Here is a 129,515-nt window from a genome sequence, read left to right as displayed (position 1 = left end):
GTCAACATTCCTATTCGTTTTTTGCTTTCACAAGAAGTGTTTATTTTAGAGTAATGTTCCATGTATTTTCTTCATTGGTATTCTATTAAAGGAATGGGTGTTCTATAATTATTGAAGATATAATGTTATTTGCAATGTTGCTGGAGCCACCTCATCCACAACAGCGTACCCCGGTCAGAGAGCGGACACAAGAGTCAAGGGAACAGTCCTTTTGTATTTTTATTTAGGATTCTGTTGTTGAGAGTGATCTCTCAAACTGGTGGTGTTTCAGAGAGGTTTTCTGTAACACATAAACAGAAACAAGAAATTATAATACATAATACATAATTAGCAATACATAATTAGCAGAGGTAAAGGTCATATGCATCATGCACTATCCACTGCCTGCATTAGGCCGCTAGGTGACCCATATGCACGACCACGGCTAGTTGCCACCCCGTGTCATGCCCGGCCCATGCGGCCAACCGAGCCAGCGCCAGTGCTGACATGCCAATGGAAATACCATATAGCATAGCCAGCTGGCTAACACTAGCTCAATTAGCAGCACGGACCAAACACAACACAAAGCAGCAAACCCCAAGCCATAATCATACACATGAATCACAGCGCCCCAACAACACACAATGCAGGCTACATATGACATTTACCTAGCATAAACCACAGGCATTACATTTTGGAAGCTGGTGATAACTTACTTCCTCAAGGACGCACTCTCAGTCTGCAAATGGAAACACAGGTGCCGGCAATTCACCACCTGTATTTAATTACCAGACTAAGGACCCTTGGGCTGTCTGGAGAGATGCCTGACTAGGAATAAGAATACCCCCTGGGCTGTCCAAAGTAATGCCTGAATGGAAATAATAATACACAGTATGGAAAATAGTGGGGAATTTACAACAGCCGCCCCCAGAATAGCATAGCTATTATGTAAACACGTTAAATTCCCTAAGTGGCTACGGAGGTCTCTGATTGTCGCCATCATTTGCCACAGTCGGGTCGGGAGTGTAGGACCCGTGTGGCAGGGAGGCGTCCCGCCGCCCCATCAGCAACCTGTTTGGTGTCACAGGGTCCAGATCCGCGATGTCTGACAACACATACTGGCGGCTTAAGGGGCCGCAAACAGGCAGGAGGTAAGTCTGCCATCATTGGAACCACCGGCTTCCACCTCCACTTCCTACATCCTGTGCAGGTCCTCTGATGAGGCTTGATGGCCCGTCTTCTCCACAGGACCCAGTACTGGTGCCTGATCTCTGCGAAGACCCTATCGGGCCCTGGGTGGAGTAGGCGGGCATCTACATCCTCGATGAGTTTAGTCACTGCATGGCCAGGATCGAGAACTATGGGGTGGATGTCAGTGGAACAGGAGGTGTCCTTGTGACAAGAGCATCCACCAGCTCGGAGGCACTTATGTTCCTCTGGGAAGCAATCCGCCTGGCTGGTCTTCAGCAGGAAGATGTCTGTGTTGTGCAGGTCAGGTTGCGGTAAATAGGAGTCGGCCGCCGCCCGTGATGGGTGAACCATGACTCAGACTTATTCACCTCTTCTTCACCCAGCTTGGTGACACCTCAGTCGATGAGATTTTGGATCTCTGCTCCATAGATGTTAGCCGTAGCTGGATCTTCTACCCGTCGTCGCTCTGTGCTACGGAGCATTGGCCTAACTGCTTCGGCAGCGGCTTTCAGTGGTGGCGTGTCCTTTATGCGGAGCAGAGGCGTGGTGTACCGGAATGTGTCACCAACCTTCACCCTCTCGATGCATGCTTCCAGGATGCCCACAGCCTCTTGGTCCAGACAGGACCTTACTGCTAGCTTTTCACTTCGGAATGGAAGCACATCAAGCTGCCGGAGATGTTCGACGTGTTCAGGCTTGATAGATGTAAAGTAGCATGAAGTAGCATGAGATATGAGATCATCTGGGCCTTGGAGTGCCCAGCCGAGCGCTGTGTGAACGGCTGCGGGTCCACCTTTGGGGCCGAATCTGATGGGTTCTCTGGGTGTGATCAGGTGGGTGCAATCTGCACCGATTAGCAGTAGTGGATGCACTCTACCAAAGTCCTGCAGCTGGAGCCCCCGTAAGTGGCGATAGCGCTTCTGAAGTGCAGTCACAGGGTAACTCTGCTCCGACAGGGCTAGTCGACCCGCTGTGAAGGCACCCTTCACCAGGTACTGTTCAGAAGGATGAGTCAGGGAGGCCACATGAAAGTCTACCGACTTGCCAGTGAGGCGAGCCACGTCTTGGCAAATTGTCCGCAGTGCAAGGGACTCCGCTTCGCCTTTAAGGTCCAGGTGTCGAGCGGCAGCTGGCAGTATTATCGTGCGTTCAGCTCCATCATCTAGGATCGCATAACGATTGGCACCACCTTAAGGTACACTTTTCCTCCTTGTTTGGAGTTGGAGAGCGAGGCACCATCCTTTGGTGTGATGAGGTAGGCACGGGGACCCGGCTTGGCCTCCGGCTCGAAGGACCAATATTGAAGATATAATGTTATTTGCAATGTTGCTGGAGCCACCTCATCCACAACAGCGTACCCCGGTCAGAGAGCGGACACAAGAGTCAAGGGAACAGTCCTTTTGTATTTTTATTTAGGATTCTGTTGTTGAGAGTGATCTCTCAAACTGGTGGTGTTTCAGAGAGGTTTTCTGTAACACATAAACAGAAACAAGAAATTATAATACATAATACATAATTAGCAATACATAATTAGCAGAGGTAAAGGTCATATGCATCATGCACTATCCACTGCCTGCATTAGGCCGCTAGGTGACCCATATGCACGACCACGGCTAGTTGCCACCCCGTGTCATGCCCGGCCCATGCGGCCAACCGAGCCAGCGCCAGTGCTGACATGCCAATGGAAATACCATATAGCATAGCCAGTTGGCTAGCACTAGCTCAATTAGCAGCACGGACCAAACACAACACAAAGCAGCAAACCCCAAGCCATAATCATACACATGAATCACAGCGCCCCAACAACACACAATGCAGGCTACATATGACATTTACCTAGCATAAACCACAGGCATTACATTTTGGAAGCTGGTGATAACTTACTTCCTCAAGGACGCACTCTCAGTCAGCAAATGGAAACACAGGTGCCGGCAATTCACCACCTGTATTTAATTACCAGACTAAGGACCCTTGGGCTGTCTGGAGAGATGCCTGACTAGGAATAAGAATACCCCCTGGGCTGTCCAAAGTAATGCCTGAATGGAAATAATAATACACAGTATGGAAAATAATAGAATTTCAAGCTCTCTTTCAATATCAAACAAAAGTTCCTTTAAATTACTTCCTGAGCAATATAAATTTGTATCATCTGCAAAAATAACAAATATTAACAGTTCAGCAACATTGCACATATCATTCATATAAAGTATAAAAAGTTTTGGACCTATCACAGATCCCTGGGGTACTCCACAGGTGACACCACAGGTGACATTCCTAAATCCTGACAGTGTCATTAATTTGCACACATTGCTGTCTGTTTTCCAAGTAGCTCTTCAGCCAAGAGTTAGCTATACCTCGTATCCCATACTTCTCCAGTTGTCTCACTAATATGCTGTGAGCGGTTGTTATTGGAATGATTGATTGATTGCTTGAAAATTTTATTAACAGTGACATGACAGTGTCCTTTTGAAGGAGAGGAGGTTCTACAACGAATGCATCTACAGCTCAATACACACAATTGTTAAGGGGATGCAGACCACAGAAAGACTTTCGTCTTATTTACATCAGGGTCCCCCATTTTCAATGCATCATAACATATGACATACAGATAGACAGTGTTTCAGTAACTGGAGGAGACGTTGGTCGGGTGTAATTGACTATTTATGTTGACAGCCAGCAACGCAGTGGTTAACATTCACGTAACATCCACGTAGTGCATACATTAACATCCTGTAACATCTCCCTTTCTTTAATAACAGTTAGGCTACTTTTGTATAGAAACTGAGACCTACTGACTAGGCTCCACTACAAGAAACAACATAACATGTTTCATCTTAATTAATAACAAACAACCCGGCGGCTAGGTGGTGTAGTGGGCAAGGCACTCGCCACCAGTGTGGAGACGCTAGGATTCGTGTGTTCGAATCCAGCTCTCCACATTGTTTTCAGTTTAGCTGGTCGTCCGCAGTAATACACATTGGCCGTATTACGGGGAGGGAAAACTGAAGGGTGGGGATTGAACGTTGTGAACAAGCGACTCCTACAAGTCGGTTGGTGCGCCTGCGCAGTAGAATCAGGAAGTGTCGGGGGCAGCGTGAGCTCCTCGACACTGAGAGATCGAGCTGCGCAGGTGAAAAGATGCGACTGCTGTTACCTCAAGTACCGGAGGGGACTTGTGCTATGTATGACTTAGTCCACATTGCAGCCGGCTTGTGGGAGGCAAGAAACAGCGTTCGTGACAGGGGAGGGTTGAATTGGATGATACGAAATTGGGATGGGAGAAAAAATATAGAAAAATGGGAGAAAAAGTGGATAAAAAAAAAAAAAAAAAAAAACAATAAACATACTGCAACATAGTGCTACATCTATACATAGGTTGCTTCAAAGCATGGCATCTAACAGTGAAGTGAGCTGTTGTTATTGGATTGATTGATTGAAAATGTTAACAGTGAAATGAGAGTGTCCTTTTGAAGGAGAGGAGGTTCTACAACGAATGGCATCTAACAACACACTTCCCGCAATTTATATTTTGTTTCACAATCAGTCATGACCAACCAATTACATAATCCAACATTGTGTAAGCAACTAACACATTCCACGTGACAGAATTGTTTTTGAATGAGTCGTTATGACGCTATCAATACATCCATTCATAAAGATTATTATCCGCCATCTTGGTTTCATTCCTAAAAACACGAACAGCGGAGTAATTCCCAAAAAAACGTAATTCGGTTGTGGGCGGGTTCTGGGATCACATGGAGTGTGTTATGAGAAATAACAATGTCTAACTTGACTTTCAGCCAATCAGAATCAAGAAATTTGCATGCCATTGTAAAAAGGCTGTTCCTCCCTGTCTGTTTCTTCCACAACCTGGCTTGACTAGACATAAGGAGAGAGAGAGATGATTACAATTAACTGGTACATTCAGGTCCAGAATTGTTAGAATTCCCTGACAAAGATGTGCAAAAAGCTGTAAAATTTAAACAATACCATACTGGTAATGAGCAAATAGTTTATTCAATTAATGCAGGGAGCTATTCCATCTTATTTCATTTAATACTAACTACTCGGTTCATACAGATTTCAAGTATCCAAATATCAATGATGAATATTGCATAAGGTTTAGACAGTTAATAGATCACCTTTTTGTTGTATATTCATGTTCAGAGAGGAGTAATAGTTAGATCTTTGTATGTATGATTTATATGGCAATTACATCAATGGTGTGATTGTTTGTTTGGGGAGTTAGACCTACAGTTAACAAGCGTGGAATCGGTGTTTCGACCACCCAGCGTATAAATGCGATCGATATTTGGAATGGCGATCAGGAATTGGAATAATCTTTTTGGAGAACATCTGATCTGAGGTAAGGAATCTATTTTTACCAGTCTTAGGATAATCAGAGCTTTTTTCACGGAGATCTCAACGTGTGCCCTATGTGTCTGTGTGCTGATCAGGAAATGGATACTCGATTTTTCAGCCCGCTTCTATAGCGTGCATAAGTACATATACTATCGATAATCTAGCGTTTATTTGAAAACGATTCATAAATAGGCCGAAAAATGACGACGTTGTTTGTGTATTCCAGAATATTCCAGTAAAGGGCGTTTATCACAGAATCTTTATATTTTCCTGAAACTTTCAAAAAATTTGAGTTTTTCAAAATGGTATAAAACGGAAATGAACCGATTAAAAAACGATCCGTTTCGACAATGTTGACTGCAAACAAGTCATTGATAAGCGACGGCCATATTATACACCATAATTTAAGATGTAGTTTATGCGTTCGCAAAGAGAGCTCTATCATTGAAGTGGGCGTTGGCACGCAACAGGGTTCTGGGGCACCCGACTTCCGGCACTCAAAGTGTTAATGTGCCTACTGCGTGAAGGTGCATGTTCAATGGACAGCACAAAAACAATTTGTGTAGGTGGAGACTAGAGCTACCACAGATGATAAATAATAACAGTAAGTAATCCATACCATATATTTAAGCATTACATCACGCGCAGGAGTGCGTTATGCTCTAATTCTCATAACGCACGACCGCGTGGTGTAATGGCTTTTATACAATTGGCGCATTCATCCAACCTTATTGCTATACAATAAACACACATTAATTGAAGATTTATTGACAAAACCATCCGCAGAAAAAGTTGTTCCAAAAAAAAAGAAGAGACATTGCCTCGCTGTTTCAAGGCATTCCATCTAAGAATGAAGTGAGCGTGTGTTATTGGAATGATTGATTGATTGATTGAAAATTTGATTACAGATAGACAGTGCTTACATCTTTATACAATTGCCGAATTCATCCAACCTTATTGCTATATATATTTTTTGAACCTACTTTCTATAGAAGCAGCTTGGAGGTGCACTGTTTTAAGTGAGTGTGTGTTATTGGATTGATTGATTGATTGAACATTTTATTAATGCCTGCCTTGTTTAAAGATTATTGTCTGCCATCTTGGTTTCATTTCTAAAAACTCAAACTGGCGGAGTGATTGTAATTCGGCTGTGGGCGGGTTCTGGGATCACGAACGTGTGTTATGAGAAATAACCACGTCTAACTTGACTGTTTCAGCCAATCAGAATCAAGAAATTTGCTTACCATTGTATAAATCCTAATAGTTACCTTACTATTTACTTACTAAAGTTTACTTGGCTGAAAATAAACTTTACTGCCTGTTGTGAATGTGTTTTTCCCTGTAGGCTAATACATGAGTAGGCATACATTTTTGCAGTTGAGTAGGCTATATGTGCTGTGTTTTTATGTCTTCCATCGAGGACCACCTTGGAAATACGTGTTTTAATTAATGCTTTTAGGTGATATCCTCAGGAATACAAATTGGTCATGATAATTTGTTTTTATGATGCGTTTGTAATTTACAAATCAAATAAAAAAAGCAGTTGAGCTACAGGTGTTGTATATTATACAGCCTTTTGTGCATCTTTATCAAGGGAACCCTTATCCTAATGATTTTTTAAATATTATGTTGATACGATATGGACCTTAGGTCAGGTCACTCACAGCAATATGGGCTTAGCTTAGCCAACGCGATGCTGACAAAATAATGTTAGCTAGTTAACTGTTAGCTACAAAAACAATGCCAATAGCTTATGCTGCACTATTTGACATTGACTGACTGAGAGACCACCAGAAGTAGTTGACGGTCTCACTTTATGATAGCGTTATTACGAGTCTGTTATCATTCATGTTATTATTGACAATAATTTAATTAATCATGGCACACACACTAACGTTACCTCAGGCTCCTGCTCACTGTCCCTCGGTGGGCCACCTGAGGCTGTTGCTGCACTACTGTGGATGATGACGTTGAAGTCGCAGCAAACATTGTTATTTTAGTACATTTGGCAGCATCCGCCTCTAGATCTTTAACTTCTTTAACTCCAACTCTTTCTGCGCCAAAAACGAGAATCCTCGTGTTTCAAATGCAACCGTTCAGCGCCAAAAACGATAAAACTAGTTTTTAGATCCTTTTCCCTTTTCTTCGATTTCCCCATTCTAAACACTCATGCGGACCTGCCTGTGTCTCCCTGGCACCACTGCCTATGTTAAAATTGCAATGACGATCGAATACCGCCAGGTGGCAGTATCGCCTGCCAGGTGGCAGTATCGCCTACCTTTTGAACTGGGTCTCTAGTCTCTGGGTCTCTGGCTGCAGGAACCCCTCCCCCTCAAAGTGAATCAGAACACAGCAATCTGTCAGAGATTTGATCGCCTGAAACCTATTGTTTCCCGTATGATAGCCATGCCCAATGCACACGAGTAATTGTGATCACGATGGAACGACTGGGATTATTCATTTTGGAGTACCTTCTGACTAAGTGTTACGCACCCAAGTAAGGGGACGCAACACAAGGCCACAGACGGGGTAGGTGAGGGTGCAGTGACACAAAACCACAGAAACAATTAGCAAAATAATAGTATTTATTTCACAAAACAAAAACTCAGCAACACAGAGAGCAAGGAGGACTTCCTAGTGGCACCAAATAAAATACAAAAGGAAATGAAAACCCACCCTCCCTTTTACAGGCGCTGAACGCCCAAAAGTACAGGTGGTGGTGCTCACTCTAAAGCTGGTGTCTTTAACATCAGGTCACCTACGTGATGCAAAATGTAGACCCAGGGTATCTTCCTGTCCTCAATGTCCCTGTGTGCGAAACAAAGGATTAATATATAGGAAAAAAGGAATCACCATAGGCTGGGTGACAAGGGAACAAATATACAAGGGATTAATACAGAAATGAACACCAAAAGATACAATGCTATAGACAATGGCGCAAAAAACCAGAGCTTTGACCAGCTCTCACACACAATGAGCTCACACAGAGCTTTGACTAGTTCTCACACCAAAATGAGCTCACACAGAGCTTTGACCAGCTCTGACACAAAATTTGCTCCAACAGAGCTTTTACCAGCTGTGACACAAATGTACCCTAAGAGCCTCAGCTCTATTATCAAAAGACACAAAGAGAGTTACACTAAAGATACAGACAGAGCTCTACCACCAAAGACACCAAGACAGAGCTCTACTTTACCACAACAATGAACCAGAGCGCTAACTAACATGGTCTAGGATATATGGAGGGGTGTAGAGCTTGATTGCAGATCAGCAACAGCTGCCGTTGCACAAAAAAGACTGGATTATTTTGAAAAGGGGCGATGTTTAGGGTGGAATAGTGCACAGACAAAAGTATGTAGAAATGAACTGGTTCGTCAGTGTTGGACTATAAACAAGGAACAGCAAAAAGACAGAGCTCATGGTTGTGGCCCCCAAGGCACTGCTCGGGAAGGTTGGAGATCTCCTCCTTCACGTTGGCGGCTGTTCCATCTCCCCGTCTCTCGAAGTCCGTAACCTGGGTGTCACCCTTGACTCCACACTTTCATTTCACTCCCACATCAAATCCGTCACCAAGTCTGCCTTCTACCTGTTATGGTTTGTAAACAACCCCAACAGCATGACACAGACGGGTAGTTCAGAGTTAGCCAAAAACTAAGGGCGTATTTATTTACAAACAGAAATGAGCAAAAAACAACGTAAAAGCATTCAGGGGGAATGTCCTTAGCAGAGTAGGCTCTGCGGCTCTGTGGCTCTGCGACTCTGCGGCTCTGCGGCTCTGCGGCTCTGCAGCTTATTCGATATCCACTCGGGGAGGAACAGAACAACGGAGAATGTCATTAATCGAACGTAGGGAATACGAGGCAGTCCAGTAATTAAGCTGAGTCCAGTACCAAAACAAAGCGACACTTCTTCAGTGTTTACGGAACACACAAAAAACAGAATGAAGGTCTTGAGTCCAGGAAGAAATTTGGAAATACGAGCATAAAAAAATAGACTTCCAAAAACTCACCAAGGGCAAAGTGAGATACGAGGCATGGGTCCACGGCGGCAGAGAGAGGTAACAGCGGCGACTTCCAAGGGCGTACTGGAGAAAACAACACAAGAGGAACAAGCAGTAGGCGGTGGTGACCAAAACGACCCGACACTGAATGCTCAGAAACCCGTGTATAAAAGGGCTCCCTTCGAGCTGATTGGAAACTCCATTCAGGTGCATGATGGTAATTGGTACCTGGAAGCGCGCAGTACTGGGCCAGCCCTCACACTACCACCTCAAAAACATCTCCCGTCTCCGACCCTCACTCTCAGACTCTGTGGCTGAGACCCTGATCCACTCATTCATCACCTCCCGGTTGGACTACTGTAACCGAGTCCTGTTCGGGGTACCCAGCAAAGCCCTGGACAGGCTCCAGTATGTTCAGAACTCAGCTGCCAGGGTTCTCACTCACACCAAGCCCTGGCAGCACATCACCCCCACCCACCTCCACTGGCTCCCAGTCAAGTTCACCTTCAAACTCCTGCTCCTCACCTACAAGTCCCTCCATGCCCTCGCCCCCCGATACCTGTCTGATCTCCTCCACCAGCACACTCCATCCCGGAACCTACGATCCTCTGATCTAGGTCTCCTCTCCATCCCTCGCACCAGGTTACGGACTTTCGGGGACAGAGCCTTCAGCGTGGCGTCCCCTACCCTCTGGAACTCTCTCCCCCCCGAAATCCGCAACGCCCCAACCCTGGACACCTTCAAAACTGCTCTAAAAACACACCTCTTCACCAAGGCTTTTCCCCATCAGTTAGTTTAGATTAGATTAGGTCCATTATCCATTATCCCTTACCTTCCCTCATCCCCCTCATCCTTTCCCCCTATTTCCCTAGCCCTATTTTTTTTCCTGATTGTGAAGCGACCTTGGGTTCTATGAAAGGCGCTATATTAATTCGATCTATTATTATTATTATTATTATTATTATTATTATTATTATTATTATTATTATTATTATTATTATTATTATTATTATTATTATTATTATTATTATTATTATTATTATTATTATTATTATTATTATTATTATTATTATTATTATTATTATTATTATTATTATTAATGTCTGTCAAATGAGCCATACTATTGTCTCCATAGCTATAATATAATATACGAGAAAATGGTCAATGGGCCATTGAGTAAAGATGGGAAAACAGCGTGGTGCTCAGTTGGCGGAGGGGGGGGGGGGGGGTGCTTGTGAGAGATGTGATTGGGCCAGCCCAGTGTCAGTCAGTACCAATTGGACGCTGTCCCGGCCTAGTAGTGGGCCGATCGTTGACCAAACTTTAATTTTTTCTTTTTTTATTAAATTATAACGGCCCAAAGATGCGTCGGCCCACTGGGAAAATGTCCGGTATGCCAGATTACCAGTGCAGCCCTGGGTGTGGCACACCACATTTTTTTTATTAATTAATGATTGATTAACCTCTTGCATGGGCCCGTGAATGAGTCCTCCTTGCCTGAGCATACAGATGTGGAGCAGCTTCAGTGTGACGCCAACTTGGGGTTGTTTTGGACTAGAGCTGTGTCTCCACCTAGTGGCTATGTGCTGTAATTACCTAAATGAACCCCCATATGTCGAGATCAATAAAAACCTAGTTATGTCATCCATACTGCAGTTATGTCTCATGTTTCACAGCTTTTTTCAAACACTGACAGATGTAGCTCTGTACAACATTACTTTATTTCTAACTGGTAGTGGTAACATGTCTCACCATTCATTATCAAGTATATTTAAATATTCTACCTTTTAAAGCTATCTACATTTAAATGTAGTCATTTGGCTGATGCTTTTATCCAAAGCGACTTACAAGTTATGTACAACAAGTCAGCAGGAAGAGTAAGTATAACATTGTTTGTCAACCCATGTTGAACTTTAGCGCTACAGTCTTGAGTGCATAGTGTTATAGACATTAGCATACAGTGTAAAAAAGAAAACTGTAAAAGAACGGTAAATGTCTGGCAGTAATGGTTGCCAAATACTTACTGTCAAATTACAGTAAAATCAAATACATTTACAGATTACAACCTTTATTTAATGGTTAATATTTTGATAAAAGGTAATTTACTGTATTTTTATGGCATTTACACTTAAAGTAGAAAAACGAAAGTAATCTGTAAAATAATACAGTGAATTTCTCGTGAAAAAAACAATTTTCTTTACAGTGTAGATACAAGAGTTTTATTTGTCACGGCATACAGGTATACAGTGAAATGCGGGGGGTCTCGCCCGCAACGATGTGCATAATACAGTAATGATAATAAGAATCCAACCAATAGAGCGACATAGTGCAATAAACAAGTAAACAAAGTAGGCATATCGGTATCTGTACATGAGCTATTTACAGAGCATGGTAGGACATGCTAGGTCCTGTGGCAGTGCAGTACACTGTTAGCTACGAATGAGGCCTTGGGTCTTTATGTACCCTGCTATACAATGCAATATTATACAATCTCAAGCTATACTATTCTTAAAGTGACCTTTCCTTCTGTAAAGTGTCCATAGTGTGAGCGTGTGCAGCATGAGTGTGTGTGTGCTCATGTTAAAGTGGCTGCTAGTGTGTGAGCGTGTACAGTGTGTGTGTTGTGTGTTGTGTGTGTGCTCATGTGTGCTTGTGTGTGGAGAGTTCAGTGTTCAAGGCTCTGATGGCCTGAGGGAAGAAGCTGAGCCTAAGTCTCTCTGTCCTCGTTACTGGTGCTCGCAGGCGTTTGCCTGACCGCAGCAGCATGAACAGGCTGTTGTTGGGGTGGTCGTGAGGGTCTTTCATTATCCTGCAGGATTTGCACCTCTTGTTGTATAGGACCTGCAGGGTTGGTAGTGCAATACCCGTGGTACGCTTGGCTGAGCGCACCACTCTCTGTAGGGCCTTCTTGTCCTGTGCCGTGCTGTTGCCATACCAGGCAGTGATGTTTCCAGTCAAGATGCTCTTTACAGCTCCGGAGTAGAAGGACTGGAGTATCTTCCCAGATACTCTGAACTTCCTTAACTGTCTCAGGTGGTAGAGGCACTGCTTCGCCTTTTTTAAGACTGAGTCTATGTGTGTTGTCCATGTCAGGTCCTCTGAGATGTGGACCCCCAGGTACTTGAAGCTGCTCACCCTGTCCACGGTAGCCCCGTTTATCCTCAGTGGTGTGTGTGTGTCTCCTGCTGTCTCCTCTTAAAATCCATGATCAGCTCCTTGGTTTTACCAATGTTCAGGAGCAGGCTGTTGTCCTGGCACCAGCGTTCCAGTACCTCAACCTCCTCTAGGTAGGCCTTCTCGTCGTTGTCCGAGATCAGCCCCACCACCACTGTTTCGTCCGCAAACTTCGTGTGTGTATAGTGAGTACAGCAGGGGGCTCAGAACACAGCCCTGGGGGGACCCGATGCTCAGGGTGATGGTGTTGGAGGTCTGACCCCCCACCCTGACCGCCTGGGGCCTTTCGCTCAGAAAGTCCAGTATCCAGGCGCTCAGAGCGGAGCTCAGACCCAGCTCGATCAGCTTGTCCACCCAGGGTGCGATCCACGAGGGGAGCCCGGACCGCTATAGCTCCCCTAGATCAGACATCAGCTCCCCTGCAAACTTGATTTGCGATTTTTTGGGGGGTCTCTAAATTACTATTATATATTATTCACTGACAGTGAAGCTGACAGAGCAGCAGGAGGCGGGAATCGGATCATCTACAGGCGCAATTACACCTGCGGCTGGTGCTGCTCCGGTGGCCGTGGGGACTATTATTAGTTAAATATAAATCATTGTTTTGAGATTCACGTCACTCACAGTGGTGACTGTGGTGGGCGTCAGCGTCACTGCAGGCAGCCAATGTATCGATTCGTCGCAGCCAATGTAAATGCAGCAAGCAAATAAATGTAGCCTATTAGGGTCTTCAAATATGATATGAAATATGGGCGCGTTTCCTAGTGGTCGAAGCAAGCTCAGTGACTCGTCAGTCGAGAAAATAATGCTTGGGACCAGGAGTATTTCATATTGTTAGTAAGTCAGGAGTCTGAGAGATAATCATCTCTATCTAACTAAATAGATACTTTTTTTTATCATGGAATGTGCTGTGGAAGCCCCGTCCAGACGGCCGGACGGTAAGTGAGTTGTCTACTCTAACTCTACTCTACCTACTACAGGCTACAGACTAGTAACGTCTGCGATTACACAGTCCGACTCCTGAGCACTCCTCGCTGACATGTATGCCCAATTGTGGGACTGCAAGTTTCTACACTGGTTAAGCTTAGACACTCTTTCAAAGTTGGTTAAGGTTAGAGTTTGTCTTAGAGCATGGCGATAGAACGCCTGCCCTGATTCCGACGGTTAAGCTTAGGCACTCTTTCGAAGTTGGTTAAGGTTAGAGTTTGTCTTAGAGCATGGCGATAGAACGCCAGGTAGTTTGCAGGCTGTTAGACCCGGAAATAGGCGCAGAACTTGCTGTCCCACGATTGGCGCACATGTCACATGACCTGGCCAATCAGAGCGCAAAACTCGCACGCGGAAACGCAGTTCTGTTGGAGAAGGCATACACGTGTCTGGGCCGCGTGTAACTGTTCCGCAACAGTAAGTGACTTCCGGGGTAGGCCTGATTGGCCCCGACAGGCACGTGACGCGCAACTTTCTCTGCCGCGCGGCACGCTCCGCGGAGCCGAGCGGCAGAGCTTACGGAATTACGTAACCGTCCAAATACACCATGACTCTCATTCGGCGCTATAGCTCACCTGGCAGAGCAGCGGTCCTGTGATCCTGCGGTCCGTTGTTGGTGAGTTCGAATCCCATCAAATCTTTTTTTTTTAACGTGATTTTTTTTTTAACGTGTATTCTTTCGCCGGTTAAGGTTAGGCATGGTTAAGGTTAAGGTTAAGGTTATGCATTGTTTCGGAGTTGGTTAAGGTTAGAACGGTTAAGTTTAGGCGCTGTTAAGGAGCTGGTTAAGGTTAGAGTTTGTCTTAGAGAATGGCAATATTCTTTCTATGGTTAAGGTTAGGCATGGTTAAGGTTAAGGTTAAGGTTAGGCATTGTTTCGGAGTTGGTTAAGGTTAGAACGGTTAAGTTTAGGCGCTGTTAAGGAGCTGGTTAAGGTTAGAGTTTGTGTTAGAGAATGGCAATAGACAGCCTATTTCCGCGCGACAGCTCTCAGCAGCCTCGTTGCGCGTCCTGAGTTTGCCGCGTCACGTGCCTGTCGGGGCCAATCAGGCCTACCCCGGAAGTCACTTACTGTTGCGGAACAGGTACACGCGGATGCCCCCCCCCCCTCCACAACAGCCGGCGCGCCAGTGACGTCACTAGCCGTTGAGCTCATAGATATATATAGAACACTAGATAGCTTGCCCGCGCTGCCGGCCAATGGAGAGCGACGTCACTGAACCGCCGCCATCTTGCTCCAGTTAGCCTTGAGTGAGAGTGAGTGAGCTGCACAGACAAAAATACTCATAACTCGCTGAAATATTGACGGATTTACAAACGGGTTGGTTTATTACAAGCATTATTAACGTGGCTATGATTCAAGCGGTTTGTAAAAAAAAAACATCTTTAATTTTTTTTTTATATAAGTATGCAGTATCATAACTACATATTTGATGTTTATAGCAAACCAACCCGTTTGTAAATCCGTCAATATTTCAGCGAGTTACAGACGCAGCGCTCAAAAATCAAACCAATTCTGCTGCTTGTCTGCTGCTTGTTGCTGCTTGTGTGCCACTTAAGTCTACTCAGGTGTTAATTTTCCGGGGGTGTTGGCTGGGGGAACAAAGGGAGGGTAGTTAACTTAAGTGCTTCCCCAGGGAGGGGGTCGGGGGCTACTGCCCTCAGACCCCCAAAATAATTTTTATATGGGCAGTCTGACTTGGGGTACTGACCATATATTAGTGTTGCAATGCATGATAAGTAAACAGTGAAAAAAGCTAAGAAATCTGATGGGGCTGGGACATTTGGGACGAATAAAAATGTAAGATGAAAATCTGCCCAGCCTGTGGGAGGAAGTGGAGGTGTGAAATCTGGCCCGGTCAAGAACAATAGAGGAGTGGTAGAGAGTGGTAGAGAGGCATGAGAGGTTTGAGTTTTGAGTGCTGTATCTGTATGAGTATTTTTGTCTGTGCAGCTCACTCACTCTCACTCAAGGCTAACTGGAGCAAGATGGCGGCGGTTCAGTGACGCTGGTGACTCCGCCTTAAGCTATCTAGTGTTCTATAGATATCTATGGTTGAGCTAGCGGCATCACTGTCTGCACCAAACCGAGCGTAGAAAGAGTTGAGTTTGTCCGCGAGAGAGGCGCCCCCCCCCCCCCCCCCCCAAAGGCACAAGGAGCTGGAGCTTCCTGACATGTCTGCTGGACCAGATCTCCCACCCACCACTCAACCTGTGTGGGTAAAGTCTAGCCTGTCCCCTGTATCCTGATGAAGACATGCATTGTAAATAAACCCAGTGCGTTTTTCAAACGCAAGTTTAAAGCCCAAATCCGAAATTCTTGACCATGTAAAATAAATATTGGGTGTATTCACGTACATTCTTTCTGAGATTGATCTGTAGATGGCAGAATAAGCATTATGAATCACCATAACCCATATGTCTGTTCTACTCCAGTGTTCACAAGCATGGTGGCCAATGCAAAAAAAACGTACAGCTCCAAAATACTGCAAACACTCAGTCAATTCATATTTACCTGTTCAATGTTAGTCCTTGTATCAAGAATAGTCAACAAAAAAATGATAAAACATGTCACCATTACTATTATTATAATTTTTTGGTATCTTTGTTGGCGAGGCTGCCGATTTGTTTCTTTTTGGATTACAGATTGGGGTTTTAAAGATTTAGTTTAAGTTTTCAGTTGCTTGTCAGAAAACGTAAGGTTATTCTATAACCCTAGTTATATGAGTATAGCGAGCGCTTTGCTCTATTGGAACTATCCCTTTAATCCATTCTAATAATGAAAAAACTGTGAGGTTTGGTCCGTTCCCCGCCACACGCTCCGTTCCTTTAAGGTACTATGTTGATTGATGCATTCCCCGCCACGCGCTCCGTTCCTTTAAGGTGCCGTGTTGATTGGTGCATTCCCCGCCACACGCTTTTGGAGCAAGTATCGATCTCATCACGCAGCTGTCACAGTTTGTAATTAGCGCCCCTGAAGGCTTTATATACACAGACCTTCTTGCTATCGTTGTCGGGTCGTTCTGGAATACAACTGATTGCCTGCTTTTTTCCCGTTGCTGTTTCCTGGTCTATATTCTCTCCAGGACCTTTCTGTGGAGAACTGTTTGGAGCTGCGCCTTGTTACCCGTTACGCGTTGCACTTGGGTGAGTGGAATCAAACCCCTCTGGATAATTTGGATTGTGTGTTATTGAAGAAACACAGACGATATCCTTTTGTTTGCTCTGGATAAGTTCTGATTGTGTGTTATTGAAGAAACACTGAAGAGATCATTTTGTTTGCTCTGGATAATTCTGATTGTGTGTTATTGAAGAAGCACTGAAGATATAATTTTGTTTGCACTGGACTCAGCCGGATTGTGTGTTATAGAAGAAGCACTGAAGACATCTTTTGTTTGCACTGACTCTGCTAATTGTGTGTTGGGGAAAACACTGATACCTATCTCTTTCTCCGTTTCCCACCTCGAGGAAGAGCTGGGAGTATCTGCAGAGCCGCTACAACATCATATGCCAAATTCCCACCACTGTCGCCAGGAGGATTCTGCAGAGCGGCTGATGACTCTGCCGGAGGCAGTCTCCCCGTTTGTTTGATTACTGTACCTATTCCATCTTTTGACTCTGTAAATAAATACGCCCTAGCATTTGGCTAACTCTGAACTTCCTGTCTGTGCCGTTGCGTTTGAGGTCGGTTACAAACCCTAACAAAAACGTTCACATGTACACACCCCTATTCACCTCCGCCTGGCCACACCCACATCCGCTCCTATATAAGCGGGGTCGTCACAATCAGCTCCTTCCCAAGTCTTTCACCACCAAAGGAGAAGACCGCAGGGTCCTCAGTGAGTCAGAGCAGAGTGCTCGCTATACTCATATAACTAGGGTTATAGAATAACCTTAAGTTATAGATCGTATAGCTTTACGCTCTGCTCTATTGGAACACAGGAGCTGAGCAGAGCGAAAAGCTCGACAGATGTTTATGTTTATTTAGGATCCCCCATTCCACGCATTCCACGCATTCCAAGATGGCCGCGCCTGTGTTGGCAGCTAGTCATCTGAGCTGGATGTTTGTTTGGTTTGTCCTGTTTGTATGTTCTGTGCTATGTGTAAACAGTGTACAATCAGTGGCTGTGTATGATCGACATACCTTGCTGAACATACGTGAGACGGTGTTGTGCTCCCTATCCCACCGATCTGAGCAGTGGAATTCCCACTGGGCCCTGCGCAAGGAAATCCCCAGAAACATCTGGACGTCCTCCTGCAGCTGTCCTAGGACTAGGCGGCCCAGAAGACGCGGCAAGCGAGCTGGATCTGCGGTGAAGCGTCGGAGGTTAATCCGAGAGCGCACATCTCTGCCCAGTCGCTGTGCCTTTTCCACGACCTGGGACTCTGGCGTGGGTCTGTCCTGCCTCCGGGCCATCCTCCCTGCGTCCCCGTCGCAGCTATCGGCCCCCACTCATGTGATCCACCGGCGGCGGCTTACGAGTATGGCCCCGGTGTCTGTGTGTCGGCGTCCTGGAACCCGGCCCGGTTGCCTGCGGCCGCTACCTCGAGCCTCTACGTTCGGCAGAACTGGATCAGACTCCATCAGCTTTGGATTACTAAACGCTAGATCCATAGCCAACAAATCGTTCTTTTTGAACGACCTCTTCGTCTCAAAGGACTTGGACTACATGCTAATTTCTGAAACCTGGCAAAAAACTGATGATTTTGTCCACCTCAATGAACTGTGCCCACAGAACTGCGCCTATTCCTGCGCCCCGAGGTCCTTGGGCCGAGGGGGTGGGGCTATCGTTGCTATGACGAAGATCTATAAGTCGAACAGTGTTTCCGGGTGTGAGGCAGACCAAAGAAACAAATCCCACAGGAGGGAAGAGACCAAGAGACTCTCTCCTCTCATCATCGAGAGGGGGGGGGGGGGGGGGGGGGGAGAATGACACATCATCATTAGCTTCGGCTAACGCGAGGAGGGTTTAGGCTAAAGACCAGGCCTGACCACTATTGGACCGAATAGCAGGAGGACGATAGACTAAACACACCGAAAGATCATTAGAATAGACTTTTCAAGGACAATACAATCTGTTAACATCTGAGCTGAGGCTTCTGTTTATCAAATAAACAACGCTTCTCCTTGTAAGGTATTGCGCTGTGTCAGAGTGTCGAATTCTTTCGAAGGTGGAGAATTATTATGGTTTGCGGAGCGCACTAACGGGGAGAGATAAGGATTGAATGAGCCAGTATATGAGACGTCAGGATCATTAAAATTACACAACGCAGAGGAATTGGATGGAGAGAGGATAACACAAGAAGACGTGATACTGGCCAGATTGATCTAACAGTTGGTTGCCGATGACAGCCGGATTTGCAAGAGATAAGAACAACGGGAAAAGACTTTTCAATGCGGTGACAAGTGAACAACAGCAATCATGGACTCGAGCCAAGCCGGCAAGCGAGGCCAGCCAACCATGGGAGAGAGTCGATTCGAGCGGTCAGGAGGCGAACAAGCGCTGTAGGAGAAACAGCGCTCCGGAGAAAGATGTGAGTGCACACACGGTTGTTTTGATCTTTTAAGCCAAATAAAAACGAACAGATAGTGCATCCGTAAATAAGTAGCGACAGAGAAGCCAGCTGTAATAATATGAGCAGAGCGGCACGGTTTTTGTTTTGAAAAACCGAGATGGGTTTTATCTACAGGGAATGAAAAACAAACGGGCCGGTGAAGGAAGGCAGTGTTCTAAGGGGTTAATTCCATTTTTGTTGGTCTGTAATATAAGGGTTGTTTTCCTCGCAAGGAGGCGGGAACGTGGGACTGTGAGTTGGGAGAATCTACCTACGTTTTTCAGACCTACCGTCATTTGGCATTCAGTCTATTTTTGACCTGTTCAGTACTTGCATGTTTAGTAGATCATCTATTGTCATGTGACCTGCAGACATCATTATGACCTGTTTGGCCGACGAGACTCTAAGAGACAGTTGTTTTGTTGTTAGGCCTTGAAAAAGGAGGGCAGCGGCCGTTTGTTTTAGAGAGTAGCCATTAGGCACAGAGACAAGATGGCCGTTAGCCACGAGGAGGCTAACGGATTCAGAACCAGGAAGTGACACGTCAGCTACAATCCTCTAGACTGAGTACACAGTGGTGTATGTGAGAACTTTGTAAAGGAACTCAAAGTGTAGGGTAGAGCAACGTACAGCTCCAGGGCGACGGAGACAGCCCTGTGTAGGGTAGAGCAACGTACAGCTCCAGGGCGACGGAGACAGCCCTGTGTAGGGTAGAGCAACGGACAGCTCTGTTGTATGTTAGATAATAGTACGAGTACGTGTATGTGAGTTAGGGGCAGGGAACCAACCTGCTCTGTTGTATGTTAGAGCGATGCTCTGTTGTATGTTATTATCATAATAATAATATCGATATACGGGTTAATTAAATAGTTTAATTATTGAATGGGTTAAATAAGAATTGCACAGAGAGATGAGATGCGGTTAATTAAATAAGTTTAATTATGAAAGAAGAGGGAGTTCGATCTCCAGTGGGGCCTTCTCACACCTAATAAATAGGCAGAGTCTTGAAGACACGTCACCAGAAGATCTTGTGCGCGCCAGGGGCCAACCTGGGATGAAGATAGTGCGTCGAAAAGTGGGAATCGGTTTAGTTGCGGGTGTCACGCCGGAAGACAACAAACAGGGAACAGCCCTGTAGGACAGATATGGGTGTTGAGAAGGTGGGAGACTAATAGAGAACAAATAGCGCCATGGGCTGTAGGACGCATTAATATTAAAGGCAACCAACGACTTTCGTTCAGCGTTTCTCTGATTGGCCACACGGCCACGTGACCGTGCTGCCGCTATACCGTAATGAATCATTAAAAAATATACTGTTAACTGGAATATGTTGTTTCTTTACACATACAGTATGTTGGGATTATGTAATTGGTTTGTCATGACAAAACAATAAAAATCGCTACTTTACATCAGGGTGAACGCTGTTAGTAACGCTGCCACCACCCACTTCAATGACAGAGCTCTCATATTTGCGAATGCATAAACTATATCTTAAATTATGGCTATGTGTCTAATATGGCTGTTGCGAAGTCATTGATAAGCGACAGCCATATTAGACACATAGCCATAATTTAAGATATAGTTTATGCATTCGCAAAATATGAGAGCTCTGTCATTGAAGGGCTTCTACAACGGAGCACGGCCGCTGCTGCTGCTGGAGCTGGACCGAGTCAAGCCGGCGGCGGCGCACAGAAGCCGGGGACAAACCACCGCATCGCCCCGCTGGCGCTTCAGCAGCCTCCACGGATGTACAGTGACGAGTGAATCTGGTAGTTGGTTTATGACGTTAAAAACGCGAAATAATAACGTTACAGCGTACAGTTACACACTGATGTACAGTGACACCCAGAGTTTCTAGGTACAGTAGTGACGCGTGAATCGAGATAGTCCTAACAGTGTTTATTATTAAGAGTCAGATAGTCCTAACAGTGTTTATAGTCCTAACAGTGTTTATTAGTAAGAGTCAGATAGTCCTAACAGTGTTTATTATTAAGAGTCCTAACAGTGTTTATTATTAATTAATAAACTAATTAATTAACTACCAGATTTATTTTGCACCAGGGAACTTGAAGGTTCCTGCCGCGTTCGCGGCAAAAGGGGGGCGGGCTAGCGGCGTGGGGTCGTGGCCAATCAGAGAAAAGCTGAACACAAGTTGGTTGCCTTTAATATTCACACCGCCAGGTTCTCCACCTCTCCCAGGTAGGCCCTCTCGTCGTTTGCAGAGATCAGGCCCACCACAGCTGTGTCATCAGCAAACTTGACGATTATGTTGCTGTTGTGCTTTGCCACACAGTCATGAGTGTAAAGCGGGTAGAGGAGGGGGCTCAGAACACAGCCCTGGGGGGCACCTGTGTTGGGTGATAGGGATCAGAGGTGCAGTTTACTTGCTCTCACCACTTGGGGTCTTCTATCAGAAGAAGAAGAAGAAGAAGAAGAAGTCTTTAATTGTCATGCAGATTAACACACACATGTGAGATGGGTGACCCACAGGAACACACACACACATGCACTGAGTCGCAGATGAAATATCTCTGCACTTTTCCATCCCGTAGTCCCCCCCCCCCCCCCCCCCCCCCCCCCCCCCCTGGGCAGCCGTGAGCAGACGTGGGCCACGCCCGGGGACCAATCCCAAGTGCTCCTGTCCATCTTTGTCAGGGACGCAACAGTGTTGGCGATCTGTTCTGAATTGTTTTTCCATTGGGTTTATCTTATTGGGAGGGGAAACCCTTGCGAGCATGGGGAGAACATGCAAATTCCACACAGAAAGGCCCGGAGATACCCCACTTGGGTACCTGGCAATGCGGCAACCTGTGTGTGTGTTTGTGTTGGTGGTATGCGTTGGTTGTAATACATGTGTGTGTTGGTGGTGTGCGTTGCATGTTTGTGTACCTGTGCAGTATATGTATTCCATGCAGCCCTGTTGCACTTGAGACCATGTGTGATATAATAAAAGTTTCAGAAGGAAAGAAATGTCATATTACAAGCAAATCAGCAAAAATCCAAATGAGCATCCCAGCATCAATGATGCTTGTAGACTGCATTATGGGGCATTGAGGCCTGTATTAAAATGTTGGTTTGTTTAGCAGTGTTATTGATACATTGGAACAACAAGGGGCTGTCACACAGATAAAACCCTCATGTATACAAATAAAAACAACACAAGGGGACACTAAAAATGACATAAAAACAACACAAGGGGACACTAAAAATGACATAAAACCTTATATATATGTCTAATACAAACTGATTCGATTGCTTTGCCATTAGACGAAAATTCTATGGATTTGAAATATTGCTCAGCAGCATCATTGGTAGGTAGGAAATGCATGACATAATGAATACAACGCGTGTGTGTCGCCAATAGCCACTAGAGGGTAGCAGAGTAGGGGTTCTGCACGGAAATTCTGAAAGTGTGACACATTGATCGATTCAAATTAAATATTTTTCCCCACAGAGACCTACAGTAGAATTTTTATTTTGTTTTTTATCGTCCCCTCTGTTGCGGCCTGCGATTGTTTATTTTTCTTGATATCTTGAAATAAATAGTTCTATCGGTCGTCGCAAAAATATTGTATAGGACCATTGTCGCGGCAGTTGTTTCAGGGGGAAGGTAAATTGAGAGTACAAACGGGAACTTGCTGTCACTTGTCAACAAACCTGAAGACTCTCGTCTTGATTCCCTTCGTGGATCAGCTGTCGACGTGTCAGCACAACTCTGGAGGAAGCCGTTGCCTTGTTGGAGATATATTTAGTTGCGATGATCATTTCATTTTCCTGGGCTGTTTATTTTATATTTGTCTCGAAACCTGTGTTGTTGGGGAAAAGTTAGCTTTGTTTGTAGCTAGCGAAGACCCAATGCCGACGGGAACAAGACTGCGTGCATTATTCCAACCAACAACAAAACACCTCACTGAAGACATAGAACTCGAGAGACTGACAGATGGATTTCTCCAAATTCCTGGACGTTGACTTCGACGTGAAAGACTGGGTGAACGGCGCCTTTAAAGTGGTGCAGAAGGACGCGCCGGGGAAGGCGGACACGCACGCAGCCACACTGGTCATGAAGCTACAACTGTTCATCCAAGAGGTCAACAATGCCATTGAGGGTCAGTTGTTGTTGTTTAAAACAAATCCGCTGTCAATAGTCGCAGGTTCATTTCGTTGCGGGAGGCTGCCATTCGAAACTGGCCACCGTAAATGTCCAAACCCCCCCACCCCCTCCTAATGTACAGTCTTCTCCCCATCATATGTCTGTCAGGATCTATGGGTAACAGTACTGTATATTTGCATATCATATATGTCACAAATGTAACAGTACTAAATACCTGTATGTCATGTACAGTATATGTCCCTATCTATGCCATAAATGTCATATGTTGTGTATGTCATACATGTCACTATGAATTGAAAATAGGGGACCCTGATGTAAACAAGACAAACGTCTTTCTCTGGTCTGCATCCCCTTAACAATTGTGTGTATTGAGCTGTACTGTATTGTACCCATTCTGCAATCTGTTAAATAAAGTTTTCATTCATTCATTCATTCATTCATTCATGCTTGCAGCCTAGTTACATAGTTGGACCAATCTACCGGAATCAGAAACAATTTCTTCGCCAAGTAGGCTACAATGAGTTGTATGTAAAAAAAAATTGACAGTACTGTATATCTCTGTATGTCATAAATGTCATGATATATATCTGTATGTTGTGTATGTCATAAATGTCATTATGAATTGAAAATGGGGGACCCTGATGTAAACAAGACGACAGTCTTTCTCTGGTCTGCATCCCCTTAACAATTGTGTATTGAGCCGTACTGTATTGTACCCATTCTGCAATCTGTTAAGAAAATGTTCAATCAATCAATGAGTAAAGCATTTGGGTACAGTTGTGCTAAGACAGCATTACGGACACACACTGTGACTGTAGTACAATGACAACAGGACCTTTTACGCACTGCGAAGCAATGTCACACAGTATGGTAGTGGGCGAATGATTGATTGATTGAAAAGTTTATTAACAGATTGCAGAATGGGTACAGTACAGTACAGCTCAATACATACAATTGTTAAGAGGATGCAGACCTGAGAGACTTTCGTCTTGTTTCCATCAGGGTCCCCTATTTTCAATTCATCATATGACACACACGACATACAGATAGACAGTACTGCTACATCTATACATTTATGACACACCAGATTTGCAAATACAGTACTGTTTGTGATACTAAAAAAATCCAGAAAAAGAGTGTATATACATTTGACATAGAAATTGTGCATTGGAGGTGGTTGGGTAGGTGGGGTGGGGCTGTACATTGGAGGTAGGGGGGGGACACTGTACATTGGAATACTGACATACATTTGACATAGAAACTGTACATTGGAGGAGGTTGGGTAGGTGGGGTGGGGTTGGGTGGGGCTGTACATTGGAGGTGGGGGGGGGGGGGGGGGGGTGGGTAGGGGGTGTCCAGTTGTGCATGATGACCCAGCTTTGGGTGTGCTAATTTATTCCTTCTGCAGGGAGTGGCAGTGTTATTATGAAAACCATTAACTTAGGCTACTCTTTGTAGCACGTTGTAGGCTACCTTTTCAAATGCGTCTGTGTGTGTTTGTGAAGAGAGCAGTATCCAGGCCCTCCAGAACATGCCCAGAGTGCTGAGGGACGTGGAGGCTTTGAAACAGGAAGCCTCGTTTCTCAAGGAACAAATGGTCCTGGTGAAGGAGGACATCAGGAAGTTTGAGCAGGACACAGTGCAGTCCATGCAGGCAAGAATCCATTATCATTATCCTCCATTATCATTGTCATTCAGGATCATTACCGTTGTCCATTATCATTCATTCAACCTTTTATTTAAACTTGAGGGACACTGAGGTTTCCCTCATTTACAGTGACGTTCAGTATACAACTAAAATTGATAGAATAACACAAAGATAAAAATAAGAAACAGGAAAAGCAGACTAAAAGCTATTTTAAAATGACATACAATGGTTATTAAGTAAGGGATAATGTATAGCTACGAGGTCATTGTCGCAAAATAATTGACCGACACAGAGTTTAAAATACCGAGGCGCCTCGCCGAGGTGTTTTAAACGTCAGTGAAGGTCAATTATTTTGCTACAATGGCCGAGTATAGGCTATACATTATCCCGCTTATTACATGGCTAACTTACTAACAATATACCTATTTTACGAGATCAAATGCAGACGTAGTTCTCCCGCTGTCATCGCCGGGCTTGATTACTCCAGCTGCGAAAAACAATAATCACCGGTGGTTATCGAAAAATAATTCACCGCTGTCGGGGGCTATTGACCAATCACAATCAAGCATTTCGGCGAATGTTAAAACGCCATGTAATAATCAAAGCTAAGAGATGCATACATCCCACCACAATGAAATCATCATTATTTCAACACATGATTTATAAGAGTGTTGTATTTCTACTTTACCTCATGTATCTCATGCATCACTATAGCCTGCATGCAGGGAACAAAATTAACTTTTTGACTTACCAGCCATTTGGCTGGTAGATTTGAAAAACTACCAGCCAGGCAGATTTTTTACCAGCCAAAAATTATAAATAGCTTTTTAGTATATCGCCATGTGTTATTATTACTATATAATACTCTCATATGCTATTTTCAATTAATATCATAAACAACATAAGGAATATTAGCATAATTTTGAGTGGACTGAAGGAATGAGTCAGCGTTAATAGTTTTAAATGCAAATAATTTATTGAAACATAGAAGTAGGATTCGGGACACACACACACTGTTTCAACTCACCACCCCCGCATCATATTGTAGTCTAAACTGAGGATTACTGAGGATGGACAGATAATGTTGATATTCAAATATAAAAAAGTTTTGAGGAGTGGAAGTTTGAAGACAGACTAGACTACAATATGATGCGGGGGTGGTGAGTTGAAACAGTGTGTGTGTCAGCGTTTCCGTTAGAACATATTCGTGCCGGTCTGGGTGTCCTGCAAGATTTCTATCACCGGACATATTCGAGATATTCCGGTCAGAGTTTTAAACAGCAGTCTATTATAATCACATTTTTATGAGCTAACGAATTCCGTTATAATTGGACATGTGTATTAATTACATCAAGCGAAGAATGAGAAATTGATTTGCAGAATCAAATTACTATCTCTCGCCTCTCAAGTTAGTGCGATACGCTACCAGCATCAAGCTCCCGCCCCGCAGGCTTGCGCTGCAGCAGCTCTGTCACACGCACCCCCAAATGAATCTCGAGTAGACATCGCTTCACCTCGTTGTATCAGACACGTCACACATATCATAATGTTCAACTTCACACACGGCAAACTGTAGTTGATCATCACATTGCCTCGTTTGCTAGCTCGTCGCCACATGCAGAGAGGACGAGCCACATGCGTGTAACGCATTTGTTAATTTCATTATAGGTTATAGCCTACATTTAGTTATAATCAATAATATGCATTACTATGTGACACGGCAGTCAACCAATAGTTGCATATGATTTAAAATGTCAACACTCACTCACCCCGTCTCTCGTTGTGCCTATCCGTTTTGTACCTGCGACGGCTGCGAGAACAGCGACTTTAGTTGCTGGTTCGACTTTCAATCAATCAATCAATAGATCCCCATTGGAACAGGCGAGGCTCGCAACGGTAGCAGCAGACTGGGGATGCTCTTTGTGGTTCAATCAATAAATTAATAGTAAAAGTACGCTCGACATTTTTGTTTCTTTTCCGCGGGAGCGTCAGCTGTCTCTGTGACTTCAAGTTCAGAAGACTCATCTTCGTTGTCATTATTAGACCTGCTTGTGCTTGGTTTCATGAAATATTTACTAAGCTTAGCTTGTTTCGCCATCTCTCTCTCTTCCTCGTATACCTGTTTGTCGTTATGGTGGCCAGAGCGTGCAGGCTCAAAAAAAAAGAAAAATAAGTTTCACATCTGAGCGGCGCCATCCTATCAGAGTGAAGCAACAATTAAACTGAAAATGGAATTATTGTTTCGTTCATCGCATAGGCTATTTAATTTTAGCCGATTTTAATACAATTCAAATAATAAAATTGTGCTTAGAGGAATTATTTTCACCGGACATTAAGACCGGAGAGATTTAAATATTCGGACTTCAACATATTTTGCCGGTCAAATACCGGTAATTACCGGCTAACGGAAACGCTGGTGTGTGTGTGTCCCGAATTCCTAGTCCTGAGTCCTGACTAGTGACTTCATCGTCTTTCCAAACGCACGTACACACACAGAGAAAGGGAGTGCCCCCCCCCCCCCCCCTCCCCATTTCCATTTCCCCAGTCCACACGTTCTGCTGGTCTCTATGGCTCTGCCGCTGATCAGGATTAGCTTGTTAGCTTACGCTAACGTAACATTCATTTCGGGCGATGTGGGCATAAAGGAATGGCGACGATGCAAAGCATGTTAGATGCATTTGACCCGTTGTGAGAGAAAAAAAACACCACAGACTTATTTCGGGACGCAAAATAGGCGCACTGCTGTGTAGCCCTGCTCCTCTGCTTGACCGCCCTGCGCCACACAGACATTAGCACGGACTGGGCGGATATAACTCGCCGAGTTGCCACAGGGTTTTTCAAAATAAGAGTATCGATATGAGCCGAACGTTGCTAGCTGCTGGAGCCATAGATATTATGACTGGAGCTGCGCTTGGGGCGGAAATGAGACCAGCCACAGGATTTTCAAAATAAGAGTATCGATATGAACTATTTTGTTACACGCCAGGTGGCGGGCAGACCTCTCATTGTTACTCGCCAAACCTTAAATCTGCCCGCTGTTGGCGGGTACTTATTTTGTTCCCTGCCTGCATGCATATTAGTGAAGTGAGAGTGAGTACATGAACATTCAGCCTTTAGCAGATATTCAAAGCAACTTATAACAAGTGCATCAGGAAGATGAGCTGAAATCCTTTGCTATAGACGGACCGACACAGTCGATTATTTGCTACAGAGGACTGACTCAGTTGATTACTTGCATTCAACTGTTTTAGACTCGGTTGGTTTTTGGGTCACTGGACAAACGTTCTGAACCTGCGACAGGTGCTGGTGGAGCTGGACCAGGTGAAGTCCCGCATGCACCTGGCCTCGGAGGCACTGCAGGAGGCGGACAAGTGGAGCACGCTCAGTGCGGACATCGAGGAGACCTTCAAGACACAGGTGAGGAAGTAAATTACATGGCATGCTTCATTGTCGAATTTATTATTATTTATTATTGTCGAATCTATTATTATTTGTTTGAATTATTATTAATAAAGTATTAAAAAAGTATAATTATTAATGTATTATTAGTATGTAATAATGAATAATAATAATAATACTATTTATTATTAATAATATTTATTATAATATTTATTGTTATAATTTTTGGCTAAATAGTTAGTCTATTAGCCACGTCCTGGTGGTCTATTAACAGGCTGAGGTGCATACCGTCTATTCGCAACATCGTAGGTTGAAACCTTTACTGCATGTCGCCCCCTCCTTCTCTCACTATTCTTGTGACTTCCCATTATCAAGTGTCTGATTGAAAGCAGGAAAGCCACTGACAACCATAGTCTCAAAAGAAACTCTCTCCGAATATTGACCCCGGCTGAAACCCTTCCAATTAGGACTTTGCTGTGATCTCCTCCAAGCTGACCAGCATGCAGAACAGCCTGGCCATGCTGGTGGACACGCCAGACTACTCAGAGAAGTGTGTCTACCTGGAGGCTCTGAAGAACAGGCTGGAAGCCCTGGCGAGCCCCCAGATAGTAGCCACCTTCAACTCCCTGTCTATTGGTAAGAAGAACCTGGGAGAGGGTCTCTTATCCCCGAGCCTGTAGGGCTGGGCCATGTGGGTCACATCATTCCTATCATCATCAAGCCTTTATTTAAAACTCGTAAAATCATTGCAGTTGCCCTCATTTCCAATGATGATGAGTAACAGTTAAAATAAATGAGACAACATTTAAAAGTAGTAACACAACAGATGAAAACAAAAGCAAAAAAAAGGGGGAAATCACCTAAAATACAAGATAAAAAACCAATATTAAAAAACCAATCAAATCTGCTAAAACAGTCACAGACTGGTGCACAGACACAGTGGTTAGTGATTATGGTTTTGAACTGTGCATTAGGTTGGAAGAGTAGTGATCTTTAAAGGGGAACTATTTTACTATTTCTTTCACTATTTGGGCACTTTTACACAATTCCTGTGAGTCTATGGAACACCTCTGTAATATATATATTTTTTTTATTCATTGTTTTGTATTTCTAATCAAGTCCTCAAAAACAGCATTTTTCTACCTCAAGATTTCGAGCTGTTTTGAGTCTGGGCTGCAGGTGCCACCTAAACCACTGCGGAGCGTCGTCGTCTATCTCAACATTAACATGCAGCAGTGACTATATGACATCACATATAGGCACATTTTCAAACGACTCAGTTCAGTGAGGGTGAATATTGTGAGAGGAGAATTGGAAGAATGCGCCAATATGAGAATTTTGAGACAGATCATATTAATATAAGTTCACATAGCTAGGAAACAATGCTAAACACTCAAAAAGGCCATTTATAAGATAGTTCCCCTTTAAAGTATGATGAAGGATGTTCCATGAGTCATGAGCATAAACGGAGAAAGCAGACCTTCCAAGCTCAGAACAAGCTTGAGGAACCTCAAGCACAAGCCAGTCATTTGAGTCAGATAGGGTCCAAACCTCCAGTCCAGCAACATTGTGGTGTAAGGTGGTAGCTTCCAATATACCAACGATTATTGCGTCTCTCTGCAAGAGAAGAATAGTCTCCTCATCATTAGGGTTGGGCATCGTTTGGATTTGAACGATTCCGGTTCCGATTCTCCATATCGATTCCTGTTCTAAACGATTCTCGATTCCGATTATTTGAGGTTAAGGTCAAAACAGGTCACAGCTTATTTCGCAGGAGAATTGATTTTCTTTTGAAAAATCTTAATTTTTTTTCATACTATTCACATTTTCATTTGACTTGATACAGTTTAATTTGGTTGCTGTACTGTAACTATGGTATTAATTAACAACGTACATTTTTTTTTTTTTTTTTTAGAATCGAAATTAAGAATCGAAATGCAAATATGTTACTTCCAGAACCGGAAGTTAGGAACCGGTTCCTATTAGAACCGGTTTTCGGTGCCCAACCCTACTCATCATACAGGAGATAATTGTGAGCACCGTACCTAGGGATGGGAATCGAAAACCGGTTCCCGTTGGGAATCGATTCCTAATTGTCCGATTCCTGGAATCGCATGCCTCTGTGACTATCGATTCCTCTTATCGATGCCAGGTTTTTCCTACAGTTGCGCATAACGTTAGCGCCACGCATGTAGCCATGGCAGACTATTTGATTCCTTAACACATCCACCGCCAATCCTGTTGTACAGCGTGTTTGCCGGCCATGCGAATTCTGCCAAACCACGCTGTACAGCGATATTGAGATCATATTTCATTTTTTCGCCATGGCATTCATAATTCCGCCACCCAGCCTCTGGTGATACAGTGGGACCCTGCACAATAGTGCAACGCCTCAATACCGCCGCCTGGTGTATGATCGGGCGAGTTACAACCGGAAGTGGCCATCGGTGCATCTGGAAAATCCGTCCGGCAGTCACATATCGTTGCGGGACTACAGACAAACACTGGCGTGCATATGGATCGCTGCCATAACTCAATAATCGATATGATTTGGGCGTTTATTGCGCCATACAAACCGGAAATGGATCTAGTAGATCAACGTCAAACCGATCAGATCAATATATCACCAATACTACATAAAGCATTTACTGACGATCACGGAATTATAAACGACCCCCCCCCCCCTTTCATCCGCGCATGATGAATCATAACGTATACGATCATGTACAGTTGAATTTTTTAATATAGCGTGTATCGGCAATAAACGGCAGTTGATAATCTATATATGCGTTTATGCCTATAACTCACGTTCTATGAATGACTGCAGAAAACGATAAAAACATACTTACCGGTATATTCTAGAAGGTATTTTTGGAAGAATCTATGAATGAAAAAGTATAACGTTCCTACATCCTGAACGATAGATAATCGATGTTGAATGGGCCATAGTAATGTCAATTTAGCAATACAATTAAAAAAGTTATAGCCCTGCAAAGAAGGTGAACATCTCCATAGGCTTAGAGTGGTGGCAGTGAGCCTACATTGATGGATAGAAGCGTGGCAGGGAATGTGTTAAGGGCTCGAAATTGCCTGGGTTTTGGTCATATGCTCCCGAAATGCTCCCGCTGTTTGGCTGCTTCTATGTGCAGTGAAAACTACTCCAATGTTTTAGAACCTAGTCATTGATTTAATTCAGCGTAACCTAAGATTAGCCGCGGAGCTAACGCTAGCTAACGTTAGCTAATCAAGCTCACAGAGAGAGATAACAGCTGACAGCAGGTAGTACAGGTACAAATAAAATAAAAAAGGGGGTGGGGGCTGTTGTGTGAACCTTGTACTCTTTAGTTCACATATAATAAGAGACGGAGAGCGTGTGATCAGGTTGACTGTTTGTTTACTAATGTAAGTCAGGAAGTACCGTGCAACATACAAACATGTCCGTGTAGCAACACGAGCCAATACCTTACAGGACAGGGGCCCGGGGAGGGAGCTCTGTGTGTGTGTGTGTGTGTGCGTGTGTCTCTGAAAGACCAGAGACAGAGAAGTCAGAGGAATAACGACCTGTTGAATGCAACTACGGTTCAATAGATTAAATTAGTTTAAGATATTGGGCTGTAGTTACATTCAACAGGTCATTATTCAATAGATTCAATTAGTTTAAGAATACATTTTTTTTTAAGAGAATCTCAAATACATTATTTTATTTAAGTGTAGGCTATAGTTAATGTTTTATTTTTTTACAGTTTTTGTATTTTTCTGACATGGGGGCTCAACAATAAATGACAATCAGAAATGTCAAGTTGCATGTTGTTATTTTAACCAGCTTAGTTCTGTTGCATTTCCAATTTATTTATTTAAAGTATAAATTGATTAGGAATCGATAAGGGGATCGATAAGCAGAATCGACAATGGAATCGTATCGATAAAATCTGATAAATTCCCCTCCGTACCAGTCACCAGTGATGCATCTGAGGGCAGAGTGATCGACGGAGTCAAGTGGTTTAAGAGTGGAAGTGGCAGCATGTCTATAGACATTGTCTATAAAAGACATCACCATAGTCCAAAACTGATCAGAAAACTGCCTCAACAATCCCTTTCCTACTAATAAAAGAAAAGCTGGTTCTGTTTCTGTACAAGAAGCCAATTTTCTGTCACAGCTTGCTGGCGAGGTTGTATAGTATTTAAATTAGTGCTGTCAGGTAATCTAATTAATTACAGGATTTGTAATTAATTAATCTAATTAATCGCATTTTAATCGCATAACCATTTTATGCCTGATATTCTATATTCTATAATCATATTTCAAATTGCATGTGTCCGGATGGCAGAATTCAGTACTGTATCTACAAAACCTTCTGTTTAATCAACTTCCATCTGCTTAGATTTTTCAGGTCTGGTCAATTCACAGTCAAAAATAAACATTTTTTTTATTGATATTCTCATTTGGTTCATTACAATTTACTCAAGCCTAGTAACAGACACAGTATTTCTGACACTGGGAATACATTCCCTGAGATCCATAGATATCCCTAGAATCAGATACCAAGAACATGCAAATGGACCATATAAAAAAAGTCTGTAAATGTGTATTCTACGTTCTTATGGAATGAATGAGATAAAAAAAAAAGTTATAAAAAAGATTTTTAATTTTTTTAATTTTTTTGGTAATTAATTTTGAGTTAATTTTCATAACGCAATAATTTGCTGTGTAATTAATTAATCTAATTAACGCGATAAACTGACAGCCCTAATGATTTGATATGATTGTTTGATTCGATTTCTGAAATGTATTTGAGATTTTTATATTACATACGTATGTATAGATACATATTTAATTATATCGTTTTTTTTCAATACAAATCATTTAGTTATAATGACACATGGTCACGGTGTAGCTTTCATTCAAAATGCTGGTGTCATTAAATTTGCATCACAAATTTGTTGCGCATACTTGATGATGATATATCTTAAATACATCATGAACATACCGCCAAGCCCTTCAAGTTTGGCTTACGTTTTTGTGTTGCTGAAATCTAATTTATTCTCATGTCCATTTTCCAAATTTATTAACAAGCGACTGGGGAGTAAAGTAGGATTTGAAAACGTTTCTTTTTTTCAATTGCCTTACAGACCAAGCCAAGCTGTTCGTAAAAGTCTTCACAGAAATAGACAGAATGCCACAGCTTCTTGCTTACTACTACAAGTGTCATAAGGTAAGCAATAGATTCTTACTACTACAAGTGTCATAAGGTAAACAATAGATTCTTACTACTACAAGTGTCATAAGGTAAGCAATAGATTCTTACTACTACAAGTGTCATAAGGTAAACAATAGATTCTTACTACTACAAGTGTCATACGTTAAGCAATAGATGCTTACTACTACAAGTGTCATAAGGTAAGCAATAGTGTCATAAGGTAAACAATAGATTATTACTACTACAAGTGTCATAAGGTAAGCAATAGATGCTTACTACTACAAGTGTCATACGGTAAGCAATATATTCTTACTACTACAGGTGTCATAAGGTAAACAATAGATGCTTACTACTACAGGTGTCATAAGGTAAACAATAGATCTGGTCAATAAACCAGACTCGTTTTCTCACATCCTGCTGTTAAAATGATCCCTCTGTCTGGAGTTATGCGCTTGTGCTTGTGTTGGTGTTATGTATTGTGACGAGCCTGATGGTGTTCAGGCTCGACATGGACCAAAACAAACAAATCCAATGTCCACACAAGCACAATTTCAATAAATAGAAGATATTTATTGGTTAATAGAACAAAGTCCGATGGGCAATAGAGTAGTCGAATTACAGTCCAGGGTCAACACGCGTATCAGGCTCTCGTACAAAAAGGGAATGTTCAATACTTAGGGTTTGTCGTCCGGTCCAGGGTCAGTTTCACAAGGGGGTATCTCAGCCAGTCCAGGGTCCAGTACCACAAACACCTTCTCGCTTTCACCTCTCCTTCCAACTACCTCTCACCTCACAAACTCTGTATACCAATCTCTCTCTCTACGCTCTCTGCTCCTTCCTCACCTCCACTCAACCTTTCTCTGTCTCCTCTGGCTTTAAGCTATGGGTGTCTGTGTGTGTGGGATGTGGGTGATCACGTGGTGCACGCGTGTGTTCCATGATCAGTCCTAATCAACTCCCTAATTAACTCTGCTCCGCCCGTGGCAGTAGTATCTCCCTTCCTCCTCGTAGCCATGGGACGGGGGATGATATCTGCCACAGTATCTTGAATGTATTTGTATGTGTGTGTGTGTGTGTGTGTGTGTTTGTGTCCAGAGTCAACTGGTGAGTGTGTGGCAGGATATCTCTCAGAGCGAGCTGAGTCTGAACCAGCAGCTGGCGGAGTTCTACGACACCTTGCTCTCCACGTGGCATTCTCAGCTCCAGTGGAGCAGCCAGGTACTGCATGCTCCAGAGGTTCCCAACCTTCTTTTTTTGGCTGGTTTGAGATCAGAAGATTCGTAGTACAATGGATGAAACGACGTCTTTGCATTCCATGTAGCCCTTGGTCATGAATTTGGCGAGATATCTTAATTGTGACTTAAAGTAAAAATGTTTGTTGAAAATGAAATATTGCTGGAGAAATCTGGACCGCTACAGGATGTCAAGCCCAGTTTAGATATAACCATCCCTATACCACTACCTACTATGCTAATATGTCTATACCACTACCTACCATGCTAATATGTCTATACTACTATCTACTATGCTAATATGTCTATACTACTATCTACTATGCTAATATGTCTATACTACTATCTACTATGCTAATATGTCTATACCCTGACCTACCATGCTAACATGACTATACTACTATGTACTCAAAGTGTAGCACTCAAATTCGATGCTGCTAGACGAACAATACCGCTTACCCTTAACCCTTGTTGTACACGATCTGTAAGTCGCTTTGGATAAAAGCGTCCGCTAAATGTAATGTAGATGACGCTGTTTGCACTGCAGTCTACAGACGTGTATATGTAGTGGTGCCCTTGTTTTCCCTGCCCTCCCGCTCAGGTGTTCAAGAACCCGTACGAGGTGGTGACGGTGCTGCTGATCCAGACGCTGGGGGCCGCGGCTCCGTCCATCCCCGTCTGCCTGGGCGTGGCCGTGGAGCGCACCCCCCAGGAGCAGCGGCTCGACGGCCTGCTGGAGCTCCACCAGACCGTTGTGGCCTTCGGACGCGGCCTGGAGTCCGCCATGCTGCCGCGCCTCGGTCCGTGATCACACACACCTGCAGGCTAAAGTTAGGGTTTGGGGGGTTCCCCCCCCCCCCCTCAATACTGAAATCTGATATATAGAGAGTCAACGCGTACAGCGCGTCAGAAGTCAAAGTCAAGTGACTTGAAATCGTCTAGATCTTTCTAAGGGAGAAAAATGTATTGATATTTTTGTCGATTTTGCCCGGTGGCCCCACGCTACCCACGCGATAGCTAGCCACAAAAAGCTCTTATATTCACGACGACACTCGCTCACTGCCCCTTGTGGCGGCTCATGGGAAATGCACTTTGTATGTATGACACCGTGTGTCCTTGTTTCTTGGTGGACATTTGTTTAGTTTTTTTGTTTTTTAACATGAAAGTAGGCAATGAGAATGTTAAGAGGAGCCGTTTACCGTACATTGAATGAGAGACTTAGCTGTTGGGGTGACTAACCTGAATCCTTACAAACAACAACATCATCAACATGCTCTGACGCTTTGTGCAAAAATCTCATTATGTGGAAACATTGGATGTCAAGAACGGGCAAATTCCTTCACATGGTTCTACAGACGACCCATTTGATGAGATTTTGTCCCGATCCCTGAGAGAATCTTTGTCGTCAGCTGGGATGTTTTGTATACAGAGTTACATAACTGTATTCTCTAGGTGGGGAGGTGGCAGAAGAGCGAGTGAGACGTGACGATGACAAAATCGCCACGCTTTATAATATTATCGTCTTTATTATGAAAAAGTAGGATGGCCCGAAATTGAACCGTCCCTTTTTTTGCCGGAGAACCCATGGAGCCTCATGGAGTGCCCTTGGCGGTCCCCGGGCCTTTGTCCGGTTGGGGAACCACTGGTCTAAAGGAAGCAGCATCAGGAGGATCCATAACCTCACGTTGTTCCCCTTGTTTGCCTACTAGGTGAAAACAACCTCCTGAAGGTGAATGAGCTGGTCAACGTCCTGTACGACCCCTACCAGCCCTACCAGCTGCAGTACGGAGCCCTGGAGGAGTCTCACCTCCTCATCCAGATCAGTGCTGTTCCCCTGGTCAGACAGCACACGCACACACACACACGCACGTGACGCGCACACACATACACACACGCACACGCATGCAGACACATACACACACTAGGGGTGTAACGGTACACAAAAACCACGGTACGGTACGTACCTCGGTTTTGAAGTCAAGGTTCGGTACAGTTTTCGGTACAGTGGGGGAAAGTTTGGCTTTCCATGTTCCTCTCAGGGGTGATGTAGTGTGCCACAACGAATTGTACTTGTAGGGTTGTCAACGAATATTCTATATTGAAATTAATAATCGACTTCGGAAAGAAACAAGCCCCCGGTGGGCGGTCGTTAGTGGTTAACATACCGGTGTATTCGTTCAGTACACTACACAGCCGTTCGGTACGGTACGGTATGGATACGCGTACCTTTACACCCCTAACACACACACATACACACGCGCACACGCAGCCCTGGAGGAGTCGCTCTTCCTCATCCAGATGAGCGCTGTTCCCCATGTCAGACAGCACACACGCACATGCACACACACACACTCGCATGCACGCAGACACGCACGCACACACACAAGAGGTTTGTAGGATATACGTTGGCTAGTTCCCTCATTCCCACTGTTCATGGACTACTTTTTGGAATATCGTGGAATTTTCAAGAGGTAGTAGTCTCATCAGAAAATGTACATAAATGATTAATTTCGACCACAGGAAAAACGGTACATAATGTACGTTATGTTATAGCCATACGTAATATATTTACTTTTTACGCGTTGCCGAAAGTCACCCCCCGAAAAGAACTGCGCAAAACAGCGCAACCGGGAGTCAGACTAACTGTGCTTGTTGTGGGGGGTGAGTGCACTCACTACTAGACCAAACCACCCAGCCTGATGCAAACACAGCAATACTATGGTGATGGTTCGTTGTAACGTTAAGAAGTTAGGGTTAGAGTTAATGTTATGGTTAGTTCAACAGTGTGGTTAAGGTTGGGGTTAGGGGTTAAGGTAACAGTGTGGTTAGGGTTAGTCTTAAGCACCCCAATCTCGTGTAGTATTATGAACGAACCATCCTCAGTATGGATCATCAGTATTGCTGTATTTGTAATGTATGTGTTTGCACTTTTTTTAAATTTTTTATTTTTATACTTGTTTGACCCATACAAAATGCAAATATATTACATAATATGCAATATGGACATATATTACGTATGGCTTTAACATTATGTACCTTTTTCTTGTAGTTGATAAGTACTTAATTTAGGTATTTTAAGCAAGATCAGGCTGTCCACGCGGGGCAAGTCACAAGGCTTCATGAACGCGGAAGCCGCGCAGTAACGGGGAATTCTTTACAAATGGGTCACTTGGCGGTGACCTCCCAGTGACCTCCCAGTGACCTCCCAGTGACCTCCCAGGATGTGTTTCACACACATTCATTCACGTTCGGTGGAGGTTATCATCAGCCAGTTTTGTTATTCGTTGCACAGCTTTTCTTCAGCGAGACCAGCTGTAGTGGAAACCCGGTTGTTTATCCCGTTGTAACATTTCCTGAGATGTAAAAGTGAATTAACGCACCGTCAAGCTATTTTTAAAACGCTGCACCATATTTCCATAAAATGATGGACAGGTCACAGAATTTTAAATCAAACCCCAAGGTGGGAACACGTATAAGGATAAGTGCACGCGCTCGCACGCAACACACACACACACACACACACACACACACACAAGGAGATATTTACATATTTACTTGCATGCACACACAAAGGCTATAATGAAACATTGTTACTGACTGGTGTTTGTTTGATTCATTATGCATCGTCTCCTCTGACTTCCCTCTTCCTCTGTTTCACTCTCCCTCCCTCCCTCCCTCCCTCCCTCCCTCCCTCCCTCCCTCCCTCCCTCCCTCCCTCCCTCCCTCCCTCCCTCCCTCCCTCTCTTCCTCTCTCCCTCCCCTTCCTCCCTCTCTCCCTCTCCCTCCCCTTCCTCCTTCCCCTCCCTCCCCTCCCTCTCTCTCTCTCTCTCTCTCTCCCTCCCTCTCTCCCTCCAGGAGCATGGGGAGGTGATCGACTGCGTAGAGGAGCTGAGCCGCTCGGTGGGCAAGCTGTTTGGCCTGGCCAGTGCTGGCGTGGACCGCTGTGTCAAGCTGACTGACGGATTGGCCGTGTGTGGCCTCCTCAAGGCCCTGAAAGCCCTCTTCACCAAGTAAATCACTCAACATACAATCACAGGGGCAGACAGCCAGCGGCTCGGGGGTAGAGCTGGTCGTCTGGTGATCCGGAAGGTCCCCCCCCCCCCGGGAGGAAGTGTCCTTGAGCGAGACGCTTAACCCCCTAACTGCTCCCGACGAGCTGATACTATGGCTAATATTTCCCGGCCTTTTGCAGCAGTTGACTGGTGTGGTTTTGTACTGTCTCCAGGTACGTGTCGGACTTCTCGACGACGCTCCAGTCCATCAGGAAGAAGTGCAGGCTGGAGGAAACGCCCGCCTCCTCCGTGTTCCAAGAGGACTGGACCGCCTTCCAGAACTCCGTCAGGTGGGCGTGTCCACTGGGGTTCCGTCACTGATCTATAATACAACTCTTTTTCAGCAGCTCTATAGGTCACTCTGTTGGTCGTTCAGTTGGTCCTCAGACATGTCCTCACCCTCTAGCGGCCACAGGTTTCGCCCTAGGAGACTGAAATTGGGCATGGAGGTCAAGTGTGTGTGTGTGTGTGTGTGTGTGCATGTGTTTTCATGCCAATTGGCTAAAAGAAGGTGTGCCAAAGGGAGTGGCCTATTGCAAAAATGTTGCAGCTATTGTGAATTTGCACTTGTTTATTGTAGATCAGTGGATGAGAGTAGTAATTTTCTCCTCCTGCCTACCCAATCCAAACAAATATCGACAGGGCTCGGGAGGTAGAGCAGTCGTCTGGTAATCCGGAGGTTCCAGGTTCGATTCCCGCTCCTCCACGGGCAGCGTGTCGAGCCAAGACACTTAACCTTGCATGGTGGCCTCTGCCATCAGTGTGTGAATGTGAGGAACAAATTGGATAAAAGCGCTATATAAATGCAGACCATTTATCCCATCCCGATTTTGTTTGATTCCTTTCATCTAGGCGGTGTAACAATTTCAAATCAACTTCAGTTCGATTCTTATTATTTAGCCAATGATTCGATGCATTCATCGAAGAAATGTATTTAGGGCTGACAGTGGCTCAGGAGGTAGAGCCAGGGCTGTACGCTAAGCTTTTTCACTAGGGGCACAGGTGCCCCTAAATGAGATTTAGGGGCACAGAATATTTTTTAGGGGCAATTTTTTAAATAACAATTTTACCATTCTAGTGCAAATAACATTTAAGTGCTTTTGTTTTCAGGTTTGTATCTTTTATAATGAACCAACTAGGGCTGACCCCTATTAGTCGAATAGTCGACTAATCGATCGAAAGGAGCCGTAGTCGACTGCCAACCTCTTAGTCGAATAAATAAAAAAATTTTGTATCATTCTTTCCAAAAGAAAAGAGGCCTAGAAGTGTGGCTAACGCTAATGGCACACATACCAGAGGCTAACTGCCTAAGAAAACAGGCACAGAGGCACTGAAAGAGGATTTCACCCATCTAATGAACACACTAGACTAGACAAATATCAAGATGTATCCATCAGTGGACCAATTGCATGCTTTTGCAGAGGACAAGAAGCCTTCTGTCGATTCCTTCAGACATTAAGCACCCCCACAGCCCAAATGGAATGATAAAAAAAACATATATATATTATACTTTTTATTTTTCAAAAAAAATTATTCATAGTCTACTATCGGCAAATTTCTGCCAATCATAGTCGACTATCCAAATCCTTAGTCGGGACAGACCTTGAACCAACTGAGAGTGTGTAAATCACTAATGGAACAAAAACAACAAACTGTGTGTCTGTGCACGCGCGCTTGTAGTGCTCCTTGAATGAGATCATCACAACACACACACACCATTGCATTAATCAGGAGGACAAGAAACTGCATACCTTTGTTTCACAATGAAAAGTGCTTTATAAATAAAATGAATTATTATTATTGTAAATAACCCCATGAAAGGTTTATTATTTTGTATGGGTAATTACCTGCTTCATATTTGTGATGGTACTGGTTTCAGGGTGTGCCTAAAGTGATCAATGTGTTGGGCCGTTTATAGAGATCTATGCCAATTAATGTTTATGTATATCCGGGACTTTTTTTTATAAGAATTGAGAGGCCTACTACGGTATTTTTATATGTGACCTTTATTTTGAAAACCGTGTTGCGACGCAACCTTGTTTAAGTTTGCGCTTTTTTTTAAAGAAATTTATAATTTTATTTTCATTTTCAACCAGCATGGATACATACAGGATATGGTCAGTGTCAAACAGAGAATCATCCATTTTTTTTTTTTTTTTTTTTTCCCCACTCCCTCCCACCAGTTCCCTCCCACCAGCCCACCCCCCCACGAGCTATATCTATATTCTATATTATAGCTATGGAGACAATACTATGGTTATTATTTGACAGTCACTATCTCCCGTCCAACATGCAAATAAAATAAAAATAATTCATGTATGCGCGTTATCCCGTGGTGAATATTGTATAGTTTCAGAGTGATCCGGGCTAATTCCTGAAAAGCTGAGTTATAGGGTGCTATATGAATTTTGCTAAAGTCGTTGGCGTTTCTCGCCTGGACATGCTACTATTTCCAAATCAAATGTATATAATAGGCATTATGTTTCATCATGAATGCATCATTCATCATCAACGTTTTTTGATGCTCTGATCGCCAGTAACGGCATTCGTTTTGACCGCCACACACGCTGATCGGCTGGATCTATATGAAATCATTGTAGGATCAAGGTGGAATTGATGTCAGATAGTCCTTACATTTGATCGTGGTTATTCCAAAAAGAATATTCCAATTGTCTGATCGTGATTTCCAGTATTGATGTCAATCTGGTCCCGGACATAATTTGGCACAATTTATGGATCGAGTGTGCTAGATGAGTTTCAAGTTGCTTGGGTGAAGCGTTAGACTCGCCTGGTCCAAAATCAGTGCCCGGACCACATTAAATGTGACACATAGTGTGGACTAGGGTTTTCAAAGGGTAGGCGATACTGCCACCTAGCAGGTTTTGGCCGGTATTGCATTCTCAGTATGGCTTTCAGCGGTAACATGAGTGAGTGTAATATTGATATTAAAATCAAATAAAAGAAAAAACAATCTAAAAACTAGTTAACTCATCTTTGGCGCTCAACGCATGGCGGCCAATAACGACTTAACTCGTTTTTAGCGTCCAATGTGTTACTTGATATTACAGCTGTGATGGGTATGAAAACGTGTCTTTTTTTTTTACACTCTCTACTTGTCTCATAATGTTCCCAGGATCATCGCTACGTGTGGAGAGTTACTGAGGCAGTGCGGAGCCTTCGAGCAGCAGCTGTCCAACAAGTAAGAGAAAGCACCGCTAATGGTACTGTAATAATAATACACTTTATTTGTATATAGCCCCTTTCATACAGAAACTGCAGCTCAAAGTGCTTCACGACAGAATAAAGACAGGCATAAAATGAGCACATAAAGTGCAGACATATAAAATCACAGTTTTTCACATTAGAATCTAACATCCCAACAGGCCACCTTGTTTATGGTTTGATTAAGTTTTAAATAGACATTAATAAAAAGAGTAAGATAAAATAGACCGAGTAAAATAGTGCACTAGTGCAGTGCAATAAAATAGTAGAATAGAATAGACATAAAATGAGCACATAAAGTGTAGGTGAATTAGACTCAAAGGGACCAATTTGACTTACCGGTAAGTCACTAAGAACTAATTCGTATTTACAATGGCGACCTGGCAGAAGGCACAGCCTGTTGAGGGACAGGGGTCAGGGGCTAAAATGCTTCTGGTTCTAAGCTGGCCCCAAGCTTTCACTGCAAAAAAGAACAAACAAACAAACACATAGTGGCGCAGCGCCCCTATGCCATTGTTTTAGAGAAAGCCCTGCTGTCCCCCTGATCCGTTGTCTTTCTGATAGAATCCTGGGCACGGCGGGGAGATACCTGTCTGAGTCGTACAGCCCGCGCAGCCTGGCGGGCATCCAGGAGACCAGCTCCTCCGACAGGAAGAGTGCCGCGAAGAACCCCTGGCAGGAGTACAACTACCTCCAGAGGGGCAACATGGCTGAATACGGCAGCCTGATGGAGCTGCTGTACTCCCTAAAGGTACGGAGGACTGGTGTCCGAAGAAAGATCCTGTATCGCTCTGTTAGGAGACGTATGAGCTTAACCCTTTCACTGCCACACTACAGAAGGTTAACCGTCTGTAGTGTGATAGTAAAGGGTTAACCCTTTGTCATGTGGCAGTGAAAGGGTTAACCTTCTGTATTGTCACAGTGAAAGGGTTAACCCGTTGGTAGAGTGGTAGTGAAAGGGTTAAACATTTACATTTTGTCATTTAGCTGAGGCTTTTATCCAATGTGACTTACAAGTTCTGTATGACGGGTCAGCAGGAAGGGTACAACTCTTTCAGCTGAGTAACAATGTTCATCAGTGTCGAACTTGAGTGCTACAGTCTTGAGTGCACTCCATAATAGTAAAGACATATTAGTATAGTAGGTAGTAATATAGGCAAGGAAGATTATTTGGTGGAAAAGTGCATGATGGTTATTTTTCTCTCCTCAAACATAGCAAGATTCTGAGCTGTAGCCTCAGCCTGTAACATAAAATGTTGGTCAGTTAGTTAGTTTTTTGTATTGGTATTGTATTGTTTGTTGTAATTGGAGGTGATGGTTCAATATTATAAGAAATCAAATCAAAATCAAATGTATTTGTAAGGCCCGACAACACGTTAATGTCCCCATGGGCCGTACACGTCTTCTTTAAACAAGTCAAGAAGAAACATAACAATAAGTCAAGAACAGAACAAGAACGCCATAAGGTCCAACAAATTTAAAATAAATGCAAATAAATGAAAGAATGCAAGCACTCCCAGACATACCCCACGCGAAGGTAAGGAAAAACTCACTAAAACCTAACAATAGGGAAAAATGCTCCACAGGCAGTGTGGAGGAGAGAAACCTTAGAAGGGCCATTCAAGGGGGGATCTCCCTTCTTAGATGTCTTGTAGTGTTGCAGACTAACAGTTGGTAAGCATGCACTCAAGTGTGTAGTGAAACACAGATGAGTGCATGCAATAGCAACTGAACATTTTGAAAGATTAAAGATAGAGCTGATAGCGATAGCAACTGAACATTTTGAAAGATTAAAGATAGATCTGATAGCGAATCTATTTGAGGCACAGGGGCGGCGCAAAGAGGGTCGCGTCCTCCCCGTCTTAATCACGGGACATTCAACACTCCGGTCATTGCTCCGAGACAGCCGGAGACAGGGAGATAGGGGGCGGCGCAGAGAATTCCCTGAACTTTTTGATTTCAGTCCGTTAATATCCCACCCTAGACACTTGAATTAATAAAAGAAAAAACACAACAACAAGAATGTCTTATATTGTTAGGTTTATGTTACGAACAGTAGCTAACTACTTTTTCCCATAGTGTGACAAGTGCCCAGGAGGGTTGGGCCTGTTAGTTGACATACATTCTCATTCACTTGCCGTAGTTTGGATAACACAATGTTCTCATGCCACACATTTTCACTATTTGAATTTGAAAGAAAATCCACTTCCTGAATTAACTGAATTGAATGATATCTGAAATAAAAAATTAAATACTAACCTTCATACGGTCTTCTACTAGTATGCACTTTGCTACTAAGGAATCTACCTTGCCTATATTACTACCTACTATGCTCATATGTATATACTACTATGCCCTTATCTGCCAGAGTTGTACCCTTCCTGCTGACTTGTTGTACACGACTTGTAAGTCGCTTTGCACAAAAGCGTCAGCTAAATGACTAAATGTAAGAAAATGTAAATGAAACCAAACACTGTAGTAGGGACTACAAGTCTATTTCCATATCTTCTTCTGTGCTGTGTTCCTGTGGCGGCCTCTGTAGGAGAAAGGCACAGGGAACTCCAACCTGTTAGCGGAGCCCCGGGTGGCTCTGACCAGACTCAACCAGCAGGCCAACCAGCTGGCCTTCGACTCCGTCTTCCTCCAGATCAAACACCAGCTCTGCCTCGTCTCCAAGATGGAGGTGAGTGGCTGCTGAAGTGTCTACTCTACAGTATCCATTCATTCAATCTTTATTTAATCCCGAAGGATCATTGAGCGCAAGCTCTCATTTACAATGATATGCTAGAAATACAACACATAATAAATACAAAAAATGAAATGTATAAAAAAATATATATATCTATTTAACGTTTAAGATGAGTAAAAACAACTGCAGACTGTGGTGAAGTGGTTTGCTATTACAGATTTAAACTGACCAATAGATATTAATGAATTGAGTTTAAACGTGAATTGCAAAACAGTACATTATGTTTGACACAAGGTGAGAGAGAGAGAGAGAGACTATGGCAGTTTTGCAACCCAGTCATCCTTAGTTTGTGACTATTTGTGTTTAGTGTGAAAATATAATAAAATGTAAATAAAAATGTATCCGACAATATGTATGTATGCAGAATCTGCAGAATTGGAATTTAAATAAATGGAAATCAAATCACTGTGTTTAGTTGTGTGATTAATCTGGTGTTACGAACTAAATCCTATTCCTGAATGAACGAAACAAAAACAAACAATTGTTTTTGTTTATTATCAGAGCCAAGAAGCAGGAGGTTTCGGGGAGAGCTATGCAGAGGACCTGCCTACGTTCAGCCTGTCCCCACAAGAATACATCACTAATGTGAGTCAAGGTTGATGTGAATAAATACACCATTGTTTCCCATATAGACGTCTTCTCAGTGGCGTGCAGCCGTATTCCTCACAGATGGGTGGCATAATATATTATTTATACTCTGTAACAGGTATCTCTGTATAGTGTTTAAAGGGAATGGTCACTGAAATAAGCCCAACTTCAACATTTCAGCCCAGTAAATAGATCCAGGGTATCTGCGCAGTCTTCAAATTAATTAAATTCATAATTCTCGTTTTAAGCCCTTAAAATGTATTGCATTTCATTTGTACAGGTATTCAATTCTTATATGAAATGTTTTTGTATTCAAGTGGTTGTTTTTTGCGGGGCTACCGGGAGCTTAGTGCGTCTGGTGAGAGCTTGTATGGAACATGCAAGAATTTGCGCAGCTGCCAGTTCAGTGTCGCTGTGTGTTTTTTTGTTTTATTTTTATGGTTGTATATATGTGGACACACCCGTTTGGCGAAGGACTCATATTTCACATACTGTGAGCTTAGCATACTGATATAGTTTGCAACTAATGAAAGTTTTTAAGCTTTCCTTCCTATCTTGAAATAATATTGCCTGCAGTAAATGTAAAAGGAGTTCACCTTCTGTCTGAGAGATGTCATCAACTAGCAACTGCACGCTTTTAATCTCCGTGGTACATTCCATATATCTATTCCAAAATGACACCTACTTCAAAAGGTGATTATGCAGAGACTGCCCCAGGTATTGTATTGAAAGGTGCAATATAAAGGTGTATGTGCTTGCTTACTTACTGAAATAAAAGATCATAAATCAAAATGTTCTTAAGTCAAATGACACTAATATGAATTCTCACAGGTGAGCATAACCGTATGCACAGACCCAGCACAGCATTTTAAACGCCACTCGTAACTGGCGGTGCTTCCGCCGTTTTGCGAATCGCTTCAGTTACGTCAACATTGTGTTATCAACCAGGAGATACTTAGTTGATCAATCTAGTGTGACCTATGCACGGATGATGTGATCTTTCCAGCGGATCTTAGTTACTACAAGATTGTACAAGTTAAGCAGTGTTGGGTTTATGTGAAGTAACGTTATTTCCAATGTTCGCCATTTGGCAGAGTCATCCTCATACTGTAGTTTAAATACCAATGAACTAAGCGAATCTCTTAGTTACATCGACGTCAGAACAGTCTCGCACACAGAAACGCTGCTTGATTTATACAGTTTTGTTAAGCAAATCATTTGAGTTTTTAACGAGTGTTTGAAAGCGATGTGTAAGTAATTGAATGAGGTGGTTTCACTGAGCGTATTCCCCAGTAAACGCGAGTACTATGACGTATCAAAATACCTGTGTGTCTGTCTTCCTCTGTCCCCCCTCAGATCGGACAGTACATCATGTCTCTGTCTCTGTCCCCCCTCAGATCGGACAGTACATCATGTCTCTGTCTCTGTCCCCCCTCAGATCGGACAGTACATCATGTCTCTGTCTCTGTCCCCCCTCAGATCGGACAGTACATCATGTCTCTGTCTCTGTCCCCCCTCAGATCGGACAGTACATCATGTCTCTGTCTCTGTCCCCCCTCAGATCGGACAGTACATCATGTCTCTGTCTCCCCTCAGATCGGACAGTACATCATGTCTCTGTCTCTGTCCCCCCTCAGATCGGACAGTACATCATGTCTCTGCCGCTCCACTTGGAACCTTTCGTGACGCAGGAGGACCCGGCTCTGGAGCTGGCCCTGCGAGCCGGCAAGCTGCCCTTCCCCCCTGAGCAAGGTGAGCCTGCCTCGTCGCTCACCATCCCTCCACATGCCCATGTCCTGTTTCTATCTTTTATTTTCTCCCATCCCCAATTGAGTCGTTATGCCAATTCCCTTCCTGGTCGTTGCGCACATTGGTTGTACTGGGCGGCTCCTTGTGGTCAACAGTGTCAGACTGTGGTTGTACTGGGCAGCTCCTAGTGGTCAACAGTGTCAGACTGTGGTTGTACTGGGCAGCTCCTTGTGGTCAACAGTGTCAGACTGTGGTTGTACTGGGCAGCTCCTTGTGGTCAACAGTGTCAGACTGTGGTTGTACTGGGCAGCTCCTTGTGGTCAACAGTGTCAGACTGTGGTTGTACTGGGCAGCTCCTAGTGGCCAACAGTGTCAGACTGTGGTTGTACTGGGCAGCTCCTAGTGGTCAACAGTGTCAGACTGTGGTTGTACCGGGCAGCTCCTTGTGGTCAACAGTGTCAGACTGTGGTTGTACTGGGCAGCTCCTAGTGGTCAACAGTGTCAGACTGTGGTTGTACTGGGCAGCTCCTAGTGGTCAACAGTGTCAGACTGTGGTTGTACTGGGCAGCTCCTAGTGGTCAACAGTGTCAGACTGTGGTTGAACTGGGCAGCTCCTTGTGGTCAACAGTGTCAGACTGTGGTTGTACTGGGCAGCTCCTTGTGGTCAACAGTGTCAGACTGTGGTTGTACTGGGCAGCTCCTTGTGGTCAACAGTGTCAGACTGTGGTTGTACTGGGCAGCTCCTTGTGGTCAACAGTGTCAGACTGTGGTTGAACTGGGCAGCTCCTAGTGGTCAACAGTGTCAGACTGTGGTTGTACTGGGCAGCTCCTAGTGGTCAACAGTGTCAGACTGTGGTTGAACTGGGCAGCTCCTAGTGGTCAACAGTGTCAGACTGTGGTTGTACTGGGCAGCTCCTAGTGGTCAACAGTGTCAGACTGTGGTTGAACTGGGCAGCTCCTTGTGGTCAACAGTGTCAGACTGTGGTTGTACTGGGCAGCTCCTAGTGGTCAACAGTGTCAGACTGTGGTTGTACTGGGCAGCTCCTAGTGGTCAACAGTGTCAGACTGTGCTTGTACTGGGCAGCTCCTAGTGGTCAACAGTGTCAGACTGTGGTTGAACTGGGCAGCTCCTTGTGGTCAACAGTGTCAGACTGTGGTTGTACTGGGCAGCTCCTAGTGGTCAACTGTCAGACTGTGGTTGTACTGGCAGCTCCTAGTGGTCAACAGTGTCAGACTGTGGTTGTACTGGGCAGCTCCTAGTGGTCAACCGTGTCAGACTGTGGTTGTACTGGGCAGCTCCTAGTGGTCAACAGTGTCAGACTGTGGTTGAACTGGGCAGCTCCTTGTGGTCAACAGTGTCAGACTGTGGTTGTACTGGGCAGCTCCTAGTGGTCAACTGTCAGACTGTGGTTGTACTGGCAGCTCCTAGTGGTCAACAGTGTCAGACTGGTTGTACTGGGCAGCTCCTAGTGGTCAACTGTCAGACTGTGGTTGTACTGGCAGCTCCTAGTGGTCAACAGTGTCAGACTGTGGTTGTACTGGGCAGCTCCTTGTGGTCAACAGTGTCAGACTGTGGTTGTACTGGGCAGCTCCTTGTGGTCAACAGTGTCAGACTGTGGTTGTACTGGGCAGCTCCTAGTGGCCAACAGTGTCAGACTGTGGTTGTACTGGGAAGCTCCTTGTGGTCAACAGTGTCAGACTGTGGTTGTACTGGGCAGCAGTGTCAGACTGTGGTCTGCTTCAAGGTCCTTGACCTGGCATGTAGCGCAGTGAAGGGAACCGCTCCCACCTACCTCCGGTCAACGGTCTCTAACTACACACCCTCAAGACCCCTTCTTCTGGCCGCCTCAGACCCACTCCTATCCGAGCTCCAGGAGGGTCATCAACTCATCAATGAGAAGCCGCCTATTCTCGGTCCTTGCTCCACAATGGTGAAATATCTGAAATGAAAGAAGAAGAAAAAAATACTAACCTTCTTTAGTCTTTTACGTCTTCTACTATCATGCACTCTTCCACTAATGAATCATCCTCGTCTATATTACTACCACTATACTAATATGTCTCTACTACTATGTACTCAACACTGCAGCCCAGGTTTCTACACTGTTGGATTACATTGTTACTCAGCTGAAAGAGTTGTACCCTTCCTGCTGACTTGTTGTACAGAACTTGTAAGTGGCTTTGGACAAAAGCGTTGGCTAAATGACTAATTGTAAATGGTTGTACTGGGTGTAAATGGAACTGTGTTAATATGAAGCAGGGTGCTCAGAGAACCTACCCTGGGTAAATGAAGGATAAAATAAAAATGTCACCCGCTGTCTTGCCCTCAGGTGACGACCTTCCAGAGCTGGACAACACGGCAGACTACTGGCTGGGCTCCATCGCCAGGGCAACCATGCAGACGTACTGCGACACCATCCTGCTCATCCCCCAGCTCAGCCCCCACTCCACCAAACAGCTGGCCACCGACATCGGTATAACCGCCCCGACCTCTGACCTTCAGTCAGGACACACACACACACACCGCTCCTCCCATCACTCGCACTGCCCCTCCCATCACTCACACTGCTCCTCCCATCACTCGCACTGCCCCTCCCATCACTCACACTGCTCCTCCCATCACTCACACTGCCCCTCCCATCACTCACACTATGTGGTCCAGTTACACTGCTCTGATTATGACCTCTTCAAATGAATCGTCTTCATACATTTTTGCCATGTTTTCTATGCAAATTTCTTTTCTTCAAAGTAACTAGTAACTGGTGGGTTCATATACCGGTAAATGTAGTGGGAGTAAAAAGTACAATATTTCCTTTGAAATGTAGTAAAATGATAAAGTTCCCTAAAATGAAAATACTCATGTAAAGTACAAGTAGCTCAAAACTTTACTTAAGTAAAAATACTTTCCACCACTGTGTTTACATGTGCAGGAGCTACACTTTAGTTCACAGTACACATTTACTATACAAAGAGGCATCCTCTAGGCATTACATTTGGTTAACTTCCTTTTTTTTTATCTACTTTTTCTCCTCCTATTTTCTGTATTTTTCTCCCATCCCAATTTAGTCGTTATGCTAATTCCCCCTCCCCTTCCTGGTCGTTGCGCGCATTTGCCCCCCACTTGCCGGTTTAGGGAGCGTTAAAGTCTATCACGTGGTTCCTCCGATACATGTGGAGACAGCCAGCCGCCTCTTTTCACCTGACAGCGAGGACTCTCACTGGGGAAGTGTAACGCGTGGGAGGATCACACTACCTCCCCCAGTTCCCTCCCTCGCTGTGCAGGCGCCCTGACCAACCTGTAGGAGTCGCTGTTTACAATGACCAGGATACACCCCACCGACTTCCCACCCGCTGACACTGCCAATTGTGTCAGTATGGACGACCGACCAAGCCGGAGGTACCGCTGACAGCCGGATTCGATACCAGTGTCTCTGCGGTGGTAGGCAGACGCTTAGTCTGCTGCGCTACCCGGCCGCCCATTTGGTTAACTTCCTTGAAAAGATTCTACCTTTTTTAACACATTCAGAGCCACGCCCCTTTGACCATAATAGGGCTACCGTGCCAATAAGGAAGTCAATGGGAGGTCGGGGACATTTGCGAAGGCTTAAACTATATCTTAAATTATGGCTTGCAGTCAACATGTACGAAACGGATTGTTTTTTCATTGGTACATTTCCGTTTTATACCATTTTGAATATGAGTATAGTTTTGGAGAGTTCTAGTAATTCCAGAGAAATTCCGCGATAATAGCTCTTTAGTGGAATACACACACACGTTGTGATCACTGTGAAAAAAACATCTGATTAACCCAAAACTGGTCAAATAGAGTCCTTACCTCACCTCAGATGTTCTGCAAAAAGTTTAATCCAATTCCTGATCGCCATTCCAAATATTGATCACGTTTATTGATCCAACGTTATAGTCCAAAACACATAATCGAAAGCTGCTCCCAGCCTCCCCAGTGAATGTGGTAACAGATACTGCATGCCAGAGAAGGAAAAACCCGGGACCAGACTTTTCTGATGCACATGCCCACCCAATCCAATCCAATGATGTGCAATACCATCCGGGAGATGATAGGCGGCGGTATTTGCCCTTTTCGAGCTCAGACCCATTCACAATGATAACGTCAGGCTGGATGGATGAAAAATGAATGGATATTGCTAATAAAAGAAATAACTATTTAAAGCGAGTTTTCTCGTTTTTTTCTCGGGCCTTGGCACTCAACGCATGGCGAGGTAAGCCGACTAATCCCGTCGTTGGCACTGAATGTGTTAAGATAACAACAAAATAGAATACATTTCTGCCCCCAATATTAGGCCTACACAGTGCCGCTTTAATAGTGACGAGGACCAATACAAGACAAGAACTGTTCACAATGTAGTGCGTTTAAAAGTAACTTAAAGGTCCTAATCTCCCCTTCTCTGTGTGCCCCGCCTCCCCCCCCCCCCCCCCCCGCTTCCCGCAGACTACCTGAGCAACGTGATGGACGCGCTGGGCCTGCAGCCGTCGCGCGGCCTGCAGCAGATCGTCACCCTGCTGCGCACCAAGCCAGAGGAGTACAGACAGACGGCCAAGGGGCTGCCGCGCAGACTGGTGTCCACCATCGCTGCCCTCAGGGGGCTCGACTACTGAGGCACGATGCTCCGCGGGTGTGGCGTCACGGCAGTCCCCCCCCCTCCTCCTCCTCCTCCAAGGAGTCATCCACGGGTTTCCAGGAGGTCCTCTGGGAAATTAAGAATAGTTTTGATTTAGGGATGCACCGATACTGGTATCTCCCTAATACTGAAATATGATACCAAGAAATCAAAGAAAAGTGACTTGATTTGCTACACTTTGAACACGTAGAAGCATATTAAACCCCCTAATGGAGGAAAAAGTATCATTATCTCAATAATTTCCGTCCCTAAACCGATGGTGTAAGTCTATACTGTTCAGGAGAAGCGATGGATGGCTACTATGTATGCTGAAGCTACTGACCCTTCTACCCACACACTATGTTCTTAGAGCCTACTGTGCAGTAGGTTCACCCAGTCGGTCAAAGATCAGCCCCTGCTGGTCAGTAGTGGAGTTCTGTTTTGGTCCCACCCCGCGTCACAGGGAAAAGAAACCACATTGCATGTTGCAGCGATATGCAGCGTCTTAAATCGGTTGGGCCGAGATAAAAGTAAACAGTTACTGTAATCTACCGACACTTGAAAGACTACGTCAGTGTCCCGCCTTTTATTGTTATACTGTCTGCACTGCATTTTGGGAGTGAAATATAAATCCACTGACTGAAAGTAACCATACTCTGTAATAACGGACGGTAGACATTCGGATGTTTTACGGTTACTGAAGGGGTTACTGAAGGGCCTCGCCGGGGGTTTGGTTACTGAAGGGCCTCCCCGGGGGTTTGGTTATTGAAGGGCCTACCTTTAGCAAAACAAACGTGTTATCGGTGCGTCCCTATTTTCATTACCAGCACACTACGGCTACGTTCACACTGCAGACCATACGGGCCAAAATCTGATTTATTTGCTCATATGTGACTCGGATCAAAAATAAATTCACGACAGTGTGAGCAGCACAAATCACATGGAATCTGATCTTTTCTATTCTGATTTGGGCCACTTTCATATGGGGTCCTAAATCAGATACAGGTCTGATTTTTATTTTTTTTGCAATGCGACCTCAGTCTGAACAGTCCCGTGACTTTTACGTCACTCTAGATTGACATTTGTCACCATTTTACATCCATCTTCTCTCGATTGACATTCGTCACAATTGTTACATCCATCTTCTTTATTGTTCATTTGCATGCAGGTCAGTTCAGGAGAGTGACCGGTTCACACTGGAATCTGATCTTGGGTCACATTTAAAAAATTATGTGAACAGCCAAACAAAAAAAGCAATAAATCAGAATTGAGCACTAAGGCTTGCAGTGTGAACGTACACTATTATTGGGTTTTTACGTGTTTACCTTACGTCTCAGATTTGTGAGTGAGCATTCCTAGCCAGGCTTCTCCACCTCTGGTAAATAACACTAGGTGTGAATACGGTATATATTCTATGATCTACTTGATAAGATCTCCTACTCCATGGGGTGGGAAAAGTTTTGAGAACCCCAGTGGAATCAAAGAGACCAGATTTAGCCAAGGACTGAGTGGGAATTGACCGATCTCAAGCCACGCCCTCTTTTCTTGATCCTCAAATCAACAGTTGTTGAGAAAAGAGGGCGTGGCTTGAGATCGGTCAATTGAGATGATGGTTTGTTGCCTGTGATGCCTTGAAATCAAGCCAAAAGAGTCTCCGCCAGCCAACACCCGACAAGTTGTTCATGACTTTAGGAGGTAACACCAACATGTTAAGGGAACTAGTGAATTGTACATTCAAATATGGTCCATGTTGTCTCTGGTAAATTATTATGTTTTATTAAATGGTTTAAATCGACGGTTCTAAACAAGCTCTCATAATTATGTTTAATTATTGGAATGTTTCCAAATGGTGTCGTCATCTTTCTTTGTTTGTAAGTGTGCAGCACATTTGGTCATTAATTAAAAGAAATCTGAGAAATCCAGGTGATATGGTTGTTACACTTCTCTCTGTGTGTGTCTCCCTCTGTAATGAAGAATTGAGTGGATACTTGGCACATGACTGGATACTTCTTTTCCATTTGGAAACGTTCCCATGCAATAGCTTGAAAAACTGTAAATCAAATTATATTTAAAAGTACATAAGCATTAGTATACTGTCTCTCTGTCTTTTCTATCGATAATTCACTGTATGAATGAGGGGTTGAATCATTTTGTAACGCAATCAATCTAATATAATAAATGTCTTTGAATAAGTTGATGATGAACTACTGCTTTAAATGCACCTTAATGTTGGTTTTAGGCAATGAATATCCTTTTGACATGCTGTAGGAAGATGATCTCCTGAGCATAGCGATCGCTTTGCCCTGAGTAGACAGTAGACACTGTGGGGGAAAGCCCTTTACATTAACAATGAGCCACTCAATCATGGGTGTCATATTTGAACTAACCGTTGCCACGGCAACCTCGTCAGTTTGTTCCGTACAACAAAAATGGCCTCATCTCCGAGTGCATCGACCCAGACTGTTGAAACCAACACAGGACGGCTGTCTCTTTTAAAGAGGCCTTGCATGGAATGTCTGTCGTTTTCTTTCTTCCGGCATGGCGGCCTGTAACATAGCAACCATTACTTTGTACATGGCAAGGCGAGAGAGATGCCGGTTGCTATGTGTTGATTTATGAGAACTATATAAACAAAGACACAATCATTTCATATCTTATATTATGGACTGCATTTATATAGTGCTATTATCCAAAGTGCTTTACAACTTGTGCCACCCCATTCACTCACACATTCACACACCGACAGCAGAGGCAACCATGCAAGGTGCCAACCTGCTCATCGGGAGCAGTTAGGGGTTAAGTGTCTTGCTCAAGGACACTTCGACACACTGCCGGGAGAAGCCGGAATCGAACCAGGAACCTTCCGATTACCAGACGACTGCGTTACACCCCTTCCCGCACCATTTCCAGTGTTTTACCTACTCTACCACTGCACAGCAATGAGGCATTTTCTTTTGAAGGTGGCTACCAATGGTTACAGGCAGCCATACTGGAAGAAAGTACTAAACAAACATTCCATGCAAGGCCTCTATTGTATTTCTCCTCTAAACCAAGTTATTTAAAGCCCCAGTCTCCCATGACAACCCAAATGTTACGACAATAAAAAAAAAATCCAGTTTCTCTAGAATTTACGAAAATTTACATTTCACACACAATTCGAAAACCCGAGTTGTGATTCTGGAGACTGACTCGTTCAAAACTTTTTGAATAGCAAAAGTATTCCGTAAAAAAAACCTTGATGGATTCATTGTTATTCTAAACCCGTGAGAATATAAGCCTGCAAATTCGCTCATCGTGGCCCAGAACGCTTTATTTTGCTATAGGGTTCAGGCTTATAGCAGCTTATTATTGTGACTGGGATGGAGACTGTTGTCCAGCAGCATCACATCACATGTACCTGCTCTCCTCCAACATGGACCAGTGTTTGGTCGTGACGTCACCGTCCCCGCCCTGCCCGCCTGCAGTATCGGTGACTACAGATGATGGAGACGAGGAGGAGAGAAGCGGCCTTGTTGCGATGAATCACAACCGCGGGGGTAAATAATAAACCGAGAGAGGGAATAATAAGACGACAATTCGGATTTGGTTTATGGAGATACCGAAACGTTTGCTTTTATTTACGCCTTGCGTTGATACGAGGAGGAGTATCCTGAACCCAGATGGAAGTAGTAGCGACGGCGGGCTGTGCAGCGTCCCTTCGGGGGTCTGTCGGGGGGAGGAGGAGGGGGGCTCCTCGGTGTGAGAGCGCGTCCACTGTAGAGGCGATTTAGGGAATATACATCCACACAGGGCTACTAAAGACCAAACCACTATAGAACAATACCGCGGGTAATGTTGTCTCAAGGTGCGGGAATAGGATTATTATTATAAGGGTGGAGCTGCGGGTTGTTATTAATAAAACATGAGGAGTACGACCCGCTTTGCTACACTGTGCTCCCAATAATTTGAGCTGATTTGCTGTTGATCTTCCAGAAAACTGCCCGTTGACACTCAACAAGGGCGCATTATTTTTGGTGTTGTCCCTACGGACACCTGCGATGATGTTGTGCACGGGATGGTAGCAGTATTTGGACCTGGCTGGCGTGGGACGACCCCGGGCATCATCCATGTAAGATAGTGTGTCTCCACGGAGGAGCGTGTTTATGCAATCCGACGCAGTGTTGCATGTGGGCTGATGATCCAGTGGTCCTATGTTATTACGAGTTGGTGCCCAGAACTGTTGGGCCTACTGACTGTAAGTGTATAGCTTTGACCATTTTCCTCCGAAATGATGTTGCAAATCAGGCCTACTGCCAGCGAGGGACGCCACCAGCTCGCCTATCGGGGTTGGCTTTTCAGTGGGAATGATGACAACTGATTATAGCAAATTGATGCTGGGATCATTTTCTGGAATATTATAGCGAGGCCTAATTGGGGACCTATCCTCCGATGTTGACCATGTCGAAAGCTGCCACCAACAAGGAGAAGAAATCGTTCAGCAAGAAGCTGTTCAGGAGGAGCTCCGTGCGCTCCGTGGGGAGCTTCATGAACAGGGTGCTCCGGACCCTCTCCACTCTCTCTCACTTCGGCAACGAGGAGCAGCAAGCCGCCGACGACGAGAAGGACGACGCGACTAGCGCCCCGACCACCACCGGGGGGTGCTCCGTCCCGTCCGACGACAGTGACTGCGGGGGGTTGTTCCTCTTCGGGGACAAGATCCCCGGCGTGTCGGGACTGAAGAACCACGGCAACACCTGCTTCATGAACGCTATCTTGCAGTGCCTGAGCAACACCGAGCTCTTCGCGGAGTACCTCGCCCTGGAGCAGTTCCGAGGGGAGGAGACCAGCGACAAGGCGAAGTCCAACGGCGTGCTGGTGGGGAAGAAGGGCCCCCAGCAGCCGGGCCCCCAGCAGGGCCACCAGCAGGCCCACCAGCAGGAATCAGGTGAAGTCACCGAGCAGCTCTCCGGTCTCGTCCGGGCGCTGTGGACCTTTGAGTACACCCCTCAGCACAGTCGAGCATTCAAGGTAAGGATATAGTTATGTTAACCATATAGGTATTTTTTTTGATCCACTTTTTCTGTGTTTTTCCTCCCATCCCAATTTAGTCGTGCCAATTCCCCCCTCCCCTGTCTTGATTGTTGCTCGCATGTGCCCCCCACTGGTCGGTCATAGGGAGGGTTGAAGAATCTATTGCATGTCCCCTCCGATACATGCAGAGTCAGCCAGCCACTTCTTTTCACCTGCCAGCGCGGACTCTCATTTACATTTACATTTAGTCATTTAGCTGACGCTTTTATCCAAAGCGACTTACAAGTTCTGTACGACAAGCCATCAGGAAGAGCACAACTCTATCAGCTGAGTAACAATGTTCATCAAAGTGTTGAGTGCTACAGTGTAGGTTAGTTTATTAGGACAAGTGCATGACAGTATGGTTAGTTAGGGTTAGATTTTTTTTTTTTTTTTTTATTCAGATAATGGTTGAAGAAGTGCGTCTTTAGTCGACGGCGAAAGATTGGACGTGTTTCGGCTGTCCTAACTGGGGTGGGTAGTTCATTCCACCATTGTGGGGCAAGGACTGAGAATAGGCGACTTCTCTTTGATGACCCTCCCGGAGCTTGGATAGGTGTAGGTCTGAGGCGGCCAGAAGATGCAGAGCGTAGGGGTCTTGAGGGTGTGTAGTTAGAGACCATTGACCGGAGGTAGGCGGGAGCAGTTCCCTTTGCCGCACGGTATGCTAGGTCGAGGGCCTTGAAGCGGATTCGTGCAGCAATGGGGAGCCAGTGCAGGTCCCTAAGAAGTGGGGTGACATGGGCCGACTTCGGTAGGTTTGAGATCAGGCGGGCCGCTGCGTTCTGAATGAGTTGAAGAGGCTTAGTGGCAGTGGCCGGGAGGCCAGCGAGCAGTGCGTTGCAGTAGTCGAGGCGGGAGATGGCGAGGTGTAACGTGTGGGAGGCTCACACTACCCTCGACATCTCCTGTCCTTGCTGTGCAGGCACCCTGACCGACCTGTAGGAGTCGCTGTTTACAACGACCAGATTACCACCCATCAACTCCCCTCCCGCTGACTCTGCCAATTGAGTCAGTATGACGGCGGAATGAATGAATGAATGAATGAATGAAAACTGTATATTTAACAGATTGCAGAATGGGTACAATACAGTACGGCTCAATATACACACAATTGTTAAGGGGATGCAGACCAGAGAAAGACGTTTGTCTTGTTTACATCAGGGTCCCCCATTTTCAATTCATAGTGACATTTATGACATACACAACATACATGGTAGAAAAGGGTAACCACTGCGCTCAGACAGGTGCGTAGTCCAATATTAATTATGCAAAAAAGGGGAGGTAGGGACCGCACTCTGAATATCGTTGGTTTTTATTTTCAAAGGACACAAAACGTTTTCGGCCATCCGGCCTTCATCACACTGATGAAGGCCGGATGGCCGAAAACGTTTTGTGTCCTTTGAATATAAAAACCAACGATATTCAGAGTGCGGTCCCTACCTCCCCTTTTTTATACACAACATACATGACATCATGACATTTATGGCATAGGGACATACATGACATACAGGTATATAGTACTGTTACATTTGTGACATATACGAAGAAGGCATGTGCTGTACAGTAAGGGAAGGCTGCGTGCACTTAATTGTGTAGGGGCTGTTTGCAGAAACAGAAACTAATAGTCAGTGTGATAACTTTCCCTATAGCCATAGAGTGAAATTGTGGAGGCCTATTTTACTAAAAGCAACGAACTATCCTGCAGACCCTCTTGTGACTTTTGGGGAATAATGTAGTGGGGAGCCAGTTCACAACCTGGTTGCCAGAGGTTAGGAGTTTTTATTTACTTATTTATTTATTCAGAAACCAACATGTTTCACGGTACTGTAAAACCATGCTGCTGTTAAACCCATGTATTATGCTTTCGTTCCAGATACAGAGGCCTAATATAATCACGTCAGGTGTCACTTTCAGTCATGTCATTCATCATTTCCTTGATTTGTCATATCAATTACAGTCACAGTCAAATGTGATTCCAATAATGATGTGGCAGCTTCATTAATGTACTACAAACATATTTATTTATTTTAAACACGATACATTGACTAGAATTTCCAGTTCTTGACTCTACTTTGTAGTATTTTCTTCCAGACCAGTACCAATGCCATGTATGCAATCATGCTTGCAGCAGTTACTCTCATTATGGTCAATATGTACCAGACCTTTCAGAATAGGAATGTTTATCTGGAAGCAGTGTTGCTTGTCAGATCACACATGAATGAGACAGTGAGGGTCTGGCCCCTGATCCTCAATCCACTCAGCCCTTAGAAACTTAACCCTTTCACTATCACACTACCGAAGGTTAACCCCACACTTTAAGGTGGGGGGTTAACCGTCTGTAGTGTGGTAGTGAAAGGGTTAACCTTTTGTAGTGTGGTAGTGAATGGAACCATCTGTAGTGTGGTACTGAAAGGCGAACCTTCTGTTAGTGTGGTAGTGGAAGGGTTAACCTTTTGTACTTCTGTAGTGTGATAGTGAAAAAAGGGTTAATGATTAGGTATTAAGTATTAAGCGCTAGATCCAGACTGCAATTAAAGCTCTACTCAAACTTAAAAAAAAAAAAAAAATCCTTTCAAGCTGTGAGTCTGTGATTGACCGGCCTCCCAACCACACCGTCCAACATTTGTTCCAGCCACCCTATAGACCAGTTGTTCTATCACTGTCAAAATCCACAATAACTTTCTTTCTCTCTCTCTCTCCTTTCACCAGGGAATAACTTCTGTCTATTTCTGTCTGGCTTGTCCCCTTTTATAGTTTCAAAGTAAACATGGGAGGAATTGAACAGACCCATCTAGTACACTGTTTATTCCCGACACTGTCTTTCTATTTCTGTCCACTTTCATTCCTCATTTGGTTGCAAGCCAGAGAAACTGTCTCATTTAATATATAGATTATTATTCACTCCAGGCTGTGAGGCCTTCGACATATCTGAGCTGGGCTCTGAGATAACATGCATCACAAGACAGTTGTAAAGGGTTTGGGTTCTTCTGCTCATTAAAAAACAAGATTTGGTTGCCGTTTCGCTCAAACACGGCCTTATTTTATTTCATAGACTTGAAGGACAATTCGTATTCAATCACAGGCATCTTGGTCGCAAACAACAGGTGATTGTAATCGAATAGCAGGTGATCATCGTTAAATGACAACTGTGGCCAATGAGCTGTGTAACCATATAAACGTCAAATAATAGTCATTAATAAAGTCATCCTTACCTTAATACAAACAGGAAGACACAAACGATATTTTACGTAAAATGTTAGGCTATGTTTTGCTGATTCAACACTGGCATAATAGGCCCGATCTCGCTTAAATGATGTAAATAAAGTACTAATTGCCCACAGGAAAAAAGATGTACAGAGATATTTTACATTATGTTATAGCCATAAGTAATATATTGATGTATTTATGAAAATGTACAATGTGTACATATTCCAAATAAGTACATATATTACATATTCAAAAAAATAAATCAGAAAACATTTGAGCTCCCCTACTGGGGAACGAACCCGGGGCACTTGCATGGGATGCAACATGCAAGTGCCTTTACCTCATGACTATCAAGACACACCCTAACCTTAACCACACTGTTACTTTTAAATGAACCATAACCGCCAAACGCTAACCTTAACCCCTAACCCTAACCCTATTTTTATATTCTAACCATAACCATTAAAACAAACCATCATCATAGTATTGCTGCGTTTGTATCAGGGTGGGTGGGTGGCTTAGTGGTTCGACTCCCAGCACGTTTGTTTTTGACTTTTGCAGATACAAAACTTAAATACTGTATATTACTTATACAAGACGTAAATATATTACTTATGACTATAACATAATGTACATTCATTATGTACCTTTCTTCTTGTGATCAATTAGTACTTTATTTACGTTTTCTGATGACTGTGTTGAGGCTTCCAGTGTATCTGAATAATGTGTCTTTACACCACACTTGATTCGAATGTCACGCTAATGCCATGTCTTCACACCACAAGTCACCACACTTAATGTCACAGTCACTAATGCCATTGCTTCTGAAGATTTTGCCATTGTGACACCATAATGCCAAACACTTTAAACAGGCTGCAGTATGTCCAGAACTCTGCTACTAGGGTTCCCACCCGCACCAAGTCCTGGCATCACATCACCCCCACCCTCATCCACCTCCACTGGCTTCCAGTCAAGTCCTGCATCAACTTTAAGATCCTCCTCATCACCTACAAAGCCCTTCACTCCCTTGCCCCCCGGTACCTAGCTGACCTCCTCCATCCCTACATCCCACCCGGAGGCTGCGGTCCTCTGACTCCGGTCTCCTCTCCATCCCCACCCACCAACCTGTGCACTGTCGGTCCCATAGCCTTCTCTGTTGCCGCACCCACCCTCTGGAACTCCCTCCCTCCAAACCTCTGCAGTGCTACATCCCTGGACTCTTTCAAATCCCAACTCAAATCTCACTTCTTCACCAAATTTATAAACGACTCTGCCTGATTTCCCTCTTTTTTCTTTTCTTTTCTTTTCTTTTTGGCTTTGTTGTTACCTTGTTCCTCTGATCTCCTTCCCCTAAAATGGGGGACCCTGGTGGAAACAAGACGAAAGTCTTTCTCTGGTCTGCATCCCCTTAACAATTGTATGTATTGAGATGTACTGTACTGTACCCATTCTGCAATCTGTTAATAAACTTTTCAATCAATCAATCAATCAAGCTGCTCCTTCCCCTTAGCTGCTCCTTCCCCTTAGCTGCCCCCCTCCGTTAAGCGCCTTGTGTTTCCTGAAAGGCGCTATACAGATCCAAGAAATTATTATTATTATTATTATATAAACACCATATAACACCATATAAACCCATGAATGTCACAACATTTTACTAAAATGCCATGCTAACATCTGAGGTGCATTTATTCTCCTGAAAGATTGTAGTCTATTTGTGCCTAAATATGGTGTGTAAATGAAAACGAATTATTCTTCAGATACTGTATTATGGTGTTTAAGATACATTTTCACATATACTGGAAGCCTCTGGCAGTGGTGAATTGATCAAATTACTGTACCACCAAATCTTTCAGTAATGGTAAAAGGTATTTTCGTGTATCAAGACAATAGTGATTTGGGACCCACATGTCAAAAACACTGATATTGTATTATTGCCGTTAATGGAAGTCCACAGAAGCATAACATTTCAGATGTACGTATTAACGGAGATTCATGAGGTTCAACATTTTCTTTTGAAGTCTTTTAAATGATGAGGCTGTGTTGCAGCACATCATCTTATCGTCTCAGACCACAATGTGAGGCTAAAGTTGAGAGCACTTACTGCTCATTAGAAAGACATCAGTGATACTTACACAAGGGAATTGGACATCCATTTTCGCTCAGAAGGAAATGGTTTGAGGAATCATATTGTTTTCATCCACCGTCCTCTTTGCCTAACAGCACCGTCTACAATTAACTGGTCAAAATGATTCTCAGAGAGAATGACGTACTATTAAAGGAACACGGCAACATTATAGGAAATGTGCTTACCGTCTTCTCCAGAGTCACACAAGAAGATAGATACCAGTTGTTTCCTCTCTGTGCGTTCAGTAGAAATATATCTGGCTGAAAGCTAGCCAGGCTTAGCACAAATGAATGGAGGCCCATATGGACCACCACTAGCCTAGCTTAAAACTCCGGGAGAGGTGTTTTTGGCCGACCGCTAGCGGTCCGTATCCACTTCCATTAATTTGTGCTAAGCTAGGCGCTTTCTACTGAACGCACAGAGAGGATATTGGTATCCATCTTCTTGTCTGACTCTGGGGAAGACGTTAAGCGCGTTTCCCATAATGCGTAGCGCGTGTTCCTTTAACTGAACAGGCTGTCCAGCCTTACAATCAACATTAGGCCGCCTGTACATTTATATAGTTCATCACTCATTTCATCATCACTCACACAAGTGTCAGCCCCTATTAGCTAACACACTCTTTGTGAACCGGACCACGACTGTGTAGGCTGACATGGAGACACTTCCGAGACCAGAGTATTCAACTCACGTCCACCACGTGCTGGTTTACACTTAAGAGTAGCCTTAGCTATATCTTAAAATATTTTAGCAATATTTTAAAATATTTTAGCAAACTATTTTCCTATTGTTAGGGAATCACACAGCCACAGAACGAGATCTAGCATAGCACACCTGCATCATTCAAGGTGTAGAACAAAGATGGTACAGTGCTCATTTGCTCACACAGGAGCACAAGAGTGGAATGAGTTGCCTTTGACCACCAAACAGATCTTGAACCTGTATAGTTTCAAGGTGAACGTTAGGAAATGACTCCTAGAAAATTCCTAGAAAAAGCTTCCTGTTTTAATGTACTGTAGTTTTAGTGTGTCTTGTCTGTACGTTTTGTACATATTTTATTAATAATGTTGTATTTTACTTTTTAATTACATTTTTAGCAATATAGGTGTAGGCTGATGATATGTGTAATACATGTTTATGTAAATACTATGTGCTGCTGAGACCAAGGACCACAATGGAAATAAGTCTGTGATTTTAGGATGCATGACTTGTTGTAACATGTAATGTATTTGAATAATTGTCAAATAAACTAAACTAAACTAAAATAAAAGCCTAATAAGACAGCCCCTGGATCCACAGTGATCAAAACAAACCTTTACTTAAAAGATGGCCTTTGTATTCGAGCCTCAGGCTGGAGGAGCACTTGCACTTCCGCTGCATCACACGGCACACAAAGTGCTGAGGCTGAGCGGACAGCTGCAAACGGGGGAAGGACGTCCCGTGGGAGCGGCTTGGAAGCTCGCGGGCGCTCGTTCTCCTTCGCCCTCTTTGACCTTGTGTGACATGTGATAGCCAGGGAATATAGAGGTGACTTTACAGCTGACCGGCTGGATGGCTCTATAGGCTACAGCCACACGCTGTTGACCGTCGATGGCTAACGGTAAAGCCGTCGGTTTTCAGAGCGCGGCTGGGCGTTATTAAAGGTCCCATTGTGGTTTCGCCCCTAGTCTCGGTGCGGATCAAGCTGTTTGAAAGTTTTAATTAAGGATCGGCAAGGTGCCCTGTGCCCGGCGGCCGTGCTCTTTCATCCGGGGGCGCAGCCAGGGCAGGAACGATACGACGTTTCAAGATCGAAGTAATCCGACGGCACGCCAGGAGTGTCTTAAATTGTTGGGGCTTGGGTTGTTATAAATATCTTCAGATTAAATAAAATATTCTGAACTGTCCGCAATAAATTAGATTCTTGGAGCCAGCCAGGAACACTGCTAGCGGCTAGCCTATATATCTAATCTACTGCCCAGTTTATAAACGTCTTATTTGCTTTCATGCCTGGGACAGACAATCAGGGATTGGACTACTTCCACCCACCAAAACAGCCTGTTGAATGTTCAATAGACTATAGTATATGGAATTTTATTACATGGGGTTTTAACATTCGCCGAAATGCTTGATTGTGATTGGTCAATAGCGCTCGTCAGAGGTCCGTTATTACTCGATAACGGACCTCTGCCAAGCAATAATGACCGCTGTGTGCAGCTGTTCGCAATCAAGCCCACTGACACACAGATTGCAGTCATGAAAGCTGCTCAGCACAGCTGCACTCAGTCATCAGTGCAATCAGACCACAGATCTGCCGGCTGCCGGCGATGACAGCAGGAGCGACAGAACAGAACTGCGTCTGCATTTGATCTCGTCTTGTTGATGGTGTAAAATGAATTAGGTATATTGTTAGTAAGTTAGCCATGTAATAAGCAGGTCATTGTCACAAAATAATTGACCTTCACTACATTTAAAACACCTCGGCGAGGCGCCTCTGTATTTTAAACTCTGTGTCGGTCAATTATTTTGCGACAATGACCTAGTAGCTATACATTATCCCTTACATATACTGTATGTACACAGGTCCTTTAACACCTGCTTCTCAGTGCCATCATCACAGCCAGGGGTGCAGTCGTAATATCAGAAGTGCCTGTACTCTGTTTAAATGATGCCACGTGCACACGCGCACGCGCATACATGTTCCCTTGCGTGCGCACAGAACAGATGATTATTATGCATAAATAGTAGGAAACATGTTTGTATAGGAAATGACTAGTTTTAGTTTAGTTTTTGTAAATATTGCCTTGAAATAGAGAAGCTGAAAAAGGTAGCAGGATGTAGCATTCAATATATAAAGAAATTATATTGTCAACAGATATGGTTGAAAAACAAACAGTGTTTTTTTTTTTTTTTTTTTTTTATCTTTTTTTCCCCTCCATTTTTCCTCCGATTTTCTCCCATCCCAATGTTAGTCGTATGCCAATTCCCAATCCCATTCCTGGTCGCTGCGCACTTAACCCCCACAGTCAGATCATCTGGGAGAGTGGAGGCTACCACGTGCTTCCTCCGACACACGTCCAGCCAATCAACCGCTTCTTTTCACCTGGCAGCGCGGATCCTCCCTGAGAGGGCGTAGCGTGTGGAAGGATCACACTATCCCACTCAGGTCCTATCCGCGCTTAGCAGGCGCCCCGACCAAACTGTAGGAGTCGCTGTTTACAACGACCCGGACCCACCCCGCCAGCTTCTCCCACCCTCTAATACAGCCAATTGTATTAGTGTGAACGGCCAGCCAAGCTGGTGACAACCCCGGAGCTGTGAGCTGGATTCGAACAGGCGAATCCAGCTCACAGCTCCGGGGTTGGTGACGAACGCAATCTCTGCTACGCCACCTAACCGCCCAACAAACAGTGTTTTAAATGTAATTGTAGATGCAATATTGTAGTTACAATTTCTTTAATTGAATTAACTTAATTAACTAAGAAAAGTAAATACAAACTAAATTAACAATGTAACTTACAGTTTACAGACGGACAGTTTCCTTCTGAAGCACAACTTAATGCCTCGTCCTTCCAGTCGGGACCATTTGTCACATAGTGAGAGCTCCACAGATCAAGCAAACCCCCACAGGGCTTGTATTTTGGTTTTGCACTTCTCATTCTTTGTTATGCTATCGGTATCCTATTATTATGCAACGACTAGGTGATAGATAAGTGCCGGTACTTGGCGCACGGCGCGACGAGTCGAGTGAAAGTTGTGAACGCATTTTTGTGTGCGCGCGCGTGCACATCCGTGCGCACGTACTTCTGCTCAGAAAAGTGCTGGGACGCCGTGGTACCGCGTGGGACCACCACTGCACCACTGATCACAGACACCAACCAACCTTTAGAGATTATGCTGATTATAGCATCCCGAACAAACGTTCTGAACATTTCACCATGAACCGAGGTAAAAGAAGACCGGACTCCACTTGAAAATGCTTTCTCTTATAGTTGTTATTTATTTACTCCAGAATGTGGTGTCGAAGAGCGCCCTTCAGTTCAAGGGGAACGCACAACACGACGCGCAGGAGTTCCTCCTGTGGCTGCTGGACAGAGTTCATGAAGACCTCAACAACATCGTCCACCCTGAGAGCAGAGCCGCCAGGAAGGTGACTGTCTGTCTGTCTGTCTGTCTGTCTGTCTGTCTGTCTGTCTGTCTGTCTGTCTGTCTGTCTGTCTGTCTGTCTGTCTGTCTGTCTGTCTGTCTGTCTGTCTGTCTGTCTGTCTGTCTGTCTGTCTGTCTGTCTGTCTGTCTCTGTCTGTCTGTCTGTCTGTCTGTCTGTCTGTCTGTCTGTCTGTCTGTCTGTCTGTCTGTCAGTCTCTCTGTCTGTCTGTCTGTCTGTCTGTCTGTCTGTCTGTCTGTCTGTCTGTCTGTCTGTCTGTCTGTCTGTCTGTCTGTCTGTCTGTCTGTCTGTCTGTCTGTCTGTCTGTCTGTCTGTCTGTCTGTTTTTTTTGTGTGTGTATTGTTTTTATTGACCTATAGTCCATTCATGCTGAGTGAATCAGTTCCCCCAGCCACATTTGTTTATTCACATTTTTTGGGGGAATTAGCCTATACCTGATAGAAAATGTATAGAAAATTCATCGAATCGAAACTCATCGAATCGAATCGTGGTCAAATGAAGAGATGCATTGAATCGTTGCCTGAAGAATCGTAATCGAATCAAATCGTTGTGAGGTCGAATCGTTACACCCCTATTGTATACTGTACCCTTACTGTTCTACCTATGTTGTGCCTCTCTAGCCTCCAATAGAAGATGAACAGGTCCGTGAAGGATCTCCATTACCAGCGCCCAGCTCCTTTGTTCAGGAGTTGTTTCAGGCGCAATACAGGTGAAGAAGCTTTTACTTTTCATGTTAATCACGTCTGATGATGATGATGATGATGATGATGATGATGATGATGATGATGATGATGATGATGATGATGATGATGATGATGATGATGATGATGTGTAGATAACGTGATCCTACTCACTAACTTTGGATCATATTATTTTATGTTACTTTTTTATTTCTAAGCTTCTAGGAGAAGGACTTTCACTAGGGATGAGTCACGACTAGTTTGTTTTAGCGATCCTGAGTTTAGAACTGATCGGTATAGACTTACAGTAGACCATTAGTTTGGGGTCAATGTACCAAAAATGCGAATCATGTTACAAGGTCTCTTAGTATTGGGGAAATTCTCTGTTTTAGCCCAGGCATTGCCCCGATATCAGCATCAGAATAATCAAATCCCCAGTTTTCACATCAAGCCTTCACCGTCAAATTTACCTTGATGTTCAATCTTTAGGTCAAGGTCAGTGACCATTTTTTTTTAATTTATCTTTATAGCGCATTTAAAAACAACCGAGGTTGACCAAAGTGGTGCACAATACAAAGTACAAAAGTAATGTAAATACAATACAAAAACACAAGATGCACAATTTACACAAACAGAAATAGTACTGCAAAGAGTACTACACATATAACAAATACAACAGAAAAATACAATATAAAATGCACAGTCAAAATAGAGGCATGAATGTACGGCTCAACCTGAACGAAAAGCCAGTGACAAAAGGTGAGTCTTTTAACAAAGACTTACAAATCGCTAGGGTTGGGGGCAGATCTAGTCTGTAAAGGTGAACTGTTCCACAGCATTACCGTAAACACGAGCGCCACAGAGACGGTCAGAATGCGTGAGTTATCAGACCCACACACAGGGGTGGAGTTTCCTATAGGCCGCATAGGCGGTTGCCTAGAGCGATACCCACTGCGCCCACAGACGGGGCAGAATGGAAGCGATAGATGGCGGCGCTGGTTACCTTCTCTGATCCTTCAACTCCGGAAGGAAATTAATATATGTCATGCATGAGTGTAGCTGCAGCCATGTTATCCAAAACTTCTTCTGATTACTTTGTGTGTTTTTTCTTTTCTTTTTAAAGGTATGGTGAAATTGATGTTTTAGTAACATTGATGAGCATTCTAAAAGCAATTCTTAAAAATATTCAATTTGAAAAACAATCTTAAATTGTATTTAACACTGTATTTTGTTTTGTTTTTTTGTTTTCTGTTTCTTTGCTTGCATGTAATTTTAGCCATCTTAATTGTTAGTTTCATTGTGTATTGTATGTTGAGTACTGGCTTTTAATCATTCTGTTTTGCAATAATTGTTTTTGTATGTTTTTTTGTGTGGACCCCAGGAAGACTAGCTGGTTGCCATGGCACCAGCTAATGGGGATCCGTAATAAAATCAAAATCAAACTCAGGTGCTTGAAACGCTCCACTGTGTCTCTTTCTAAACGGTTTGATTTGTGTCTCGGTGCAGGTCCTCCTTGACCTGCCCTCACTGCCAGAAACAGAGCAACACCTTCGACCCTTTCCTCTGCATCTCACTGCCCATCCCCGTACCTCACACACGGTAAGGTGATGAATCTAAGGGCGCTTTCACACCCAATTCATGCAAATTGTGCATTTATATAGCACTTTTATCCAAAGTGCTTTACAATTTACAAACTCATATTTGACCCATTCACTCACACGTTCACACACCGACGGCGGAGGCCGACCATGCAAGGTGCCGACCTGCTCATCGGGAGCAGTTAGGGGTTAAGTGCCCTACATTTATAATGTTTATAATAATATTGTTCAATACGTAGCCCCTCTACCAATGCGTACAGTATAAGACCAGGGGTGAGTCTTATACGTCTCTCAAAGTCTTTGGGGAGGCAGGATGGCCAGACAGGAGGGTGTATTCTAGCTGTGAGCTGGTGACTGAAATGTGTGCCCCTTCAGGCACCAGTGCCCCTGAGCAAGGCACTGAACCCCAAAACCGCTCTAGGGCAGGGCGCTGCACTGCGGGAGACCCTGCGCTCTGACCTCTCTGATTAAATGCATATGTGTGTATGTGTAACTACTGTAGGAGGGATATGCGAAAAATACTAATTTAAATTGCCTTGTGTACATTAACAATCATTATTACATGGCGTTTTCACATTCGCCGAAATGCTTGCTTGTGATTGGTCAATAGCGCTCGTCAGAGGTCCGATATTACTCGATAACGGACCTCTGTGGAACAATAATGACCGCTGTGCGCAGCTGTTCACAATCAAGGCCACTGCATCAGTGCAGCCAATCAGACACACCTGCTGGCTGCACTGACAGCGGAGTGTGTGTGACGATGACAGCGGAGCCAGAACAGAACTGCGTCTGCATTTGATCTCGTCTTGTCGATGTAAAATGAATTAGGTATATTGTTAGTAAGTTAGCCATGTAATAAGCGGGATAATGTATAGGCGCTGCGCCTCGGTATTTTAAACTCTGTGTCGGTCAATTATTTTGCGACAATGACCTCGTAGCTATACATTATCCCTTACATAATCTTCTTCTAAAGAGGGAATACTGATCTAGAGTCGGCTTCAGTTTGTTAGTTCGGGTGAGGTCATGAAAACTAAATGTTGCTGCTCACTGACCCCAGATTAGTGCTAAAAATTAAGCATAGATGCCCAACCCTGGTACTGTTTGGAAGTACAAGGATTTGGACTAGTAGATCTGACGGGGGGGGGGGGGATGCTAAAATTAGATGCTGCCATGTGTCTTTAAACAGTGTTGAAAAGATAGTTATGTAACAACCATTTCCTTTCAATTATCTTGCGTCTAAGGCCCCTGTATGTGACGGTGGTTTACCAAGGGAAGTGCTCTCACTGTATGAGAGTGGGGGTGGCAGTGCCCCTCTCGGGCACCGTGTCCAGACTGAGGAACGCCGTGGCCCAGGAGACCAAGATCCCCACCGAACAGGTACCGTCTCGTTCGAAACCGACACGCGTGTGCGTGTATGAAGATGAAGCTGTAATGGCTTCTTGTTGGTAAACCAGGTAGTGTCTTCGACACGACGTTCCAAAAATTATCCAAAACGAGATCCAGGGTATTGTGAATTAAATTATAGGTTTATTTGAAGCATCTGAAGAATCTAAAGAAAACCTCAAAAGAAAGATTACAATACTAAAAAAAAGTACTGAATTCTCACACTGATGTGGTTTAAAGAAAAATGTATAACCTGGCACCTTCACCAAACATTTTGACCATGCCTAGGCCTTCTCTTCCTGCTCATTACAGTAAGAGACCTAAAAGTCCCCGCCCCCCACCCCCAATGTGCACTACCAACCTTTGGATGCTAGGTGGGGTTAGGTAGATGACTACGGAGGTGCAGAAAACAAATGTAAATAAATAATAGATACACTAAGAACACAACAGAATGGCAACAACGGAAGCGTCTCGCAGGGAATGATAATGTGCCGATTTGTAGGGATGAGAGAAACAAAGGATCTGTCGCGACTTCGTCCTTCAACCGAGGTGCTGAACTGGAAACAACTATCAAGGGAGAAGAATTTAGCAACTCTTTGGAGGCCGATGTTCTAAAAATATTTTGCTGAATCTTTCTCCCTCGCCAGCTCTGTAGGAAGGAACGACATTGAAAGGGAAGGCTCTCTGTTAGTGGTCAAAGAGTTTGGAGTCTTGTGTCTCTTTGTGATTTAATCCATTAAAAAAAGAAATGTTATTTTCCTCATAGTGCTGAGAAATTATTTAACATTGTTTATCGTCTTTTAATGGGATCATATTTCCATGAAATTATGACATTGTTAGTACACCATTCTGTTTTTAACAAGCACGTATTATTAGCTGAAATGTCTCACAAAGTGATGTCTGAAATATCAGAGGGAATATCAATTCAAACTTAAAAGAGTTTTTGGTTTGATATCACACCTAACATTACCAGTATCGCAGTTCAATGCGTTGGACATCAATTGGATTATCTATCATTATTAGGCATGGTTTTGCATACATTAACAGATATCGTACTACTACTGACTGTATATCAATAACTGTGTATTGGAAGAAAAAGTCGTGTTAATTTATGTTAATTCTTCCAACTCACCCAAGCACTAGTTCCTCCACAAGACCCGAAATAAGACCTTTGACCTGTTACGTTGTTCTGTTTATTTCTGACCGGTAGGCCTACTGTATAGTTTAGGCCGGGCACATGCAACGTCTATTCCTCTTTGACCAATCAGGAATGTTCTCTGTGAGCTATCAATGGATTCAGACATTTTTGTCTGTCTCTTAATGGAACACGCCAAAATGATTGGAAATGTGCCTACCGTCTTCTCCAGAGTCGGACAAGAAGATAGATACTAATTTCCTCTCCGGCACTAGCCTGCTATCCACTAGCCTAGCTCTGACTCTTACCACCTAACCTGCACAGACTACGGCGCATAGCGTATGATGTATATCATGCCAGTTAGGGTACCTCATGCATAATGCACCTGTGTATACTGTATACTTTACTTACTCATAGTATACTCTTTATTCAGATTTGAAGTGTTTATTGCCCATAATTATTGTAACGTATAATATAACTGATAGGGTATATGCAGTAGAAGACCCTCATCTGCACCTTTGATTACACTGCTTACTTGCTCATATTCTTATATTCAGAGTTAATTATATTGTTTACACTGCTTATTTTTATCTTTACTATAGTTTTATTGCCTATATTGAAGTCTTCTACTATTACCATGCCCGTACCTGTACCTCCCCTCCCCCCCTCTACCACATGCTGCTATGATGCCGAATCTCCCCAAGTAGATAAATACAGGAATATCTTATCTTATCTTAAAACTCCAAGAGAGGTGTTTTTGGCCAACAGCTAGGCTAGCTGATCCGTATCCGCTTCCATGCATTTGTGCTGAGCTAGGCTAGCTTGCAGCCAGATAGCTTTCTACTGAACGTACAGAGAGGAAATTGGAGAAGACGGTAAGCGCATTTCCCATAATTTTGGCATATATATATATATATTATTGACTTTCATCGCCTCTGTTCAGATTGTGCTAACTGAGATGTACTTTGACGGCTGTCATCGCCTCTGTTCAGATTGTGCTAACTGAGATGTACTTTGACGGCTGTCATCGCCTCTGTTCAGATTGTGCTAACTGAGATGTACTTTGACGGCTGTCATCGCCTCTGTTCAGATTGTGCTAACTGAGATGTACTTTGACGGCTGTCATCGCCTCTGTTCAGATTGTGCTAACTGAGATGTACTTTGACGGCTGTCATCGTCTCTGTTCAGATTGTGCTAACTGAGATGTACTTTGACGGCTGTCATCGCCTCTGTTCAGATTGTGCTAACTGAGATGTACTTTGACGGCTGTCATCGTCTCTGTTCAGATTGTGCTAACTGAGATGTACTTTGACGGCTGTCATCGTCTCTGTTCAGATTGTGCTAACTGAGATGTACTTTGACGGCTGTCATCGTCTCTGTTCAGATTGTGCTAACTGAGATGTACTTTGACGGCTGTCATCGTCTCTGTTCAGATTGTGCTAACTGAGATGTACTTTGACGGCTGTCATCGTCTCTGTTCAGATTGTGCTAACTGAGATGTACTTTGACGGCTGTCATCGTCTCTGTTCAGATTGTGCTAACTGAGATGTACTTTGACGGCTGTCATCGTCTCTGTTCAGATTGTGCTAACTGAGATGTACTTCGACGGCTTTCATCGGTCCTTCTGCGACGATGACGACGACCTCGAGATCATCCAAGAGAGCGACTGCATCTTTGCCTTCGAAACGCCGGAGCTGTTCAGACCAGAGCAGATCCGGTCACAGCGAGGAGGTACAGTATGGCATTATTTATGTTGATTCCCTAGAAATCAGTTTAGCTCCGTGGCGTATTAGGCCCCGTGGGAGTCTAGATTAGATTATCAATGGAGAAATGCTTTAATCAGGAAGTGATTACACAAATTCGCCGCCATGGTGGTTTGTTCTGTAAAGCAGTAAAACGTGCATAATATATACTAGGGGTGGGAATCACCAGAGGCCTCACGATACGATACTATCACGATACTTGAGTCACGATACGATAGTATTGCTATATTAATATTGCGATATATTGCGATTTATTACCTATTTTCAACTGCAAAGTAAAACTTTGTCAACATGTTTTATCTAATAAAATAAAGTTCAGTCTGCTCATCTCACTTCAATCATTTTTATTGCAGAACATGGTATTTTCTCAAGCAGACAGATGTAAACACTGTAATCTGTGTTGCATGTACCTGACAAACTGAACTGTATGTATTACAGTCATATTCCAACTTAACTGAATGCACATGTGTGTGTGGACAACTGTACTATTACAGGTATTGAAATGAACAATGCAACTTCCTTATACAAAAAAATATATACAAAAAAATATATATATACTTTTATGAATAATTAAATATCGATACTTGCCATCCCTGTATCGCTACAGTATCGCCACGCAAAGTATCGCGATACTACTACGTATCGATTTCCCCCCCCACCCCTACTATATACTGTACGTTTCTGCCCTTCCTGTTTCTCATTCAAACCTTTATTTCAACACGTACGACACTAAAGTTACCCTCATTTACAGCGACGATGAGCTTACAAAACAATCACACAGTGGGCGGAGATCATACTTTTAAATGTGGCAAAAGAAGCAAAAGAAGAACCTTCAGCTTCAGAGTCAGTCGGAGGGCATTCCAGGTGTTGGAAGCATCAAAGGAAAAAAGCAGTTTTTCCTAGGCAGAGCAAACTGGAGGAACCCTAAGAACCAACCAGTCATTTGAATGTGTAGAATAGGTTCCAAGATTCCAAAATACTTGTGTGACTAACCTGCGTTATCACAGAGCTCTTTATCAGACCTTGCGTGTATGTTCACTACAGGAAGCCCACATGCAAATCTGAACCAGAACAACTTGAAGTACGGCACAGATAACAACAGGCTACCCGCGCAGATACAGGAGCCTGTGACCCCGCCTCCGAGTCCCAATAAGAACACCGGTCAGGCGGACAAAGTGGTGCTGCTGGTGTGTAACCGGGCGTGCGCCGGGCAGCAGGGACGCAGGTACGCTCGCCGAACGGCATTGCACAAAGGTTTCAAATGATGTCCTGCAAAATATCTGTGTATTGTTTAGTTTCTTTTTACAAAATGCGTTGTTGCGTGTGCAATGATTGCAGGTTTGGTAATCCATTTGTACTGTATTTGGAGCGTACAGTAACATGGGATGTACTTCAGAAGGAGATCCTGGAAAAGATGCGACATCTTTTGCGCCCGGGAGTATTTGTACAGGTACGTTCTATTGTGCAGATGGTCACGGACATAATTATGTGCACATGTACCTATGGAGGCCCCGTGGAGTTTTATGTTTGACTTATAATAACGTGTAATGTTTGTTTGTATTGAAATCCTGCGCTATCTTCTGCCGTCAACTAAAAACACACATCAATCTTCATACTGTCTTTTACTATCAGGCACTTTGCTACTAGTAATCTTCGTTGCCTATTATTACTACCTACTATGCTAATCAGTCTATACTACTATACACTCAAGACTCCAGCACTCAAGAAGTTTGACTGTTTGATGGATAATCCTACTTTGCTGCCAGAGTTGTACCCTTCCTGCTGGCCTGTTGTACAGACCTTGTAAGTCGCTTTGGATAAAAGCGTTCAGCTAAATGACTAAATGTAAATGTGAATTGTGGAACTGTGATACTCCTTGGCTGCCTGTAGGTGGGGCCCTTCAGTTTGCGTGTGGTGGGAGTGGTCGGAATCACATATCTCTTGCCTCAAGAGGAGCAGCCACTGTGTCACCCCTCCGTGGAGAGGTAATGTCCCTTACCCGCCACCAGAGGGTGGCACTGACTTGAGCCACCGGTTATGACATTGCCGTGCCCTCATTGTGCTGAATTGGCTTATGGTTCAATAAGTGCTATGCTCTCTCGTATGTGTTTACAAAAAAATTATAAATAAAATCTTGAGAGGTTTAGTTGCCCGTCTTGTTTTTATAGATTTCTTCCATAGAGGAGACAGACTCTTTTTACATTGATTATCTATATCATCATGTCATGAAAGATGACTGTAACTATTGATGTCGTCTTTTTTCCCCCCAACAGGGCGTACAAGTCTTGCGGTCCAGGAGGTCCACCTCATGTCAAGATCGTCGTAGAATGGGATAAAGAAACAAAGGACTAGTAAGTGGAATCAGGGGAAAGAACCCACTCTTAAAGGGACACTTCACACAAAAAACAATGCTGATTTATTTTGCACATAATCTCACACACATCCAAAGGCTCTAAGCCGTTTTGCACACGTTAATGCACCATGCAATTATGTAGATGAAAAGATAGCAATACCTTGTCTTATAGGGACTGCTACCTTATCATTTCATTGAGCTGTAATTAACACAACACAAGGATTCAATGTCCCCGCTGACATCACTGGTGGCCATATTCAAACTAATTTACTAATTTACCAATGACTGTCAAACTAAACTAACGTGTGCAAAACCGCTTAGGGTTTTTGGATGTGTTTCAGATTCAGATTACTTTATTCACCATATTGTATATACAAATGGAACGTAATTCGACATTACAGTGCATGATTTTTTTTTCACAAATAGGAATAAACATAATAATAAATAAATAAATAAATAAATAAATAAATAAATAAATAAATAAATAAATAAATAAATAAATAAATAAATAAATAAATAAATAAATAAATAAATAAATAAATAAATAAATAAATAAATAAATAAATAAATAAATGCAAAACAGGACAGAACAGTGAGACAACAATAAGACAGTAAAAGTGCAGTGGTTGGGGACATGGATACAGTGCAGCACAGTTCAAGTCCAGAGGTCCAGCCCTAGTAGCTCGCCATAGAGGGGGGGGGGGGGAGCAGGGGGACACCTGACTCATTTACCAGGCGAGCTGCTGAGGGGAAGAAGCTGAGTCTATGGCGGGACATTAAAGGGGCTATGTACTGCTATTCCTATCACTATTTGGGCAACTTTACACAATTCCTGTTAGTCTATTGAAGACATTTGTAAGGTTTTTTTTCAAAAAAATGCATTGTTTTATATTTCTAATCAAGTACTCAAAACCATCATTTTTCAGCCTCAAGAAATCAGGCTGTTATGGCCTGGCTCCGCCCATAAGCACTTTGAGTGACAGTGCCACACAGTCTGCACTGGTAGAGGGAGGGAGGGAGGGGGGGGAAGAGAGAGAGAGAGAGAGCGAGAGAGAGAGAGAGAGAGAGAGAGAGAGAGAGAGAGAGAGAGAGAGAGAGAGAGAGAGACAAAAAAAGACAGGCCGTTATTGACAAGGCCCCCTCTCTCCCTCCCTCCCTCTCTCTTCCTTTCTCTCCCTCTCGTGATGAGCCCGCGCGGCAGAGAGAGAGAGAGAGAGAGAGAGAGAGAGAGAGAGAGAGAGAGGGAGGGGGTGGGAGAGAGAGAGAGAGAGAGAGAGAGAGAGAGAGAGAAAAAAAGACAGGCCGTTATTGACAAGGCCCCCTCTCTCCCTCACTCCCTCTCTCTTCCTTTCTCTCCCTCTCGGCTCTCGGTGATGAGAGTCCGCGGCAGCTTGTGGTTTTTTTTTTCTTTCTTTCAATCTCCCGTTTGGTACCCCCCCCCCAAATGCTCTCTATCGCTCTCTCTCTCTCTCCCCATGCAGAGTATGAGGAAATGGTTTCGATGTGTACAGTCAGTCTAGGTAGAATGTGGGCGGGCATTAGCTACACAGAGCCAATCACATCACTGTCTGCTACCCACGTATATGGGCCGTTCAAATCAAAATGGCCTGATTTACTGGAGGAGGAAAGGGGCTGAGCTGAATCACAGCAATCCGCCAATATGGTATTTAGACACTAAAACACATTGATACGAACTCCTACAGTATTACTATAATACAATGCTAGAGACTGAAAAATTACATTTATAGTACATGTCACCTTTAATGTCTTGGGCAGCTGTAGCCGCCTGCCGTGGGGGAGCATGATGAAGAGGCCGTGACCCGGGTGGGCGGGGTCTGCCATGATCTTCCTCGCCCTCCTCAAGGCCCTGGTGGAATGTAGGGACTCGAGGGAGGGAAGGGGGCAGCCGATCACCCTCTCCGCTGATCGTATCACCCGATCACCCGTATCATGTGTGTGAAATTATGTGCTGATAAATCAGTGAGTGATGTTACAGTGAGAACCCCACGTAAAGGAGAAACCACCCCCCATCATGTTGTATTGTACTTGTGCTGTATAATGACAATACATTTGAATTGAATCTAATCTAATCGAATAGGGAGCTGTGTGCAGATAATTTGACTAGCTCAGCTAGCAAGCCGGCTGATGGCCAAAGCCAATAGGGAGCTTTGTGTTCTCCGCAAATGGGTCATTTTGTTCTTACGAACCTGTCGACTTTGGTTGTCGCAGTCTGTATACTGTCACCTTGAAGGGGAACAGCAAGTTAAGAATATTCCAATATGTTGTTTCCATGGCCTAGGCAATCTCAATCAATATTTGTGAACATGAGCTACTCAGAAACCAGAGGATCAATACTCAAACTTGTGATGTCATCGAATATAATGTCCGGAGCTATAGACAATACATGGTAGACTGCTTTTGTGGACCCACAGAAAGTTTGCTTTCTTTATTTTTTATACTCAAATGTGCTTTAGTGTTCTCAGTTATTCAACAGAAAATGTACCCATATACTCCCGTGGGTGCTCTGTCATCTTTACCATCTCTCTTAATTCATTGTCTGTGGAGCAACTCTAATAATCACAATTATTTTGATTGATATTGAAATCACAATTATTAAACATGGTTATATGATTTACCTTTCTACTGCAATTGGGCTTGGGGAGGAGGGGAAGAGTGCACCGCTGTGAGGGAAGGCTGTGCTGAGTTTACAACACAATGAGAGCAACGCGGCATCCGGCACAATAATCGTTTTATCTCCATTATCTTGTTTTCATGATCGTGGGAAGACAAAATCCCAATTGAAACTCGATTAATCGCCCTGCCCTATTGATGACATCACAAATTTGAGATTTAGAACTCCAGTTCTTGGATTAGGGAGAGTTGTTTTGGTTCTCTAATATTTCTGGACAGTCTTAGATCATAGGAATAACATGTATGCATTCTGAACGGGCATAATTCCCCTTTAAGGCGAGGTCAGGCAAAGACTTTCACAACTCTATCCTTTAACTCATTCAGCGCCAGCGATTACCCTCATTCCTGTAGTCAATGGGCCACGCTAAAAGATAGGCATTTTCACTGTGCGTCACAATGTTTGCAGAGCTATATCTATTAGGGATGCTTGATATACCGATATTGTCCAACTCTTAATTTCCGATACCGATGTCAAAAACGGAATAATTTCAGGTAATTAACATTACATATCTCTTGTTGTGGAATGAACACAACATTATGCATACTTTTGACAATAAATAAAACCAGAATTTGTTCTTACTTGCTTGCCTGGGTAAATAAAGGTTATAGAAATGTAAAAAAAGAAGAAAAAAAACTTTTTTTTAAACCGATACCGATATTTTCCGATATCACATTTTAATGCCAATATCGGTAGGCCGATAATATCGGACATCCCTAATATCTATATTCTATATTATAGCTATGGAGATAATACTATGGCTCATTTGACACTATCTCTCGTCCAACATGAAAAAAATAGTAGATATTTTCATGTATACATTCGCGTGCTATCCCGTGGTGAATATTGTATAGTTTCAGAGTGATCCAGGCTAATTCCTGGAAGCTGAGTTATGGAGCGCTATGTGCATTTTGCAAAAGTCGTTTGCGTTTCTTGCCTGGACACAATATTATTTCCAAATCAAAGGTATATAATAGGTACCATGTTTCATCATGAAGGCATCAAGGGGGGGGGGGGTCGTTTTGTGATGCTCTGATCGTCAGCAACGGCATACGTTTTGAATACTACATACGTTGATCGTTGCGATCGATGTGAAATCATTGTTGGATCAAAATAGGATTGATGTCATATAGTCCTTACCTTTGATAGGAGGTATTGCAAAAAGAATATTCCAATTGTCTGATTGCGATTTCCAGTATTGATGTCCATCGGGTCCCTGACATGAAATGGCACAAAATATGTATCAAGTGTGCTGAACGCGTTCCAATGTACTCGGAGGAAGCGTTTCACTTGCCTGGGTCCAAATTCTCTTCCCGGACCATATAAAGTGTAACACACAGTGTGAAATAAGGTTTCAAAGGGTAGGCGATACTGCCACCTAGCAGGATTCGGCCGGCATTGCACTCTCGGGGTCTCAGAATGAGTTCCAATGATAACACAGAGGTCCGTGAGAGTGTATAGTATATTAACACTTTAATCGCAGAAGACAACGCTGGACAGCGTCTTTGATATCAATATTTCAAAAATCTGTGATCGAAATCATATTTCTCCCCCGGAGACATTATATGTACTGGTGAGCCCCTCTCAATTCTCCAACGGTTCAAGAGCGCCATCTGGTGGCCGATCGGCCGCTCGCCCAAACAGGAAGTGATGCGGATGAAGTGGTGCTCACCCATATTTCGTCCGGGCACTCGCTATCATTAGCAGGACTCCATCTTGACACAATGGATGTTGATCGGTTACCAATAACTCGATAAACAACATGATTTGGACGTATATACTATTATACAACCTGGAAATGGATCGGATATTTCGACATCCCATAATAGAAACATTTCTGTTCCACGCTCATCTCCCAACGGCCCGAGGAAGCTACGGTGAGTTTCAGCGTTATTTTTTAATGTCTTCGATACTAACTGCTCTAATGATCATATCACCCACACTAGATGAATGATATAACGTTGCCCACGGAATTATAAACGACCCCCCCCCCCATCCGGTCAACATCAGATCATATGTAGTAACTCCTAGAAGCACGTCCATTTGAAATTTTTTATCTCGCACAGATTCCTACCAAACTGTATTTGATCATCAATATAATGCATTTAGGGCTATAAATCAAGTTCTGGAGAAAGCTGCAGAAAACGATAAAAACATACTTATACTTTAGACCGTATTTTAGTATGAATATGTGAATGAAAAAGTATAACGTTGCTACACCCTGAACAATAGATATAGGACGTTGAATGGGCCATGGTAATGTCAATTTAGCAATACAATTTAAAAAGTTATAGCCCTGCAAAGAAGGGGAACTTCTCCATGTTAAATAGGGCTGGCGAGGGATGGTAAATTATGAATTTAACCCCGGCGATCAAAGTGTTAATGTCGAAAAAAAGAAAAACGGACCAAATAACGAGTACACTCGTTATTGGCACTTAACCGCTGGCGGCCAATAACGAGTATACTCGTGATTGGCGCAGAAAGTGTTAAGACATGCAAGAAAGAATCTGTTCACGACAACTGTAGCACTAAGTCTCTTGTTACGATCCAGGTCTGCCTTCGTAGAGGTCTCTCTTTGTTAACACAAGTAGTTTGATGTCCTTTGAAGCTCCGCGTGACCTTTCTGTGACTTGCACTTGTTGTGTTTGCAGTCTGTTCAAACGCACCGAGGACGAGTACACCCCTGATGCGGAGAGCGTGCGTCAGATGAAGGAGCAGCACCTGCAGCCTCAGACCTGCTCCCTCGCTCAGTGCTTCCAGCTCTACACCAAAGAGGAACAGGTAGACTCACCCTGTGGCACAGTGTTCTGCAGTGCCCATCTGCAGTGACCAATCAATGTGACAATTGATACCCAGTATTAGGTCTAGGAGGTGTTTTGCGAAGTAGTACAGTAGGTTGACCAATTCATCGGTTTGGACGATTAATCGGCGCCGATAGTAACGGCCGGTTTGATTGATTGATTGATTGATTGATTGATGGACAATTGTATTAACAGATTGCAGAATGGGTACAATACAGTACAGCTCAATACACACAATTGTTAAGGGGATGCAGACCAGAGAAAGACTTTCGACTTGTTTACATCAGGGTCCCCCATTTTCAATTCATCATAACATATATGACATACATGACATACAGGTAGACAGTACTGTTGCATCTAGATATTTATGACATACCAGATCTACAAATATACAGTACTGTTTATGAGTACAAAAAGAGGCTAAAACATTTGAGGGGGAATAAACTGTACATTGGAGGAGGTTGGGTAGGTGGGGGGGGGGTTGGGTAGGTGGGGTAACTGTACATTGGAGGTGGTTGGGTGGTGGGGGGGGGGTGGGGGGGGATGGGGGTTGGGTAGGCGTGGGTGGGGGGGGGTGCGAGGTGACAGATATCCTGCTGTTCGATTAGCCATCTTTACAGGGCTCTATAGCGGGCTGATTTAAGTGAGCTAGCGTGAAGATACTGGTATCATATCGATGGCCGAAGAGCAAAACCTCCTATCTGAAAAATTCACTTTTTTTAGCAAATTTTATAAAAATGTGTACCGTAGTTTTCTTGCAGAATGCTATTTCAAAGTGAAATCCGCCAATCAGAGAATTATGCAGATAGGAAGTTTTGCTCTTGGGCCATCGATATGAAACTAGAGGTCTTGAGGAATCCAAAGGTACCTTGTCATGCTAGCTTACTGGCAAAGGGTTTGCTCCAATGTTAAGCTATTTTAAAATAGCTTACATTTGATGGGAGGATTGATATCAGCAGATTAATCAGCTATCAGCCTTTTCCTGCTCCAAACTATTGTTATTATGTCGGCCTTTAAAAATCCACGGTCGACCTCTAGTGCGAAACGCAAGGGTGTATTGTAATCACTTGTGTCTGTGTGTCTTTCTGTCTGTAAACCGTTATAATTTATGTTATTTCTTATTAGATATTTGGCAAATATTTGGTGGATAGGTTCAGCCAAGGACCAGCACTATTGGATTGTTTTGGTAATTGGTAAAAGATCAATGCCGCAGATCAAAGACATTCAAGCAATTAGTGTATATCGTACTTAGGATCAAGATGGCGGCCAATAACATTTCCAACTGAGGCCAGGAGTGAGGATGACATGAGATCTACTGGGAATACACACAGTATTATAAAGAGTCTCCTCCTCAGTCTGCTTGGCGTTATATATTCATGACAGGAGGGTGGGTTTACAGGTTAACATGTTCTGTAGCATCGGTAGGCATACGGTGTCTCTCCTTGTGCCATTCTAATTATAAGAATCTATATTTTGTACAGCGTATTAACCCATTACCCGCCAAAATCGCTGTTCAATGTTATTGCCCGCCATGCGTTGTCTGCCAATATCGCTGTACAGCGTGTTTCAAGGTCATATTTCATATTTTCGTCATGGAATTCATATTTCACCCACGGAGCCTTGTCATATGCTGTGGGAGCCATCACAACTCTGCAACGCTTCAATACCGCCACCTGGTGGCCGATCGGCGAGTTGCCAAACCGGTAATGCCCGTTTCAGCTCGGTCCGTCCCCTAATTCCGTCCGGCCACTCGTTTATTGTCCCGGGACTCAATCCACACACCGTGGACATGGCTCGTTGCCATAACTCAATAAACAACATGATTTGGGTGTATATTAGTATTATACAAACCGGAACTGGATTGCCTCGATCCCCACCACATAACTGGGATCTGTTTGTTCCACTCTCATCGCCCAACGGTACGAGGAGACGGACGTGAGTTTCAGCATTTTTCGTTATAATTTTCGATACAAACTGCTCTGATCAATATATCACCCATACTACATGAATCATTTAACGTCGGTCACGGAATTATAAATGACCCCCCCCCCCCCCCTCCGTTCACCCGCAGATGATCAGTCATAACGTTTAGGACCATGTACATTTTAAATCTTTAATATAGCATGGATCGGTATCAAACTGCATTTGATAATCTAATATATGCATTTATGCTTATATCTCACGTTCTATGAAATACTGCAGAAAACGATAAAAACATATTTATACTCTAGACGGTATTTTCGTATGAATGTGTGAATGAAAAAGTAAAACGTTCCTACATCCTGAACGATAGATAATTGATGTTGAATGGGCCATAGTAATGTCAATTTAGCAATACAATTAAAAAAGTTATAGCCCTGCAAAGAAGGTGAACATCTCCATAGACAAATAGCGCTGGCAGAGAATGGTTTAGGATGATCAAAGTGGTGGCAGAGAATGGGTTAACATAAATGTTCTTAAAAAAACATGCCAACATTATGGGAAATGTACTGACTGTCTTCTCCAGAGTCAGACAAGAAGATATATATCAATTTCCTCTCTGTGCGTTCAGCAGAGAGTTATCCGGCTGCAAGCTAGCCTAGCTTAACAAAAATGTATGTAAGTAGATACGGATCAGCTGGCCTAGTTTAAAGGGGAATTATCTTGTAAATTGCCTTTTCCAGTGTTTAGCATAGTTTTTTAGCAATGTGGGGTTGTAACAGTACTGTCTATCTGTATGTCATGTATGTCATATATGTCCTGATGAATTGAAAATGGGGGACCCTGATGTAAACAAGACGAAAGTCTTTCTCTGGTCTGCATCCCCTTAACAATTGTGTGTATTGAGCAGTACTGTATTGTACCCATTCTGCAATCTGTTAATAAAGTTTTCAATCAATATCAACACTAATTAAATTTTTTGCACATTCCTCCAGTTCAGATGAGACAAGGTCCTCCCCCACTGAACCAAGCCATTCTGATTTGACTGGTTCGCTGACGTGAATTAGGCACTGATCTGCATATCTCAGCCCCTGGTTGTAGCCACCGCCCACAATCAACAATTCGCTCAACAACGGAGCGAGTGGAAATAATGTGAAAGCGGTTTCCCTGTCACTGACACTTCCTCAAACAGGTTGACGTGACGCAAGTGCTGATAGAGAGAGAGCGAGAACGAGCGAGTGAGAGAGAGAGAGAGGGAGAGACAGACAGATAGAGAGAGGGAGAGAGAGGCTCTCATACGGTGCAACTCGAGTCGTCTCGGAGCATTTACACACACTCCCGACTGCGTGTGTGTGGGGAAACACACGCGCGCTCTCAGAGCATCTCTCCTCTCTCTCTCCCTCTCTCTATCTGTCTCTCCCTCTCTCTCTTTCTCTATCTCTCTCTCGCTCGTTCTCTCTCGCTCTCCCTCTATCAGCACTCGCGTCACGTCAACCTGTTGCAAAATATCATAGCACACACGCACACCGATCTGTGCAATAATATATTGTCATTTGAAACAAGTTACCAATGCATTGTCCCGTGGGATTATGCCCCCCGTGGCGAAATTAATTAGTCTCCCTCTCTATCTCTCTATCTCTCTATCTCTCTCTCTGTCTGCCAGCGCATTGCGAGTATGGGCGGAGCCTAGCCAAAAACAGCTTGGAATCTGGAAGTGCAGAAAATGCTGCTCTAGACTAGGACTTGATTAGAAATACAAAACAATGCATTACAGATGTGTTCCATAGACTCACAGGAATTGTGTAAAATTGCCCAAATAGTGAAAGAAATAGTAAGATAGTTCCCCTTTAAAACTTGGTGTTTTTGGCCAACAGTTAGGCAATCTGTATCTACTTACATGAATCTGTGCTAAGCTAGGCTAGCTGGATAGCTTTCTATTGAACGCACAGAGAGGAAATTGATATCCATCTTCTTGTCTGACTGGAGAAGACGGTAAGTGCATTTCCCATAATGTGGGCGTGTTCCTTTAAGTATCTTGTGTTTTCACTGACATTTGTTCTTCATCATTTCAGCTTGCTCCAGATGATGCGTGGCGATGCCCACACTGTAAGCAGCTTCAACAGGGCAGCATCAAGCTCAGTCTTTGGACCTTGCCAGATATCCTCATACTTCACCTCAAACGCTTTAGACAGGTAGGATTTTTGGGGTAAAGGTGCCCAGAATGGTCAGAAAGCAGATATACAACTAAGATTAACTGAAGCACAAGTGCACTCCTCTGAGCACTGATGCAGGATTCCAGTTGACACTGGAAACACGTCAGCTTGTCTGTGGCCAGAATGTTTATTTATTTATTTATTTATTTGTTTATTTATTTGTATGTACAAATGAAGGACCCACAAAAGGGGTATAGGTTTAGCAAATTAGTTGACACTGCTAACTCAAAAGATTACCTCGATCTTCTCAAGTAAACACACTGATTTCAACATGATATGTTTACATTCACTCATTCAGTGCCAGACCCAATGATAGTCGGGTTAACTCGCCATCGCTTGAACGCCAATCACGAGTATACCGGTACTCTGGTTTTAATCGTTATTTCTTTTATTAGCGATATCCATTTATTTTCATCCATCCAGCCTGACGTTATCGTTGGGAATGGGTCTGAGCTTGCAAAAGGGCAAATACAGCCGCCTACGCCTTCCAGCTGGTATTGCACCCCATTGGGAATGGTGTAGTATATTTTCTGGGACGATCCGAGCCGTGCGGGCGGGGTTTAAATACTCAGGCGAGGTAGGCCTCAACAACGATGGCATGGAACAGTAACCCCGCCTGCCCGTCAGTGTGTAACGGTCTGTAATGTGATACGGACCTCCACAAGCAGTATTTGGAATGGCGATCAGATAATTGGATTATTTATTTTGCATTACATCAGATACAAGGTAAGAACACTATATATAAATTTGATCGTTGATCTGATATTTATTCCTACTGCGATCGACGGTGTCTCTGTGTGTGTATGTGTGGCTGTGTGCCGTTGGTGGCAGGAGGGGGGGGGGGGGGGGGGGGGGGGGGGAGCCCCGCGGTCCAGGGCTCTTTTCATTCTTGCACGAGGAAGGATAATAATGATGATCTAGCGTTGATTTCAGGAAGATTCGATAATCAGGCGAAAAATGACGTGTTTTGTGTATTCCACTAAAGGGCTATTATCGCGTCTTTTCCTGGGATTACTAGAAATCACCAAAACTATATTCATATCCAAAACGATATAAAACGGAAATGTACGGATGAAAAAACAATCCGTTTTGTACATGTTGACTGGAAGCAACTCACTGACAATCGATGGGTGTATTAGACCCATAGATATACTGTAATATAAGATATATTTTAAGCACTCGCAAGTGAACAAAGCGCCCCATTGACTTACAGTGCTGGCGTAATAGCGCCCTCTGGCGCCCCGACCCGTGGCGCAGAATGAGTTAACGGTGCTATAGATAACATTCAGCCACTAGATGTCGCACTAGAACACCAGCACTTCATTTATCCAATCAGGTGCATTCCATGTGGGGGAAATGAAAAGTAGGAAGGGGATACATGCCTGCTACATGTAAACAATAACATTCATTTTGGACCATTGAAATGTTAATCAATTGTTTTTTTGGGGGAAAAGCAATAGTTAAATAAGAGTATGTATTATTACATATTTTTTTTAAATGATTACTCTACATAAAGATGTTATCTATAGCACCTTTAAGCTAAAGTAAATGGGCATTTCTTACACAATCACCGGATATTAGCCATGTGGGCGTATTCATTGATACATTTGTTGTTTCATGCATTTGTGTCCCTCAGGATGGGGACCGACGGATGAAGATGCAGAACATGGTGAGGTTCCCGCTGGTGGGCATGGACATGGCGCCTCACATGGTGAAGAGGAGCCAGAGCAGCTGGAGTCTTCCCTCTCACTGGTCACCATGGCGACGGCCGTACGGGATGGGCCGCGACCCCGAGGACTTCCTCTATGACCTGTACGCTGTGTGTAACCACCACGGGACCATGCAGGGAGGACATTACACAGGTACAGAACGGGAATGATAATGAATGAATGATCATTGCATTTATATAACGCTTTTATATTATATATATACTCAAAGCACTCCACACAATGGAGGGTGGGAATTGCCTCCTTTTGGCTTCCCACAATCATGAAAACAAGATAATTGAGATGACACACGATTATTGTACCGCATGGCGTTGGTCCACAAAGGTCCCCGCCCTCTAGCGGCCACGGTTTCTGCCCTAGGAGGTTGAAATTCTGCATGGAGCTCGAGTGTGTGTGTGTGTGTGTGTGTGTGTGTGTGTCATGCCAATTGGCTAAAAGGGGTCGTGGCAACGGGAGTGGCCTATCACAAAAAAGGCACATCATTTCCAAATGGATTCACAGACTTGCACAGGATTTTGTGGAAAGGTTGGTCATCAGCCAAAGGACGGCTGATTAACTGTACGTGTCAATTGGCGAGAAAGGGGAGGGGCCATGGGAGTGGCCTAGAACGAAAAGACGCATAACTTCTATCTTCTAAGCGGATTCACATAACGTGGCCAAACTGTGTGGCTTGATCATGGGGCAAGGACACACGGACACACACACACACACAACCCCTTGTGTGTGTGTGTGTGAGAGAGAGAGAGAGAGAGAGAGAGAGAGAGAGAGAGAGAGAGAGAGAGAGAGAGAGAGAGAGAGAGAGAGAGAGAGAGAGAGAGAGAGAGAGAGAGAGAGAGAGAGAGAGAGAGAGAGAGAGAGAGAGAGAGAGAGAGTGAATGCATGCAGATCAGTGGAGACCTCATGCCCCTCCCGAACCTAATTTTTTTTTTAAATCGAGTTCATGAACAGTGAGTTGTCCATTAAAAGCTACCCATTGTGGGGAGCTCCAGTAGCTCACCGCATATCTCGGCGCTATTTCTGTGTCGGGGAAAACCGTGCTGCGTCACGGATCTGGTGGACTCCGAGTTCGATTCCCGGACCCGCCGTCATTTGCCAGAATGTCTTCCCCTGCTCTATATCCCGTTTCACCCTGTATCTGTCGGTCATGCTTGACCAGAAAAGCGATAAACGCTAAAAAATAAAGTAAAAAAAAAAAAAAAAAAGCTACCCATTGTGACGCTGTACGCTGTATGCCTGGCTTTTAAGCGAACCAATATAGTACAATGTGTTTTTTTCATCTGTTGTACTTCATTCTTTGTATGACGCATTCTGTCTTTTAGCTCACTGTAAGAACTCCATCGATGGACTGTGGTACTGCTTTGATGACAGTGACGTCCAAGCCATATCTGACGACGACGTCTGCAAGCAGACGGCCTACATCTTGTTTTATCAGAGACGTGCCACCATTCCATCATGGTCTGCTAACAGTTCTGTGGGAGGTGAGATCATCTTTTGCAGACCACGTTTTTAGAGATGCACCACTGCAGATACTAGAATCAGTCGCCGATAATACTTACAGTTTAGTATAGATAGAATAGAATAGAAATACTTTATTTATCCCAAAGGAAATTCAGCACTACAGATCTACAGCACTACAATAGCTATCGGCAGTGACATTTAAAAAAAATTCAAGCCCCGCCTTCTTTTCTTGAAGCTTCAGTTGTGATTGGAGGATCAAGAAAAGAGGGTGGGGTTTGAGATCAATTTGTATTGGTGCATCCCTACTCAATGTTATTGTCATTAGAATACACAATTAGAATACACAATTTCTTAGGTAAACTAAGACTAATCCTCCTATTTAAATCTCGTAGGCTCCACCAGCTCCTCGCTGTGCGAGCACTGGATCAGCCGGCTGATGGGAAGCCGTCCACCGAGCCAAGCTTCCTCTGGTTCTTCCCGACGCACCTCGCTCGCCTCGCTCTCTGAGTCCGCTGAGTTTGCTGCGGAACGCAGTGAGGATGACGGTAAGCGACTGGAAACAATCAAATTCGCAGTTGTTTTGCACTTATATCGCTCTCAATTAGGGATGTCCGATAATATCGGCCTACCGATATTATCGGCCGATATCGGCATTAAAATGTGATATCGGAAAATATCGGTATCGGTTTTCACAAAAAAAAGCAAGCAAGTAAGAACAAATTCTGATTTTATTTATTGTCAAAAGTATGCATAATGTTGTGTTAATTCCACAACAAGAGATATGTAATGTTAATTACCTGAAATTATTCCATTTTTGGGGGGGGGAAACCCTGCATATATCGGTATCGGTTGATATCGGTATCGGAAATTAAGAGTTGGACAATATAGGTATATCGGTATCGGTAAAAAAAGCCAATATCGAGCATCCCTACTCTCAATACGCAATTCTGATTTGACTATTGGTTTCAAAATTACAAACAATGGGAACATCTTTTCTGAAATGAGAATATGTATCTACTACTATGCACTCAAGACTGTAGCACTCGAAGTTCGACACTGTTTGACGAACAATGTTACTGACCCTTAGCTGCCAGAGTTCTATCCTTCCTGCTGACTTGTACAGAACTTGTAAATCACTTTGGATAAAAGCGTCGGCTAAATGACATGTAAAATAATTTCACACCCTGTCCAATATTGAGTTGTGTCTTTCTGTCTGATTCCACCATGCAGGCCTTTCTACTCGACCAGCAGTGAGGAGCATGCAGAGACAGACCTTCTCCTCCAGGTCTTCCATGGCCAGCCCTCTGGCTCTTAGCGAGAATGGCACCAAGCCCTCTTGGTCCCTCTCTGCCAAGCTTCAACTCCGCTCCAACTCTCCATCTCGCTTTCCCCTGGAATCCCACTCCTCCTCTCCCACACTGGAGAGGATAGGCGAGGCTGTCGACGACAAGGTTTCCACCTCCTGCTTCAGTGGATCGGCTAAGCCCGACAGACCGTCGGGAGGCAAGGCGTCCCTGGCGGCGGCGGATAGTAATCCGGGCGTTAAGAGGATGTTGGAGCACTCCAAGGCGGCGTCCCAGGCGGAGCAGAGGAGCTCCAGCCAGGCTGGGGATAACAATAACATTGCCACTGCTGCTGAGCAGGCCAGCCCTGGACACGGGGCAACTACCAAGGAGCCTAAACAAAGGAGTGGTACTGGAGAGAGTTCTGGAGGTAAGAGGACCTCGGCCAAGGCTGTCTTGGAGTCTGAAAGGAGTCCCAAGAAGCGCCCCGCCAGCTCCTCGACCTCCTCCAGCTCTCCGTCTCACACGTCCCCGGCCCCTGACAAGTCACCATCCCGGACGCAGGCCAAAGGCGCTGCCGCGGCGTCCAACCCCAGGGACAAAGGCGACGGACCTTCCAAAACTAGCAAGGCCGCCTCCTCAAAAACAGCCACCCCCTCCAAGAAGGGATCGTCCCAAACGCAGGATACTCTACATCCCGATTCTGCCCAGCAGAAGAAGAAGAGCGGTTCCGAGGGATCACAGAGCTCACACCCTCAGAGGAGGACGTCGCCCCGAGGAGGAGCGGAGAAGAGCTCGGCTTCGGGCAGGACCAGAGCGGCGGACAGGAGCGCCAGCCGGGGGGCCGGGGACGTGTCGGAGAAGAAGGTGAACCACGGAGGAGTGTCCTCCAGAGCAGGCGGCGCCGGGGGCCGGGGCGGAGAGGGTAACAGGGCGGAGGGCAGGCTCGGCCGAGGCGTGGAGGGCAGGGCTGTGGGACGAAGCTCGAGCAGCAGTTCGTCCATAACCAGCCTCCGGTCCTCGAGTGTGGGCGTCGCGTCCGCAAACGCAGCCCCGCCGCCACGAGGACCTCGGAGGAACAGCAAGACGGAAGACAAAGGTCTGTCCTTCTTTAAGACCGCCCTGAGGCAGAAAGAGACCCGCAAATCAACGGACGGCGGGAAATCGGGGGCGGGGGAGGCCAAGGGAAGTCCAGAGGACGGCGGCGGGGATGCGTCCGGAGAAGGAATAGGGGACGGGGCGGGCAAGAGGGCCCAGCATGTGGCTTCAGAGGCCCAGACTAATCCGGCCTCGGCCAAAGACAAGGAGTCCTCTAAGACGTCCACTCCGGCTAATAAACGTTCACAGCTGCCCCCCACTAAGTCCAAGTCTTCCGGGGGAGAAACGGGCCCCCAGGCCTCTGCTAATGGGAAAGAACCTTTGAAGAAAGAACCCGTTAGAAAGGCAATGCAATCCAGAAAGATCCCTATCAATTCTACACGGACCACCCAGAAGCCCAAGTGAAGTGACCTGGAGGGCCTGATAACATTATCTCTATAGTGCAGCTCTTAGGTGTCCCAACCATCAAACTAGATCTCTCGTCGGAGAAACCTTTTCAAAACACCTGTAGCTTTCCATTGGTCAGTGATTACCAGCTGCCATTTTGGACAGTTACTGTCCACTTTGTTAAATAGTTATTTAGGAATGGATTTAAACAAAGCACTTTGTATGGATTGCATTGATTTTAAAGAATATTATATAGTATTATATAAACATATGAACTGCACATGTAATGTCATTTTTACCTGGTTCTGTCTGTAGCATACTCTGGCAAGGTACGTCTTGGTAAGATGTAAGGATGAAACTGTGGTTGTGCACAAGATTGGAAATGGGTATGAAGGTGAGAGAAGAAACATTACATCAAACATTGACTACTCTGTCACCAAAGGAAGTTTACCGGCAGTGTTTTAACACGTTTGATATGCGGAGGCAGTGAACCACTTTTCAATTATCTCTAAAAATGTCCCTACATATAACTCCATACGGAGCCTTACGTTAACAACAAACATCAGTGCCTCAGATTATCGTGGTTGCATAACTCCAGGTGTTAGGTACATTTATAATACAGATTTGATATTTATTAATCACCGAAAATAAATTTTATTTCAAGTGATATACAATTGATCCCTCTTTAACTGCACACGCTGTCGCCGTGTCGAGAGTCGTCTCGGTATGCTCTTCGATGTCGTGATCGTGCGACGTTTAAACGGCATTCGTGTGCGTCCGAGTCGGCGGGCTGTGAAGACCTAGCTTGTAGAAAGCCCCGGGGAGGGTAGCGTTTGCCATCGATGCTGAGGTCTGGAGACTTGGGGTCTTAATGGCAGTGTTGTAGTACTCGGGTCCAGGACTCTGACTGATTTTCAGGACTCGTGACTCGACTTGGACTTGAGCACTGATGACTCGGACTTGGACTTGAACTCGAGCGTTGACTGCATTCGGACTCGGAAGGTGCAGACGAGGACTTGGGACTTGTTAATTGATAAATACAGTTATTTTTTATATTTTTTGTAATAGGCCCTAATAATTTGGCATGATATTTTGATGGCTAGTGCATTTGTTTGGCTATTGTGTCACACAGTAAATAAACTCCCTTTGAAATGGTGACCGCTGTGTCATTTATGTTTAACACATTGAGTGCCACGCCCCTTCCGGGAAGTGACCCCTTCCGTGCCGCCCATTAAACCCATGTAAACGTAGTTGTAGTTTGTAGAGCTAAACCTATAGTATAGCTATGGGTATAATAACGCCCTCGAGTCTCAGTGAGCTGCTTCTGGTCAACGTGCAAAAAACTGAAAATGTTTTCATCCGTACATTTCCGTTTTATACCATTTTGAATATGAACATAGTCCGTCCGCTTCTGAGCAATTCCAGGGAAAAGACACGAAAACAGCGTTTTTGTGTAATTCAATAAACACGTTGTCATTTTTCGCCTGATTATCGGATATTTCTGAAATCAACGATAGATCATCATTATTATCCTTCGTCGTGCACGCATGCAATGTGATTTATACCAGCGCGCCCCCCCCCCCCCCCCCCCCCCTCCTGCAACCCAACGGCAAACAGCCATACACATAAAACACAGATAGCTTCAATAGCTGTAGAAATAAATATCAGATCAACGCAAGCTTTCATATATGGTGTCCTTACCTGGTCTCTGAATCCAATAATCTCATCGTCATTCCAGTTATCCACAGCGATCCTGTCTCCGACGTTGGGCATTGCACTTCAACGGGCGAGCGGGGTCAGTAGTCCAAATGATCCCTACAAGCGTATGTTTTGCCGGAGTGTTTAGGACCCGCCCCCACGCTGCAGCTCGGTAGGGAAAATAAACGAACCCGTTTCTAACGGGGTGCAATAATGCCGGAAGGCGTTAGAGGGCGGTATAAGACCGTCTTCCAGCTCAGACACACTCAGAACAGTATGCACAAGGTGCCCCGCTGAATTATGAATTGCAATAGCGAATAAAAGAAATACCGTGACAGAATCTACGTTTCCGGCACTCAACGATTGGGCGACAGAACCGTAGATCTACGTTTTTGGCAAACAATGTGTTAATGTAGACCTTTTTTTATTTGTATGTCAGCTCTTTGACTGCCCGAGTGGAGTGGTCTCAACCTTGATGACTTGGACTCGGACTCAAACTAGGGTAATGGGGACTCGACTCAGGCTCTTCTTTGGTGACTCAGACTTGGACTCGGACTTGAACACTGGGGACTCGAGACTCGACTCGGGCTCGAGATTTAGTGACTCGACTACAACACTGCTTAATGGTTATTGTGTTTATTTCTGATTTTCAGATTGGTTCAATTGATTGCCCCTCTCTTTTCTGAGTGCCCTCAGACACCCCCCGCCCCCCTCACTGCTGCCCCCAGCTGTTGATGACAGTTACTGCGGGTGCACAATGGCCTTAAGGGGAACCTCTCATTCAGACTGCCAGACATCTTGAAACATTCCTCTCAGATGAACACAGGGTTTATGTAGAAAAAAAGGAAAAGAAACAACAAAAGAAAAGCCACTACACACACAAAGGCCAACATATTTACCCAACATATACCCAGATATTCAAAGTAAATTTATTGGGATGTCTTTGTGGAGCGTCATACGTGTATACAGCGCTATGGTGCGTTTTAATCTATTCCATTTATTCTCTGTCTCTATCTGTGTCATCACAGCTTGTGCACATCTTTAAGCTTAACGCCGCCGCAGAGCAGATCCACGTCGAATGAGCGCACTGACAGACCGAGAAAAGACATCGCCCGTTTATGAAATGTATGACAGCAATTGTTTGCATGATAAATTGCTTATGCATGCACTTAACTATGCAAGCAATTCTTGCTATAATGCCCACAGTGAGTATATAAAACTGCTACTTTTGGATGTGTATATATTTCTAAACTGTATATTTTTCCAAATGCCAGCAGCATCAGAGAGCATGTTTAGGCATCCTTTATTAATGCTTTGTTTGCACATTTCTTCAAAGTAATATACTTTTTTTTGGTATGAATGATAGGTGTTGCTCATTCACCCTCTCCAAAGTAAATTCACTTGCAAATGAATGTTTTCTGTATTGTATTCATTTGTGTCATGTTTGATTGCAAACATTGAATTGAATACATCTCTTTAAAGTTGTATTTACATTTTTTACAACTTCAGCAACAAATCATTTGACCGCAATTTTTACAAATTGATATAGCAATTTGTATGATTTTGTATCTTTGACTGATATAACTCGACTCAAGGTTTAACTCAAAGTCGGGTTATCTCCCCATGCGTTGAGCACCAAAACCAGAGTATACTCAGGTTTTGATTCTTTGATATTTTCCTTTGATCCCCGTTCTATACGGTCAGCCGGAGCCCTCTAGGTGTCTCTGATTCATCTACCTACGTTGGAATTGCAATGATGATCGAATCTCACCAGGTGACAGTATCGCCTACCTTTTGAACTGGAATGGCTTCTAGTTGAAATGACCCCCCCCCCCCCCCCCCCACTTGATGATTTTGTCAAGGCACATATGTACATGGTATATACCTTTGATTTGGGAGGATTTGGGGTTTCAGGGGATCAACCAGAACGATTCGGGCTTATTGCATTATAACACGTCATATCTCGCGATCTATGGAAAAAGACTGGATTATTTTGGAAAGGGGCGATGTTTAGCGTGTAGTGTGTAACAAACTACAGTGTGTAGAAATTAACTAATTAGTTAGTATTGAACTATGAACAATGCCTGTCAAATGAGCCATACTATTGTCTCCATAGCTATAATACAGAACACATGATGGGTCTGCAAACATCGCTAAAATGGTCATTAACGCTGGCAACAAAAGAGTGCAGATGGCAAAAGCTGGTGGCCGTCAAAGAGTTAAGCGAGTACCATGTTATCTGAACCTAACGCCAAACCCCTCATACGATAGCAAGATTCAAGACACTGGACTCAAACCAACCCCTTTGCGACCACACTGCCCGTTTCCACTCTTTTCTATTCTAAGTACGACGTTCAGTATATTCTCCAGTATTTGATACTGCGCTTTGATTTCCAGTCTTGTATTATCGGAATCGAATCGTGACCACATGACCCCCCCCCCCCCACACACACACACACAAACCAATTTGATACCGCAATCGGATGACGACCAAGTGACTCGTTTTGTAACGCTAAATATCATGTAACGTGTGTCAAGTTTCAATGCTTGAGACATTGCAAAAGCGTTGAAATGGGAGGCTTTACTGACTTTATCAGCTGGTCATGTTCCGCTGAGTCAACACATTGCTAGAGGTGATGGATATGGTGAAAATCCTGTGGGTGTATCGGTTACTGAGGCAGATGGATAACACACCATGCTGATTTATTTTGCGCATAATCCCAAACACATCTAAAAACTCTAAACCGTTTTACACACGTTCATAGTCTGACAGTTACTAAGAGGAATTAGTTTGAATATGGCCACCAGTGATGTCATCGGGCCCATTGAATTTCCTTGTGTTGGGAGATTTAGATGGAAAACATAGCAATACCATGTTTTATATGGAATGATACCTTATCATTTCATTGAGCTGTAATTAACACAGATTCAATGTCCCCGATGACGTCCCTGGTGGCCATATTCAAACTCATTTACTCTTTTTATCCACTTTTTCTCCTCCTATTTTTCTTGTATTTTCCTCCCATGTGGGGGCACAGATGGAACTGACAAGATATGGTGACAGGAGACTTCAACCCTTATAAAGTTTATTTTCCTGTGTCCTTAGGCTTTACTCTTTCTCCCAGTAGATGAACCAATAGAGATAAAAGGGTTTTAAACAGAGCCAAAGAACTAGGGAAATGTTTGAATGTTTGTCTAATAAGCGACGGTAATAGTTTGTTTATATATACCATCACAAACTTCAGAAGACATTCAAATGTAATTCTTCAAGACGATCAAGTTATGAGTTTTATCTTACATTAACACTCCTCTCCCTCGTCGCTCTTTTCTCTCTGCTCTTCGCCTGTTAAAGCAGGGCCTGTTTCAAAATCAAATATGGGGCCCTTGTATTAACCCCCCCCCCATGTACAGTACATTTACAGAATGTAAAGTGGGCCTTGGGCATGAAGTGAAACATGCCTCTCTGACTCACAAATCTGCTCACTAACTTAATGTGTAACTGCTCTCAGGAAACTCTCTCTCAAACACACACCGGCTGAACCAGTGATTCTCAAACTGTGGTGTGCAAGCAGATGGGGAGCCTGCACGCACACAAGAGATATTTTCTGCTTACTTTTCAACCCTAAAATCTTACAGCATAATGCTAGTGTCATATATTATACAGCATGAAACTGCAAATTCCGAGGTTTCTGAAGATATGATACATAACATTCTACCTCACCCAGAATTACAATAGGAAGCATTATCTGTCTGAATATACCTGCATATAATTATATATACCTAGACATAACTCTGTATGATGTACAATAATGCTGTATATATATATATATATATCCGTCTCTACATAATCCTTTTTACATATCTGTAGATACTATATCTACATCTGTACATATAACTTACCTACTCTTACACATGCTGGCCAGTATGACTTACTTCATGGTAGACAGACGCTTAGTCTTTTTCCCCCTCCTTTTTCCTCCGATTTTCTCCCATCCCAATGTTAGTCGTTATGCCAATTCCCAATCCCCTTCCTGGTCGCTGCGCACTTACCCCCCACAGTCGGTCTGTGAGAGTGGAGGCTATCACGTGCTTCCTCCGACACACGTCTAGCCAATCAACCGCTTCTTTTCACCTGGCAGCACGGACTCTCTCTGAGAGAGTGTAACGTGTGGAAGGATCACACTACCCCCCTTAGATCCTATCCGCGCTGAGCAGGCGCCCCGACCGAACTGTAGGAGTCGCTGTTTACAACGACCCGGACGCGTGTTGCTTATTAACAGCGGAACAGTGCAAAAATGCTTCCGCATTCGTCACCGCATGCCACTACGGTAATGCGCCTTCCCTTTTCCTTCGCCCAGGTGCGTGCACCGGCGTGCTCGCGAGGTGCTCGCGCCGCGCGCGCATGAGATCCCCGCTTGGTTCGACACATATTAACACGCTTTGGTTCAATTTAATCACGCTTTGGTTAATCACCATACACGTGATGGACGCAGCAGGCGATCACTCCTACTGTTATTCAGCTGCGCCGAGGTACATGATTGATTGATTGATTGATTGATTGATTGATTGATTGATTGATTGATTGATTGATTGAGCACTACTGAGCTAACATGAAGTGGGGCAAAAAAACATTGAAGCTCATAGTCTCCCAGTCCCTCCACTCTACAGTAAACAGACATCACTGATATAGAGTGTCTGGTCAGTAACATGGGTCTAGAACCCACCTCACCCCTGCCCACTTTGACAACCTAGGATGGCTTAGAGTAGACGACAGAGGCGTAGTACATTTTCCTTTTTGAAAATCATCTGACATGAAGATGGAACACATTTTTGTTGTTAATATTATTTATATTACTGGTAGTTCATACAAGACATTATCCTCTAAGCCAAGCTGCACTTTAACATAGGCCTTTCTTTGTAAAATGTGTCATAATGACTGTAGCATTTGTGTGTGTAACGTACACTGTAAAAAATAAATGTTTTTTCACAGGAAATTCACTATTATTTTACAGATTACTTTTGTTTTTCTACTTTAAGTGTAAATGCCATACAAATATAGTAAATGACCTTTTATCAAAATATTAACCATTAAATAAAGGTTGTAATTCCTTCATAGTTAAAGACAGTAGAGGTTATACTTTATTATCTAAAGATGGTAAGTTAGAGTGCTGTGTTCACTCATAGTTAAATACAGTAGAGGTTGCGTACTTCATTATCTAAAGATGGTAAGTTAGAGTGTTGTGTTCACTCATAGTTAAAGACTGTAGAGGTTGAGTACTTCATTATCTAAACATGGTAAGTTAGTTAGAGTGTTGTGTTCAGTCAGACAGTAGACAAGTAGATGTTGAGTACTTTATTATCTAAACATGGTGAGTTAGAGTGTTGTGTTCATTCATAGTTAAAGACAGCCGAGGTTGAGTAGTTTCTTCTGATATTCCATAGTAAAGTACACGTTAACGTTACAATGTGTTGTGTTCACAACACTGTTTAGTCTGACGACGCGTCGCGATAATATACTATATTCCATAGTAAAGTACACGTTAACGTTACAATGTGTTGTGTTCACAACACTGTTTTGTCTGACGACGCGTCGCGAAGTACACGTTAACGTTACAATGTGTTGTGTTCACAACACTGTTTAGTCTGACGACGCGTCGCGATAATATACTATATTCCATAGTAAAGTACACGTTAACGTTACAATGTTGCGTTGTGTTCACTCATAGTTAAAGACAGCCGAGGTTCGCTAACGTTACAATGTTGCGTTGTGTTCACTCATAGTTAAAGACAGCCGAGGTTCCAAGTGATTCGTTGCAATGTACGCGGAAATGCCATATGCATTTGTCTAAGCGGGCGTGAAAAGAAAGGCGCATTACCGTAGTGGCGTGCGGTGACGAAAGCGGAAGCATTTTTGCACTGTTCCGCTGTTAATAAGCAACACGCGACCCGGACCCACCCCGCCAGCTTTCCCACCCTCTAATACAGCCAATTGTATTAGTGTGAACGGCCAGCTAAGCTGGTGACAACGCCGGAGCTGTGAGCTGGATTCGAACAGGCGAATCCAGCGTCTCCGGTGTTGGTGACGAAGGCAATCTCCGCTACGCCACCTGACCGCCCCAAACTCATTTACTCTTAATAACTGTCAAACTAAATGCATGTTGCATTTTTGGCCATGTGAGATTATGCTAAATTAATCCACATGTTTTTGGTGACGTGCCCTTTTAAGATAGTATACTGGAACACTGCAAAATAAAGCAGGTTATCTTACTTTGTGCTACAGTGTTAATGGCGCCCAAAACATTCTGTATATATATATATATATATATATATTTCTTTTGCAGATGACTTTAACCCATAAACTGCCTATACTGTAAATCTGTATGCAAATTGAAGCTCCTATAATCTTTGATAAGGAGAAAAGGACTTCAACACATTATTACAATATTTATTTTTCACAAATGCATGAGAATGTGTATTCCATTTAATTTTTTTTATTTTTTATTTGATTTTATTTGTTGTGATATAATGCAGTTTTAATAATTATCTTTTAACTTTTACAGAATTCATAAATTTGATGGGATAACTCAATGTTTTGTAGACATTGGTTTACCAATGAAAGAGGCTAAATATGTCATAAAATAAAAATAATTTGTTTATTTATATATAGACAGTAGCTTCAGTCAATTTGATTTTCTTACTTTTATAACAATTCTGGTTTCGTCCACTTGGGGGAGCCCAACGCACGCCTCTGAATTCTAGTACTCAAAATTAATGAGTTCAGGAAATAGAGCAACACTGATCCTGTATACATCTTGAAGATATCCCCTTCAATTTGAAAGGGTTTATCAAGACACATTGTGCTGTCAACTCTAATGTTGTGGCTGTGGGAGATGACAGGTGGTGTATTAAACCACGGTGCCATCATTTATTTAGCCGACTGGATTTAGGTTTTATTGGTTTTGCTCAGGGCCGGCGGTATTTAGAGTTAATATACCCTCTTTGTCCTTCTTTCCCTGTAATTTCGTCACAGGCGGTCATCTGTTTTGGGAATTGCATTTTTGCCCTCTCACTTCTCACCTCTCGCATTCTGAGGCAGATGGGATCAAATTTACAAAATTGCCTATGGTGTGATGGGGCCACAATTTGCTGCTCCTCACCGACGCTGGATGACAAAGGGATTGGCCTCCCTCTGTGAACTACTGACCTGACCAAATTCACTTTACTCTAAACGTGATCTACCAAAAGATTTCATTCAAATCGTACACTGCGTTTAAGAAACCACACCGGTAGTCTCTTATTTCTATCCGGTAGTCTCTTGTTTCTATCCAAAGCTCGATATGGACGTACTGTACTGTATATATCTCTGATGAAATAATTTACAGCTCAAATGTGCACATGTATTTTATGATTTATTTGATGTGAGAAGGGGGAAAGTAAACAACAAAAACAACCTTTACAGGTGGAAGCCTCAAAATGAGTATTTTAAGAAAATAAATCAAGTCCAAAAAACAGGACAACACTCAAAGAGGTATTATACAAAAAATTAAATAAGCCTAATAACGGAGTTCATACAAAGAACCTAAATACCAATAAACCTCCACTAAGGGAATTTATGTGTAGTAGTGGACTAATGACAGTTCAAAAGTAAACAAAAGAAAACTGTCATGAAAAGAAACACTACATTGGGCCAGTCGTCATACTATCTCAATTGGCAGAGGTAGCGGGTGGAAAGTCGATGGGTGGGGATTGGACGTTGTGGACAGCGACTCCTACAGGTCGGTTGGGTGACGCCTGTACAGCAGAGTCAGGAAGTATCGGGGGCAGCGTGAGCCTCCCACGCGTTACTCCTCGCCACTGAGAGACCGCGCTGTCTGGTGAAAAGATGCGACAGGCTGCCTCCTCGTGTACCGGAGGGGACACGTGATGCAAGGCTTCTATCCTCACTACAGCCGACCATAGCATAGTCTAGCAACGTTCAAGACAGGGGAGGGAAGAATTGGATAATACGAAATTGGGATGGGAGAAAAAATAGAAAAATAAGGAGAAAAAGTGTATTAAAAAAAAAGGAAAGGGAACCGGGGGAGAGCACTGGAGTCACAGGGAGGTGTTTGGGTGGATCAGCCTCAGGCATAGTCTAGCGACGTTCAAGACAGGGGAGGGGAGAAGTGAAGGGGAGAATTGGCGATACAAAATTGGGATGGGAGAAAAAATTTAAAAATAAGGAGAAAAAGTGGATACAAAAAAAGAAAAGAAACACTACAATAAAAGATAGATAGATACTTTATTAATCCCCCTGGGGAAATTCAGGTATCCAGTAGCAGCTCAGGCAGTTAACAGACAATAGAGAGCGATAAAAAAGGACAACCAATACAACAAACAAACAATGAAGGTCAGCACTGAGGTACAAAGTTACAATGAATTAAATAAATAAATAAATAATTACGTAATTAACGTAATTAATAAAAGCTCAGCTACTAGAAAATAAAGTGCTAAATAAACCAGTAGCCTAAAACCAAATGGCTACAGAGAAAGGTGAAATGCTGAATAAGGCAGAGAACAGCGCTACACTTTAATCCTTCCTACATCCCTGGGACGTTTTTTGACCATACTGTACATACTGTACATGTTATTTGTGGATAACCTTGTCTTGATTTAATGCATATGCCCTGAAATGAAGTCAGGCAGTTTTTCTGGGGCAAAAAATGAAGTCTGCATTTTTATTTATTTTTTAAGTCTATAGTTCGCCCTGCACCAATATGAGACCTTACTTTATCCCTTTGGTCAAAAAACGTCCCTATTGACTCCCATGTTAAACATGTTTTTTGAAAACTACGCCGTTGCAGATTGAATTTAGATTTTCCTTTTTTTTCATCATTATGGGCATTTACATAATTATGCATGATTATTAATTCTTTTCAAGATGGCGGCATTGCGTCATCTATTTCCGGCGGCCACAGCTTGTGTGTTTACTGCTTCTATCCTGCAATGCCGTTCAAAAAATATTTTTTATCTAAAATGATTTGAGAATGTTTTATGGACATCTTAGTGTGGTGTGTGCATGTGTGTGTTGAGAAATGAATGTGTGTGCACGTGGTCATTTGCAGCCAAAACGCAGGCATTATGTGAAATCAGTTTGTACTGCTATAGGTGTTGTGTCCTCTAACATGACATGTTGAAGCTGTACTCCCAAGAGTCTCCACATGGGGCGTAGTTAATAGAATGCCATGTTATGCCTACAGGTGAAGTGAGCAGAAGAAGAGTACACGATGCTGATGATGATAGAACATGCTGTACCATGCTCGTACCTTGCTATGCTTAACTAAAAGGCTAAAAGAGTAATCCTGTATCCGGAGTCTTCTTACTACACCTCTACCTACATACTTACTAAATACTACGTATGTACAACATAACAATTGGCGACGAGTGAAGTTGAACCGGGGAATTTTTAACGGACGTTTTTACTGCAGGAGAAAATGGCTAACATGCATGTGCCTTCTCCAACGTTGTTTTACCATGCCCCGGAGAACCTACTATGCCGTTCAAGACTTGGCACCAGATGTTCAAGAATTACATGCTGGTAATAAATGCGACTGGAAATGGATGGTCCGAAGCTCGGAAGAGAGCTACCCTTCTACATTGTTCAATTGAGAGAAAGACTGAAGTGAGAAGCCATGTTTTAACAGGTGTGTGGTGATCCATGATTGGGTGGTGTTGATTGAGTGTTGGAGTCTGGAAAATCATCCACCAATCGGTGCCGTGTTGCTATAATGGAAGGGCAGGCCTGGCAGGGACCAATGGTGGAGGGAACAATGGCTGGAGGGAGGAAACAAAAATGGAGAACACACACACATGGAGACACACTGGGGAATATATACATTGGGATGTAACAGTTGCGCACACACCAAGCTTCCGTTTTAACAAAGTAAAAGTCCCCATAACTGAAGGGTACAGGAGGTAATAAAACATGTAGATAATTACACAATATAACTAAAACATTGGAAATCTAAGTTCCTTTATAAAATTATAATTAGGAAATTAAATTGGATCCTTTACCGATCCTACAGTCGGTAAATAACATTATATAAGGTTAATATGCAAGACTCCTTCTGTGATATGTGCGTTTGTGCAAGGACACGAGCACGGATTATAGCTAATGAAAAAGTATGGTTAATAATAGGGAATTGTCATAAGACATGATTTGATTTGATTTTTATTAAGGATCCCCATTAACAGGTTTCCATAGCAACCAGCTAGTCTTCCTGGGGTCCACACACACAAAAAACATACAAAAACTATTTAAGTTGTATTGTGTGTCTAGTTTTATGTTAAAAAAGGGAAAAAAAAATATTATTTTAAAAAGTGAATCTACTGTAAATGAGAGAAAAGAGTTAATGTTCTAAAAATATAAAATCTCCTTAACACATTAACTGCCACGTTTATATCCATCAATGTATGATCACTGCCACCAGTCTAAGCCTGTGGAGATGTTTACCTTCTTTGCAGGGCTATAACTTTTTAAATTGTATTGCTAAATTGACATTACTATGGCCCATTCAACATCGATTATCTATCGTTCAGGATGTAGGAACGTTTGACTTTTTCATTCATAGATTCATACGAAAATACCGTCTAGAATATAAATATGTTTTTATCGTTTTCTGCAGTAATTCCTAGAACGCTAGTTATAGGCATAAACGCATATATAGATTATCAACTGCCGTTTGTTGGCGATACACGCTATATTAAAAATTTCAACTGTACATGATCCTAAACGTTATGACTTATCATGCGCGGATGAACGGGGGGGGGTCGTTTATAATTCCGTGATCGTCAGTAAATGCTTTATGTAGTATGGGTGATATATTGATCAGAGCAGTTTGCATGAATAATAATAAACAAACGCGCTGAAAATGACGTCAGCGTCCTCTTACCGTTCGCCGATGAGACTGGAGGAAAAAGATCCCACTTATTTGACGGCGATCTCCTAGATCCATTTCCAGTTTGTATAATCATAATAAACGCCCAAATCATATCGATTATTGCGTTATGGCAGCGATCGCTACACACGGACGTGTGTCTAGAGTCCCGCAACAATATGTGAGTGCCGGACGCATTTCCCCGGTGCACCGAGATCGACTTGATCCATTTCCGGTTGTAACTCGCCGATCATACACCAGGCGGCAGTATTGAAGCGTTGCAGAGTTGTGCAGGCTCCCACTGTATCAGACCAGGCTCCGTGAGGGCATTCTGAATACCATGGCGAAAAAAATTAAATATGATCTCAATAACGTCGTACACCGTGGAATGGCAGAATTAGCATGAACTTGAATCACGTTGTACAACGTTTTTGGCGCAGGATGTGTTAAAGCGTTGGTTTTAGGACCTGGCAATTCAAGTTGCCCACTACTCTAGTGTAATGCTCATGCACAGTATTACTAAAAACAATCTGATTAGGTCATTAGTAAATACAGAGAAGAGCAAAGAGCAAAATGAGCTCTTGCATGCACAGAAAATCAATATGCGCACATTTTAATGGTTGTGTTCTGTCCACAGTTAGTGCATTAACGGTTCCTCTTAATCCCTGGTCCCACATGGAAATCTCGTATGCACACAGTCTTATTTGGTTTAGAATTACAGTGGTTAGTCGTACAGTACTTTTTGCTGACGACTTCCACTCAAAACATTTATTTTCGTCGTTTTCCCATCGCCAGACCCTCGCGGTGATAGGTATTTTCAGTTCATTAATATCTAATATCTTACATCCAGCTCCTCTGGTCAACCATGAGCACATAGGTCTCCCCAATCTGGAATGTGGCTGTGGGGTCCAGTGACCAAGCCAAGCCAGGCACCCAGGTTTAGACTAGAAATACTTTGACCTGATGACCTGTGTGACCTAATGACCAGTGCATGCATGACTGTATCGGGCCTCAGGCCACAGGCCAGTGAGAGGAGCAAACCTGATTCATCGCCAGACCATGTATGCAAATGCCTGTCGGATCATCCATTATTAACCAGTGGCTCCCTAAATTTGGAGTATATAATGCCATGGTTGTTTTCATTCTGGAGCCATTGCCCGTGGAGGGCTTTGAACTCCAGGACTGTTCCTCGTTCTCCGTGTGTTCCTGTCGATAAAATCCATCGATTGACTTCACCTTTGTCTCCTGAATCTCTGTCCAGCTGGCTCAAACATGTCAATCCAAAGAACTCAGTTTTTGATACTATCAAGTCGGATACCATACACTCCCATAGCCTCACACACACACTACTCAAAATCCTCGCTACAATGCAGAACCCCATTCTGTAGCTGAAGGCGATGGAGCGAAAAGAGTCTCCAGTTTGACAGGTACCTGCAACATTAAAAAAAATACATTAGAGAAGAGAACTGGGTATGGAAAATGACATGAAACAGACACAGACTATAAATAGCTAATACATCTATCTACTTATCTATCTAGATGTGACGGATCATACTGGGTCTGCGTTGTGTTTGATGTTAAATGAGAATGTCCCGAGGGGGAGTCGAACAGGGGGGCTCCCGCGTCCGCGGGCGACGACACAGGCCGCTGCACTAAGAAGTGAATTCACTCCTAACTACCGTACCTATGCGTCTGTTAACCCTGTTATGGGGAAGTGAGTTTAATTTACCAGCCCGCACTGCCACAGTCACTCGTCAACACACCTGTTTCCGTGACTGTGGACACAGACTGCCACAGGCTTCCCCGTTACATAGACAGACGGCCAATTATTAGGTATGGGAACTGTGTCTGGATTACTAAAAAAAGTTTGCCTTCTTGTCAATACAATTCAATAATGCTTTATTGGCATTTGGCATGACTGGATTTTGTTACAATGGTGCCAAGCAAGTGAAGTAACAGTGAAATTGTCTCTGGCAATATTGAATTGATATGACAGACACAGACTATAAATAGCTGAAATGCTATTTGCATCCATCTACTTATCTAGACAGACAGACAACAAATTATTAGGTATGGGAACTGTGTCTGTAGTTATGTACAGTTCAATGTACAGTTTCCTCCCCCTCAAATGTATATATTCCTTTTAGAAACTGTCTCTTAAACAGTACTGTATATTTGTATTATCTTGTATGTCATAAATGTCTGGATGTAACAGTACTGTATACTGTATACTATAGTATGTTGTGTATGTCATAAATCTTATGATGAATTGAAAATGAGGGACCCTGATGTAAACAAGACAAAAGTCTTTCTCTGGTCTGTATTGTACCCATTCTGCAATCTGTAACGATTTCAATCAATCAATCAATCAATCAATCAATCAATCAATCAATCAATCAATCAATATATCGTTTAGTAACGTTAGCTAGCTAGCTAGTGATTGATTGATTGAAAACTTTATTAACCGATTGCAGAATGGGTACAATACAATAGTGATACCGTTTAGCTAGCTAGTCTATTGATATTGATTACATTTTCAAAGTTAGCCGCACTTGACTTGGCTGCTTTGTGTGGAATGATAGTATCTAACTAAGCTACGTTAGTGATAGCTAGCTAGCTAGCTATGTTGTGATAGTTTAGTAACGTTAGCTAACTAGCTAGACACTAAACTGTATCATCATGTTTATCAACGAAGAGACAATGTTCACGTTTTAGCTACTCACCTCAGACAAACGCAGAGCCGCTCAGCAGGGCTGATGGTCTCCCTGTAACGTTAGTTAGCATTCCAGATCTATCCGGTTGTTGACATTAATCCTTAATCCCCGTACAGCAGTTATAATGTATATTATCATCAATCAGTTTTCATCCATTCATTCTACTAGCGTTAACGTTACTAGTACTGTACAATCAATAGCGAGTGATATAACAACATTAACCAGACTGCTATATCAACAATGTTTGTGTCCAGCAAGCTAGTCTCCCATGTGTAACGTTATTAAGCATTAACTTATGTTGGAAATTACAATTATCTATTAATTAATGACGTGATTATTAACCTCTTCCACCCAACGGGACCGGTACCGGTCCCGAAATGACAATTGGTCATAAATCAATATTTTTCAGACTGTTGTATAAAAGTAGTAGGCGGCTGGGTGGCGCAGCGGAGATTGCGCTCGTCACCAATGCGAGAGACTCCGGTCTCGAATCCGGGTGTCAGCATTGCCTCCGGCTTGGGCCAGCCGTCATACTAACTCGTTTGGCTGAGTTAGCGGGAGGGAAGTCGATGGGGTGGTAATCTGGCGTTGTGGACAGCGACTCCTACAGGTCAGGGCGCCTGCACAGCAAACGACAGGAAGTGGTGAAGGCAGTGTGACCTCCCACGCGTTACACTTTACCAATGAGAGTCCGCGCTGTCAGGTGATAACAGAGTCCGCTGGCTGTCTCCGCATGTGTCGGAGGAAGCATGTGGTAGGAGATGCTTCCACCTGCAGAACCACGTCTCCAGCAGGCTGAGGACACTGCAGGCTGAGGACACTGCAGGCTGAGGACGCACGCTTCCATTGGCTGATTTGGGTCACGTGACCGTCCCACCCAATGGCTGAATTGGAGTGTTGCACTGCGGGCATTGGCTGATTTGGGTCACGTGATTTGGAGCGGTGGAAAGGAACCAAAAAATAATAATAATAAACACTGAACAGACGTAGACAAAATGGGGGCATCTTTGGACACCCCTGCGGCTTGTCCTTTGTGTAGTTATGCATATCGGGACCCGATCACGTTGAAGTGCAAGCATCGTTTCTGCAAGTTTCTGGAGTGACTTTGCGACCGGTCCGTTTTATTGTCCCGAGTGGCGGTGCAACACCTCGTACAAGATTGATTGATTGATTGATTGATTGATTGATTGATTGATTGATTGATTGATTGAAAAGTTTATTAACAGATTGCAGAATGGGTACAGTACAGTACAGCTCAATACATACAATTGTTAAGAGGATGCAGACCTGAGAAAGACTGATGAATGAATTGAAAATGGGGGACCCTGTAAACAAGACGAAAGTATTTCTCTGGGCTGCATCCCCTTAACAATTGTGTATTGAGCTGTACTGTACTGTACCCATTGATTGATTGATTGAAAAGTTTATTAACAGATTGCAGAATGGGTACAGTACAGTACAGCTCAACAATACACAGACCAGAGAAAGACTTTCGTCTTGTTTACATCAGGGTCCCCCATTTTCAATTCATCATAAATGTACAGTTCCCTCCCCCTTGTATATATTTACTGTATGTCACAAATGTAACAGTACTGCATGGTCTGCATCCCCTTAACAATTGTGTGTATTGCGCTGTACTGCATTCTGCAATCTGTTAATAAAGTTTTCAATCAATCAATCAATCAATCCGGGCCTGTGACGTCACTGTACCCATTCTGCAATCTGTTAATAAAGTTTTCAATCAATCAATCAATCAATCAATCAAACAATCAATCAATCAATCGGTCACTGTACCCATTCTACAATCTGTTAATAAAGTTATCTATCAATCAATCAATCAATCAATCAATCAATCAATCCGGGCCTGTGACGTCACTGTACCCATTCTGCAATCTGTTAATAAAGTTTTCAATCAATCAATCAATCAATCAATCAATCAATCAATCAATCAATCAATCAATCAATCCAGGCCTGTGACGTCACTGTACCCATTCTGCAATCTGTTAATAAAGTTTTCAATCAATCAATCAATCAATCAATCCGGGCCTGTGACGTCACTGTACCCATTCTGCAATCTGTTAATAAAGTTTTCAATCAATCAATCAATCAATCAATCAATCAATCAAACAATCAATCAATCAATCGGTCACTGTACCCATTCTACAATCTGTTAATAAAGTTTTCAATCAATCAATCAGGGCCTGTGGCGGTCACGTGTACCCATTCTGCAATCTGTTAATAAAGTTTTCAATCAATCAATCAATCAATCAATCCCACAGTGCAACGTGACCCAAATCAGCCAATGCCCGCAGTGCAACACTCCAATTCAGCCATTGGGTGGGACGGTCACGTGACCCAAATCAGCCAATGGAAGCGAGCGTCCTCAGCCTGCAGTGTCCTCAGCCTGCAGTGTCCTCAGCCTGCTGGAGACGTGGTTCTGCAGGTGGATAGTATTGTTTGGTAGACCTCAGGGCTCCCTTGACCGACCAGTAGGGGAGGGGGGAATTAGCATAACGACTAAATTGGGATGGGAGGAAAAGCACAGAAAATCAGGTGGAGAAAAAGAGGATACAAAATAAAAATTAAATAAAGTAGCGATTTTTATTTCAAACGTATTCAAGTATAAACATCATAAACATGTCACAACAGCATGTAGAATGTATATTATCATCAATACGCTAGTTTAGCAATAGGTTAAAAGTGTTATTAGATAGATTTTACTTTTCAATTTGGTCAAGTCTATTTCGCGAGGGCGACCATTTTGGATATTTTGAACCATGGGAATTGTAGTTTTTTTGCGGCCATGTTGTAGCAGACTTCCACAGGTATGGTTCTGCGTTGGAATTTTGGAAGACTTCCTGTAAGGTTCTATGGGGTTCAAGGTTCAGAGTTCTGTATTAATTATTTCAATAACTGTTATTATTCAGGATAATAAGCCACAGAAGGTAAAGTTTTTGACAAATATTGAAAGGCAGTTAGTTTCTCTTCCCTATTGTTAACATGTAGGAACAATTAGATCTGAAATTAGTTTCAAAACGGTTGCACTGTGGGGAAAATAAAAAAGTACAGTAGATTTCATTATCTGTTCTTATGCACGCCTGGTGATACTAAATCCAAATTGAACTCGGGCATTTGAAAGATAATATATGTATATATAAATGTGCGAATTGGCTATAATAAGGTAATTTATAAGCCTTCTATAGTCTATAATAATATTTCAAATAGCATTGGTCCGGATTGGAGAATTCAGTACTGTATCTACAGAACCTTCTGTTTAATCATCTTCCCTTTATTAATTTCCTTAGATTTTTTGTACACATGATCTCAAGAAGGTACTGAACGAGATCAGTGGCAGTTATTCACTGTCAAAGATGCAAAGAAAAATCATAATTCATATTCTCCTTTATTTCATCACAATTTAAGCAAGCCTAGTAATAGACACAATATTTCTGACACTGTGAATACATTCCCTGAGGTCCATAGATTTCCCTAGATACCAAGAATATGCACATGGCCTTGTAGAATTGGAGCAATATTCCATTTACCTAGGTATATATTTTAGGCAGATTTTCAGGAAATATTCCACGGGTGGAAGAGGTTAAAGTATTTCCACACATTCCACAATACCAGCGCCTCACCAGCTAACCACACGTAATTTAAAGATGGCGGGTTTCTGTTTTGTGAAGGACGTTCCCTCATGTAACGTAGTGACGCGTACTGTACTGTTGACGTCCTATCACATATGGTGACAAATATAGTTAAACAATAAAATAAAAAGATATACTGAAGTGCATTAAACCATGGTTGATAGGACATCAGATTGTGTATTGATGTATGATGTTTATACTTGCATTTGAAAAATATAATGAAAAAAAAGAAAATCAGGATTCAAACAGGATTTTTTGGAAAGCCCATGTTTGAAAACAATGACACTATACCGCTGTGCCATGCTCACCACAGAAAATACATTTAGAATGATTTCATCTTGTAGTACACAAATTACAAAATTGTGGTAAACAAACGGGAAAATATATACATTGACTGCTGATTTGACAGGTTTTAACTGTTTAATTATTTTATTCAGCAACATTGCGTGTTTAAACAAACTTATTGTTACCAAAAAGCACATTAATTCATACAGTCTGTAGACGTTGTAGCGTGAATGAAGTCACCAGCTGTAAAGGATGAATGAACAAAAAGCAGGTGCGTCAGGCACGTTGTCACCAGCTGTATTCGAGCGCCCCTGCTGGTCATCGTTACCGTTAACACAGTGCCCAAACGTTGGTCGACAGACAATTCATGGCTGCATCTGTATTGACAACGTACACAAGCCACTACAACACTACACGAGCCAATCTCCTCCCAACACTGAAATCAATAATCTTTTGCCAGTCGTGTTTGTTCCAAGGGAGCACCGGTAGCAATACCTGTGAGGGGAGATTCGACAAGTTTTATCTTGATTTAACACAAATAATGACATTGATATGAGCATAATGCATTTAGTGTGTTGATTAAGGTCCACAGCGTTGTTGTCCCCACGTTATTGGGCTCCACAAATTGTAGCCCAGGCAATCTCATTTTATTGATCAATCTCCTCTCTCTGTCTCCAGGGACCGACTTTAATCCTCGATGCCGATGTTGAAAGACTCCATTTTAAGACACACACTCTCTCTCTCTCTCTCTCCCTCTCTCTCGCTCTCCCTCTCTCTCTCCCTCTCTTTCTCTCTCTCTCTCTCTCCCTCTCTCTATCCCTCCCTCTCCCTCTCTTTCTCTATCTCTCTCTCTCCCTCTACCTCTCTCTCCCTCTCTCTCCCCCCTCTCTCTCCCTATCTTTCTCTCTCTCTCCCTCTCTTTCCCCCCTCTCTACCTCTCGTTATCCCTTTATCTCCCTCTCTTTCTCTATCTATCTCTCTATCCCTCTACCTCTCTCTCCATCTACTTCTCTCCCTCTCTCTCCCACCCCCTCTCTCTCTTTCTTTCTCTCTCTCCCTCTCTTTCCCTCTATCTCCCTCTCTCTATGCCTCCCCTCCCTCTCTTTCTCTATCTCTCTATCCCTCTACCTCTCTTTCCCTCTCTCTCCCTCTACCTCTCCCTCTCTCTATCCCTCCATATCTCTCTCTTTCTCTATCTCTCTCTATCCCTCTACCTCTCTCTCCCCTCTCTCTCTCCCCTCTCTCTCTCTCTCTCTGGATATAACAACTCAAATAAATAAAGACATTTTGATCAGCTAAGCTGGAGAGATGCATAAACTCCTCTGATTTACACTTGTTCTGGTTTTTACGATACTGGTGTTGTTAGCCATTTTTTTTTCTTCTGCAAAAATAAATAAAATAACAATACTGTCTTCTACTATTATGCTAATGTGTCTATAATACTATGCACTTAAGACTGTAGCACTCAAGTTTGACACTGTTTGACGAACAATCTCACTTACCCTTAGCTGCCAGAGTATACCCTTCCTGCTGACTTGTTGTACAGAACTTGTACGTCGCTTTGCATAAAAGCGGTCAGCTAAATTACTAAATGTAAATTGGTATCCTATTGAATTTTAGGGACAAGGCATGAATACACGAGAGAGATGAAGTGGGCCCATCTTTATATCTCTAGTTTATATTTCACAGGTTCTTTGTTCACCTTTATGATGTCTGGCAGGTAGAGTGGGAATAGGACCCTGAGATACCCAATACCCCGATCCAACCGTCTAAAGTTCCCCAATTAGAATAAAGCTTTGGGACTGTCTGCCGTTAGGACAAGAGCCTCACATTTAGACCAAATTATTTTCTATCCAGAGAATTTGAAGGAGCAGTTGATAATGGATAACAACGAAGGGATGTAACTCTCTGGACTTTGACCACAGGGAAATACAGTAGGTACACATTGTATATTATGTTATAGCCAAGTAATATATTTTCATATTGTATCAAAAATGTGACATGTGTATGTATTACAAATAAGTACATAATATATTAAAAATAATTTAAACCTTTTACGTTTTCAGAAAGCTTTTAAGTTCCCCATGGGGATCAAACTCTAACCTTAACCTTAACTTTATGTCTTAACCATAACTGTTAAAACTAACCTTAACTCTTAACTATAATCATAGATAGTGGTGAGAGCACTCACTTTTGCCAATACATAAATCTATTACTTATGGCTATAACATAACATACATTATGTACCCTTTCTCCTGTGGTCGATTAGTACTTTATTTACGTTTTCTGATGAGGTCATGTTGGGACTGTTGACAAAATGTCAACATATGCAGATTATATGTTTTTTTTTGTATCCACTTTTTCTCCTTATTTTTAAAATGTTCTCCCATCCCAATTTCGTATGGCCAATTCTCCCCTCCCCTGTCTTGAACGTTGCTAGACTATGCCTCCCACTGGTCGGCTGTAGTGAGGATAGAAGCCTTGCATCACGTGTCCCCTCCGGTACACGAGGAGGCAGCCTGTCGCATCTTTTCACCAGACAGCGCGGACTCTCAGTGGCGAGGGGTAACGCGTGAGAGGCTCACGCTGCCCCCGATACTTCCTGTCTCTGCTGTGCAGGTGTCACCCAACCGACCTGTAGGAGTCGCTGTCCACAACGTCCAATCCCCACCCATCGACTTCCACCCGCTACCTCTGTCAATTGAGATAGTATGACGACTGGTCCAAGCCGCAGGCAATGCTGACACCGGGATTCGAGACCGGAGTCTCTTGCATTGGTGACGAGCGCAATCTCCGCTACGCCACCCAGCCGTCCCTGCAGATTATATGTTGAAAACGTAAATAAGGCATCATTTTATGCAATGTGGGCCAAACGCATAATACCGGGGAAGTTAGTATCTAGAGCAGGAGCAAAAATGGCCGGGGAGGCTGGGTCACCCTGGCGGACACCATTAGTTACCACAACTGCAGTAGTTTCCCTATAGATCAGGCACAACAAGCTATGGAAGACCTCTTCAAATACCAAATGCTCAAGGAATAAAAACAAGCACTCAAACCTTCTCAGTCCTCCCCTCCCTAACAGATCACATTATATCTAACAGACGTATTATCTGTGGACATGTGGTCCATGTCAAGTCCTCGGATATGTGGACTCCGAGGTACTTAAAACTGTTCACTCTCTCGACCGGTGCCCCGTCGATGCTGAGTCCCTGGCCCCCGACCTCCTAAAGTCCACAATCATCTCTTTCGTTTTGCTGACGTTCAAGGAGAGGCTGCTCCTTTAATAGTCGTTCAGGCCTTACATTTAATATATCAATATATATAATATATCAACATCTGTACAGTATGTGTTTAAGCTTCAACTCCCTTGTATAGTTCCCTTTGGTTGCTTCTCCAAAACACACCAGATTTATAGTCTGCCTGTCAAAAATGCATATTCATAGAGTAAGCATCTTAAATGTGGGTAATCCAATTGTAGGCCTGTTTTAGAAACTGTACAGAAAACTCCAAAATGTTTTAAAGACCAGAGTTTATGTCTTAATTTGATCTTTTCCTTTCAGGAATCGAATTTTGGAACCTATGGAACCCGTTTTAGTGAATGGCTGGGTCCCCATGATTTGGCTAGAAGAGGGTAAATCTGCATTTCGCTATGATGCTCCTAGCTCATGGAATGAACTTCAACAGATCTTAAAGCTTGAGATTCTTGAGATTTGCAGAGTTTAAAATCTTTGTCAATCAAGTTGTACATGTTTTAATTGATTTGTTATCCTTGCTCTTTGCCTCGTCTCATTGTCTTATTGTTATGATCTTATATGCTTTTTTTCTGTATGTACATGACTGTAAATGAGGGAAACCTCAGTTGCCTTTTGAGTTTAAATAAAGGTTTGAAATTAAGTGAAAAAAGGTAAAAGGATAATTGAATTAAGATTACGATTCTTATGGTAATATATGTGATTTTCTTTTGTCCAAAGAAAGGCCCAGCATCTCAGTAAATGGTACCATTCTGAAAGCTCAAGATTAGATTAGATTAGATTAGACAGCTTTATTAATCCCTGTGGGGAAATCTATTCCTATCAAATCGTACAGACAACAATCAATAAAACAATATAGACATTTCAATCACGATGCCATAAAATGCCACTTGAGACATGATTAACGGCTAAAAGGTGCTATGGATCTAAAAGTGTTCATTATGAATTTTGACTGCTGCCGGAACAGAATACCTTCTGAGTAGTTCAGTAGACGACTGAGGCATCACTAGTCGCTCAGTAGAACACTGAGGCATCACTAGTCGCTCAGTAGAACACTGAGGCATCACTAGTCGCTCAGTAGAACACTGAGGCATCACTAGTCGCTCAGTAGAACACTGAGGCATCACTAGTCGCTCAGTAGAACACTGAGGCATCACTAGTCGCTCAGTAGAACACTGAGGCATCACTAGTCACTCAGTAGAACACTGCAGGCATCACTAGTCGCTCAATAGAACACTGAGGCATCACTAGTCGCTCAGTAGAACACTGAGGCATCACTAGTCGCTCAGTAGAACACTGAGGCATCACTAGTCGCTCAGTAGACGACTGAGGCATCACTAGTCGCTCAGTAGAACACTGAGGCATCACTAGTCGCTCAGTAGAACACTGAGGCATCACTAGTCGCTCAGTAGAACACTGAGGCATCACTAGTCGCTCAGTAGAACACTGAGGCATCACTAGTCGCTCAGTAGAACACTGAGGCATCACTAGTCGCTCAGTAGAACACTAAGGCATCACTAGTCGTTCAGTAGAACACTAAGGCATCACTAGTCGTTCAGTAGAACACTGAGGCATCACTAGTCGCTCAGTAGAACACTGAGGCATCACTAGTCGCTCAGTAGAACACTGAGGCATCACTAGTCGCTCAGTAGAACACTGAGGCATCACTAGTCGCTCAGTAGAACACTGAGGCATCACTAGTCGCTCAGTAGAACACTGAGGCATCACTAGTCGCTCAGTAGAACACTGAGGCAAGTCGCTCAGTAGAACACTGAGGCATCACTAGTCGCTCAGTAGAACACTGAGGCATCACTAGTCGCTCAGTAGAACACTGAGGCATCACTAGTCGCTCAGTAGAACACTGAGGCATCACTAGTCGCTCAGTAGAACACTGAGGCATCACTAGTCGCTCAGTAGAACACTGAGGCATCACTAGTCGCTCAGTAGAACACTGAGGCATCACTAGTCGCTCAGTAGAACACTGAGGCATCACTAGTCGCTCAGTAGAACACTGAGGCATCACTAGTCACTCAGTAGAACACTGAGGCATCACTAGTCGCTCAGTAGAACACTGAGACATCACTAGTCGCTCAGTAGAACACTGAGGCATCACTAGTCGTTCAGTAGAACACTGAGGCATCACTAGTCGCTCAGTAGAACACTGAGGCATCACTAGTCGCTCAGTAGAACACTGAGGCATCACTAGTAGTTCAGTAGAACACTGAGGCATCACTAGTCGCTCAGTAGACGACTGAGGCATCACTAGTCGCTCAGTAGAACACTGAGACATCACTAGTCGTTCAGTAGAACACTGAGGCATCACTAGTCGTTCAGTAGAACACTGAGGCATCACTAGTCGCTCAGTAGAACACTGAGGCATCACTAGTCGTTCAGTAGAACACTGAGGCCTCACTAGTCGCTCAGTAGAACACTGAGGCATCACTAGTCGCTCAGTAGAACACTGAGGCATCACTAGTCGCTCAGTAGAACACTGAGGCATCACTAGTCGCTCAGTAGAACACTGAGGCATGATGCAGTTGCTATCAATGGTTCCTCTATAGAATGTGGTCATGATGGGAAGGAGAATGTTTACCTTCCTCAGTGTCTGCAGGAAGTGGAGGCTCTGCTGGACCTTCTTGGTGAGAGCTGTGGTGTTGGTGGACCAGGTCAGCTCAGCAGCTATGTGCACTCCCAGGATCTTGGTGCTGCTGACTCTCTCGACAGCAGCACCATTGATGATCAGCGGGGGGGGGGGGGGGGGGGGGTGCTCGCTGTAGCTTTTTCCAATGTCATAAACCAACAGCTCTTCAGTCTTCTCCACATTTAAGGAGAGGTTATTGTTGACACACCATGTAGCCAGGTGCGCCAACTCCACTCTATAGTGCCACTCATCATTATCTGTGATGAGTCTCACTACGGTTGTATCATCAGCAAGCTTTATGATGTGATTGGAGCTGGATCAGGCAGAGCAGTCATGGGTCAACAGTAGCACTCAGCAAGGTGAACAGGAATAGACTGAGAGCACAACCCTGGTGAGAGCCGGTGCTCAGTGTGATGGTGCTTGAGGTTGTTCTGTTGCTGCCAGTCTTGACTGCCTGTGGTCTTTCAATGAGGATCCAGTTGCAGAGATGGTTGTATCGAAGCCCAGTGTGCGCAGCTTCTCAATCAGCTGGTGTTGAATGATGGTGTTGAATGATGGTGTTGAATGATGGTGTTGAATGATGGTGTTGAATGATGGTGTTGAATTATGGTGTTGAATGATGGTGTTGAATTATGGTGTTGAATGATGGTTTGCAGAGCTCACGGGTGGATCTGATATATTGCATGGCCAGCCTCTCAAAGCACTTTGTTTCAGTTGGTGTCGGTGCAATAGGGTGGCAGTGATTGGCACGGGTATGGTGGTGGCAGACTTGAGGTACTTTGGAACAACAGCCTGACATAGAGATGTATTAAAGTTGTATGTATTAATGTTGTCCGGTCCCGCAGCTTTGCAGGAGTTAATCCTCCAGCAGCTGGAGAACTAACGGCTGCAGAAATCGAGAACTATTGTCTGATTACTAAAACCTGCACGGACTACAACATATGACGTATATCGTGCCAGTTAGGGTACCTTGTGTATACTGCACCTGTGTCTAGTACTGTTTACTTTTACTCTTACTCATAGTATATATTCAGATTCTAATTCTTTATTGAATATATTTATTGCAACATATAATATAACCGATATTACCGCCATATAGACCCTCATCTGCACCTTTGTTTACACTGTTTGTTTTTCTCATATTTTATTATCAGTTAATTATATTGTTCACACTGTTTATCTTTCATCATATTTTTATATTCAGATACAATTTGATTGCCTATATTATGTCTTTTTACTATTATCCTGCCCATACCTGTACCTCCCCTCCCCCATGCTGCTATGGCGCCCACATTTCCCCAAGGGGATCAATAAAGGAATATCTTATCTTATCCTATCTAGACAAGCTCTCTTCACACCGGCGGAGGTGAGAGTGACACAGGGCCTCCTTGTTGGGCTGTGCTGCGGCTTGAGACTTCAAAGCGTGCTGTGGAAGTCCTTGAGCTGGTCTGGCAGGAAGGGGTCACTGTCCCAGTGGTGGAGCTCTGTAGTCTGTAATGACCCGGGGTCCCTGCAGGCCGCCACAGGCGCCGTGTGTCTCCGTCGTCCCTGGAGTGGGCGTTGATCTTCTGACCGTACTGGCGTTTAGCTCTCTTGATGCCATGTGACATTGTCGTACATTTAGTCATTTATTTATTTTTACATTGGTAACATTCTCTCTTCGATTTGATTCATTGACTATGTTTACAGTTGAGCATGAGTACCATGTGAATTTGTAGTAAATCCTTAGCTTTCTTAAAGATCCCCACCAGATGTATTCTAAATCCATGTAATATATTGAATAACAATTTGTATACATATGGTTTTTCCACCAATGTGTTCAATAAATTACTGAAAATGGCTTAGCAGCATCTCTACACCTTTACCCTCATTGAGAATGAAAATATCTATGAATAATGCAAATTGGCAACAAGCAGCCATTGATTTACCAGGAATTCCATGTCGGCAGCTTGTATTTTTCTCAAGACAAGACTATACCTACTCAGCTTTCTGTGTCTGCTGATGGTAAATGTGTCAAGTTACCACATATTGGACCATGATTCGACCTATTAGTAACATTACACATGCAACTCAGATATCAGGGAAGTACAGAGAAGCTCATGGAAAAAGGTGTTTTGGTGATCAGTTCCACACAAATAGCAATCTGTATAGTCAAAGACATGCCTCCAAGCAGAGTTAACCACAGAAACCCATTTGATTGTCATCAATGTTGGGCGAACATGAAAAGAAGGTTTACACAGTTCTTTATGTTGTGACCACGAGTTTCACTCGTTCAAAAGCCCCACATGTATGTATGACTTCAACAACACGTGTGTCAGTCTGACAATGAGGTTGTTTTTTTATCTTAACTCTTGAAACAGTTCAGTTATGCCAAAGTCAGCCCATGTTACCCCACTTCTTAGAGAGATGCACTGGCTTCCCATCGCTGCACGAATCCACTTCAAGGTCCTTGACCTGGCATATTGTGCAGCGAAGGGAACGGCTCCCGCCTACCTCCGCTCAATGGTCTCTAACTACACACCCTCAAGACCCCTCCGCTCTACATCTTCTGGCCTCAGACCCACTCCTATCCAAGCTCCGGGGGGGTCATCAAAGAGAAGCAGGCTATTCTCAGTCCTCTCTCCATGATGGTGGAACAAACTCCCCACAGTTAGGACAGTTGAAACCCGACCGATTTTCCGCTGTCGACTAAAAACACACTTCTTCAATCAATATCTGAAATGAAGAAGAAGAAGAAGAAAAAAAAAAGAAAAAAAAAACCTTCGTACTGTCTTTTACTATCATGCACTTTGCCTAGTCTCTGCTACTATGCACTCAAGACTGTAGCACTCAGGTAGGTCTAAAAGGAGACACAGGTGAAATAATATAAGAATGTTTATACTACATTACACATATACTGCACACTGATCGCTGGGAAATGAAGTGTCCTCAAATCGCAGTATTTAGTTTCTCTTCCTCAGCATCCCTGGTCTTAGTATTGATCCCGATCCTCCAGGGACGGGGACGTTAGCTGCTGCCTCTAGATACTAGATACACTGTTTGGGGGCTCCCCGCTCACTTAGATGGCTTCAAAAAGTCTGAGCCTCGCATCGGAATTGACTGCGACAAGACTGAGAAAAAATGCCTCATGTGAATGGCTTTAAAGGAACATGCCAACATTTTGGGAAATTAGCTTACTGTCTTCTCCAGAGAGAGACAATAAGATAGATACCAGTTTCCTCTCTGTGCGTTCAGTATAGAGAGCTATCTGGCAGCATGTTAGCCTAGCTTAGCACAATGAATGAAAGCGGACATGACCGGTTAGCCTAGGCATTGTCCAACTAACACCTATCCCGAAGGCTAACCGGTCATGTCCGCTTCCATTCATTGTGCTAAGCTAGGCTAACATGCTGCCAGATAGCTTTCTACTGAACGCACACAGAGGAAACTGGTATCTATCTTCGTGTCTCTCTCTGGAGAAGATTTCCCAAAATGTTGGCGTGTTCTTTTAATGTGAATTTTCTACCTCTGTCCCCATTAGCATGGCTGGAAACGCCTTTGAAAATGTAGTTTACCCGACTGCTGACTATTTGATGTGGGAAGAGGTCTCACGTTAACCTCGGTTTCCCCTCCTCTCCTCGTTCTATGATCTTCTTTTTTTACTTTGCCAGTGTCCAGAATTTCACTGCCACGCTCAACAGCTACTCGCACGGAGCTGGGAGTACACGTACACGCATGCCCGAACGGCAGTGCAGTTGTTTCACAGCAAATGAAACACAAAGTCAATAATTCACTTAGATGGGAAGAGAAGACATTCATTATTCCTCCAAATGCACTGCTTTAAAGGGGAACTATGCCCATTTTCAGAATTCATATGTGTTATTCCTCTGGTCTACAGAAATATGAGTGAAAATGAGCAACTCCTTCTTCCAAATCCCAAAACAGTGATCAGTCATCAGGTATAAAGTCTAAAGCTGCTCTCCATAGACAATTATTTTATAGAAAATATTGTATAGATGACACTGAGAGCGGGGGAATGTTCTGAGTTCATGGGTGCATTTTTTGTTTCAGAACTGAGACCACTACTATTAAGTTGGATATACAAAACAATAATAATAACATTCTGTGGGTCTCCCATTCATTGTCAATGGAGCAGCTCCAGACTTTATTTATGATTGAACTGTCTCATGTCATGGAAATAACATATTAGAATTTGTGTTGTTCCCCTTTAATTCCATTTGAATTTGTTGATGAAAACCCAACCTGTTCCACCCCAGGTGAAAATCTGCATAAAATGTATACCTAGGTAAATGGAATATTGCTCCACTTCTACAAGGGCTATTTGCATATTCTTGGTATCTAGGAACATCTATGGACCTCAATGAATGTATTCTCAGTGTCAGAAATATTGTGTCTATTACTAGTGTTCTGAAGGATCAGATTAAACCGAATATATATATTTATTTATATATATATATTTAATTGTATTTGTATATCCCCTGATATCCCTTGTATATTCCTTGTACAATATGCATTGAATATCCCTTCTAGTCTACTGAACATCCCATAATAGTCTCCATTCTACCATTGGACGAGACCTTGGTGCCAGGTCGCCATACCCCTCAGACCAGGTTCTATCGTACCGCTCAACATGTATGGACAAGTCCTAGTTCCGCGTAGGAATATGTCTACCGCACCACTAATGGTACTATTTGTTCATAGTGCGTATATATACTGCGCTATTAAAGTAGAGCTTCCTTTTAGTCCAGTTCCTTACCCTCCAACAGAGTGACAGACGCAAAAGCCTCCCCGCGAACCACGTGTGGGCAGTAAGGCCAATTCGGCCCAGTATCGGCATTGAGACATCGTGTATATTAATATTTGAATAGTCATATTTGGCACTATATCGTCGAGTTGGACGTATTCTATTAAGCTAATAATAGTCTATTCATATGTAGTGCCTCGTGCGGTAAGAGTTCTATAGTAATCAGCACCCCCATCGTTTCGGGCATCAGCTGGACGCTTATCCAGGGTGGTTGACCCCACGTGAAGCTGCACCCGAGGAGCTCCAGGCCAAAGAGCGAGTGGACCTGTATATTGGATTATTCTACCGACGACGGCTAGCCTTCCCCGGCTTGGATTATGCTTTGAGTACTTTGATTATTCTATGGATAAAGGCCAACACTGCGGTGTGTTGGAAATACCCCCCCGGAGAGGACGACAGGTGAGAAGACGCTCTACACGACGAGGTCGCCTCACGTCTCTCCATCGTGGACCGGAGGACGCCGGCCACAGAGAGTCCAACTGCTTTCATCTGTGGATCGAGGATCGCTGGGCACCGGGTCGCACAACTGTGGGCTCTCCCAGGATACCCTCGGCCAGACGGGATACAGCCAGACTCTACCCCCCCCCCTCCAGCTGTCCTACAAGCAGTCGGAACCTTCCCCTAGTGTATCCAGCTATATAATCATTCAAGTATCATTGCTATTGTTCCCTAAATATTCCAGGTTGTATATTTGCTTCCTGCGCAATCAGAGATTGGACATTCGATATTGATCTACCTACGAATACTCATTTGCCATAAAAGTGCATACTATTTCAAATCATAAATGTAATTAAGTGATCGTTGTACATACCTTTTGCTATGTATTATTATTAAACGCAGACTTTCGACTTGGTACATTTGTGTTGGATCCGTTTCATCAGGTCGGAGTGTTTATCATAATTATTTATACCTAGTACTGGGTGGCCAGAGTCTAAAGTACAAGAGGTAGTGGTAGTAAGTATCATATCTAACAATACAGTCAGGGAATTGTACCCCTCAGTTACAATTGGTCCTTCGAGCCGGATGGTAATCAGTGTAATATTAATATAGTGTTATTAATATTAAAATGGCCTATGATGAACACTCCACGAAACGATCCTCCTAACCAACAACGCCCGCGGCGCAAACGACAGCTCCCTCAGTACCTAGAGGCTTACGCTGTCAGTCAACAACCTAGTCTTCTACCAACAGTAAACGCGGTAAAACTAGAAAGTAAAATTATGTCTAACCCTAACGACCAGGCTACCCCGACCATAGAGGCCCCTATGGGTTCTAACGTAACTGACCCAGCTCACGGTGGGGACCAGGGGGAACCAGACATGACTTTACACCCCGCCAATACCGAAGAAGTAGTCCCCGACGAGTCCCGGGAGGAAGACAACACTACCGAGAGAGAACTCGGCACGGAAGAAGATGAGGAGAGCACCGTGGAGATAGAGCTCCAAGACTCCGCACGGAGTACCCCAAGGCTCCCCTATACAACCGTCTTCTCCCAGCGAGGCAGAGAGGACACTACAGCAGGCATTCCTCGTCAGCCTGAAAGCCTCTACTGAACGCGATAGACTCCAGGGTGAACGCGATCGATTGCAGATACAGCAACGGAGCGAAGAAGAGCACATACGCCTGGAAATAAGACGCATTCAGATGGAAGAGAATATGGCAAGAGACCGGGCCGACGCCCAGCGCGCCGCCACCGGTGCCCAGAGAGAATCGGATCTCACCAAGCGCGAAGCCGAGCGCGACAGAGCACAAGCGCAACTAATAGAACAGCTGATCAGAAGGACAACACCCCCTCCCTCCACCAGAGGCTCCAGGAACTCGTCTAGACATCACTCCAGGGCGGCATCCCCTAGCCGAGTAAGCGACCCTGAACTTGACCAACAGACGAGGTTTATACCCCCCGCAGACCCCCTTCCCCAACCGGTCCAAGCGAGACCCAGCCACCGGGAAGGAGCAGCATACACTGCGGAGAGGCTAAATCAGAGACTACAAGCCCTGGATGACCTAACGGAAGACGAAGAGGAAGAGGAGGAGAACCACACCCGACGACAGCACAGTACTCTACCGGACCAGGATGTCCAGTACAGCCCAGGCTATACCCCCGCGGAGCTGCGCTACAGACCCCCGACGCTATTCACGGGTGAACACGACGCACGACCCGCACCGAGGAACAGCACCTGGACCAGCGGGCCATGGTACACAGCCGGTACCAGCCCACGCCAAGGAGCAGGAGGAGACTCGCCTAGGAGGCCTCTCCCCCAACGCTCGCCGATGTATCAACAATCCGCGTCATACATTGGCACACCTATGGTACCAGACTTCACCCAGGAGAACCGGGCCCAGTATACGGAGCTCCGCATGTGTCTGGAGACAATGTTGGTGGATGTCATTGATGAACGCCATAAATACGCGATACTACTGAAGCATTTAAAGGTACCCCGCGCGCACAACATAGCGCTCGCCTACGCCACTTCCACGACCCCATACACCGCAGCGCTGGTAGCGTTGGACCAGAGATATGGACGTATATGGGATTACGTGATCCAGGAGATCAGGCACATCGACCGCCTACCCCCAGCAACAGACAATCGAGCACTGGACGACCTGTCCATCAGAGTGCAGTCCCTGGTAGGGATGCTGGGAGCGCAGAGGGAAAAGGGTAGGCATGAACTATACGCCAACTCAAATGTAGAGAGGATCTTGGAGAAGCTACCGCCCGCCCGACAGGAGCGCTTTAGGCGGCAGAGAGACCACCGAGACCCTAATGGCCCCGAACCGAACCTCCTCGATCTAGCCGACTTCCTGGCGAGAGAAGTCAGCAGCTTACGGCTAGATACATTCGGACGGAGCACCCCTGGCTCCAGAGAAGGAACCAGGAGACTAAATGATGGAAGAAGATCGGTGACTGTCATGCACCAATCGGAGTCAGTGCCAAGCAGTAGGAGCCACAGTACCCCCTCAAGAAAGGAGAAGTGGAAGATAGTGTGCCCCTACTGTGAGAAAGAACACTGGCTGTCACAATGTGACTCATTCCCCAAGATGAATGCGGAGGAAGCGAGTCAATGGATAAAGTCCAACAGACGCTGTTTTCGCTGTGCGCGATCACACATGGCAGCCGAATGCCGCTTAAAGAAAAAGTGCAGTCGGTGCGATGGAGCCCATCTGGACATATTCCACGACAGTAACAGACGGCGGCCTCCACCCGCACCATCCAGCAGCAAAGCAAGCGTCATGTACATCGACCCCGCCAGCAGCAGCGGAGCCAGAGTGCTCTTAAAGGTAGTCCGTGTGACATTGAGCTACCAGAATAAAGTCATGGACACTTACGCCGTCCTTGATGACGGGTCAGAGAAGACCCTTCTGCTCGCGTCCGCTGCGGCCCAGCTAGGGCTGCGGGGGAGCGAAAACCAAATGACAATTCGGACAATAAGAAGAGATTTGAAAACGATAAAGGGCGAGAATGTCTCATTCTCTATCGCAGCAAGCGGCCAGCCCGAGCGACGGTACAAGATTACAGACGCTTTCACCAGCCAAGAAATAGGACTGTCGCGGTACACATACCCCGTAGCCAAGCTGATGGAGAAATATGTACATCTACGCAAGCTACCGATCCCACTCATAGACGGTGCTACCCCGACACTGTTGATAGGCTCCGACCATGCAGACCTCATTGTCCCGATAGACCGGGTTCATACCGGACCCAGAGGCTGTCCTGCAGCAGTCGAGACCCGCCTAGGATGGACTCTCCAAGGCCCACTCGCCAAATCTCTCAACCGAACCACAGCCACTAGCTGTCTCCACTCCCGAGTCACAGAGGGAGACACCGCACTCCTGCAGCATGTAGAGAGGCTATGGACCTTAGAACAAATGCCCTTTAAGAACGAAAAGAAAGACATTCGCTCTAAAGACGACATCTACGCCATTAACCTCCTCGAGACGGGAACAAAGAGAGTCCCAGTCAGCGGCGTGTTGAGATACGCCACGCCACTCCTGCGGCGGGAAGGGATGCCTACCTTTCACGCAAAGAAAGACGCCACAGAGCGGTACCTACTAAACACAGAGCGGCGCTTAGCCAAGGACCCCGCCCAAGAAAGTGTATACCGCGCTGAGATTGAGAAGCTCATCACAGCGGGACACGTCACAAAGATTGACATTAAAGAGGCCGACCAGACGACTGAATCGTGGTACGTGCCCCACCACAAGGTTCATCACAACGGCAAAGACCGCATCGTGTTTAACTGCAGCTACCAGATCGGATCCCAAAATCTGAATAAAGAGCTATTGCCCGGTCCTACACTCGGCCCCTCCCTACTAGGCGTACTACTCCGCTTCCGCCAGGACAAGGTGGCTATCAGCGGGGATATCAAAGGGATGTTCCTGCAGGTGAGATTAGTAGAGGAGGACAAGCCCCTGTTGCGGTTCCTATGGAGAGAGAGGCCAGGAGATGAGCACCCAGCCATCTACCAATGGGAAGTCCTCCCTTTCGGAACTACATGCAGCCCATGCTGTGCTACATTTGCACTACAGAGACATGTCGCAGAGGACCCAGCAGCGGACGAAGAGGTCCGACACAGTGTGAAGAACAGCTTCTACGTAGATAACTATCTACAAAGCGTTTCGACCCAGGAAGAAGCCGAGGCTCTCCTACTTAAACTCCGCGCCTCTCTGATCAAAGGCGGCTTTGATCTCAGGCAGTGGGCCAGCAGCGATCCGCACGTACTGCGCAGCCTCTCCTCCGAGGACAAGGCAGCGAGCAGCGAGACCTGGATGGCCACAATCCCAGGAGAAGCCCAAGAGAGGACACTAGGACTAGTGTGGCGCTTCAAAACAGATTCGCTCCACTATAGACACAAACCCCTGACCACGGAGCAGGGAAGGTCGACGGCAATACCGACCACCAGACGGAGTGTGTACAGAACACTCGCCCGACAATATGACCCGTTAGGATGTATACTACCGTACACCACCAGGGCAAAGATGATTGTACGAGCATTGTGGGACAAGGACCAGGGCTGGGACGACCCCATTCCCGCACACCTTGCATCCACCTGGAGAGAGTGGGAGATGGAACTCCACTCACTCCCAGGCGTTAATATACGCCGAAGCTACTTCCCACCCACGGTGAGGCCAGAGACATGTAAAATGGATCTACACGTCTTCAGTGACGCCTCCGAGGTCGCCTACGGATCAGTAGCCTACTTGCGGGCCCAAGAAGAGGGGGGAGAGATCTACACAGCATTCATCCTCGCCCGCTCGAGAATAGCCCCACGCAAGCAACAGCCTATCCCACGTCTAGAGCTCTGCGCAGCCCTCGCAGGAGCGCATCTAGCCACGCTCATCCAACGTGAGCTCACCATTCCGGTGCATAGAACAATCCTGTGGTCAGATTCCACGACAGTACTCGCCTGGATCAAATCGGATTCATGCAAATACAAAGTCTTCGTGGGAGTCAGAGTCACTGAGATTCAAGAGTTAACCGGAGAGTTAACCGGAGAAGCAAACTGGCGCTATGTTGATACAAAACACAACCCAGCTGACGTCATCACCCGGGGAATGTCCCTAGATGACTTAACCCGTCATAACATCTACAGTGACGGACCAGCATTCCTCAAGCTCCCGGAAGGAGATTGGCCCACGCCCACCCCGAGGGAAGCAAGTGACGAGGAGGCTGAGAATAAGAAACCCATGTTCTGTGGATTGAGCACTGTTGTCTCCGCAGACCCCAACATAGACGATTGCATTACCATAGAGAGTGCGCAGCAACGGACATTCCTGCGGCACCACCCAGAGATTAAGTCCCCCGCTGATATGTCAGCAGCTGACTACGAGGAAGCAGAACTGCTTCTACTGCAACGAGCCCAGAGAGACTCGTTCCCCGATGAACTAGACTGTCTACAGGGAGGAAAGCCCGTCCCATCAGACAGCAGATTGATTCATCTGGCCCCCGAGAGTGACACACATACCCTCATCAGAGTGGGTGGTCGCCTGCGGAGAGCCCCCAATTTACCGGATGACATTAAGTACCCGATCGTATTGAACAGCCGACACAAGGTCACAGAGCTGATTATAAAGAAATACGACGAGGATGTACACCACGCAGGAGCAGAGAGAGTCTTCGCGGAAATCAGATGTCGTTACTGGATACTTCAAGGAAGAGAGGCGGTGCGACGCTTCCAGCGAACCTGTCTAGACTGCCGAAAGTGGCGCGCGCAGCCCAGCATACCACGGATGGCTGACCTACCTCCATGTCGCCTCCGACTCGGCGACAAGCCATTCCACTCAACAGGCATGGACTGTTTTGGCCCGCTGCACATAAAGAAAGGAAGAGGCACCGAGAAGCGGTGGGGTATTGTATTCAAATGCATGACCACCAGAGCGATACATATCGAGCTCCTTCCGACCATGAGCGCAGACTCATTCCTTATGGCCTTCCGAAGATTCACATCACGGAAAGGAAAACCGTCTACATTATTGTCCGATCACGGGACAAACTTCAAAGGCGGAGAAAGAGAGCTGAGGGAGAGCTTCCAAGCTATGGGCCCAGAACTTAAGACCCACCTCGCTCCAGCCCAGATTGACTTCCAATTCAACCCCCCAAACGCACCCCACTTCGGTGGAACTTGGGAACGAGAAGTACGTTCTATAAAGACAGCCCTGTACGCAGTACTTGGGGCCCAGACTGTGGCGGAAGAAGTCCTAATGACAGTCCTCACGGAGATTGAGGGAGTATTGAACTCAAAGCCCCTCGGTTACGTCTCCAGTGATGTAGCAGATGTCGACCCAGTCACCCCCAACACCCTCCTGATGGGGCGGCTAGATCCCGCGTTACCCCAGACAATGTACCGGCCTGAAGAAGCGAACGGCCGACGAATGTGGAGGTACAGCCAAGTATTAGCCGACAAGTTTTGGAGCAGTTTCCTACTGCACTACCTACCGTCTCTACAGACCCGCCAGAAGTGGGTAAAAGAGAGAGACAATTTGACGGAAGGAACAGTCGTCATGATTATTGACCAGTCACTACCCAGAGCTATGTGGCCGGCTGGCCGCGTAAGCAAAGTGATCACCGGTGCCGATGGCAAGGTCCGAGCAGCTGAAGTACTCGTCCAGGGGCGCATTTACACCCGTCCTGTGGCGAGGCTCATAGAACTGCCCCGACTCCCAGAAACAATCGATGATGACCATGACCCTATGACTTTGTGAGTTGACTGACCCTTACAGCGAACCCTTGAGTGGTAGACAGTGCGGTTAATCTGTCTCTGCTTAACTAATTGGGTTGGGACCAATTAGGGGGCGGCTGAAGGATCAGATTAAACCGAATATATATATTTATTTATATATATATATTTAATTGTATTTGTATATCCCCTGATATCCCTTGTATATTCCTTGTACAATATGCATTGAATATCCCTTCTAGTCTACTGAACATCCCATAATAGTCTCCATTCTACCATTGGACGAGACCTTGGTGCCAGGTCGCCATACCCCTCAGACCAGGTTCTATCGTACCGCTCAACATGTATGGACAAGTCCTAGTTCTGCGTAGGAATATGTCTACCGCACCACTAATGGTACTATTTGTTCATAGTGCGTATATATACTGCGCTATTAAAGTAGAGCTTCCTTTTAGTCCAGTTCCTTACCCTCCAACAGAGTGACAGACGCAAAAGCCTCCCCGCGAACCACGTGTGGGCAGTAAGGCCAATTCGGCCCAGTATCGGCATTGAGACATCGTGTATATTAATATTTGAATAGTCATATTTGGCACTATATCGTCGAGTTGGACGTATTCTATTAAGCTAATAATAGTCTATTCATATGTAGTGCCTCGTGCGGTAAGAGTTCTATAGTAATCAGCACCCCCATCGTTTCGGGCATCAGCTGGACGCTTATCCAGGGTGGTTGACCCCACGTGAAGCTGCACCCGAGGAGCTCCAGGCCAAAGAGCGAGTGGACCTGTATATTGGATTATTCTACCGACGACGGCTAGCCTTCCCCGGCTTGGATTATGCTTTGAGTACTTTGATTATTCTATGGATAAAGGCCAACACTGCGGTGTGTTGGAAATACCCCCCCGGAGAGGACGACAGGTGAGAAGACGCTCTACACGACGAGGTCGCCTCACGTCTCTCCATCGTGGACCGGAGGACGCCGGCCACAGAGAGTCCAACTGCTTTCATCTGTGGATCGAGGATCGCTGGGCACCGGGTCGCACGACTGTGGGCTCTCCCAGGATACCCTCGGCCAGACGGGATACAGCCAGACTCTACCCCCCCCCCTCCAGCTGTCCTACAAGCAGTCGGAACCTTCCCCTAGTGTATCCAGCTATATAATCATTCAAGTATCATTGCTATTGTTCCCTAAATATTCCAGGTTGTATATTTGCTTCCTGCGCAATCAGAGATTGGACATTCGATATTGATCTACCTACGAATACTCATTTGCCATAAAAGTGCATACTATTTCAAATCATAAATGTAATTAAGTGATCGTTGTACATACCTTTTGCTATGTATTATTATTAAACGCAGACTTTCGACTTGGTACATTTGTGTTGGATCCGTTTCATCAGGTGGGAGTGTTTATCATAATTATTTATACCTAGTACTGGGTGGCCAGAGTCTAAAGTACAAGAGGTAGTGGTAGTAAGTATCATATCTAACAATACAGTCAGGGAATTGTACCCCTCAGTTACAACTAGGCTTGCTT

At 44.1% G+C, this 129,515-nt stretch overlaps 2 protein-coding genes across 2 annotated transcripts; both read left to right on the top strand.

Annotated features, from left to right (window-relative positions):
• Positions 1 to 22,907: 22,907 nt before the first annotated feature.
• cog7 (component of oligomeric golgi complex 7) lies at positions 22,908 to 53,383 on the top strand. Its single transcript, XM_084322725.1, has 17 exons — positions 22,908 to 23,355; positions 24,866 to 25,014; positions 28,309 to 28,425; positions 28,875 to 29,043; positions 33,538 to 33,620; positions 34,701 to 34,823; positions 35,439 to 35,637; positions 36,547 to 36,674; positions 38,693 to 38,847; positions 39,063 to 39,179; positions 42,023 to 42,088; positions 42,676 to 42,862; positions 44,654 to 44,794; positions 45,362 to 45,445; positions 47,086 to 47,200; positions 49,528 to 49,671; positions 51,666 to 53,383. Exons 1-17 carry the CDS (start codon positions 23,190 to 23,192, stop codon positions 51,830 to 51,832), a joined length of 2,310 nt encoding a protein of 769 aa, XP_084178851.1. The 5' UTR covers positions 22,908 to 23,189; the 3' UTR covers positions 51,833 to 53,383.
• Positions 53,384 to 56,271: 2,888 nt separating this feature from the next.
• LOC311236151 (ubiquitin carboxyl-terminal hydrolase 31-like) lies at positions 56,272 to 92,338 on the top strand (the record flags this gene model as incomplete). The annotated part of the gene is made up of 16 exons (XM_084323775.1): positions 56,272 to 56,841; positions 66,210 to 66,347; positions 66,983 to 67,071; positions 68,549 to 68,641; positions 69,882 to 70,017; positions 72,739 to 72,889; positions 73,966 to 74,146; positions 74,260 to 74,371; positions 74,812 to 74,906; positions 75,195 to 75,272; positions 80,615 to 80,744; positions 84,757 to 84,876; positions 86,534 to 86,759; positions 87,944 to 88,102; positions 88,475 to 88,627; positions 89,313 to 92,338. The coding sequence occupies 16 exons, from the start codon at positions 56,272 to 56,274 to the stop codon at positions 90,866 to 90,868; spliced, it is 3,987 nt and encodes a 1,328-aa protein (XP_084179901.1). The 3' UTR covers positions 90,869 to 92,338.
• Between the last annotated feature and the right edge of the window lie 37,177 nt (positions 92,339 to 129,515).

The sequence above is a fragment of the Notolepis coatsorum genome, assembly GCF_963971535.1.
Source record: "Notolepis coatsorum genome assembly, chromosome: 10".
NCBI lineage: Eukaryota > Metazoa > Chordata > Actinopteri > Aulopiformes > Paralepididae > Notolepis > Notolepis coatsorum.
The sequence above is the reverse complement of the archived record's forward strand: the minus strand, read 5'-3'. Positions and strand labels throughout refer to the sequence as shown.

Coding starts and splice junctions, on each gene's coding strand:
- cog7 (XM_084322725.1), top strand. CDS start 23,190: ATGGATTTCTCCAAATTCCTGGACGTTGACTTCGACGTGAAAGACTGG. Junction 33,621..34,700: donor ACTACTACAAGTGTCATAAG/GTAAGCAATAGA, acceptor GTTTGTGTCCAG/AGTCAACTGGTGAGTGTGTG. Junction 35,638..36,546: donor CGCCATGCTGCCGCGCCTCG/GTCCGTGATCAC, acceptor TTTGCCTACTAG/GTGAAAACAACCTCCTGAAG.